Source organism: Diospyros lotus, chromosome 8, assembly GCF_014633365.1.
Source record: "Diospyros lotus cultivar Yz01 chromosome 8, ASM1463336v1, whole genome shotgun sequence".
NCBI lineage: Eukaryota > Viridiplantae > Streptophyta > Magnoliopsida > Ericales > Ebenaceae > Diospyros > Diospyros lotus.
Window position 1 is genome coordinate 29,807,386 of NC_068345.1, and position 112,258 is coordinate 29,919,643.

Here is a 112,258-nt window from a genome sequence, read left to right on the forward strand (position 1 = left end):
CGCCGTAAAGCCAGCGGCAGCCAGCTTATAGTTTAAGGGTATTTTTGTCTATTAACATATCTTTACAAATAACAAAAGATACTATTAATAGGTGTTTTATAAATATATTTTATGTATTAGATAATGTTAAGGGTAAAATAAATGTATTTTTTAGATTATTTATATTTATTATTTTAAATATTTAAATAATTTATTAATTAATTAAATCACTCAAAACATTGTTTTATATTAAATTGTCAACACTTTTGTTTATTTAATCAATTTTTTTAATTTTATTTAATTAATTTTAATCAGTCCGTTTGAACAAGAATATTCTTATTTTGAAAATTCAAGAAATATATTTTTTAAAATTTACATTTATATCCACAATATTTCATAAAAAAAAAATTTAGCCCTTAACCATGGTTAACGAGATTAGTTACAATTTTACATAAAATACAATCTAGATTCAACCTTATCCATATGTAATATTAAAATTAAATATCAAATTACTAATCCAAATTATTACCACTTGTATTCAAATGTTTGGACAGTTTTGGACAAACTATTTTTTATACAATAATCTAAGTTTTTTTCTCCATTATACTCAAATCACTTGTGACATTTAAATTTGTCAAAATTAAGTGATAATCCGTCTAATGACATATCAAAAATATTTTTTTTTCATGCATATGATCAAATATGTTATATACATAACCTTTGTACACCTATTTATGATAATTAAAAAAATAATCATTGTTTATGTTCATCGAGCAAAATTATATTATTTCATTTGGGAGTAAAACACTAATCACTCCCTTAATAATAATGTACCTTATATGTTTATCTTCGAGTCATAATGTGAAATGATATAGTAATATACACATACATGCCAATGAAAAAAGTTTTAATGCAATAAACATAAACTTTATATAATGCATAAATTTAATGGACATAGTATAATTTATGTCAATTGAATAGTCACATGTGTAATAAAATATAAATTTTAAGGTGTTGTTGCAATTTAAACAAAATTAGAGGAAATATGTATAATAAATAGAATATAGTAAGCAGGGGCGGAGCCAGCATAGGCCCAGTGCAGGCCATGGCCCTCATTGGGCCTTTGCCCTCCATTAATTTGGCCCACACTGGGCCTTGGGCCTCCATTAACCTTGGCCCTCCATTAATTTGGCCTTCAGTGGGCCTTGGCCCTCCATTAATGATGAGAAAATTTTGATTGGCTTTGTGGTTTATACTAATTTTTAATATATTTATATTATTTATTATTTTTTTCTTTAAATAAATTTTGCCCTCACTGAAAATATCTTTTGGCTCCGCCCCTGATAGTAAGGCTATATGTTAGACCGAGAGGTGCTATGACACACACCTAGAGGGGGGTGAATTGGTTATTTTAAAAACTTAATTGATAGAATTTGAAAAACTTTTTAATACAGATTGAGATTTTAGAGTTTTAAAGCGTAAAGCATAAAAATGACAAATGAACAAAGATAAATATGTGAACGAGTGAGGAATAATGAAATGCTTGGAAAGATAAATATACCAAAGAACACAAGCACAAGAAAACACAAGGATTTATAGTGGTTCGGCTTAACCTAAACCTAATCCACTACCTTAGCTCCTCATTAAGCATTTTTCAAACCATCCACTAAAACTCCCTACTTAAACCAAGTAGGTCATCTAGTCCAAGACTAGGAATTACAAAACCTCCCACTCAAATGGGCCCTTTAGCTACACAAGGTAGGAATTTCAACCCCTTGCTTCAAACAACAAGTCCTTTAGCATAATAAGGTAGGAAAATAAAAACGATACAAATGAAATAGAGAAGCTAAGAGTTAACACTCTTAGTTACAAGTTATCTCACAATGAAAACAAGGCTTAACAATAAATTTACAATGATAGAACAACGAAGTCTTGGAGAGAAAAATATAACAACGAAAGCACAAATACTGTAAGCTCAAATAAAATGATTTACAATCTCTAGATCAACTCGTTTCTATCCATTAGCCTTCTCTTGATCATCCATGAGTTATATATATAGGCATCTCAAAAGATTGAAGATAAATGTAGTCGTTTGTGACCGTTGGGATTTGAAAAACTAGTCGTTGTAAGTTTCTGGGAAACACATAGTCGACAGATCAAATAGGTTAGTCGACTATTTCTTCAAATAAAACTAAGGTATAGTCGACAGAGACAAGAAAGCATAGTCGACTATTTTATAACAAAAATTACCCATAGTCGACAAACCATTCTCATAGTCGACAGATGAAAATTTATGAAGATAATTTCAAATATCATGCACAAACATAGTCGACAGAATAAATAGCATAGTCGACTATCCTTATACAATAGTCGACAAAGTGAAATATAGTCGACAGAGGCCATATATAGTCAACAGATTAAACAAGCATAATCGATTATCCTTATGCATAATCGACTATCCTTATAACATAGTCGACTATTATGCAGGCATAGTCGACACCACTAAATAACATAGTCGACTATCTATTTGGAAAATCTGAAAACTTGACAGATAACATGTAGAGGCACACTTGATTGATACAAAACATCACCACATATTTACATAAATGTAAATAAGAAAGGTAGAATTTTACCTTCCATTTACTTTAATACATAAATATAAATAAGAAAGTACCCCTCATTTGGATTCAATAAAAATATTAAAAAAATCAAAATCCATAAGAATAAGAAGGTAGAATTTGGGTTTTAGTAGGAACTTAGGATTTTACGATTTTACCACCTCCAAGATATACACTTTTTATTTCTTGAAAAAATCGTTAAAAATCATTTTATTACCAATGAATGTTAGCTATTGAATTATCGGGAGTTAGTTTTCTAAAAAGAAAACATTTTTATATATGTCTCCTTATAAGGTGCTAACCTTCCAGACTTAGAAAAATATGACTTTGAAATCTCGATACTTGAAATTCATTTGGTTTTCATTCTCACAAAATAATACTTGATATTGAAATAGATTTATGTTGAAAACCACAACTTTGATTCATGACTTAGGGATTAAATAAAATATTATTTTTCATCATCAAAACTAAGTATATAAAAGTAAAACAACATTGCAATAACTCAAAACTTTGGGTATAGAGGCGTCACCTTATAAACTTGAAATTTCGTTGGAAATTACTCTGCCTCCCCTTTATTTTTCGAGAAGCTTTTCATTGTGGGCAAAGTTTTGACTAATCTTTGACCACCTTAACCAACAATTTCATGTCTAAAACCTTTCCGTTACTAACCACTATCTACCATTCCATGTTGCTAAAAATGTTGAAAACCATCATTATTTTTTCGTCTTCCATGGCAATCTTTGTTAAACTAGCTTTTTTGATTATTTAAACTTCTTAATTTTCTCTATTTTTTCTTTTTTTTCGTTCTTTTCTCATTTGGTGATTATATATTTGAAGAAATTCATTAATATTTATAGGCAAATTTCATTAGCCAAATCCCGTCAATGTTTACTCTTACCATTTTCATCATTACCCAATTTTACCATTCTTAGCCTAATTTAGTTAGATTTCCAACAGATTTCTTCCAAAAAATATGGTCATTTACGATCAAATATAAGTGATTGGAGATCAAATTCAATCAATATTTGCAATATCCAATGGGTTCATCAATGATTTCTTTTGGTTTCTCGCTGGATCATTTCATCAACTTCTAGTTTAAATATTTTGCTTGTTTCTTATTGGAAATTGGTGCTGAAATACTATTATATTTTTCACCATACCATCTCCAAGTGTCATAAAATAGTTTAATTTGATTTGTAACTGTTTGCCCAAAAATTTGGCTCAATGTGGTGTAGTCAAATTGTCCATCATATCTTAAGCAACTTTTTTCATAGTATTTCGAGCTTGATTATTTGCAATTCAGTGGTCAACTATAGGGGTGTTCATGATGCGATTTGATCGGTCTAAGCCCTTATCAATATGCCAAACCATATGTGCAATTTTTTTATTACTTTAAACCACATAGTCTAATTTAGTCTCCATAAACTCTATTGTAAAGTACGGTGTGGTTTTTGCGATTTGTCCAAAACATGCCATAACTATTAAAGTCCAAGCACCAAGTATAATCAACTTACTACTAATTACTAAAGTCTGAACACCTAGCATTATCAATTAAAGTCATGGAGTTCAAAGTAAAGTAAGTTACAATCCAATCGAAATGCAAACTTAAAAGTTGAAAGTCTACCATACCTTAAACAAATTACAACAACACAACCATATCTCCATAACATAAAAATAATACACACAAGTCCACAACATAATTCATGGTTAAGTAAACATGCTTCAACTTCAACTTGATCACTAATCAAGGTTTACAATATATGTTGTTATAGTGAACTTATCTGCAATATTAAGGGAAACAATGAAGTTAGAAAATTAAAATGTTAGAGTTAATATAAATAAAATAATAAACATGTTTGATATGTCAATAAAAAATTACCATATTCAATTAATTCATAAGTAGCATATTTTTCTAATACTGAGGTCATATCCAATGGCAAAGACGCGACTTTCAATAAATTTTGACAACGAATCAACGTTTCTACTATAGATAGACTCAATGACCTTCAAAAGCAATCAAGCATCTTACCTTCAATGTTAAAAGTTGATTCAAAAGCTACTATTGACACGTAGATGTCAAGAACATCTCAAGCAATCTCTAATAGGATATGGTACATCGATAAAGTTATCTTCCACCATGCCAATATATCAAAAATGTTATTTTTTTCTGTCCTCATTAAGCTTAGTTAGGTACCTTTCAAGCTCATTTTTTATTTCAAAAGCATTATCTTCAGTACTTTATTTCTCAAAATTAGATTCAAACATATTAATAGAATTATCATTATCATCAAAGTCCACTATTGGAAACTTTTGTTCAAAAGTTGTCTCACTATGTTTATCTTCTGGTGATTGTCCCTTTGAGTCATTTGATGCATAAAACTGCACCAACTTCCCTAGAGTGTTCTTGATTGAATCTATTATGGTTTTAACTTCATCCTCATAATAGAGTTTGTGCAAACAAAATGCCACATATTTCATCTTGTACCTAAGATCAAGCACAACCACTACATAAAGAAGCATATATTTTTTTCCATGTTGCCTTAATACTAATCAAATTTTATCTTCATGCTAGAAGCCATATCTTTCAACATTGATTCGTAAGATGAACTCCATTTGATTAGTCTCCCAAGTACATTACAAATTTCATGAAAATAATTATTTATAGTAACATACAAATAAGCACTAAACTTGAGGGTAATATCATAAAAAAGTCTTAAAAAAACTTATAAAATGTTGCACAATTCTCTCAGTCTTTAGAATTTGGTGGTCCAATAGGCTTTTTTTCATTTTTAGCCTCTCCACAAAAATATTGCAAAAAAAAACAAATCATCTTATTCCAACAATTTAAAAGTATCAACAAATCTCAATACATGCTCTAACATCAAATAAATGGAGTTTCATCTTGTTGGCACATCCAAGCATACAAAAGCCTTTTCTTCCTTACAAGTACTCTTCACACAACTTTTGAATCTTGTCAATTTTAAAGGAAAAACTCTAACATATCTAACTATATTACATATAGCCATAATAAAAAAGTCCAATTCATTTAAGCCATCACCCACTACTAAGTTTAAAATACGAGCCGAAAACCTCACGTGTAAGAATTTCACATCACAAATAGCACTCGTCCAAATCTACAATATTTTCTTCATGTGTTATAGCCCTATTGTTAGAAGCAGCATTGTCAACTGTCATTCTAAGAACTTTCTCAATACTCCATTGTTTCAAACATGTGTCAATTGTTTTATTGATTGTCTCTCCCTTATGATTTGGAATTTAACAAAAGTTCAAGATTTTTTTTTTTTTTTTTTGCATTTCCCATCTAGAATCTATAAAATGAGATGTAAGCACCATATAATTAACATTTTGAATGAAAGTCTATATATCAGTGCTAAGGGAGACTCTTTGTGAATTTTTAACAAAAAATGACTTCTACTTTTTCTTCTCGTCATTGTAAAGACTAATTATATTCCTAGTAATTGTAATGCATAAAGAATGATCAAACTTAAGGCATATGGTACCCCAAAATAATTTAAAACCTTATTTCTCTATAAACCTAAATGGCAATTCATCAATAACAATCATTTTGGCACATGTAATCCTACAAGCTGCCTGACTAAATCCCACAGCTAAAGATTATTATCTGCAAAACTTTCATTCTCATTCCCACTATTCTTTTGAAAACATAAAATCTCCTGCTTCTTATTTTTTAATTTGTAAAGATTTTTCTTACATTGATTGTTTACATGGTTCCAAAGACTACTTGTCCCATTTCTTCTACTATCACTTACATAATCTTTACCACAATAGTTGCACACAACTCTAGGGTCAAAAAGGTCATCCTCACTTTTTGTAAAATGATCACATACTTTAGATAGCTGCCTAGGTTTTTTTTTCACAACTTTGGCCTTAGACTTAGGAGGCAATGGAGGTTTAGAACCACTGCTTGAATAAAGGGTATTGGTCATTTGATTGAGGTTTCTCACAGATGAATGATTCGTGCTATTATTTTCTTTCATCTAACAATCACATCATTGAAAACATATTCTTTTTTTTTTTAATTCATTGAAAACATATTCACATACCACACAAACACAACAACACTAAAATAATTGATGTTATAGAGAGAGGCATTTACCTAAATCTAAAAAAAAAAAAGACTGCAAACGAGAGCCCAAGGGATGCAACAGTTACGGAAGGAATTCCTATGATTTGTCAGTCTTATTTTTCAAGTCCTGTAACAACTAGAGATAAATAAGCAACCCCGTGGACATTCCTAGCAGCAAATACTATAGATAAATCCAAATTATCCATTTAATGTATTTGCATTTCTTCAAGCATATAATGTAAATTACAAAAGCTAAATAGGAAAAAACTCACACAAAAGGATATCACTTGATGTGACTAGGTCCTAGTCTAGATTAACAGTTGGAAAGGTGTCTCCGTATGAATTTGAAATGTCCCAATCTAGATTAGCATTTGCTACTCATTCATTATCTATCTCTTTCAACTTAGAGGAAGAAATATTTCAGAAAAATGAATGAAAGGTTCAGAGAAAGGAGGATGAGAAATAGACAGTGTTGATGGGGAGGAATTTTAGATTTGGGTTTTTAGTGAACAAGTTGAAATGGGAGGATGAGAAGTAGAGAATGTTGGTGCAGTAGGGGCTGTGGTAGATAGAAATGAAATATTAGGGTTTTATTTTTTTAATTTTCATATATTTTTAGACTAATCAGGCAATTCGGTTAAAAACCAAAAGTAATTTTATCAAATCGCAAACCGCACGGTTTGTGGATTTTTCAAACCATCTCAAATTGTTCCCCTAAAAAAATTGCTCAATGAGGTCAATTTTTGTGGTTTAGTGGTTTTTTTGAACACCCCTAGTTAATTGTGAAATCTAGTGTATGATTGTCTTTTTGCTTATGTCTATTTCAACCATTGTTGTTAAAATCCCGATTCAACATGTACAATTTATGATTTTACGCATCGAAGACCCCCAAACAATTTAAATCGCATGCAAAATCAGAATTGGGGTAAAATCACATAAAATTAGGATTCAAATCGGTAAAATTGATTAAATCACGATTAAACTCGCAATTTCAACAATTTTACTTTTGGTACTTACTTGAGGCTTAGAGACAGAATTGACCAAATTGCGAGTAAACTGAATTTCATCTCTAAGCTTGACCAAATCCCAAGTAAACTGATAAGGGTTTCTTGCGTACGCACAATCAAAAACCCTTATCACTTATCTCTTTCTCTCTCTCATCTTTCTTTCGTTGCCATTCTCCCTCATCGTGCAGTTGCTCAGTGCTCGATGGTGCTCAGTAATAACAAGCCTTATTGCCTTGATTAATTAATTACCTAGGCAAATGCCTCCTATTTTGGGGTTGGGTGGTCCATTAATTAATTACTTATTTGTCTTGACTTACTTATATAATCAATGTTAAATCAAGTAAAAATTACAACTTAAATATGAAGAAGGAAGTTGGAAGGATCCTCTAATTTTAAGCTATATTTTGACTCTAAATTGCCTATACCAACCTGTTAGTTTTGAGCTATATTTTGGAATCATCATATTTTAAGTTATATTTTGCCTTTAAATTGTATATACCCACCAGTTAGTTTTTATCCATTGATTTGTAGTGTGATTGTGTAATGCTACTTGCTACTTATTCTGCCAGTTGTTTGTTTGAATTTTTATTTTAAATAATACATTAGAAGAAAAATTAAAATGTTTGAATTCATTTTGGATCATAGGATTAGGATTATTATTTACTAATTCTTGATAAAGAATGTCAACAACTGGTTTTTCAAACCCAAAAGTTACAAGAAAAAATGTAGTAGGAAGTAGGTTTGATATGGGATGGCAATATGCCATTGATATGGAAAATAACTCAAGAAAAGTGCACTGCAAATTTTATAATAAAATCTTTTCTGGAGATATTTTTCGTCTTAAACATCACTTAGCTTGTCCTCACAAAAATGTGGAGCCTTGTCTAAATGTTCCAAACGATGTTAAAAAGGAAAGTTTGGAAATTTTGGTGATGAATGTTGAAGCTACTGAAAGAAAAATAAAGATAATTAACAATATTGATGATTTTTAAAATGAGGATGATGAGATGCAACAAGTTACATCAAAACAAAAAGGTAAGAGTACTACTTTGGAAGCTTTTGTGAAAAAGGGAAAGTATGCAAGTGCAACTGGAAGTGGTTAAACAACCATTAATCAAATGTTGAAAAGAGAATTAAGAGAAGATTGTTGTCAACAAATTGCTATATTTTTTTATGCATGTGCCATTCCTTTTAATTGTGTAAGACATCCTAAGTTTGCAAGGATGTTTGAACTGGTAGGCAAATATGGATGTGGACTTAAATCTCATTTTTGTGATGAGACTAGAGTGAAATATTTGAAAAAAAAAAAGTAACTCGCACTATGGAATTGCTTGAGGATTACAAAGTTGATTGAAAAAAAATAGGTTGCTCAATTATGTCAAAGTTGATAAAAAGATACGTTCAATTTGTAATTTCTTGGTCAATAGCCCAAAGGAGAGTTTTTTTACCTCAATTAATACATTTGATGTTTCTAAAATTGCTAATAAAGTGTTTGAGATGTTAGATACGATAATGGAGAAAGTTGGAGAGGATAACGTTATGCAAGTTATGACTAATAATGTTGTAAATTATAAAGCAGCAAGTGAGATGCTAGTGGAGAAAAGGAAAGAGTTGTATTGGACTCCATGTACTGCCCACTATATTGACTTGATATTGGAGATTTTTTAAAATGAGCTAAAGTCCATGCTACAACTATTACAAAGACTAGGAGAATATTAATCTACATCTATTCAAGAACTCTTCTCAATTCTATATTAAGATAATTTACAAGAGGAAGAGACTTGATAAGATCAACTATTACTCGATTTGCACCTGCATATCTGACTTTAGGGTTGCCTTAGTAAGCTAAAAGGTGCCTTGATGAAAATATTCCCTTTAAAGTTATGGAAGTCTAGTAGGTTTGCCTCTCAACAAGATGGGAAACTAGTTCAACAAATGGTGTTAGATTCTAGATTTTGAAAAAATATAATTATTGTCTGAAGGCAGCATTATCATTGATAAAAGTTCTTTGATTGGTTGATTCGAATAAGCAATTGGTTATTGACTTTCTTTATGAGAAGATGGATCGAGTTAGAGAGAAGATTAAAACAAATTTTAACAATGTAAATAAAAAGTAAGTTATAGTTAATATATGGTTTTATCATTTTACAATCTTAGCATTCTTTTACATGCACCTATTTATTTAATTTTATCATTCTTTTATGTGGCCTTGAGCTAATTTTGAATATTGTTAATGAAATATGGGAATTTCAATTGCACAAGCCATTACATGGTGCATCGTATTACTTGAAGCATCATTATCATTATAGTCCAAATTTAAAAATTAATATAAAAGTAAAATTAGAACTATTTAATTGCATTAAAAAATAGTTAGAGATCTAGATGAAAGGGCTAAAATAGATGTGCAAATTGAAATATTCAAGGATGCAAGAGGGTTATTTGGCATTGAATCTACTAAGCTTTCAAGGGATAAAAAGCCACCAGCACAGTAGTGGGACACCTATGGAGATGGATTTCTTGAATTGCGAAGGTCTGTTATTCATGTGCTGAACTTGACATGCAACTCTTCCGGGTATGAATGAAATTAAAGTGCATTTGAGATGGTAAACAAAATATATTTGGTCGTTATTTTAATTATGCTTTAAATTTTGAACACTATGTTTTTTAAGCAAACTAACAATTGATTTGTGATAACTTTATAAATTATGTTTCAAGTTCATACAAAGCAAAGAAATCGTTTGCATCAAAAAAAGATGAATGACTTGATTTTGATAATGTATAATTTAAAGTTGAGAGATAGACAATCCATAACAAATAAGTCATTTTTTAGTGTTGATGAGTTATCCTCAAATGATGAATGGATAACATATGAATCTAGCCATATTGATTCCTTCAATGAAAATAGTTTAGATATTCTTGATGGTGCAACAATGATAGACTGTGGAGAAAATGAAGTTGGTGAAGATTTGAAAAGTCATGAAAATAAAAGTGAAGATAATGTCGTGCATGATGTTGAAGAACCATAAGAGCCTTTAGGCGATTTTGAACTTGAAGATAACATTGATTTAGAAGATGTTGATGATGATGGAGATGGTGATAGCTTGGACTTGGATGAAAATTTAAATATTTCTGATAATAATTTATTTTAGTTTGTATTTTATGCTTGTAATGTAGAAGTTTAATAATATTTATTTTTTTATTTATATTAAATTATAACTTATAAGAATTTACAGTATATGAACTAATTTTTAGAATTTTGATTATGGATAGATAAATGATAATAAATGATGGATTTAATAATTAGAAATTTTATATTATTTAGTATTTTTGAAATCGATAGATAGAATAATTTTAAAACAAATACACGCATTTCATTTATAATAAGAAATAATCAAGTTATTAAATAATATTAATTTTTTAAAATTATGTTATTATTGTTGTGCCGAAAAAATCGGGGAGGGAGAAATTAAGAATTTCTAAAGGAAAACAACCATTATGATCACTCAAGAAGAGGCAAGCTCGCAGCAGTGTGCCCCCTGTGCCGCGAGCAGCAAGAAGGAAACCGCAAGCGAAGGCTCATGCTCGTAGTAGTGTGCCACAAGCTCGCAGTAATATGCTGAGCTGCGAGCTCGCGGCACACTGCCGCAAGCCTTACCCGTGAGGCCTTGCGATAGTATCACCTTACGACCAACCATCCATGGGCAATGTGCTGTGTCGCGAGCTCGCAGCACACTGCTGCAAGCCCCGGGACCTTGCGACCAGCACTAGCCTTGCGGCCAGCCCTAAAGGCTTCGTGGCACCTTGCGCATGGCTACCCTTGCGGCGCCGTAGACCTCGCGGCATAGAGCATCTCTCGGGCGAGGCCAAAACTCCATTCAGCAGATGCCACGTGTCAGCACCAGTTACCCTTGAAAATCACGCCCTATAAATACCCAACTACAAGACAATGAATAGGACTTCTAATTTCAGTAAAATCTTTGACACTTTGGTTGCATTTTCACTATTTTCGTGAATAGTTATCTGGACTCTGTACTGACTTTGGCATTAAAGGGTCTTCGCGGGAATCTTCTTCGCAGGAGAAGATTCTCGCGAACCTTCTAACCCATTTTCTGAGTATCAATAGGGTCAAATCCTTGCGAGGAAGCCTTGTGGCAAAACCTTGTGGCGAGAGCCAGTAGCGAAGCCTTATGGCAAAATCTCGTGGCAAGAAATAGTGGCAAAATCTTGTGGCGAAACCTTGTGGCAAAAGAACTAGTGGCGAAGTCTTGTGGCAGAACCTTGTGGTGAAAAAGCTAGTGGCGAAATCCTTGCACAGCCTAACGGCGAACTCCTTTAAGGCAACTTCTCTTACGACAACCTAACTTAACCCAACACTAAGCTCGAGTGGACCCCACATCACAAATTTTAATTATTGTATTTTTTGGCTACAACATATATTTACAAAAATTAAATATTATTTTTAATTATATCTAAAATCTTACAATTTTACAATCCGATTTTATGAACTATTTTTTAATCTCACTTAAAATCTCAATTTTAACTACCTTGATTTCAACACCCATATTTTGATTTGTTTTATCCCAAACTTGTTCGATTTTTATTCTAATTTAAAATAGGCTATTCAACCTATTGTACATCTCAATTAACTTTAAGTTCATATAAATTTTATTTCATTTGTCAATTTATGATAAACTTCAGTTCCACAAGCTTATTCTAACCTTGTATATGGCATCCAATATTAAGTTCGACACAATTTAATTTGATTTAATTTAATTTTACGCTCAACATTCACTCATTAACTTAGTAAATTTGGCCTACTTATCAATTTTCAACAAAATTACACTTATACATTATTTCTTCATAAATTAAACTCGGATCTTATTCTTCCCAAGTCCTAATAATTTTCTCAATTATAGCCATGCCCATTTGGGATTTAATTTCAATTAATTTTTAATATTTAAAATTTTAAAAATTTGTTGATATTATAACAATCATTGTTAGGTACTGAAAAAAAAAAAAAACGTTTTTGATTTTTTATAACAACCTAAAACCCTTAATCTAGAATCCTAACATTTTTGGAGCCATTGTCGATGGTGCAAGAAAATATAGAAATTCTAAAACTTGGATCCAAATCAATAAGGAAGTTTAAAATTGATTTTGATCTCAATTCTAATCAATTTGATTTGGAATTAAAACTAAAATTGATTTTAGACTATCAAAATACATAAATCAAATAATGAGAGAGGAAAAGGGAAATAGAAAGATAGTCGTGGAGAGAGGAGGGAGGAGGCATAAGCATTAAGAAATAATGAAGAAGATGAAGCAACAATGAAGAAAACGAAGACCATTTTATCGAAGGTTAACTTGCAAGAATCATGCTAGATGTATATTATTTTTGTATATCTTGAGCTACACAAATGAGTATTACGACTAAAATACCCCTCGTCTCCACACACCCCATGAGGGACATTTTTGTCATTGATACATCCTTGTGTAGGCCAAAGTGTACACAAAGGTGTACCAATAATATTATTCAACTTGCAAAGTGTTGGAATCTGTCATTAATGATAACTTCTAGTTGGCATTTTGTTTAAAAAAAATTTATTTTGATTTCCTTCAATCATTTTGATTTATTAGTAATTATTTTAACATAATTAATATTTAGTTAAAATAATTTAAGTTAATTTAATTGAATTAAAAACAGAGGGGTATCTTCATCAAAAACTAAAGCACAATTTCATGCTATGAATTGGAAAACCTAAAAATATATCCTTTAATTTTTTGAAAATGAATGTTATATTGACGTTTAAAATATAGAAAGTGTTAAGACATGTTTGGTCATAAATTTAGAATTAAAATAATAAAAAAATATTTTCTACATCTAAACAAATTACTAAAATGTTGTCAAAAATATTGTTTTATTCATTTTAAGTAGTGTTTATAAAAATGTTTAGCCTCGATTGTTTGCATTTTATATTTATTTGGACTCGAATCAATCACGACCAATTTATGAACAAAATTAGACTCAAGTAATTTAATTACAAAGTAAAACAGAATCGAACAAACCCAAATTAATTAAGTTTTGATTCCAAACAATATATACTCATATCATGTACTTTTAACATAAATTAAAAAAAAAAAGTATGTTTTTATAATGTCACTTTATATGAACAATTTTATTATAATATTATCATTTTATAAAAATATATATATATTCAAATCAAAAGAGTACTAATATCATAAGTCCATATTATATCATACCATACTAATGATCGATCTAATACCATATACCATGTTCAATATAATATCCATGACAATGTTAAGAGTAGTAAAATTTTTAAGATAAAGCCGAATATAAGTCTATATAGATTGTCAAAAGAAAAGATATACAAATATTGGTAAGAGTGGCAATTAATCTAATATGATTTGGATTGAACTTTCGTTTGTGCCTATATTTATATATATATATATATATATTTTTTTTTTAGTACTCGTATTGTTAATCACAATGGTTGAGTAATGTACTTAATGCATACCTAACATTATTGTGAAATTCCAAATGCTGTGAAAAATCTAAAATTTTAGTAATAATAATTATAAAAATATAATAAATAAATATACGTGCATGTGAATAAACTGGGATTAAAGAGATTCCATACTATTACCACATTAATGGAATTCAAAATTTATGCCTTATTTTAGATAAAGAATAAAATATAATATGAGATACAAAGAATTAAAGATCGTAAATAAATAAACAAAACAAGTTGAATGTATAAAAATCCGTACTCTCCCTTTTAATCCTCAATAGAGATAGTGAGTGTAACAGACTCCTACTTCAATAAAGAAATAGTTAGTCCACATTTCTTAAAATCAACTTATTATTTTTGAATCATTATCATCTAAAATATTATTTATATATAAATACACTAAAGTTTTGAAAATTATTCATTTATATTAAAGTTTTCCTGTCACAGAATCAGTGAATCAGAATATGATGTTGTGGATCTCCTCAAATTGCAAATTTAGAAGGATCACAATCTCTGTCTTCCTATAAACTATTTCTTATTTTCTATTGAAGGCAGTGTATAAATCTCAACATTCCAATTTGGTGCAAAGCTAATTTATCCGCCTCCATAACGTTCAGAAACAAAAATAATCATTCTCAAAGTAAAAACTCTGTTACTCTGAATAAAGCATCATCAACAAGAACAATAATCACAAGCTTTAATTCCATTAAGTGAGATCGATTACAATAATTCACAGCAACAATATATCAAAAGCCCTGATGGAGAGTGGGATCGGCGGCCACACGGGATCTCTCATGTCCAGATTATTCCAAAACAAATTGTCCTCGATCCAAAACAAATGATCAAAGCTGACTGCTTAAACCGGGGGATGGAGCCTCTTTTATCTGTTGAAATACAGGCAAATTACATGAAACATAGTGGTGATGCGGCGCAAGTCCATCTTACGAGAACATTTCGCCGACGTTGCACTCCCCAAGGAAAGCTTTGATGCTGCGAGGAGAACCACAGCTACCTTCAACGATAAGTGCTCTGTCATTGGCAGCCATGTGCTCGATAATCTTGAAAATTATCTCAATCTGCAAGGATTGCCACAAAAGAATGGTTAGTTAGCATTTGCTGCTGTATTAAAACACGAAGTACTTGGTTAAATATATAGCAGGGATGGTGCATGCGTCTTCAGGAGCATGGCAGCGTTCAGCTACTTCGTCAAGGGTTAATGGTTCAACAGGCTCTTTGCAGCTGGAAAGAAGCACAAAATAACAAAACTAGTCAAAGGCCATTTAGCCAAGCAAGGAAACTCAAAATGGATACAAATGAAATTAGGCACTCTTTGATTGCATTACCTAGAATTTAATTCTAGGTAATGATTGCCTATAAAACAAAAACCACCCTACCCCCTGGAAAATGAATTCCATAGAAAAAAAATTTAAATGCTTGTACCTTACACATATTTTCCATAAAAAAGTTAAGGGTGTTTGATTGTTTCTATAGAAAATGTGTAATAATTACATATGATGATTAGACATTTTTTATGAAAAATGTGTGCTATCAAACACACCCTTAAAGTTTTGTAAAGCAACGGTCATCATATTGGCGGTTCAATTTTTAAAATGGACGTGGAGCAAATTTGCAGTGACCTTAAATGCCTTGTCATTGCATGGAAAAAGTCGTCAGGCTAACCCTTTTTGGAAATAATGGTTTCAAGTTCCAGTCTCATCAAGAGGGTGCATGGGCACTGTTTGTAAGAGAAGGAAGGAATAACTATTCCCAGCCGTAAAATTGCATATGTGAGCAGGCAGTCTTCAGACAAACAAAAGGGCATTGATAACGGAGCCACCCAGGCAGGACGAGGCGGGGGAATTATTCTAGAAAACGCTAGAGACACACAGTAGACATTGTAACCAGTAGCTGTCTAAGACAAGACAACAAGTGAAGCCCTAAAAAGGTTCAAAAATCATAATAGCATTTCCACATATTTACAAACTGTATAGGCTCCTGACAGCTATTTTTACAGAAAACACGACATCATAAATGAGGATTTATGTTGGCCCTTTCCATATCAAAACAAATGCATGGCGGATCTTGGATTGTCAAAAAAAGCAATAGGATCATCTTACCTGGCTTCATTGAGCACAGCAAGAACCCGCTTTTGGAGAGCTAAAACTTCACCTGCTGCCTTTTTCCCAGCTTCTACACCTGACATAACATTAAACAATAACATGTATGTGAACAGAAGATGAGAACAAGAAGAAGAACAACATACCATGCCTTTATCCCACTACATGTGGTCCACCATATGAAAACTTTATTCATTTCTATCTATGGATTTATCTTCTGCAAGGGTCATATAATTAATATCAAACCTAAATGCCTTTGATCAAAGTTTTCCTTGGTCTTCCTTTACCTCTTTTTGTTAACTACTTGTTCTGTTATGTCCACTAACCTCATAGGAGCCTCTATTGGTCCTTTTCACATGACATGACAAAACCATCTTAACTATGTCTCACTATCTTATTTTCAATAAAAGCCACTCCAAACTCATTACTAATAACCTTATTAGTTTTATCTTTCCTTATACTGCACATCCATCTTAGCATTCTTATTTCAGTTACACTAATATTTTGCACATATTAGTGTTTTACTACCCAACATATGCGCCATATAACAAAGTTGGTCTTACGGCTGTCTTATAAAAGAATAGAAGATCACAATGTAGAAAAAACCATCATTCAGAACAAGATGCTCGATTTACTAGTTTAGTGCAGGATGATTCTGCTGGAAGAAAAAAATTTCCACTCAAATTTCTAGGGCAGTGTGCAAGGAAGTGAAGTGTTTACCAGGTTGATGGTAAGCATTAATGTTTATCAGTGAGGCATAAATCCCAACTGCTCTCTCATACAGGGCTACTAGTGCCCCAACTGATCTAGGTGTCACTTCTTGTACAGTGACTGTAACGGACTCTCGGTCGTTAGCATACAAAGCTGACCTTGTTCCCTGCATAAAAAGTCAAATCACCATTGAGTAGAATAATTAAGAGAAACAAATCATATCCTCCTACTTAATGAATTGAAATTTTAATTTTAATCTATGCTTCTGAGGCTATGTGGCAGTGATGTGTAACCAGTAACAAGTAATTATTCTTTCTATGCCCAAAGGATTTACTGTGGATGCAAAAAAAAAAAAAAAAAGGGTCAAAGTTTAATATGTATTATAAGATCAAATTTCAACTCTAAGGGCTAATGAGTAGCTATAGTCCTTCTGTCATAGTCAAACCATAAAAGGAATTGATGGTCCATAAGAAACCTGTGGGGACATTAGACAGATATAACCATCCTAGTGTTGGTTGAAGATCATATTCAAAGCCTCAAAGAGGCTCACATTCAACTCAAATAACAACAATGAAACAAAGCCGTTAGCAAGAAGCTAAGGCTTCAGCTATCCTCTCTCTCGATAGTGTACTAAAGATTGTGAACATGGTCATTTGGTCATTATCTGCACTTGTCATCATTTCCAAATTGCATGTACTAACACAACAAGCCCCATCTTTGTATATCATAGAAATAGGGGCATCAGAAAACTAACCTGCAGCATTCCAAACAAGTAATCACCACATGTGACCCCTGGTTCCAGCTCCCAGTCATGGCCAGGTGGTCTATCACGCAGCACTTCAATGAATGTCGCAAAGAAGTTGTGCACACCCTCCCTTAGCTGTTGGATATAGCTATTGAAATGGACAATCAAGTTAAATCATAGGCTATGATGACATCTTTATAATTTAAATGACTAAATGAGAACTGAAACTCACGCATGCTGATCAGTGCTTCCCTTATTTCCATAGACAGTAAGTCCTTGATTCACCTGTCATGGAAAAAGGACACAGAAAACAAAGACAAGCATAATTGACCATTAGGCGAACCTTAAAAACAGAACAGGGCATTGAATATCATTATTCCAAGCATGCTTAGGACAGTAATGTAATCAAATGAAAATGAAGTGATTGTGGAAAAAGGAATATAACAGCCAAGGTGCTCTGGCCACCAAAAATGTCATTGCACAGGCTACGCACACCATCTTGAATATTCAGTTTCATAATCCATGAAGCTTTCTGAAATCTCATCACAACTCCAAAGCCACAGAAAAAAAAACAATGGTTTCTTATAAGATATAAGCAAAGGATTATTAACATAGAATTAAGGCTGTTTGAACTTATTTTATTATCTTGTGCATCTTGCTTATTATTGACACATGTAGTATGGTCCTAAATAAGTATATTTAGGCAATATATTTGGTGCAGTCATGTGTGGGAGCCCCTAGATAACATTAGTTTTATGATATCATTAGTTTTTGTTTTTATGTCATTATTTATTTATTTTTTGTGTGCATATTTGAATTTTAACTACTTCTATGATAGACTTCAAGTACTATTGAATTAGTAACTAAAATAGAATTATTTTAACATCGTTCTAGTTGTTTAGGATTTCCAGCTTATAAATTATCAGTCCTGTGTGAACAAAGAACGTCATCAGTGCACAAGGCTCCCATTTTGCAAGATCAGGGGAGGGTCATTTTTCTATACAGCTTTGCCCTTTTTTTGGAAGAAGGCTATATTTCCACAACTCAGACCTGTGACCTTTCTTTCACAAAGAAGTGACTTTAGTGCTGCTACCAAAGCTCACGATATTTTGAATTTGCACAAAATTGATTACTTGAATTTTCTTCTCCACCATTTCTTCTCACCTCCCTGTTCCTTCCCTCGTCTCTTCCCCTTATCTTTCATTCTTCTTCCTCACCTTCTTCTGCTAATTGTCCTTGGTCTCGCGTCAATATTCCAATAGTTAGATGATTTCTACTCAATCTTCAACTTCTTGTTCATCTTTCTTATAATTATTTCCTTCCTGTAATTGTTTCTTTCCTAGAATATCTCTATTTCCTTGTTTTTAGAGTTTCCTTTTTCTTAGGATAAGATAATGTTTCCTTATTGGTATTCTTCCCTTATTTTTTTTCTTCCTTGATTGAGTTGACCAATTCCTAATTATTTGGGATTGCTAGCCTAAATTGGGATCCACACTTGTAATAAATACCTAGTGTACAGTGTACAGTTACACAATACAATACAATATAGAAACGTATTCTTTTTCACATGGTATCAAAGCATCCTTGGGCTCTCTCTCAATCAGCCTTCACTACTGATAATCGACCTTATTGCCAGTTTTTTCTTTCTTTGCACCTTTTGCAATTTGCTGATAATCGGCCTTGCCCTCTGCGCCCTTGCCCTTTTTTTTAGCCTGACCAGCATCTTTCTACTCTATTCTTCTTGAATAGCCATAATCAATCTTCTACAATTTTTTGGGTGATAAATGATTCAGGAAGCGTTACCTCCACACCAACCGGGCTTGTTTTGCAGCCTTCAACTAATTCATTGAATGGAGAACTTCCAAATATGAAAGAATACTGACTTGATGGAAAGAATTACATTCGGTGGTCACAATTATGAAGACACGTCTTAAGGGGAGAGGAAAGCTTAGCCACCTGGAAGGAACCAAACCTAGCAAAGAGGATTCCAAATTTCAAAATGAAGAAGATTCCATGATAATGTCACAGTTATGGAGCTTGATGCAACCTGAAATCAGCAAAAATTGTATTTTTCTTCCAACTGCTTGAGAGATTTAGGAAACCATTCATCAGTCATAGTCTAAAGCTCAAGACGCAGCAGTTATATTTGAACTCAAGACGAAGATTTCAATGACAAAACAAGGTACTCTTTCAATCACTGAGGACTACAATGTCATGAAGGGACTTTGGATTGAAATAGACCTCTATCAAAACATAAAGATGAAATGCCCAAGAGATGCTAATACTCTTCAAAGCTATATGGATAGGGTCAGATATTTGAGTTTCTAGCAGGTTTGACAGTGAATTTGATCAGGTTTGAGTTCAAATACTAGGAGAGAAGCAGGCCACCATCATTAACTGAAGTTTTTGCTACTGTAAGAACTGAAGAGAGTTGTTGGACAATTATGCTTGAGACCCAACACACAGAATGGTCAGCCATGGTATCAACGGGGCACAAGGACAGTAATGGCCTTGGACAAAACCAAAAGACAGATTCGGCAAAAACATCAAGCTGAGATGGGTTATGGTGTACTTATTGCAAGAAGCCACAACATATGAGAAAGAACTGCTATAAACTCCATGGAAAGGCTCAAGTTCTCAATCGGACTAAGGGCCAACAGCAACCTCAAGCCAATCTAATGAAAGGAGAAGGAACTTCTCAAGAAAAGCCAAAGTTCGCTAGCGAAGAACTTTGCAAAGGGAAAAGCTTGATAAAATCAGGCCCTTTCTTGACTTTCTCTAAATCTTCTAATGTGTGTTCATTAGCTCAATTGGGAGAGTGCTTAATCTCTAAAAACTACAAAGTTTTTTATTATCGTGACACCAGGGTTCTTGATTCAAGAGCAACTAATTATATGACACATGACCCAACCTATTGTGACACCTACAAACCTTTCCCTAATAACAGAAGAATCATTATTGCTAATGGATCTTCAGTTATTGTTGCCAGCCAAGGACACGTAAGTCTAAGTCCTCAACTCACCCTAAAAGATGTTCTCTATGTTCCTAAGCTCTCTACCAACCTTCTCTTTATCCACCAACTCACCAAAAATTTAAATTGCAAAGTGATTTTTTTTGCTAACCGTTGTGTTTTTCAAGACCTGAGAACAAGGAGGATGATTAGATTTGCTAGGGATCGGAATGGGCTCCATTACCTTGAGGATTCAAGCAAGTCCGGTTAGGGTGATGCTCAATTGGTGCTCTCTAAAGCTCATGGTGTTTCCTTCAATGCATCCAATCTTTCAAACTCATCTAAAATTTGACTTCAATATTTTAGGCTAGGACATCCTCCTTTCAGTTTACTCAAGAACATGTTTCCTTCACTTTTCCAAAATGTTGCAACCAATAATTTTCATTGTGATATTTGTGAACTTGCCAAACATCATTGTGTTTCCTTTCCTTTGAATAATCAAAGAGCTTCTAAACCTTCCTTTTTTTATCCATAGTGATGTGTGGGGAACATCAAAGGCCGCAAGTCTTACAGGGGTTAGATGGTTTGTGTCCTTTATTGATGATTGTACTCGAATTACGTGGTTGTATCTAATGAAAGAAAAAACAAAGGTTAGTTCAAAATTTCCATAAAATAGTAACTACTCAGTTTGGGATATCAATCAAGAGGACTAGATTTGATAATGGAAGAGAATATTTTAATTAAAATCTTACAAATTTTCTCGAGAAAGAAGAAATTGTCCACGAATCATCTTGTATTGATACGTCGAACAAAATGGGATAACTGAAAGGAAAGATAAACACATTTTAAATGTCACTCATACTGTCCTATTCCACACTAATGTCCCTAAACACTTTTGAGCAGAAGCTCTTTTGATCGTAGTCTACCAAATCAACCGGGTTCTCTTTAAAGTCTTGAGTAACAAGAGCCCCATACAGGTCCTATTTCAATTCTATCCTAATTTCTCACCTAGTCACAAAATACCTCCTTGAGTCTTTGGATGCATTGCCTTTGTTCATATACACAATCAACATAAATACAAACCCTTATGCACGATATGGACTCTATTAAGGTGGGTTCAACAACGTTAGGTGCAAAAGAGGACAATGTGCAGTGGTTAAGACAACAAGAATTCACTAAGGGCATTGTAGCAGTAGGAGGATTTGTTCCACGCTACACTAAGCTGGATTTCCAGGGTTGTGTTTCCATATTGTACTTGTTGGTTTCACCATGTCAACTAAGTGATGGAACACAACTATATCAATTATCTTCATTCACCACCATCTCATGAAACTTCTCCATATGAAAATGGTGTTGAAATTTCATTTCATCATTACTTCGCCAGGGGATATTATCCACTGTTGGTCCCAAACCCAGATAAAGGAGGAGGGTTGCGTTAGGTAGCCGATAGCTAGCGTAAAACCTAGTCGGATCCAAATATGAATTCTAGACAAACTATTTGTTGGGATGCAACCCACATAGAAGTCTAGAATTCATGTAGCCAACCCCACATAGTGGGATAACGGCTAGATATGTTGTTGTTGTTGTTGTTGTTGTTGTTTACACTAAGCTGGATTTCCCTTGTTACAATGGTGCAATATATCCATTACCTTGGTTAAATCGGTGTGAGCACTTCTTCCAACACCAGCAAACTGCTGAAGAGGAAAAGGTGGGCCTAGCTTCCACCTGGAAGAGAGGCACATATTTGGTTTCTGAATTTTGAAAAGGACACTTTCACATTGATTTAGATTGAATCCAAGGAAAACTACCATGACAAATTTGGTCACCTTGTTCAAGGAAGCAGATTTGGGGAGCTATCAAAACTGAAACGAACGAGATCGGTGGCGAACTATCAACGAAGACGAGCAATTGTTGGCAAGGTCTAAAAAGATGACCGAATCACAAGAGGTTGACATGTATGTCAGTAAATTGCAAGGATCAATATGGGTTGATGTAGAAGTATAGCAGCCTCGGAGTCTAGCAATGGCTATATGTTTGGCCAGAATTTATGAACAAAGGAATTTTGAGTCTAAACAAGCTATGGGGTGTCCACAAGGGAGACTGCATCCTAGTAACCAGATGGCGGCACCAAGATCGAATACCCCTCCCAAGCAGAGGTTGACATGTGTGGAGATGGCAAAGCGTCACGCCAAGGGCCTATGCTCTAATTGCGACAAGTTATTCACACCAAACACTGTTGCATGCAGCTGTTTTGTACTAATCTGGTTGTGAATGGGGAAACTGACCAGGAGGAGAACAGGGAAGTTTTACCACAGCCCCCCACAACATTACATGCAATTACAGGCGTGACAACTTCTCAAACCATGAAGGTTAATGCTAAGGTAACAGGGATTCTAGTACTAAGTCTGATAGATTCGGGTAGAACTCAATAGTTTTGTGAGTCCCACATTAGCAAATACAATTGACAGAGTTTCTAGAGGGTAAACAGGAATTTTCAATCCTGGTGGCTAATGGAGAGTGAGTGAGAATCACTGGGTTGTGCAAACGAGCTGAGTTTACCATGAGAAAGTGGAAATACATGGCTGACTTGTTTGTTCTCCAATGAGGAGGGTTTGATGCAGTCTCAGGAGTGGATTGGCTGAGTATGCTTGGCAAAATTGAATGAGATTTCGTGCACATGATAATGGTGTTTCAATAAGGTTGACCAGGTAGTGAGTTTACCATGAGAAAGTGGAAATACATGGCTGACTTGTTTGTTCTCCAATGAGGAGGGTTTGATGCAGTCTCAGGAGTGGATTGGCTGAGTATGCTTGGCAAAATTGAATGAGATTTCGTGCACATGATAATGGTGTTTCAATAAGGTTGACCAGGTAGTGAGTTTACCATGAGAAAGTGGAAATACATGGCTGACTTGTTTGTTCTCCAATGAGGAGGGTTTGATGCGGTCTCAGGAGTGGATTGGCTGAGTATGCTTGGCAAAATTGAATGAGATTTCGTGCACATGATAATGGTGTTTCAATAAGGTGACCAGGTAGTGAGGTTGCAAGGACAGGTTGATTCAGAATTGGATGGGGTAGCTTGTAGGGCTGCAGTCCAACCTGGGATGGATGGTAATAAGGTTGAAAGGTTATTTGTGAAGTTTGCTGACCTTTTTGCTGAACCTCAAGGGTTAACACCTGTTACAATTCCCAAAATTACTCATAGATTTTCTATTCTAAACTCAGAAATTGCTTTAGTTTAGCAATTTATGTCTTTAATTCTGTATTTCCTTTTGTTTGTTTTTCTCTAGATTTATACTTGTAATTAGAATTCCGTCCATATTTAGAATAGATTGATACTTTCCTTGTAATTAGAATTTGGTCCATATTTAGAATAGGCTTTTCTCCTATATAATGTACAGCTCTCTTGTCAATGAATGAGAAAGAAATTTTACCAAGAAATTCTTCACCACCGCCTCAAAACCATGATCACAGAATCAACTTGTTGCCTGGAACAAAGTTGATAATGTCATGACCTTGAGGATATGATTGTAATTGGGGGGGGGGGGGGGAGGAGAAGCTGTTAGGAGGACTAATTGAAAGCTGTTACAGTGTATAAGCCGTTCGGAGGACTAACTGAAAGGGGTTAAGAGGTTAGGCGGGAAAAGGGAAATAACTAACTCTTTGTATAACAGCTAGCATGGCTGTTAGATTAGTTAGGTGGTTGGGAACAGATGGGGAAGTGGCTAGAGGCTCTTTAAAAGAGACCTACGACAAGTTGGAAAGATCATTGGGAAATTGCAACAAAAATATCACGGTGAGGAAAGCGTTGGAAGAAGCTGGGAACGGCTGCTCCAGTGTGACAAGGGAAGACCAAGCAATCACGGGGCCCAGTGCAATTGAGGAGTAAGGCGACATGGCCGAGGGTACAATATTGAAGCAATTGGAGATCAGGCTAGAGGCCACGGAATTTGGAATATCCCATACTCAAGAGACTATGCACCAAACTCTGGAGGACTTAGTGGAATGGAGGGAAACCATGAGGGTAGTGGCAGAGAAACATCAAGCTACGACGGAGAAGCAACAAGAAGCCATTGAGCAATGCCAAGAAACGAAGGAGGCAAGGGCAGAGGATCAACAGTGTGCCAAGCATGTTGTCCTCCTTGCCCCAATTCCGGTTGTTGCTAGAATTTCCGCCAAGGCAGGCCTCTGATCCAATTTTGTCGCATCAAGGCAATCACTTGGGAACGCAAGGGGTTCTTGAAGAAGTGGATCAGCCTGCAATTCAAGAAACCCAGGTGAGGAATCTGCAACCTTTGACTCATATCCATGCCCCTATGCCAAGATTGGAGATTCCAATGTTTGAGTGGGAAGAAACCAAGGTGGTGGATAAGGAGATGTGAGAGATTCTTTCAGTTTTACCGAATTTTAGAAGAACAGAAGATCAATCTGGTTGTGGCCTACTTGAGTGATGTAGCAGACTCTTGGTATCAAGGGTGGGTTCAAGATGAGGGAATGTAGGGGAGTTGGACAGATTTTGCTAAAGGGTTATGTGATGAGTGTTTTGGGGAGAAAAGTATGGCGGATGTAGTAGAGGAATTCAGCAAATTGAAGCAAGAAGGGACCGTAGTGGAGTACCAAGCCTGGTTTGAGAAATTGAGGTCCATGGTGTGCATTATGCAGCCGAGACTCACTGAACAGTACTTGGCATCCAGTTTCATTAGCGGATTGAGGGAGGAATTGCGGCCCATGGTAAAGATGATGATGCCTACATCTGTGAGGCAAGCAGCAGAAAAAGCTAGGCTGCAAGAAATGACCCTAGACTAGGCTACAAGCCAAGTCTGTTGGCAGGACACAGTGGTGTGGGAACTAGAGGCCCTTGCTTACCTGGCCTAATCAACTAGCAGCCAAGGCATTACCCAATAATAATGGCAGTAAGCAAAATTTGATGGAGCAGAGAAGATAATTAGGGCTATGTTTCAAGTGTGGAGACAAGTATAGCCCTGACCATCAATGCAAGAGACAACTGATGAATATGGAGGGGTCTGATGGGGAAAAGGAAGAAGAAGAAGCTGTAGAAGAAGAAGGGTTGCAAGAAGAAGTGCAAGGAGAGGAAGCAGGGGAAATTTCCTTCCATGCATTGAAGGGAAGCCCTATGGAGCAGATTATCAAGGCAAGAGGCCATGTGGGAAAACGGAAGTTAATGGTGCTCATAGACAGTGGAAACACCCACAGCTTCCTTAGTGAAGCCACAGCTACAAATCTTAAATGTTCTTTGACAACCATGACTCCCTTGTCGGTAACTGTAGCTAATGGGAGTAGAATGTACAGTCACTATAAATGTATGGGGTTCAAATGGATCATGCAGCAGCAGGAATTTGTGGCTGATTTGCGAATTCTAGAATTGGGTGGCTGTGATGTGATCCTTGGTGTAGATTGGATGAGGACTGTGAGTCCTCTGATTTTCGACTTTAATAAGTTAGAAGTCACAATGGTGATTGATGGGAAGATGCTGACCTTAATGGGCAAGTATTGAACAAGGAGAATGCAAGCTGATCAAAGGGGAAAAGCTGAGGAAGATGATGTTGAAGGAAGGGGGGCAGATAGCACAGCTTTATTCCATACATGCTGTGGAGATGGAGGTGGACAGAAACCCTAAGGAGGTGCCTCAACCGGCAGCTATTTGTATTGACTCTCCATTCTTGAATAAGGTTCAATTTTCAGATGACTTGCATTCACTTTTGGTAGAGTTTAAGGATCTATTTGCAGAACCAACTTCTTTGCCACCCCAAAGACCTTTGGACCACTCTATCCATCTTAAACCAAATTCAGCCCCTGTCAATGTTAGAGCTTATAGGTATTCTCCAATTCAAAAAACGGGGATCGAAAGTCGAAACAATGTTAGACTCATCCATCATCCAGCCCCAGCCAAAGCCCCTATGCATCTCCAATCCTCCTAGTCAAAAAGAAGGATGGAACATGGAGGTTTTGCATAGATTATCGACAGCTTAACTCTAACACCATCAAAAATAAATTTCCTATACCATTGATTGATGACCTATTGGATGAGTTATTTCGTGCAAAAAACTTTTCTAAGCTGGATCTAAGGTCCGGATATCATTAAATTCGCATGGCACCATCTGATATTCCTAAGACAGCTTTTAGAACCCACCAAGGGCTATACGAATCCACTATTATGCCCTTTGGACTAACTAATACACCTGCTACTTTTCAAGCCTTGATGAACTAGATTTTTCTACCTTATTTGAGGAAGTTCATCCTTGTTTTCTTTGATGACATCCTTGTTTATAGCCCAAATTTTGAACAACACTTAATACACCTCCACTGTGGAGACAGATTTGTGGAGGTGTGAAAACGGATCCAAAGAAAGTTGAAGCAATGGTGGGATGGCCTAAGCCTAAAACAGTGAAGGAATTACCGGGTTTCTTGGGGTTGACCAGTTACTATCAGAAATTTATTCAGCGTTACGGCTTGATCAGCAAACCCCTCATGGAGTTGCTTAAAAAGGAGGGATTCCAATGGAACCGTAGGGCAGAGGCAGTATTCATAGCCCTAAAGAAATCCATGACTATGGCCCCAGTGTTACCTTTGCCTGATTTTTCCAAGCCTTTTACTGTGGAGACAGATGCGTCTGACACCGGAATTGGAGCAGTTCTTGTACAGGAGGGTCGGCCATTGGCTTATATCAGCCAAGCCTTGTCTCAAAAACACTTGGGGACTCAATGTTTATGACAAGGAATTGTTGGCAGTGTTAGGGGCAGTTGACAAATGGCGCCATTACTTGGAGGGCAGTCCTTTTGTGATAAGAACAGAGCATGAAAGCCAATAATTCTTATCTCAACAGCGGCTGCACAACAGCTACAGCGGAAGGGTGTCTCCAAGCTCATGGGGTTGGATTATACCATTCAGTGCCAAAGAGGAAAAGAGAATATGGTGGCTGATGCCCTCTCAAGAAGAGAAGAAAGGGGAGACTGCCAAGCCATCACAGCTGTAGTTCCCGATTGGATGAAGGAATCGGAGGCCAGCTATGAGCTGACTGCATGGCTTAAGGAGATATTGGCCCAATTGGCAGTACAACCTACTAGAGCTGTGGGTTATACACTTAATAATGGGCTGGTCAGGTACAAGGGCAGATTGGTGGTGAGGGATGACAAGCCCCTAAAGGAGAGAATTCTCAAGGCCCTTCATTGTTCTCCCTTGGTTGGCCATTCAAAATCCGTGCTACGTATCACAAGGTAAAACAACTATTCTTTTGGACTAAAATGAAAAGTTAAGTGGTAGAATTTGTGTTGTCTTGTGCAATATGCCAGCGGTGAAAGCACGAACAAGTGGTTTACCCCGGGCTGCTGCAGCCTTTGGCAATGCTGCAGCAGGTATGGGAGGGAATTTCCATGGATTTTGTGGAGGGTCTACCGAAATCTGAAGGAAAAAATGTTGGGTAGTGGACCGCCTACTAAATTCGGCCATTTCATCAGTTTGTCTCACCCATTTACAGCACAGAAAGTGGACAAACGGAGCACATCAACCAATGTTTGGAAGCATACTTGAGGTGTATGTGCTTCACCAAACCCAAGAGCTGGAATAAGTGGCTCCTGTTAGCACAATGGTAGTATAATTCCAGCTACTGCAGTGCTATTAAACGGAGTCCTTTTGAGGCTATGTTTGGATATAAGCCTCCTATGATGCCAGCCATTTCAGATTCTTCTCCTACTGTGGTTGCAGTGGGACATTACTTCCAGCAAAGGCAGCAGATGCTAACGGTGCTTAAAAGAGAGTTGACTACAACCCATAATAAAATGAAACAGGTAGCAGATGGCAAGAGAAGTGAACAGACTTTTGAGGTAGGTGATATGGTCTATCTCAAGGTAAGGCAATTTCTACGCCATCCCTACACGGCTACACCTCCCTACCAGCCTCTAAGCTGAGTCCAAAATATTTTAGCCCCTATCCTATTGTGGCTGTTGAGTTGTATATTGTATATTGTTGTGTGTGTATCTCTCCTAGGGTTAGCCTTAGGCTTATGTCATGGTATATGTCATGACCAATGTAGTGTTTGTATATATATAGGTTGTAATCTATTAGTTTGGTAATACAGAAAATATCTATCTTTCTACACATGGTATCAAAGCCATCAAACAAACCCTAGATCTAAGTCTCCATTGCGTCAGTCTCCTCCAGCTCCGGCATACATCCCCTTCCACCAATCTGACCATGAAGACGTCGACACCGCCACCGCCACCGCCACTGCTAGATCTCGCCCACGAAGTCACCACTAGATCAAACTGTTAGCGAGTATTTAATGCAAGGCAGCAGCAAGGAATGGAAGCTTCCTAATTCAGCCGATATCTAAGGATTACGATTGGCTGTTCTTTTAGTCAATCAATTAGTCTCTTATATCTTTCTATTCTTAGTTGATCTTGTGCCTAGGATAGGATCATCTAAAGTAAGAATGTAAATCTGTATATAGCCTTTTGTTTCTTTATTTATAGTTTCTAAAAATAGGTTCTTGTATAGCAGTTAGAATCTTCCTAAAATTAGCAGGAAGATGATTGTTATTTATTGTACTCGTGTGCTTCTTGATTGAACAAGATTAAAAGACCATTCATTTTTTTAGTTGACATGGTATCAGAGCCAAGACAATAGCTTTCCGATCTGTGAAACTATTGTGGCCGTTTCCTCCTTGGTTCAACTTGATCCTTTCCTTCTTTCTTCAGTCCAGCTTGAATCATGTCTAATACTCAAACCCTTGAGACTACCGATTCCAGCAATGCGAGAGTGGCTGAACCTTCAATGACCAGCAACAATGGCGGAAATACTAGTGGAGATCTGCCAAGCCTTCAGATAGCTTATCATTTAAATGGTAAGAATTATTTGAAGTGGTCTCAATTGGTTCGGACCATTCTTAAGGGCAAAGGGAGGCTTAGTCACCTAGAAGGGACTGGCCCTAAGACCGATGACCCAAGGTTTGTTACATGGGACGAAGAAGACTCTTTAATAATGTCATGGTTATGGAATTCTATGGTCCCTAAAATCAGCGACACGGTGATGTTCCTATCGACGTCAAGGGAGATTTGGGAGGCTATCAAGTTGACATATTCCAAGATCAAAGATGCTGCCCAGATCTATGAGATCCGAACTAAAGTGGCAGCAACAAAGCAAGGTACTAGATCAATCACAGAATATGCCAATCTTCTGCAAACTATGTGGCAGGAATTAGACCATTACCAGTGTCTAAAGATGACATGCAGCGAAGATGCTGCATTACACAAGAGGTTTGTTGAAAAGGAAAGGATATATGATCTTCTAGCTGGGCTAAATACTGATTTTGATGCTGTGAGAATTCAGATTCTTGGAAAAGAAGATTTACCGTCCCTCAATGAAGTTATTTCTATAGTTCGGGCAGAAGAAGGAAGGAGAGGTGTTATGTTAGAAACCAATCCAATAGAAACTTCGGCTCTATTGTCTCTAAAAGGTCAGGCCCAAAACAAAGAAAAGGATGAGAAGAAGCCCTTTGATAGAGATAACCTATGGTGCACCTATTGCAAAAAGCCTAGGCACACCATAGAGAAGTGTTGGAAACTTCATGGGTGGCCTAATAAGGGAGGATCTTCAGGGAAGAATTCTGGCCAGGTGTATATGACAGCCAGCAGTAACCCACAGCCTCAAAATCAAAAGGAACCCGAGCAAGAAAATGTCCCAGAGCTGAATCAAATGGAAATTGACAAGCTGAGAAAACTATTGGAATCCCTCAGAAAAGGTACAGAAACTGAGGGTGTAGCCTCTCTTACTCTCACAGGTATCTCTACCATATCTTATAGCCTATATGCTTCAGAAAATAATTCCCCTACCTCATGGATCTTAGATTCTGGTGCCACTGATCACATGACACCAATTTCAACCCATTTCAGTTCTTATATTCCTTGTCCTAGTTCCAGAAAAATCACCTTAGCAGATGGTTCTTCAACCACTGTGGCAGGCTAAGGTGATGTGATTCTTAATCGGCACCTCACCCTTAAAAATGTGTTGCACGTCCCCAAACTTTTTGCTAACCTAATATCTGTTCATAAACTTGTTTCAAACTCTAATTGCAATATCATATTTTGTGCAACCCATTGCGAGATGCAGGAGCAAGGCACGAGGAGGAGGATTGGACTTGCTAAAGAGAAAGCAGGCCTATTTCTTTTTGAGGAACCTAGAGAGCAGGGAGGACAAGGGAAAGATCAGATCATATCATGTTTAGCTCAGTCTAATAAAAACCAACTGTGGTTGCATCACTACAGATTAGGTCATCCATCTTTTTTCCTTCTCAAAAACATGTTTCCAGATTTATTCAAGGGTCTAAGTACTGCTGTCTTTCATTGTTCTGTATGTGAAATGGCTAAGCATCGGAGATCCACGTTTACTTCCTCAAATAAAAGGTCTTGTTCACCTTTTTCCCTTATTCATAGTGACATCTGGGGTCCCTCATCTATGTCTAATATCTCTGGAGCAAAGTGGTTTGTAGTGTTTATTGATGATTATACTCGAACCTCATGGCTATATCTTTTAAAAACTAAGGCTGATATAAGTAATGTGATTCCCACATTCTTCAACATGATTAAAAATCAGTTTGGAGTGAGCATTAAGAGGATTAGATCAGATAATGCTAGAAATTTTTTCAATCATTCCCTATCTAATTTTTTCCTAAAACAGGGAGTCATACATGAATCATCTTGTCCCTACACTCCCCAACAAAATGGAGTGGCAGAAAAGAAAATTGGGCACATTCTAAATGTTACTCGGGCACTTCTCTTTCATCATAATGTTCCCAAACATTATTGGGGGGAAGCTGCTCTAACAGCCACATTCCTTATCAACCGCTTACCATCTCAGCTTCTGGGGTTTTGTAGTCCAATCCAATTGCTCACTAAGTCATTCCCTGATTGTCGTATGATCAGTCCAAGTCTGCAGCCTAGGGTGTTCGGGTGTAGTGCCTTTGTTCATATTCCTTCCGTTAACAGGGGTAAGCTAGACCCAAGAGCTATAAAATATATATTTATTGGGTACTCAGCCACTCAAAAAGGTTACAAGTGTTATCACCCTCCTACAAAAAAATTCTTTGTGTCAGCCGATGTCACCTTTACAGAAGAAGAGTCCTATTTCCATCAATCCGATCATTCATCTCTTGACCCAAATCAGTCTATGGTTCCTACTCCTACTTGCCCGAATCAACCTTTGTTTCCTTTACCGGCTGCTAAGCCAGAGAGCACCCAAAAAACAGGAGTGACAGAATCATTTCCGAAATCCCCTCGGCCATTACAGGTTTACTCAAGAAGAAAAGGTGCTGAAATTCCTATACCAGATCCAGCATCCTCCTCCACAGAGCCTACTCTTGAAGATGACAGAGTTACTGATTCTATCAACTCAACCTCAGGTAACATCCTCACGGAATCTCCAACTGCTGTTAACAACAGCCCTGAAAGTCCCAATCTTGTGACTCTTGAATCTGCCGATCTCCCTAATGATTTGGATTGGCCTATTGCTCTTCGCAAGGAAACTAGAGCCTGCACCAAACATCCATTACATTTGTTTCTTTCCTATTCAAAACTATCCTCTCCTCACAAAACTTTTCTCACTATCCTGCATACTACCTTTGTTCCAAAGACGTTTTCTGAAGCAATAGGACATAAGCAATGGAGAGAAGCCATGGAAGCAAAGATGGCAGCCCTACAGAAAAACCAGACCTGGAAAATTGTTGATCTACCTGAAGGAAAGCACCCTGTAGGCTGCCGGTGGATTTATACTGTCAAGTACAAAGCTGATGGCTCCCTAGACCGCTATAAGGCCAGATTAGTGGCCAAAGGGTATACTCAGGTATATGGTATTGATTATTTAGACACCTTTGCTCCTGTTGCGAAATTAAATACAGTTCGGGTCCTTCTATCCTTAGCAATTAACCTTGGCTAGAAATTACACCAATATGATGTCAAAAATGCTTTTTTACATGGGGACCTTAAAGAGGAAGTGTACATGGACATTCCTCCGGGATATGAGCTTCCTAATCAGGAAAAGAAGGTGGGTAAGTTGAATAAAGCCCTATATGGCTTGAAACAATCACCACGTGCATGGTTTGGTCGTTTTACAAAAGCAATGGTTGCTCAAGGGTTCAAGCAAAGCCAAGGAGATCATGCTCTATTTGTGAAGCATTTGGTTTCAGGGGGAATCACTATACTTATTGTTTATGTTGATGATATTGTGGTTACAAGGAGTGATGAAACCGAAATGCAACGGTTGCGAGAATGCCTAATTCGAGAGTTTGAAATTAAAGACCTGGGGAGACTAAAGTATTTCTTGGGAATAGAAGTAGCTCATTCGGAAAAAGGTATCTTTATTTCTCAGCAAAAATATATCATCGACTTATTAAATGAAACAGGGATGCTGGGATGCAAAGCTGTGGACACCCCAATTGATCCAAATCACAAGTTAGGAGAAGCTCTAGGAGAAAATGCAGTGGATATAGGGTCTTATCAAAGGCTGGTTGGGAAACTCATCTACTTAGCTCACACTAGGCCGGACATCGCCTATGTGGTTGGAGTAGTCAGTCAATTTCTGCACGATCCGAGAGAACCTCATTTGAAAGCAGTCTATAGGATACTTCACTATCTTAAAGGAGCGCCTGGCAAGGGAATTCTGTTTAAAAAAGGTGATGATTTGACTCTTGAAGCTTATACTGATGCAGACTATGCAGGTTCAACGGTGGATAGGAGATCAACTTCAGGTTATTGCACTTTCCTAGGAGGGAATATTGTGACATGGAGGAGTAAAAAACAGAATGTTGTAGCCCGATCTAGCGCTGAGGCAGAATTCCGGTCTATGGCTTTGGGTATTTGTGAGCTGTTATGGCTAAAAATTATTTTGGAGGACTTAAAAATTCAATGGCAAGGTCCTATGAAGCTCTATTGTGATAACAAATCTGCAATCAATATAGCCCACAACCCAGTTCAACACGACAGAACCAAGCATATTGAAGTGGACAGACATTTTATCAAAAAAAAATTGGACAATGGTTTGATTTGCACTCCTTATGTCTCCTCTTGTGATCAAGTAGCGGATATTCTTACAAAGGGATTACCTCCAATGGTATTTCGAAGACTTTCTAGCAAGATTAGGATGGATGATATCCATTCCAATCTTGAGGGGGAGTGTTAGCGAGTATTTAATGCAAGGCAGCAGCAAGGAATGGAAGCTTCCTAATTCAGCCGATATCTAAGGATTACGATTGGCTGTTCTTTTAGTCAATCAATTAGTCTCTTATATCTTTCTATTCTTAGTTGTGATCTTGTGCCTAGGATAGGATCATCTAAAGTAAGAATGTAAATCTGTATATAGCCTTTTGTTTCTTTATTTATAGTTTCTAAAAATAGGTTCTTGTATAGCAGTTAGAATCTTCCTAAAATTAGCAAGAAGATGATTGTTATTTATTGTACTCGTGTGCTTCTTGATTGAACAAGATTAAAAGACCATTCATTTTTTCAGTTGACACAAACAGATCTGACCGTCACTGACCTCGTGAAGTCACCGCCAAATCTGACCGTCACTAACCTCGCAAAGTCGCTGCCAAACCTGACCATCACTAACCTCGCAAAATTGCCACTAGCATCGGCCGTCATTGACATCGTGAAGTCGCCGCCACCGCTAGATTTAACAAACCTGACCGCAACCGCCTCACCCCCAACCTTGCTTGCGACCGCCTCACCAGCGATCTTGCCCATCAACACCATCACCCAGATCCGACCACCACTGACTAGATCCAGCCATCAGTCTTTAGATTCGACTGCGTCTTGCTCATATCTGGCCGTCGTCGGTCTTCAGATCTAGCTGTTAGTCTTCAAATCTCCCCAAATCTGGTCGTTAACCTTCAGATCTGCCCAGATCCGGCTGTCACAAACCTTTAGATCTGTCTAGATCTGGCCGTCAACCTTCAGATTTGAACAGATCCAGTCGCCGCCAACCTTCAGATCTACCTAGATCCAGCCTCCCAAATCCGGCGTCTGTGTCTCACCTGCTATTGCTGCTATCGTTGTTGTTGTTGTTTTAGACCTGCTTAGCCCAAATCTACTATCGTCACTATCCACCTTCATCGGTGCTCCGAACGAGTCTCTATCACTCTGTTTTCTGTGTTCTTCCAAATCATCCAGCCTTCCTTTTTGGCTTATTTTAACCCCTTTTGTCTCAGAGAGATAGGTTCTTCATGGTTTGTACCCTTGATGCTATTGGTCCTAAGCTTGCTCATGTTCGTGACCAGATCTTTGCCAGTCCTAACGTCCCTACGATGGATGAAGTATATTCCCGTCTTCTTCGGGTTTCCTCTCTTCCTATTGCGACTACCTCTTTCACAGGTGATAATTCAATCATAACTTCGCATATTCAGTGTCATGGAGCACAAGGAGGAGATCGTGGTGGTAATCGAGGCAAATGCCCCAAGTATAACTACTGTCAAAAGTGAGGGCATACTAAGGAACAGTGTTATAAGCTACATGGTCGCCCTTCTCGTGCTAATGTTGCTTCTGTTGAAGGATCTCGGTCTAAATCTTCTGATGGACATCCATCAAACTCTATACTTCTCACTGGGGTTGACTATAACGAGTTATCTAAGGTATAAGACATCCTAGCAATCCTCAACTGCCTCTATCGCCCAATCCAGTGACTCCACTGCCTGTCTTGCTCGGTCATCCTCTTTAGGATCGTGGGTCCTGGACTCAGGTGCTTCTAACCATATATCTGGTAATCCTATCTTTTCTCTCATTTTACTAGTTCTGTTTTCTTTACCTTCCGTAACTTTGGCCAATGATTCCGAAGCAATTCCTAAAGCTATTGGTACTACCGAACCCTTACCTTCTCTACCTTTAGATTATGTCTTTTATCTTCCTCGTTGTCCTTTTAATCTTGTATATGTCAATAAACTTGCCTTAAATTGTTCTGTCACCTTCAATGACAATTCTGTTACTATCCAGGATCGCGATACGGGAAAGATGCTTAGCGTTGGATGTGAGTCGCAGGGTCTATCACCTCAACCTTCCTAAATCTCCCATTGCTTGCTCAGTGAGTGAGTCTCCTGCTCTTCTCCACAACCGTTTGGGGCATCTTAGTTTGGCTAAATTTCAAAAGATGGTTTCCAGTCTATTTACATTGTTGTCTTTCCACTGTGAGCCTTATCAGCTTGGGAAACAGTCTAGAACTTCTTTTCCAAAGCATGTCAATAATCGAGTTGTGTCCCCATTTGCTTTAGTTCATACTGATGTCTGGGGTCCTAGTGTTGTCGTGTTTGTTTTAGGTTTTCAATATTTTGTCACGTTCATCAACGATTATTCTAGATGCACATGGTTATATTTAATGAAAAACTGTTCTGAGTTATTTTCAATTTTTGAATCTTTTTGTGCCTAAGTCAAAATGCAATTTCATACATCTGTTCAAGTATTGCGCAATGACAATGCCCCTAAATATTTTTCTGCCCCCTTTACTACATCTATGTCATCTCTAGGGATCTTACATCAGTCCTCTTGTGCCTATACATCACAGCAGAATGGGGTTGTTAAATGTAAAAATAGACATTTGATTGAAACTGCTCGCACCCTTCTTTTACACCATCATGTTCCCCTTCGTTTTTGGGTTGATGTTGTCCTCGCTGCTTGCTATCTCATTAACAGGATGCCTTCCTCTATTCTTCAGCACAACATTCCTCTCTCTCTCTCTTGTTTCCTAATCACCATTATATGCTCTTCCTCCCTGTGTCCTCGGTTGCACGAGCTTTGTCCACAACATGTCTCCTGGTAGATATAAATTGTTTATTCGGTCCATCAAATGCATTTTTCTTGATTACTCCCGACTTCAAAAGGGTTACAAGTGTTACTCTCTTGACACCCGACGCTATTTTCTTTATGCTGATATTACATTTTTTGAATCATCCCATTTCTACTCTTCACCCCCTTTCTGAGCGTCATCCCATATTGGCCATCCCTATTCCATCTAGTCCTCCTATTCCTGTTATCCCTACTCCCTCTTCTATCCCATTACAGGTTTATCATTGGCATTCTCCGAGTCAATCTCATAATGGTATTGATGATGTCACTGCGCATACTCCAACTTTTCCTATTGCCCCAGTGACCCCTGCTGCCGGCATCTCCACTTGCCGCGATCCTACCTTTTGAGGATCAGTTTCCCATTACCATTTGGAAAGGTATCCGTCCTACTCGCAGTCCTCATCCCATTTATATTTTCTTAGTTATCACCGTCTGTCTTCCCCTTTCAATGATTTCTTTCTTTCCTATCCTTTGTTTCTGTTCCCAAGACTGTTAGCGAGGCACTATTTGATCCGAGGTGGCAATAAGCAATGATAGACGAGATGACTGTTTTGCATTCCAATGGCACCTAGGATTTGGTTCCCTTACCTCTAGGAAAATCTCTTGTTGGATGTCGGTAGATCTATACTGTCAAAGCTAGTCGTGACAGGCAAATTGATCAACTTAAGGCCTGTTTGGTTGTCAAAGGGTACACCCAGGTTTATGGTCTTGACTATGGTGATACATTTTTCCCTGTGGCTAAAATGTCTTTTGTGCGTTTATTTCTCTCTATCGCCGCTATGCGCCACTAGCTAGTGTATCAGCTGGACATTAAAAATGCATTCTTACATGGTGAGCTTCAAGAATAGATTTATATGGAGCAACCTCCTGGGTTTGTTGTTCAAGGGGAGTCTAGTTTGGTTTGTAAACTTCGTCGCTCACTATATGGTTTAAAAAAGTCTCCACGAGCCTGGCTTGGTCGCTTCAATGTTGTTATTCAGGAAGTTGGTATGACTCGTAGTGAGTCTGATCATTCGGTTTTTTACAAACACACATCATAGGAGAAGTGTATATACTTGGTAGTCTATGTGGATGAAATTGTCATTACAGGTGATGATTAAGATGGCATTGCTCAATTGAATAAACATCTTTTCCATCATTTTCAAACTAAGGACTTGGGGTTACTTAAGTATTTCCTTGGCATCGAAGTTGCTCGCTCCAATTCTGGTATAGTTATTTCTCAGCAAAAGTATGTGTTAAACATTTTGGAAGAAACTAGGATGCTTGATTATAAACCTATAGATTCTCCTAGGGATCCTAATGTAAAGCTTTTACCAGAACAGGGGGAGCCTCTTGCAAATCATAGGAGATATTGCGGGCTGGTGGGAAAACTTAATTATCTCACTATCACTCGACCTGACAATTCTTTCTTAATCAGTGTTATCAGTCAATTTTTACAATCTCCTTGTGATAACTACTGGAATGTAGTTGACCAAATTCTCAGATATATCAAAGTAGCTCCAAGTAAAGGACTATCATATAAGGACAAGGGTCATACTCAGGTAGTTGGATATTCTGACGCAGATTGGGCAGGTTCTCCATTTGATAGACAATCTACTTCAGGATATTGTGTTCTATTTGGAGGGAACCTGGTATCTTGGAAAAGTAAAAAAGCAAGATGTTGTTGCAAGGTCGAGTGTAGAAGCAAAATATCGTGCTATGGCCCTAGCAACATGTGAATTTATTTGGTTAAAACAATTGTTTCAAGAACTCAAGTTTGGAGAGATATCACAGATGAGGTTAATTTGCGATAATCAAACTGCGTTACATATTGCCTCCAATCCAGTCTTTCATGAGAGGACCAAACATATCGAGATAGATTGTTACTTCATTCGAGAGGAAATTTTATCTTACTATATTACCACAAATTTTGTCAATTCAAAATAACTAGTTAGCAGATATCTTTACTAAATCCCTCAAGGGTCCTCAAATTGAGTATATTTGTAACAAGCTTGGTGCATATGATATGCATGCTCCAGCTTGAGGGGGAGTGTTGAGTTGTATATTGTAGATTGTAGATTGTAGATTGTAGATTGTTGTGTGTGTATCTCTCTCCTAGGGTTAGCCTTAGGCTTATGTCATGGCTTATGTCATGACCCATGTAGTGTTTGTATATATATAGGTTGTAATCTATTAGTTTGATAATACAAAAAATATCTATCTTTCCGCACAGTGGCAAAGATTGGTCCAGTTGCATACCGGTTGCAGCTGCCAGAAGTAGTGACCAACCACCTAGTATTCCATGTTTTGTTAAAGAAGGCTAAAGAACTTGATGTCCCTATTGGCTTATATCTGCCTTCTAATGTGGAGGAAGTAGAAGAGGTGATTGAACCCCATGCTATTGTGGAGAAGTGGGTGTTATACCAGGGCACTGTACCCCTAACTCAAGTGCTGGTGCAGGTGATCCCATCTTTAGCCTGACCACACCACTTGGGAGTACCTCCCAGACCACTTGAAGCAATTTCTCTAGGCAGTGGGTCTACTTTAAATTCTTAAGGAAAATAATTCTTTGAAGGGGTGGGGATTGTCACGATCTTGGGGATATGTTTGTAATTTTGGGGGGAGGGGATCCATGGTGTATAAGCTATTAGGAGGACTAATTGAAAGGGATTAAGAGATTAGGCGGGAAAAGGGAAATAACTAACTCTTTGTATAACAACTAGCGTGGCTGTTAGATTAGTTAGGTGATTGGGAACAGATGGTGATGTGGCTAGAGGTTCTTTAAAAGAGACCTATGGCAGGTTGGAAAGATCATCGAATGAATATACGATCATTTCTCTCTCTCTCTCTCTCTCTTTACATCTCTCTTGTTCTTGCACTCAGTGAGTAACCTAATTGTCCAACCCTAATTCAAGGGCTTGACAAATAATTGTGTGAATACCAATACTTGTATTTGCAGAAGGACAAAATTGAGCGACAACGTGAGATCCTGATGAAACAAGGGGTTATTAGACCAAGCAAGTTGTAGTTCTCATCTCCCATGCGCTTAGTTAAAAAGCATGACGACACTTAGTGCTTTTGTGCAAATTAGAGGGCTCTAAATGCTCAAACAATGAAGGATAAGTTTCCAACACCAGTGATATAGAGTTATTGGATGAGCTAAATAGAGTGAATCATTTTACTGAGTAAGACTTGAGACCTAGATATCATCAAGTCAGAATGAACCTTGAGGATGTTGCTAAAACAACATTTAGGACTCATCTTGGCCATTTCAATTTTTTGGTGATGCCCTTAGGATTAACAAATGCTCCCTCTACCTTTTAGGCCCTCATGAATGAGGTATTTCACCCATATCTTCATAAATTTGTGCTGGTATTTTTTATGACATTTTGATTCACAGAAGAACTTAGTGTTAGAGTATCTAGTTCACATAAGGACAGTTTTTACAAAATTACGCACTCACCAAATGCTTCTTAAACAATCAAAATGCTTGTTCACACAACTACAAGTGGCATATTTGGGAGATGTTGTATCTGCAAAGGGGGTGGAAGTCAACCAACGTAAGATTACAGCCATCATGGAATGGCCTCAACCATAGATAGTAAGAGCTCTATGCGGATTCCTTGGACTAGCAGGTTATTACAGGAAGTGTATACAAAATTATGGCCCTATTTCCGCACTGTTGACAGCCTTCTTACAAAAGAATGCCTTTGTATGGAGCAATGACTCCACAAAAGCCATCATTCAGCTCAAGCAGGCTTTGCCTTCAGCCCGGTACTTATTCTGCCAGATTTCTCTCAGCCATTTGTGGTCAAATGTGATACCTCTGACACTGGTATCGGCATAGTTCTACGCGAGGGGGATAATCCATTGTTACTACAGTCGAGTTTTAGCAAAATGGCAACTTTGCCTTCCGGCTTATGAGAAAGAGTTGATGGGATTAGTAAAGGCAATTCAGCAGTGGACACTGTACTTGTAGGGATGATCCTTCCTAGTAAGAACTGACCACTACAGCCTTAAATTCTTATTTGGAACAGAAAACAGTGTTGTCTCCTCTTCAGAGATGCCTGAGTAAACGAACTGGATATGACTTTTTAAGTGAATTCCGAACATGGAAACAAAATGTTGTTGCCGATGCCTTGTCTTGCAGGGATCAAGATGTGGGGGTCCCTTATGGCCATTTCTATGCATCAGTTGACTATTTTTGACTCAATTCGAGAAGAAATTCAGCAGTGCTTGGGGATTTGTTGACTAAAATCTAGCATGGGGAGCTCAACCTGCCATGGGAAGTTCATAATGGACTGATTCTGTTCAAGAGACGAGTGTATCTCCATTCCGACTCACCTCTTAGGCAGAATGTTGTTTCCATCTTCCATGATCAAACACATGAGGGATACTAAAAAACCCTCCATCAAGTGCAATCAAACTTCATTGGCAGGGAATGAAATCTCAAGTACAAGAGTATGTTCGGTCTTGTTCTGTTTCTCAATGCAATAAGACCGAGCACTTGAAGCCAACGGGGTCATTGCAGCCTCTTCCAGTGCGCAACAGATTGATATTTCCATGGACTTCATGGAGGGATTGCCAAATCTCAAGGTAGGAGTGTCCCTTTTGTGGTGGTGGACTGTTTCTTTTAAGTATGCTCACTTTATTCCCTTATCCCATCCATATTCCGCAATGTCAGTGGCTTGCATTTTTTTACAATGTGTTTAAACTGCATGGTTTACTCAAGTGTATTGTTAGCAATCATGATGTTAGTTTTACCAGTGCCTTTTGGAAGGAACTATTTAAATTGAGTGGCACTACTCTCAACTTTAGCTTAGGCTTAACCTACCATCATCAATCTGATGGTCAAACTGAAGTCATTAATCATACAATTGAGATGTATTTGAGATGCTTTGTGGGAGTAATTGTATTGGTTGCCTTGGGTTGAATATTGCTATAAGGGTCTCATTCCGCTTTGCAGACCACACCTTTGAGGTGGTTTATGGGAGAGCTCCTCCCTGGATGCTCTCTTACAATTCAGGTATAGCTCAGTTAGAGGCTGCGGATTATGCTTTGCAGCAGCAGGATTCCATTTTGAAGTCTTAAAGGGAACATTTGTTACAAGTTCAGGCTGCCATGAAGAAACAAGCAAATCAACACTGTCGAGATTTACAGTTTGCCATAGGGGACAGAGTGTTATTGAAGTTGCAACCATCTAGACAAACTTCAATAACTTCTCATTTCAATAAGAAGTTGTCCCAGCGTTTCTATAGACTTTTCAAGTGCTTAGCCGCCTTGGCAGTGTTGTTTACGAGCTATCCTTGCTGGAAGCCAGCAAGGTACATCCTGTGTTTCATGTTTCTTATCTTAAGCCCTTTCATGGAACAACAGGCAGTTCCACCTGCACTTCCGCCATGTGGGGCAGAACCTCGCTTTCACCCTCAAGTTGTGTTGAATTTGCGAATTTAGAATGGTAACAAGGAGTTCCTCATCCATTGGGTTGATTTGTCTCCGATTGAAGCTTCTAGGGTCTAGGAGGAGATTATAAAGGCTAATTTTCCTTCATTTGTGCTTGAGGACAAGCACATTTCCAAAGCGAGCGGTGATGTTATGGGTAATACAACCAAACCACCAATCACCCAAATTTGCAAGCGTAAAACCAAGTCTAAAACTGGATAGGATTATTTCATTTCCTATTTTGAGACTCCATTTGTTTGAGGGGAAGTGTTTTCCTAAAGGTAAACAGTTTCCTTGGAAAACAATTTCCTGAAAAGTGTTTTCCGTTGACTATAACCTGAAAATGTTGCTGGAAAACCATTTCCAGTGTTTGGCTGGCAATTAGAAAATTACAATATTTTTTTTTCTTTATCATCAAATCTATAACATAAAGATAAAAAAACATAATAAACAAATAAAAGCAATAAAGATAAAAACATAATAATATCATAGATATATAACAGTGAAGAACACACACACACACAACTGGACAGAGGCCCAGATGGCAGATGGTGGCCAGTGAGACAGAGCGAGATGACAACACACACACAGACTGAGAGAGGCGGATCTAGCTAGAGACAGATGGAGATGGTGACGCAGGCAGAGCTTGATGAACAGAGGCAAAGAAGGATGGAGATGGCAACACAGGTGGAGCTCGATGGAAAGAGGCAGCAATGTGGGAGTCGTCGATGGATGGTAGTGACACAGGAGGAGTTGATAGAGAAAGGAGGTGAAGCAGGAGGAGTTAACAGATAGAGGTGGCAATGCAGGAGTCGATAGGTGGCAGCGACGCAGGAGGAGCTCAATGGAGGCAGAGAAAATGCTGTGAGATCTGAATCGTTGCTCAATTCTATAGCTTTGGAAAGTGAATTCCCAATTTCAACTCGGGAAGTCATTTTCTGATTTTTGTTGTAGCTTTAGGAAATTACTTTCCATTGTTCGGAAAGTGATTTCCTTTGACTGTGATGTTTTCCTGGCGCCAAACACAAGAAAACCCAGAAAACACTTTCTGGGAAAATGTTTTCTAGCAAACAAACACAGGCTTAATTGGAAATGAATTGCAAATCTTCTAATCAAAATAAGTAAGGACCCAACAATATTAGGAAATAAGAAACTAACTCAAAATAAGAAATATAATCTCCTAATCAAAATAGGAAAAGAGCCAACAATATTAGGAAATAAGAAATTGACTTTGAGTCTCTAAGGGTATACTATTGTAGTTGATTACAAGGGAGTAAGAATAATATTTTCCCAGCATACTCTATGTGCAAGAGATCAAAGGGTTCTCTCTAATGAGCCCTAGCTTTCAACATAGGCAGACAAGGAAGGAGGCCTTTAAAGGGGTTAGCTTTTGATCTAGCTAATCGCTTGTGGAATCGATCCGTGAATAGATACCCTATTTAAGAAAGGTACCAAGTTGATTATTGAAGCCTATTCCAATGTTGATTATGCTAGGTCTCTCACAGATAGAAGATCCACATTAGGGAGCTAAGTAATTTGGAGAAGTAAGAAACAAAGTGTGGTTGCTAGATCTAATCTGAAAGCTGAATTTAGAGCAATGGCGTATGAGTATGTGAACTTCTATGGCTCAATCTCATTGTTAAAGATCTCAAAGTTAAGCAAGAACGGACTATGAGACTTTATTGTGACAACAAGTCAACCATTAATATTGCTCACAATCTGGTTCAATATGACCGAACCAAACATAGTGAAGTAGACAGGCACCTCATCAAGGGAAAGCTTGATTGTGGATTGATTAGTACTCCTTACACTCCAACCAATGAGCAGCTAGCCAATGTATTAATCAAGGGACTATTGGTGTCAAGATTTCAGGAGATCATCAAGAAGTTGGGAATGGATGATATCCACTCACCAACTTCAGGGAAGTGTTATAAATCCATAAATCTTTCCTATTATTGTTTCTTTCCTAGAATATCTCTATTTCCCTATTTCTAGAGTTTCCTTTTTATTAGGATAAGATTATGTTCCTTATTAGTATTGTTTCCCTTTTTTTTTTTCTTCCTAAATTGAGTTGACTAATCCATGATTATTTGGGATTAATTGCCTAAATCAGGATCCACGCTTGTCTAAATACTTAGTGTATAATGTACAGTTACACAATACAATACAATATAGAAAGTATTCTTTTCCACAGCAACTAATAATAGAATACTTACACATGCCACGATTGCCACCTGGCAAACTATCACAATATGAAAGCCCTTCCCGGAAATAAAAATAACTTCTTATTCTCATTCAAATATGGGATGCAAACATAAAGGGCTAAAAGAAGATGGTTGGATACCCGATTGCCATCCAAGTCAAACTCCTTCCCAAGTGATTCCATGACCAGCTGCTGTAAATACCTACTGAATAATAACAGGCTATCCTTGTAAGGAAGAATAACCATATCCTGTGAAAAGCAAGAGAGAGCAACACAAACCAATTTATGAGTGCAATTGCAACATAACATGCAAAGTTAGAAGGCTGACAAAAACATATTGAAGCCAACCTTGGATCCTACTCCATCAGAAGCCCAATACCAGCACAAAGCCAGCAATGCAGCAGGGTTGCTCCTCACCTGAAGGTATTTTAATAGCAAATAGTTAGAACAGGGATTCTGATATTATTTTCTTACAACTTCTTTCTTCAGCCTTGTTGTCTTTTCTATTTTTAATATGCAATCTCACCTCATGTATGCATATGCTGTGCACATGGGAAGTGGGAACAAATTTGCATTAAGATACTAGCCTGTTTCAGTGATACTAGTAGGCTACATTAGACCATAAATTCAAGAGCAAAATCCTCTCTTAACATGGCCTCAAAGCATTTCCTCATAAAAACAACTAGAGAAGTTGGCTACCAAATTAAATACGAAGCCAAATAACAAACATCCCAGCTAAGGAATTAGCCAAACAGAAGGTTTTTTTTTTTTTTTTGTTGGGGGCGGGGGGTTGAATAAAAATGTTTACCAAGATGAACTGCTTGGAAAACAAATGAAATCATAAGGACATCTGGAGGAAATGAAAGAAGGATTTGTAAGGTTGCTGTATTCAATGAAGGTCCAATTAAACACCTTTAAGGTAACAGATCAGTAAATCTAGACCTAATTAATTAATAAATCTTCTGCAATAACGAACAATTCAATTTTGATGTCTATTTCCTACAACTCTCATTTCATCCTGCTCACAGAGAACTTAGATAATATCCTTCTGTTTATTTCAGGAATAATATTCTAGGTCATCAGAGATCAACAGAACATACACTAATTTACCAAAAAAAGTTCCTTTGTAAAGCTAGAAAGAGATAAAGGACCATTTTCAATGCTAGAAAATTTAATGTGGAGTAAAACAAAAGTAGATGGAATCATGGAAATATTCCCATTCTTCTAATAGGTTCCATAATTGTTCAAGTTGCATAACACTTATCAGAAAAAATAATTTAAAGAAAGTAATAATTAGCTAAAAACAAAAGTTACCACAGTTGTCCTAGTAGCTTCATCCATCAATGCTGCACCCGCAAGCATTTCTTCAATGTTAATTCCCTGAAACAAGTTGTTCCAATAAATAATACTAACAGAATGGGTGACCTAATCACTTCTGGGGGGGGGGAAGATCAATAACCTGAAGAGCTGCTGGAAGTAGACCAACTGCAGACATTTCAGAAGTTCTACCACCCACCCAGTCAAACATTGGGAATCTAGCTAACCAACCCTCAATTCTTGCAGTGTTGTCCAGCAATGAATTCTCTTGTGTAACAGCAACACCCTGAACAATAAAGCATGAAGCACCAAACTTGTCTCCAAATTGATTTTCGTATAAGCAATAAAACCATTGAAACAAGAAGATCTGTGTTCAATCAACTTGAGACAAAAAACTTCAGTATGTGACCACAAGAAAATACATATGCAGACCTATCAATGTAATTATGCTATGAAAATGACTGAGGATGTGCTACATGTCAGGTTCTTAAATTCCTTTTTAACTCCAATCCAGAAATTTGACTTTTGGAATAATCAGTATTTGAAAAAAATGGTGATAAGGTAAAGTGAAGAAAGCCATACGCCTTCACAGAACCTTGCAACTCCACAACATTAAAAGCTAATTGTGCCTGGATTTAACTATATAGGTATAATTTTTTATGGATAAAATCTAGGGTTAATTTCATCTCGTCCCCCTGAGATTTTCTATATTGGTACTTGACCTTGAGAGTTTGAAAAATAGGCACCTCTCAACGCTCAATCTTTTGGCAGAGAGACACCTGGCACCTACCATTAGTAACACCTCCCCTCTCCATTTGTTGATCACACAAAATGACAATTTTGTACATTATGAGAATAAAATGGTTTTTAAAACCAAAAACATCACCTACAAGAAAGGACAAACCATGTATAACAAAAGAAGGCTCAAACAGGCTACAAGATAAAACAACATATGAAGAAAATGAGCATAAGAAGAAGAAGACTACAATGAGGACAGAGCCGAAGATCCAATAACAAAGAAGGAAGGATAGAGCCCTTAGGAGAATGGCCGTGCAGATCCACACCTTTGATAGAGCACCTTGAGGATAATGGACACCCAATGCGGGAGCCAAAATAGGGACAAGCAACCATAAAAGTTCATAGACCTCTTTCAAGGATTCCGATCTGGAAAAAGAATAGATAGCTTGCACTTATGTCGTATCAGAACTCATTTCAACAATCAACTTCCCCCATAATGATATCTATACTGCCTAGTATCATCATGATGTCTGCCAATTTCATTCTTTCTCACTAGGTGAGGAAGAATTTGCAAATTGATGAAACCTGTAGATGTAGTTTGTCACGACCTTGGGTATTATAGGGGTAAAGTTGTAATTGAGTTACAATTACAGTTAGGAGGTATTTTTGTAATTCGGTTACAGAACATGGGTGTTGTTATTCTATTATTTTCCCTTTTTGTCTTGTAGCTAGTTGGTTAGAGAGCTTTGTTTGATAGCTAAGTGAGGCTATATATATTGCCTCAGCTGTAGAAAGGGGATATGCTGAAAATTGATATTGAATCTCTGATTTTCCTCTCTACATTTCTCTCTAAATCTCCCTTCCGTTTCTCTCTATTACTCTCTCCCTTTCTACTGATTTCTTCCCCCCATTTCTGCTCCATTTCCTTCTCCAATCATTCTGTTATCAGTTCTATTTCAATTATGACTTCTTCCCCAATTCAATCCCTCCCCAATTACTTCTTAAACTTGTTATGAACCCTAGGTTCATGACAAATTGGTATCAGAGCAGTCAATCCTTGGCTGTGGATTTGATTCCAGTTGAAGGCGACTACTATGGTGAGCGGTTTTCCTTGGCGATTGCGGTAAGGCGGATTTCGGCGAAGTGTGGATTTGATTCCAGTTGATTGGAACTTCCAGACGAGCAAGCAAGCCCAACCCAGACGATGAGAAGCAATTCTAGGTGAGGCGAAGGGTTACGAACGAACAACGCTCGCGATTAGTGAGGGAGTCCGTCAAATGCATTCTCGGAAGCTCGTGGCCTATCGTTTGCACATCGTCTGGCAAAGTCAAGTAGCAGTGTCGGAGGCGAGTCAGGTTGCTTAAGACGAGGACGAGACTAACTTCAGTGGCGACTTTGAAGGACGGTAACGGAGCCGACCTCGGCCATCCAAGCAAACTTAGGGAGAGACAGCAGTGACGCGAGTTGGTTGAACGACTAGAGTGGGTGACCAGAGGGTGACACGAACGGCCAGGAGGTCGCGATTTGGACTTGGGAGTGTTGCGACCGTCCAAGGCAAGCGTAAGCCCGTCGGAGGTGAAGCGGACGGCCCAGACCATTGTGACTCAGACCGGTAAGCTTCCTATAGGTGTGGTTGTGGCAGTTTTGTTCGGGAATTCCATTCGAATTCTGTGGGTGTGGCCGCTAGATCGAAAGGCACGGTGGTGCTACAATTTTTGGGTCGAGAAGCAATTCTGACCGTTCGGGTGAGGTGAGCTGCCCACCTTATTCAGAAGGGGATTCCAACCATTATAGAAGAATCAACCCAGAGAGAACCGAGCCTATAACCAACGACTGAAGCAACGAGCAAGTGATTTTCGTTGGTGATTTGGAGGCGACTTGGTTGGGCAGTGTCCAGCGACTCTGGAGATCTGGAAGGTGGTTAGGCGTTGGAAGGTGTTAATCTCCAAGCAAGTGAGCCCCCTCAGTTCGAACATGGAAGGCACAATAGGTGAGTGACCCTCGGCCAATAATTTCGGTAATTATTATACGAAAATTGGGAGCAACAGGTTGAATTCAGCTGAGATTTTTAGTGATTCAGAGCAGCAGAGTTGATTAATTTAGTTAGGCGAAGGCATAACAGCTATTTTGGAGTCAATTGATTTTCTGGAGGCTACAACAAAACTGATCGAACTCACAGGAAGGACCCTGGGCTTTCGGTTCGACTTGTGGAGGAGAAGCGGAAGGTTCGACTGTGAAGGCGGAGCATCAGTTTGATTCATTGTTGTGTCCAAGCTGCTGCAGTCGTGGTTTGGGAAAATTGCTGAACCATTTTAATTCCGGCGAGCAGTGAAGGTGAGAAGTGAACTCTTACAGCTTATCCAGCTTGTTGGTTGTTGGTGCTTGAGGCTGTGAGCAAAGGAAACAAGAGGTAGATTTTGGCTGTAAAATTTTGGCTAACTTGTTTGAAGAAGAGCAGTATGTATATAGCTCCTTGGTCTTCAAAGTATGTTGTTGGTGAAAAGGCAACCAAGGGGAGCAGTGCATATATGAGACCATTAGAGTCTCAATTGCAGCAAAAGAATGCTGCATTTTCAGTGGAAAATTTTGCTCGTGAATCCATGGAAATCAGTGGAAGCATGAGGTAATTGGGGCCTTAATGGCAGCAGAAGAAGGCTGGCATTTCAGCTGGCAATAAGAAGAGTGAGGAGCAGTTTATTCAGAAGAATCAGGCTTAGGAAAGGTTGGATAAGGTGTCTAGTTGAATTGACAAGGGAACAAGCAGTGGGATTCATGAACAATGAGAGGAATTTGGCTGTATGTTCCGCGAGAAGCTACAAGAGTTTGCAATGATACTAATCAAGAAGTATCATTACAACTTTCCTATTGAATACTTCGATGATTATCGCGGGAGTTTTAACAAGGAAGAATTCCTTAAAGTGGAGCAACCAAATGAGGACAGCCTTGCTAGAAGTAAATCCTTGGTGTACTCCAACTACCAACAAGTAAAAGAATTTCCACTGGAAGAGGCCCATATTAAAGATATGAAAGGGTCTAAACTAACTCCCTTGGTCTTGGCTGTGGAGAGGGTCGAGGAGTACACGAAAGAAGAGATTGGGGAGGAGGAAGTGGAGGATGTCACTCAATCAATTGGCAACTTCTCAAGCACTGCCACTAGAGCTAAGACTCCTGATGCCATTGATCTCTTGAAACAGCAGAATAAGGAGCCTAAAAAGAAGGAACAAAGATTGCACCGAACACCTTGCTTGGAACGTCTCACATGTATGTCATTGGCACGAGCACACAAGACAAAGCAAAGGTAACATTGCAGCAAGAAGAGTTGGAGGATGGGGTTGTAGGGCTGATGGCACATTTGGAACCATTTTTAACGGCACTAAGAAAGAGGTGGATGGTTGAAATTGGTGTGGCAGCAAGACATAATGTTGTTGCTGCTGAGAAGAAAGAAAAGAGAAGGCAAAAGAAAAGGGAAAAACAAGATAAAAAGAAGGAAGAGCGAAGAAGAAACCGCTAGGTGAAGATGGGCATTGGATAAAGAAGTAACGGCTAGATGGTAATAAGTTTCTTGGGGACAAGAAACATTTCAAGGGGGGGGAATTGTCACAACCTTGGGGGTAAAGTTGTAATTGAGTTACAATTACAGTTAGGGGGTATTTTTGTAATTCGGTTACAGCACATGGGTGTTGTTATTCTATTATTTTCTCTTTTTGTCTTGTAGCTAGTTGGTTAGAGAGCTTTGTTTGATAGCTAAGTGAGGTTATATATATTGCCTCAGCTGTAGGAAAGGGATATGCTGAAAATTGATATTGAATCTCTTATTTTCCTCTCTACATCTCTCTCTAAATCTCCCTTCCGTTTCTCTCTATTACTTTCTCCCTTTCTACTGATTTCTTCCCCCCATTTCTGCTCCAATCATTCTGTTATCAGTTCTATTTCAATTATGACTTCTTCCCCAATTCAATCCCTCCATAATTACTTCTTAAACCTATTATGAACCCTAGGTTCATGACATAGTTCACATCTCACTACTCTCCTTACTGGGTTAGCTTAGTCACTCTCAAGACCAGTTATAGGTTAGAGTGCTAGTTGGCTAGTTAGAACATAGCCTTACTCTAACCTTCGAATATCCCAGGGGACTAAAAAGAGCTCTATCGCTCCTAGCACCAAGCTATCCCCATCATTTCCTTCCTTTATTTAATTCTTTTTCTATCCCTTTCCTCTAGCACCAGTATGCTATTTTACGCTATCACCTTCCTTACTTCTACAAGGCATATTGATGCTAGCTTTACAACTTATATACCTTCTAGCCTTACTTTAAACCACGTGAGATTACTCTTACCTTACTCTAGAGATAATATCCCTTGGGAGAAAAGAGAGTCTCACTAGTTTACATATTAGCTAGTGGGTCTCTTTCCTTCTTTGATACTGGTTCAACGTATACTTAGGGTTAGAGCATTGGATTAGTGACTTAAAGATACGATACAAGGCAGGGCTACAGGGTTTGCAAACAACTAGCTTCTTCCTATAAGGCTTGGCACGTGGGAGTGACTAGCTCTTGCTACAGAACTAGCACTTGGAAGTAAGAACCTTCTTTTAACCCTATCCTTTCTAGCAAGGTTATTTGGCACTTAGTTTATTCATCAACGTAGGGCTACTTTGAATCACCTTCCCTACTCCTCCAAGGCTATGTCATGACCCAAGGACATAGTAGTAATTAGATAATAGATGAATTTCTTTTTAATTGTTTTGTAGTTGTAGCGGTTTGTACCTAAAAGGCAACTACCTTCAGCTGTACTTGATTTGAATATTTGGCAGCCCAATTGGTGCCAAACCTTAGCTATCGAATCAATATATAAGACTAGTACAATCTAATTCAAAAAGAGAAGAATATTATAGAATGAAATCTGATTTCAAACTCTCTCAATTTCCCTCTCTTTCTCTCAGTTCTCCCTAATCTCTCTCATTGTTTTTGTTCTTCCCTAAATTCCCTCCCATTTCTTCAGATCTATCTTCCCCAATTCCTTCCAATTATCTCTTAAACCCTAGGTTGAACCCTAGATACATGACAAATTGCTATCAAAGTAGTCATTATGTGGCTGTTAATGTCTGATGATTCTCGACATGAATTCTGAATCGACCCGACGATGGAAGAGATAGATCAAAACAAAGCAATTGTTCCTCAACGATTTTTCTCTGTTAATTAATTTCTAACTGGTATAGACAACTGCTTTCCAATGCAATTGATTCTCGAAACTTGATTCCGACGCACGCAAGTTAATTATCGACGGAGAAGAAAATCTTGCACTAAGAATTCAGGCGATCGATTATCCAATAGATCTAGCAAATTCTAGTGAACGAAGGTTTAGGCGATAATCAAAGTACCCAGATTCTAAGACGATAGATCCTAGCTGCAAATTGAAGGGAATTCCCAGCTAAGAGTCAAGAGATCCAGGTGCATCAGAGCAGCGAGTCAGTACAGCAGTCCATGTTCGAATTTTGGATGCAAAACAGGAGGTGATTTTCAGCTGTGTTTTTCGACGCTCCTTAACGATTGTGAATTTCGGGTAACTTGGTTTGGAATTGAAAGGCAACGCTAAGACAAGTAGATTCAAAGAAGTGAGGTTTCAAAATTGGAGAATTGTTAATCTGCCACAATTGCATCAATGGTGAACAACTGCAGTGAACAAAGAAGAAAATTCAAAGCAAGTTCCTGGACAACGTTCTATTAAGCGATCAAACCACCAATGGCTGACGACACTCAAATGAAGCAAATGGAGTCTCAATTGCAGCAGGTGACGATGATGGTGGCGGAGATGCAAACTCATATCAGATCTATGGAGGAGACAATTGGAACAATGGTGGATAAGAAGCTGGACAATGTCGTGGATCGGTTGCGCGGGAATATACGCGATCAGATTCAAGAGGAGATGTGGGAGCTAAGCAACATGTTCCATGAGCAAATGCAACAGTTCATGCTCAAGTTCTCTAGCTAGAATCAAGTAAGGATCTCACATGACTTTCCCCCTAGAGATAGGCTGGAACCAATCCTACCGGGAATTGGAACCAACAACAAGGCAATAGGATCCTCGAAGTTTGAGGTTGAACGAGCCATTGTGGGAGAAAATATTGTGGAGAAGAGACAAGAGATACAAGTGACCACTCACCAATCTAGTTTTCTGGTTCCAAAACTAGAATTGCCTCTATTTGATGGGCAAAAGCCTAAATGGTGGCTGAGGCGGTGCGAGAAATTGTTCAACATCCATCAAGTGCCCAATAACCAGAGGGTTACCTTGGCAGCCTATCTAAACAATGTTGGAGATGTGTGGTTCCAAGGATGGTTGCAATAGGGATGAATTTGTTAGAGGTTTGTGTGAGAGGTTTGGAGATCATGGCATGATGGATATAGTAGAGGAATTTAATAAGTTAAAACAAGATGGGACAGTACAGGAATATCAACTAAGATTCGAGGAGTTGAAATCACTCATGCTGAGTTGCAACATGACTAAGGAATGTTTCGTCTCAAGCTTCATCAGTGGCTTGAGTGATGACCTTAGGCCTACGGTGAAGATGTTGAAGCCTAAGACAGTGTAGGAAACAATTGAGGGTGCTTCACTGCAAGAGCTATCGGTGGAAGCCCTTATGACGAAACACTAGCTCCAAACCAAAATTCATCCTGCAAATAATTCGCAACTGGAAGGAAATCCAAGTCATATGATTTATACTAACCTTAATTCAACCAAGTCTCTTTTGATGGAACAAAAGAGATAGGCAAGGTTGTGCTACCGGTGTGGAGAACAATTTAGCCCAGGTCACAAGTGCAGGAAACAATTACTATATTGTCATGTACCTAGGGTTTAGCCTAGGGTTGAATTGGAAATTGAGAGAAATCATAGGGGAATTAGACAGAGAGGAAGGAAAATGCAACAAGAAATGGGGGAGTATTACAGACAGAATAGCAAGGAGAGGGAATTGAAACAGAGAAATAGAGAGAGAGAGCAGAGGGAAACGGGAAGGAGATTGAGAGAGAATTCTAGAGAGGGAAATCAGAGAATTCATTCATCAATCCAAACATAATATCCTTAGTTGTGGCTTATATATAACCTTACAGCCTCCCACATGCACCCATGTGCAGTACAACAATAGACATAACTGCCTATAGCCAAGGACAAAGGTCTATAAAAGAAAAGGAAGAGAAAATTACAATTATTGTGTAATGTAAGTAAGCTAACTACTATTATAATGACAATTATAACCTTGGGGCTGTGACATATATATGGAAGGACTGGAGGATGGAAAAGAAGAAGAGCAAGTTAGGATTGGGTGAAGAAACGGGACCAATTGCAACAAATTCATGGGGACAAGAACTCTCTCTAAGGAGGGAAAATTGTCATATTACCCAAGGACATAGCAGTAATTAGATAATAAATGAATTTATTTTTAATTGTATTGTAAATGTAACCGTTTGTACCTAAAAGACAATTGCCTTCAGCTATACTTGATTTGAATATTATGGAATGAAATCTTAGCTACCGGATTAGTATATAAGGCTAATACAATCTAATTCAAAAAGAGAAGAATATTATGGAATGAAATTTGATTTCAAACTCTCTCAATTTCCCTCTTTCTCTCGGTTCTCCCTAGTCTCTCTCATTGTTTCTGTTCTTCCCTAATTCTCTCCCATTTCTTCTTATCTATCTTCCCCAATTCCTACCAATTATCTCTTAAACCCTAGGTTGAACCCTAGGTACACGATAGCCTCATAGGCTTACTTACTACTAGTTTCAAATACAACCTTCCCCCTGGGAGAAAGAATCTTGCTTTCTCTAGCTTACTTAGGATTCCCTGACCCTTTCTTAATAGAGAATATCCTCTTGGACTGAATGAGTCACTAGCAACCTTTCATTTTTGCTTAGTTGGCTTCCTTCTCGTAGCACCAAGATAACTCCTAAAAGGCATGGGCAAAGGGGAATTATTGACTATAGCGCCAACACTTTCTTGAATTACATCCAACCTTATTCTAGTTTACCCGGACTTCTATCCCAATCTCAGGGGGCTTCCAACAATTCAAATATCCTGACTCTAATTCCCAAGCTAGAAACAAGGGCAAAGGTAGACTTCATTGGATTAAAGGGTTTGGCTTACTGATAGTTGGTAGCGTAGAATGCTTACACAACCAACACATTGGCTTCCTTGAGATCTGGGAACAAGGGTAGACTAACTTCCTCTATATCATATCCCTTAGGCATTAGTTACTTGAACAAGATTAGCTGGTACAATGAGTCAATATTGGCCGGCAAGTTAGCAGTTACTACTACAAACCAAGTTGGAGTACAGTAGGGGTAAATGGAATTTTCGATGGAGCAATGAAATGCATAGAGATCGAAAAGAACGCCAACAACAAAAGCACTATGTTGGGTCGACACTAACACAAAGAGACGAAAGCTAAGGGAACAAATGGTATTGGATACCCCAGTAATCCTAGCCGTAAAAGATGGATACTAGGCGTTGTGGGTATTGACCCATGCAGTGTTGTAGCTAACTCGTTAAGTATCCCGCCTGGGGAGTATGCTTGCAAGAAAGAAACTCAAAGGAATTGGCGGGGACCTGCACAAGTGGTGGAGCATGTGGTTTAATTTGATGCAAAGCGAAGAACCTTAACAAGGTTTAACATGCCACAAACCCTCTTGAAAGAGAGGAGTGCCTTCGAGAACGCGGACACAGGTGGTGCATGGTTGTCATTAGCCCGTGTCGTATATGTGAAAAGAGTTAAGCTTCGACGTGCTCATTTTGTGCTCGATAATTGGAAAGGGTTGTTTCTTCCTCTGTTGGAAAAGGTTTAAGGAGAACGTTGATCTCAAAGGAGTCTTTTGTCCAGCTGGGCTTGATTCCAAGGAATCAAAAAGTGAAAAATAGCCAATTCAGTGGACCCATGCGCTAACTGAACAACAATTTGACATTTAGCGCCAAATAAACAAAGGAGACAATCCGCCTTACAAAAGGTTGCATAAAAGCTAACAAGTCAAAAATGCATTTGTTTACTCCACTCCCTCAAAGTTTCTATAGTTTCCATCCCACCAATTTTGAGTTCCCAAAAAGGTATGGCACCAAACTATCCCAAGCAAACCAAAATATATGAAAAAAGAAACCACCTCTAACAAAACCTGGTCTCTTCTCCAAAAATTATCTAAAGTTAGCATAGCTAGCTCCATCAGTGACCAAACATACACAGAAAGCAACTTCAGGAAAGCTAACAATCTCCAAATGACTTCCCGAGGAAAAGACTTCACAGATAAAACAAATACATCTGCACAAGGGGACGGGGGGGACATCTCCAGAATATGTCCACCAACCACCAGTCCTCAAGCTGTGCAATCAAAGAAAAGAATGATGATTGAGTAAACCAAAAAAAGCTCAGTCTCAGAGTCCTAAAAATTTCTCCAAAAAAGTGGGCAAGACAACAAAAGTGGAAAGCTGAAAAATGTCATCAAAAGCAGCCTCACAATTTATAGCGATCTATATTCCATTACATATTTATATCCAATACAATGCTCCAAGAGTTTAGACTACCAAAGTTCAGCATATAAGAGAATTGTCCCCCATCCAATGTAGTTAAAGGCAACTTGCTCACCTAGGCACTCAGGCACCATGGAAGCACCTCATCTACCTTCAGGTAAGAAGGCCTTAATTAGGTGATGCCTCGGGGAAAGCCTCATATGAGTTGACAGGTGTCAAACAAGCTTTCCTTAGTGTAAAAGAAAGGAAAGAAGCACCAGCATTAAAGTCAAAGGAGACATGCAAAGTGGTACATTCAAGTCAAAAACAAAGACAAAATGAGAAGAAAAAGGGTAAAAAAAAAGACATCATTGTCAAGTTGTTGCTAGTGTTCACTCAATCACCAGTTAGTTCCCTTCTTGATTTCTTCCTTCTCTTGCTTCATTGTAGTAGGAAATGCCATATGACATAGATCACAGAGAGGTGAGTTAGAAAAGAGTCACCAGACATGCTGAGGGGTTTTGGCAAGTGATATCAGTCCCCAATGAACTTGTATGGGGTGATGACACATGATTAACCTTTCTAGTTTCTCTTTGTTGAATGGCTTCTGGTGGTAAGTGATCCCTCTAATGACCATCCCTCTCTCCCATTATCACTCTGGTCTGGTGTTTGGGGCTTAGTGATGTGGCTGACACCAATCTTTATGTTTCTTCCCTCTGGAATTCTAGTGTGTTGCTTTCTTTGGGCTAATAATTAGGCTATTAGTGGTTATTATATTATGCAATTTGTCTAGTTTCTGTTCATTCCTCACTCTTTTCATAGTATTGTTACTATTGCTACAACAAATGGCTTCTAAATCTGTTTCATGAAGTAGAAGTTTGAAAACAAAAAAAAAAGAAAAAAGATCCAGGCTAGAAATATAATTTTTTTGCAGTATACCAAAGATGTTCTTTTGAACATCATCCTTTTTTTTCTTTTTGCAAAGTTCCAAAGTTATCTGCTTCAACATTAAAACAATTTGTATTTGAGAGCAATTTAGAAGTCATATATACCTTATATATGATTATCTTTTTCATGTTAAATATATTTATTAATTGTTTGTTACACAGGCAAGCACTTTTTTGGGTGCCTAGTGCCTCAAGTAATACAATGTCATAGTGCCTTAGGGACTTCATTCGCCTCTTATCATCTAGGGTAAATTCAAGGAAATCAAGCAACTTTAGCAACCAATAAGACCACAAAATAACTCAAAAGACCAAGTAGCACCACAAGCAAGAAATAAAAAGGCCAAGAGTTCCTTGCTTGCAAGAATATAAAGGCACAACCATCTGAGCAGCAGGGCCAGAAGGCATGACACAGCTCAATTTCAACGAGTGACAACTGAAGTTAGAAGCTAGTATCCCCCTCAGCATGTGCTAGTTATTTGACACCCATGCAACTGCAATGTCCCATAAAACTCCCTCTAACTCCAACAAAGAAGTACATTACGTAGTACTCTAAAATGCAAAGAAACTAAATAAAAGAGGAAACAAGAACCTGAGATCAAAACCTGTTTTGCAAATTCCAGACCAGCTTCTCGGAAAGCCTTCTGTACTTCCAATAAACCATTTCTAGTTTCCGGAGTACCTCCACTCTGAGTAGAAATGTAACCACCAATATACTATAAACTGTAACTTACAACAAGAAACAAGCATAGAAGAAGGATCTCATGCAGACCTTTGATATCACTATTACAAGCGTAGAAGCTAACTCAGGGCCAAGCTGCGCAATCTGATGGTCAATGCCAGCTGGATCTGTATTGTCAATGAACCTTATCTGCCAAAAGGACAAAACTAATAATTTAACAATTAACTAAGAAACCTTATAAGAAATAGATATATAATGAGGCTTTGATATACCTTTAGAGGAGGATTATCAGGGGCTAATGCCTCTGCAACGAATTGTGGTCCAAGAGAAGAACCTCCAATTCCAACAGAAAGTAAGTGTGTAAAGCGACCATCTGGAGATGAAGGGGGCTTAACCTGTATTTTTAAACACCACATGACATATTACAACACAAGACATAGTGATAAAGCAAAAGTCTTCCAGCAAGGTCAAACATAAAGCGCTCTATATCCTGGACATTTAAGGAATTAGAAATATATCCGATGAATAACATATCTGCAAAAGGATCAAGGATTATTGAGAAAATAAGCCACCATATAAACAAATGTCAAGGTTTTTATATACATATACAGGCGTGCACACGCGTGTGTATAGATATAGAGAGGGCAGGGAGCGCTTTATCCATGCATGATACAATAACCATGGAGTATAAACCTGGTTTGGGAAAAAAAAAAATAGAGTAAAACAAATTTGGCAAACCCCATGCTCATGGCTCTTGAACAAGAGATTCTAAATCACATATCCCCGGAATTAGTTCAAAATCAAATTCCTAAAGCAGTTATTATGAAGACTATTTTGCCGATTTCAGTTTTAAATGTCCGCAGCATTGACCAAAAATTGGATGAAGGTCCAAAGAAAAAAGTACAGGGAAAAAAGGAAGAAAGGCACAGTGAACTGTGAGGTGCAAGCTCAATAATGGAATCAAGAAAACTAAATTCCAATAAGTTCAGCTAAATCAACTTCATGCCTCACCAGTCCATCAATTATGGCTTTACAACTATATCAGAGTGTCAAAACCCTTTTTTGTTTTGTTTTCCCTTTCTTTAAGGGGTGACAGGAGCTTTCTGCTATTCTTCACATAGTTTATTATGATTAGTTAAGCTACCCATCAGTCGATGAACTGTGTGTTGATATCCAATTATGACTAATTGCACAGGCATCCCACCGATGCCAAGAGCTCTACAGCACATGTTAAGGCATTAGAAGAATAATAGATAATTCCATTGCAGCAAATAAATGTATTTCCAAGGAAAAAGCAGGGAAACATGAAACAAGATCGCATGAAATGCCAAGATGCATGTTAAAGCATTAGAAGAAAAATATATCAGAAAACTAAGTTACTATTAAAATAGAATTCTGAAAATCCACGTAAATTGTTTGGTAATTGTCAAAAATCCAACAGCAAGTTAAACTACTTTTTCTGGCTAGCTTTCTACACTCAAATACGTTTAGGAGAAAAAAAGAACAATAGTTCATACCAATACACCGCTTTGAAAATGAATAAAAGAAGAACAAAAAAATTGAGGAATTAAGTGAAAACTGACCTTACCGCTAACGACGTCCCGGGCGAAGTTCAAAACAGCTTTAAGGGTATTATCGATCTGCACGCGGAGGAAGGAGGTGGGGGCGAGGTGAGGACTCCGGAGCCAGTAATGGCCGACCATTCGGCTCTCGTCGGGATTGGCAATGGCGCCGTTCTCGAGCTCGCCCATGGCTCGGAAGGCCGCCTGAAACCTCGGCTCCATCTCCTCCACGAACTCGTCCGTGAAGCCGATCCGGCTCACGTCCAGGAACAAGCCGAGCTCCTTGTGCTGATACAGCCAGTCGACGTATCTCCGCCACAAATCCCTGGGATCCTTCTCCAACCCTCCGCGGCCCTTCCCCTTGGGAAACGAACTCGCCAGGACCACCGACTGCGCCGAACACCGCTGGGACACCTTGGAGCGGTTCGAGAAGGGAATCGACTCTCTTCCGAGCGACGAATAAGGTCCGCTCTTGAGAGCGAATTTCTCCGGCTTCTTGAAAGCCGAGGACGACGAGCAAAGGCCCGATATCGACGCCATGGGAGAGGAAAAGAGCGGTGAAGTCGACGAGAGAGGGACGAAAAGAGGCGAGGTGGCTCAGGAAGCTTTGGGGAGGGAGAGAGGGGGTAGGGGGTTTGAATTCGATTGGGGTTGGTAGAAGTGAAAGGAGGAGAGTATTTTGGAAGGTCGCAGCAGAATCAGCATAGGCTTCTTCTGGTGTCAATGGCCCCGTCTAATTAAAAAATTATAACTTCTAGTTTCTTAAATTATAATTTATAAAACTTAGAATAAGTTATGAAGCTGTTTATTGTAACTTCATAAAAATTATAATTAAGTAGTTATAGTATTTGATATCATAAACTGTAAAATAACTTATTTTTATATAATTGTCTATAATACCCTTAATAATTATAGTCATAGAATGATAATTTAAAAATTAATTAGTGTATATGTATAACTTTCAAGTGTTATAAAAAAATTAATTAGAGTATAGAAAGAGAAGAAGATGGTGAGAGAGATGAAGAGATCTGAAAATGGAGATGGTGATAGAGAAGAAAAACCCATAATTACGTAGACAAGAGGGTAATTCTTTATTAAAAATAAAGGTAAAATTGTTACAAAAATATAATTATTTAAGCTGAAGTTGTAAAAGTTGAGGTACCCCAGCTTTAAAAAAGTCAACTTCTATCCCTTCTAAAAGTTAGTAGAAGCTATAAGTTAGAATTTTATAAGTTAAAACAAAAACTACGTCCTAATTTTTTAGAAGCTAAAAGTTAAAAGTTACAGCTTTTAAGCTGCAACAAACAACCCAACGTGATCATTCGCCAGTTACTGTCCGTCGTTTCTTTCTTTTCCCTCCTCCTATTCTGGGTTATTTTTTTTAATTCAGTTTCTGTAAATTATGTTTGGCAAAATTACACTACCACTCCTCACATACTGAAAATTACACATACTTCCATCAAGCCAATTATTCTGATAGAAAATTTTAAAAAAATAAATAAACAAATAAATGGTGGCGACCAGCCTTGAGACCCCAATGCCATGGGGCTTTTAAAACATCGTCAGTGGTTATGGCAAAATTACACTACCACTCCTCACGTATTGGGAATTATATATCTTTTCGTCAACTAAACTTTTTTGTTTAAATAATAAAAAATAAATGGTAACGACTTGGCCTTGAAACCCCAATATCATGGGGCTTTTAAAACCTTAATTAGGGAGAGAGGTTTTGGATTATACGAATTTTGAATTATTAAGTGTTAATTTTTTATTAAATTATTTCATTTCATTCACGGTTAATTTTAGCAATTTGTCTTTGAATTATTAAGAGGTATGAACAATTTTTTTGTATTATTTGACTTTATAAATGTTATTTTGAATATCTTACATAAAATGTTTAAAATTACTTTATTTGTGTTTCTTATGTATTCTTTAAAAAATACACATTATACGTTAATATTTTTGTCAAGTCTCAATTTCAGAGGTTGTGATCGGCATTGCACCACAAAAAATCGCAAGCTCCAAAAAGAAATAGTAAGTATTACATTATGTCATTTAGCATTTAAGTATTTCCAAGTTAACTATGAAAATGCCATAACCTTTATTCTGAAATTAAAGTGCTTACTGGCCCAAAATTCTTGTCTAGTTATATTGTTCGAAATTAATTAGAACACAAAATAAATAAATATCAATTTTCCCATGCACAAATTCAGTAAAGCGTGGTAAATATGTTGCAGCTCGGAGTGTGTGTTAAGGGTCTATGCAATTAGAATCGCTTACTGCGATTCTTACCATCAGGGTCAATGCCAACCTACAAATTTGAAAAAGTTAAGGGGTATGCCTATCATTGACTTAATGAACATTAAAAAGTATTATAATATAGGGTATGGAAGCATTGCATCAAAAAATAAATAATTATGCCATGTTATACTAATAAATAATTAAGATAGTATAAGAAAAGACAAGTAGATACGTATCTTTAGAGGAAACAAGTTAGAACAATAATTGACAAATTCAATTAACTTAAAGGCATAACGACTCTCGCCTACAAAATATTATTGAGCATAATCACTATTACCTGATTTTAACATGATAACAAAACCACTCATCCCAACAAAAATGGACCAGCTCTCACCCTGTTGTATACGTAGTGCACCTACAACCAACTTTTACTATAGTTAGCAATACAGTGTTCTGACTAGTTACTCCATTTATGACATATTTTATACTATTATTTAGTATTAATAGTTTCACATGCAGTATATCATATATAACATATAAGTATCAACATGCACAAATAAATACAACATGAATTATATTTTTTTTCAAATCCAAATTAAAAGAAATGAAGACGCGATAGCAAATCAAGAATATAAGGATAATTAGCAATATGAATGCAACAAATGTCACAATAATACAAGTTACCCACTTATAGTGTTGTATTAGATTTGAAGTTTTATTGGATACATATTGGTTGGATCGTGTCAAAATCACTTAACAAAATTATTAAAGTAACATGAGAATTAAACAAAAAGATGATTCAAATGTTTTCAACAATCTAAAATGTCTATCATAACTGACTAACAACCAATAGATGGAACAATTGTAGAAAAGAAATGAAGTAAGGTGGGTAACATTATACTTTAATGAAACATGAGGATTAAGCTTCACCAATTAAGTTTGGGTATTTTGAAAATAAACGTGGGCTTGATTTGAAATAAGATTGGGGTTGACCTAAGTTAGGTTTGTTTTAGCTACCAAATTAAAATAGGAATTGGGTAACAATTGGATTTGGCTAACCAAGAATAATATGCATTTATTTAAGAAGTAAATAAATCAGGGATATTATAAGTTAATCCAAATAAACCAGGAATTAGACACATAGGAATATCATAAGCCAATCAAAATAAATCGGGAATTAAACAAATAGAAATGCTAGTCTCAATAATATATATTAAATCATGAATTTAATAACCATTGGAATTAGCTATCCAATTATCCTTCATTAATTCGGGCCTTAAATAAATATAGAATAACTTGAAACAAATTAGGTGCAACATATCCATGGATTGGATCAGGCTTACACCAACCAACCAAACACCTTAAATTGATTTTAGGGTTTGGGAGGTTTGGCAGCCTAAGGGATGTAGGAGTGTATGGGTGTATGAAGGACGGGTGTTAGCTAACAGCGGTGACTTTCGACTACTTCTCATTAGAGCCATCAAGCCATGGGCGTTATTGTTTGGGGCTAAGGCCGATAGGGGTTTCGAAAATGAGTTACAGTGAGTCAGAAAATGGCAAGACCAAGGTTTCATCATGAGGAAAAAGAAGAATAAACAGGATCAAATATGGCATCTGAGTGTCCTAACCAACCTATAAGACAAGTCCAAACCGAGAGAAATAAAGGGGAAGATGAAGCCACGAACCAAGATACCAACAATCTTAGCCCTCAAAATCAAAATTGATGGAAAAAAACAACATATGGGCATTTATTACCTGTAAATCTCAACAATCTAAGGCACATAAAATAAGTTGAGCAAGAGACAGATAGAGATAGATATATATCACGAGAAATATATAAAGAAAGATATATTGCTAGAGATAGAAAAAGAGATAAAGTCGGCTGCTATATAAATTTGCGAGAGGGGAAAGACATTGTTGACATGGAAGGAAATATGCATGATTGATGGTCATGAATGGAGGATGAGAAGAGGAAATGCTTGATCTCACCATTCAAATAAAAGTTTTAATCGATTGCATAATGTAAGAGAACTTGAAGATCTGGGTTCAGCTATTCTTGGACCTTTAGAGAATAAGGCTCATAAGTTGGGCCTTATAGTTTTGATGTATTTGAAATTTGTAAAAAATACAATATATGTCAAATATTCATGCAATTCTTGTTAAATAGATAACTTATCTTGTATTTTCTCCATATAAAATGCATATATATATATATATGTGTGTGTGTGTGTGAGAGTAAATGTTACAATGGTAAAGAAAAAATTATCAAATCAAGTAATATGGTTTTTGAACATGAGAAATTGATCCACATTTTATTCAATTTTGGCTACATATTGCAAATCTATGTTATGTTTTTAAACTATATAAATTTCATTTTATAGGGTTCTATATGAAAAATAAATACTTATTTAGTAATATGTAAGCTATTAAAAGGCAAGTTGTAAACTAATTTTGTTATGAATGAGAAAATTGCATGTGTTTGTGTTCAATAACACTATTAGATGAAAAAAAAAGATCTATACTTAGTTATGAATTTTGTTTGTAAAATCTATCTAAAAAATTTAAAACAAAACACTGGAACAAGCCAATCCATTTTAATGATTTATTGGAAATGATAGGCATCGTATTAAAATACAAGAAAATTTCATATCATGTTTAAGGAATTTTGATTTACAGAAAACTTTAGTTTCACATCAATTATATTTTTGTGAAAAAAAATATATGTTGATAACGACTACTCGATATAGCTGTTTGGTCAAACTAATTGACTTAGAGTCAAATTCAATAAATTCAAACCCTAATTAAATCAAACTATCTTTGGATATATTTTAGCAATGTTTTAAAAACCGGACCGGAGAGCGAACCGGCCTATTAATTGGGTCACGGGTCACGGGTCACTTGGTCCGGCCGGATGATGTCACATATATATTTTATAATTAAATAATATATATTTCAAATACTAATATTTTATATATTATTATGAAAAATGTTATTATTAACTAATATATAACTAATATTTCTTATATAATTGCTATATATGTTATTATAGAATTAATGGTGAAAAAAACTGGGGTCAATCCGATTTTTGGTTTACTGGTCCAACCAAATTTTGACCGGTTTTGACCGAATTTAAAGACAGTTGACCATTTAAGTTAAATCGGACCGGATAGGCCATCGGTTCCCGGTTGAACCGGTCCGACCAGCCGATCCAATCCGATTTTTAAAATATTGTATTTTAGTTTGTCAAGTGATATTTCTAACGATTTATTAATCTCATAAAAATTAGAGTTTTGATTAATTAAATACCCAACATATAAAAATATATAAGCAAATAATAGTCAACTTTATATAATTTTTTGAACGGTCAAATAATAGTCGTCTTGTGAGCTTTTTAATTCTTATAAATTTCGATGATAATTTGGGTATTCTAAATATTTGATTTGATAGTAACAACTATGTTAGAGAAAATCTCTTTCAGTTAGGGGAAAAATTAAAAATAATTTAAAAAGAATATAAAATGATAATAATATAACTGAAGACATATTTAAATTCATAAAAATTCTAATTATAACCCTTAATTATGATTGATTAAGGAAGTTCATACCATTAATGAGTTAAAAAATTTACTAGAGTAATCAAAGGGGGAATGAATTAATTCTCCCACCACTAGCCGCATCGGTTGTATTTTTTACAATTGAATTCTCCAGTTGAACTAGAAGTAGCACATCTTAAAGATAAATATGGGGTTGTGCTTCAAACTATTTTTTTTTCAAAAAGAGCACGGTGGAACGAGCAACATAGTAGCGCTCGATTTTCCACTTGATGTAAAGCCCCAACCGTGGGAATAGTGAATTAGGTAACAACATTCGAGATTAGCTAAAGATGAAAGGTTTGGCCTATATCTGAGGGACCTACGCATGTATCCTCATTAGCGTCGGACAGAAGACGTTTCACTCTCAGACAAAAATGTTCTTTGTCTCACCATGAATTGATCTTCCATCTTGAGTACCTTTGCACGATCAATCTCTTCACCAACAATAGTCAATAAGCTGACTCTTCCGAATCATCTTAGCAATAAAAGTTGATTTTATTATTTTTTAAAAACTTATCTTAATTTTTAATTTAATAACGCTCTAAAAAAATATATTTTTACAACTTACATACACATGACAAATGTTATCCATTATACATACACACTTGTAAATAAATAATATATTCAACAAGACATATTAATAAGTTTTCATTTTAGAGAGTAATGCCATACAAACATGTTCTTATGATTTTTATATCATTGATGTGGCGCCACTGTATGGGACCCATTAATTTCTAATTAAAAGAATATGTTTTTTAGTCTAAAATTTCCAAATTAACATTGGCACTTGTTATTGTAATTAATGAATCATTTTGCATAAAAATTAAAATAAGGGTTAACTACATAAAAATATGATAAATTTTCATGCTTAATTAATCGGTCCATATTATTTGAAAACATAAAAATAGCCAATCTATTGTTTTATCAATTGCTGGATAAATTATATTTTTTTAAAAAACATTTTTCGTTATACGTTCAAACAAAATATTATTCACGTTAAAAAAATATTATCTTTTAAATGAGAAACTAAATTAGATGACAAATGTGCCAAAATGATTAAAGTACTCTTATGTTGGTAATAATTTTTATTACTAACACAAGGCATTTTAAAATTTTTGGCCTATTCAATATCTAATTTGTAAACCGTAACGATGATAAAATTACTTTTATTTTGTTATGATTTGTAGATTATATAATTAAATATAAAAATAGAAATTTTGCTTGTTTTAAATTTTTTTTATCTAGTGTTTGTTTGAATAATAAAATAAATAATCACTTTATCAAAAAATAAATAAATATTAAAGTCAAGTTGACTCATCCACCCGAATAAAAAATCAACATCTTAACCTAGAAAAACACTATTTTGCCCGAGGGGATTACCGATGGACTTATTGAATGGGGTCAAAAATATCAAAATGCCCTTGCCCAGTCTTTGCCTCTTTCCCTTCTCTCATGGTCGTGCTATCGAGGTGATGGCAGCAAAGCGAGGTGCAATAACGATGGCGGCGAGGCGAGGCGCAACAGTGTCGACCATTGCGAGGTCATAAGAGAAGGGAGAGAGGAGAGAGGTGAAGGTTAGGTGGTGGGCAGCGATATCCCTTGCAAATTTATTTTTTAGATGAAGTATTTTGATATTTTTAAACCCATTATATAAGTCTCTTGGTGAAATTTTCTCGCGTTATAGTAAACCTATTACTCATGATTTATTTCCCTGACACGAATATAGAAGATGACGCAAAAACAGATAACCCTTAACCCATTAGATCGCCAGATTAGTCAAATCTGAAAAAAAATAAAAAAATCGCCAGGTTAGGGTTCGCACTGTCAAACATCTCGCCACCGCCTGCTCCTCACTGCTCCATAGCCACCATTGCCGGGGACGGTTCCCTTCTCCGGGATCATCGTCGGGCAACAAACGGAACTGAGAAATATATTAATAGATTCAAAGAGATTTCTGGTTTGTTATTTGGATCTCTTTCGTCAAAGTATTGGTTTCCTTTATAATTTTCTCCAATCCCAATCGGAACTCGGAAAATAACCAATCTCCCGAAGCGAACAGAAATGTCTCAAATTGTTCCTTGTCAATCTTCACCCGAGCCTTCGTCCTCTCTTCCTTTTAGAACGTTCTAGGGCTCCCAAAGGCGTATCTGCATTTTTTCGGATGATGCAACGCACGATTCAGTTACAGATTGATGCTCTCTTCATTACAAGTGTTACTGAGGTATAAGTCGTTGTCAATGTTGCTACTTCTTTCAGGAAACTGTACAAAGAGACTGGGAGAGTAGATCGAGTCGAGCATGCCATTGGAGCTTCGAAGGAGCCATTTTAGATAAACGGGTCAGAACAAATCTCTCATTTGAATTAAGTTGGTTTATTTTGTTGCAGGCATTGTTGTCATTAGAAATAAAATTTGGGAGAAGTTATTATCTGGAACAGTTTTTTGCTTGCCTAGATCCTTTATCATTGTTTTGGTCGACCGGTTGGGCCTCAAGTTTTGATCAACAGTGGCGTGTCATTGACAAATAATGAAGTTCAGTACAAATATCAGCAGTTTTAATGTATTCACATGCCATAACTTCCGATGGTTCTCTACCTTGCCTTCTAAACCGCCACCATCACTTCCATGGATCTCCCCACTTCTGTTCCTCAAGACCACCCCTTCAAAACCAGACCCTCCTACCAAAACCCCTAGCACTTCAGAAAAACATAAGAGAAAACCCAAATACATCTCTCATGAGTATGCGATCAGCTTGATAAAACGGGAGAGGGATCCACAGCGTGCCCTGGAGATTTTCAACAAGGTGTCAGATCAAAATGGTTTTAATCACAACAGCCCTACCTATTCAGTTATTCTTGATAAGCTTGCTCGGTCCAAGAAATTTCAGGCGGTTGATGCGGTTCTTCATCAGATGACATATGAAACCTGCAAATTTCACGAAGGCATATTCCTTATCCTCATGAAACATTTCTCAAAATCCTCTCTGCATGAAAGAGTTCTTGATATGTTCTATGCGATCCCGAAAATTGTTCAGCAAAAGCCATCCCTTAAAGCCATCAGCACCTGCCTCAATCTCCTGGTTGATTCAAACCAGGTTGATCTGGTAAGGAGATGCCTAGTGAATTTGAAAAAGAATCTTAATTTGGAGCCTAACACCTGTATTTTCAATATATTTGTTAAATATCACTGCAAGAATGGGGATCTTGACTCTGCATTTCAAGTGGTGGAAGAGATGAAGAAGTCTAAAACTTCTTACCCTAACTTGATCACGTATTCTACTCTGATGTCTGGTCTCTGCGAAAGTGGAAGACTCGAGGATGCTATTAATCTGTTTGAGGAAATGGTCTCAAAAGACCAGATCTTGCCTGATGCTTTAACTTACAACGTTTTGATCAATGGGTTTTGCCGAATGGGAAAAGTTGATCGGGCAAAGAAAATAATGGAATTCATGAAGAAAAATGGTTGTAACCCTAATTTATTCAATTACTCAGCTTTGATGAATGGGCTTTGCAAGGAAGGAAAACTGGAGGAGGCCAAGGAGATTTTGCGTGAGATGAAGTGCATTGGTCTAAAACCTGATGCAGTTAATTATACCACTTTGATTGATAGCTTTTGTAGGGCGGGAAGAATCCGTGATGCTATGGAGTTGCTTGAAGAGATGAAAGAAAAAGACTGCAGAGCTGATACTGTTGTCTTGAATGTGGTTCTTGGAGGGTTGTGCAGACATGGCATGATTGAGGAGGCTCTTCAGATGCTTTATAAGCTACCTAGTGAGGGTGTTTACCTGAACAATGGAAGTTATAGGATTGTGTTGAATTTTTTGTGTAAGGAAGGGGATTTAGGGAAAGCAATTGAGTTATTGTGTTTCATGCTGAGAAGGGGTTTCATACCTCATTTTGCGACTTCAAATGAGCTACTAATTCGTCTTTGTGAGGCTGGCAAGGCAGCTGATGCTGTTATGGCATTATGTGGATTGGCAGAGATGGGATTCAAACCAGAACCCAATTCATGGAGTGCTTTGATTGAGTTGATATGCAGAGACAGAAAGTTATTACCGGCATTCAAGTTGGTGGATGAGTTATCTCTAGCACAATTGTGAATTATCTTGATTTACTCTAGATAAACAACAGCGACTTTAGCTATTCCCTCCAAGTGGAATTGCTGCTAAACCCTTTTCAGTTAGAGTTCAATCCAATAATGGCAGACTTAATGTGGAAGAAGAGGCATGAAACAATATCGGTTAGTCTTATGCTCAAATCTTCTAAACTATCCTTGCTGTTAGAAACCAATGTTAAATGACCATTTTACCCCCTGGTTATTTCCTTATTCTCCCCCCCCCAAACAATATATATAAAAATTGTAAGCTAAAAAATATATATTTTCTAAAAATATATTAGCATGTATTATATTTATAGAAAATATAGTTTTAAATTAAAAAATATATTTAGAAAATCTAATTCTAAATTATATTAAGAAAGTTTAATTTTATTTGATAAAAAATATATAAATATGAAAATATTATATATATTAAAATTGTATCAAAACTAAAAAAAAGCTCCAGTGATTGCTGGAGCTACTACCCCAGGTTTGCTGGGGTTTCTGAGGACTATAACCCTGGCGAGATGTTGGTAACTGGGTTCTTCAATCAGAACCCAGCATCAGTTTTGATTGAAGAACCCAATGAGATGTTGGGTCCTGACACTGCATTTCAGCAAGATGTTGAACCCTAGTGGGTTGTCAAACCCCATGATGTGGTGAGGGAGGAGAGAGAAAACGTCTTGTATAAATATATATACAGTGTTATTAAAGGCGTACCTAGGCATACCTTTGGTGCCTGGAATGCTCCTAGGAGGGCACAGACCAGCCAGGCATGACTAGGCCCTCAGGTGCAGCCTTGGGCTTAGGTGCGCCTGGTTGTTTTTAACTGTTTTTAGGGTTTATATTTTATTGTTTATTACTTTATTTAATTTTTTATTGTTTAGGGTTTATATTTATTGCTTCAACTCCAAATTTAATAATGAGTAAAATGACTATTACTTCAAATGCTTCAATTAAATTTGAATTTGATGAAGATAGAGAGGGAGATGATGTGGAAGAAGAGGATATTGGAGATGATGCTTTTAATGATGAAAATATGGAAATGTTTGATCTTAACGATGATGATGATTTTTAGATTATTTAAAATGCATAATTAATTAATTCTAATTAAGATTTAAGACCTATAAATTGTTTAAGATTTAATTTAAGTTGACTTAAAGACGTTTAAATTGCATCTTTTGACATTTTTTACTGTTCTTTTCATTATATATATATATATGTGCCAATAATAGATTTTAAAATTTCTTACAAAATTATAAATTTTTGTGATGCTTATATGCCAGTTGTTGAAATATGATAGGATGTGCTTTGCTGAAATTTATTGGTATATAACTTGTTTTAATATATATATTTTTTAGTTAGTATATGTTGAATTTTTTAATTTTCTTGATAACCTGCTTGCAAATATGTTATTAACAGTTATGACTTATTTTATATCTTATTCTTCAAGTAAGATATATATTTTCCTTTCTTTTTAGTTAGCATGTGCCTAGTTCCACCAGGAGTGCACCTCGCCTTGCGCCTTGCTCCTCTGGCTCTAACACCCTTTTGTGCCTTAGTATGCCTTGGGCCTTTAATTGTGTGTGTGTGTGTGTATATATATATATAGTATATATATATATGTATGTATATGACCATTAAACAACTGAAGCTTCAAATTGATATGATCCATTAACAATTTCAAAGCGTCTTCTCTCTTCCAACAATCTGAAACAGAGAGGAAAGAGAATGAGCTTCAAAATGATATGACCCATTAATTTTATCAGTTTTTGCAAAGTATCTTGTAGAATCAATAAAGATGAAATTCAATGTGTTGATGATTCAATTTTAGTCAATGAATAAATTTTTGTTGGGAGCTTACTCTCTTTTGAAGGATATATGTATGCACATATGTTGCAATGCGGTTCGGTGGACTGAAAATTTGGTTGGAAGCAGTTTCTCAAGGCTCAAAAAACCAGAAATTTATATAAAAATAAAAGCTTTTGGTTTCGGAGGTAGAGGGGGATGCGGCTTAACAGAGATAAGAGGGAGAGAGGTTGAAGACAAACACCGAACAGAGATTGGGGAAAGAGAAAGGAGTGGAGGGTGTTTTGGTTATTTAAATTTTTTTAATGGTGGTGAGTTCACAGTAAGGGGGAAATTGCCACATGGTATTAAAGATCAAGGGTAGTCATTGTATTTTATCAAACATCGAGGGTATTGTTTGCAATTACCCTAAACCTCAAGGGCACTGTTGTCACAACCCTAGGGTTAGTTAGGGTTGTGATAGGAATTGGGGAAGAAATCAGAATTGAAGAAATGAAGGAGGGGGAAGAAATCAGCAGAAAAGGGAGGGAGAATTAGAGAAGAACGAGAGAGGGATAAGGAGAATTATGAAGATAAAATTTTCATTTCATTATACATGATATCCATCCTCTCCCAATTGGCCTTTTTATAGGCAAAGCTAACTACTTAACTGATTTTTAACAGCACCCACGTGTTCCTAATAAATTGCAAAATATCCCTAACAAACTATTATACCCTATTACAATAATGTCCCTCTATTGCTCCTAGGCTCATGACAACTGTGTGTAATTTTCCCTATGTTCAATGGATCCATTTGTTTGAATTGTTGCCTTCCTTCACTAAATTCTTCAATTGATGCAAACCAAAACTCAACGCAAAGTCTTATGTTTAACTATTGTATTTGAACAAACATGGTAGTGTAAACTGCCTACATAAATCACTTGATATTATCTACTCCTGCCCAAAACCTGTCATATGGTCATATAGAACATATCAAATTAAACTTGATTATAAGCAAAGGTCTATAAATATGAACTGTTTAGGTAACCTTAAAATACAACCTAGTCTACTCAATGCAAGAATGTATATACTAGAAATGTTATATAACAAGAAGCTAGTGTCATGACCCAAGAGTAATTAGAGGGGCAATGCTGCCATTAGTTACAATTGTTGGTTAGGAGATCCTATTCATTCTGTTATAGTGCACATAGGTGCTGTTCTACAATATTCTATTACTTGAACAGCCTATAAATAGGCCATAACATGTAGAGAAATGTATGTTGGAATGATTTAGTGAATTAATATTTCCCTCCTTTATCTTTCTCTCTCTAGTTCTTCCTCATTTCCCTCCCTTTCTCTTAATTTCTGCTATATACCTCCCTCCAATTTCTTCTCCGTTCCTCTCCTAAATTCTTCCCATTTCCTTCCTAGACCCTAGCTAAACCCTAGGGTCGTGACATTTGGTATCAGAGCCAACGATTCTCAGCTGAGATTCCGACGAAATCCGTAGTTCGATCACTGTAAGTGACCAAGTTGGTCACTGGAAGCACATTCTGACAAACCAGGCGATTTCCAGTGCTTAGGAAGCCACGACGGAGGTGATCAAGGTCGACACAGGACTGATTGAATCATAGCAAGAGGAGGTCGTTCCTCTGCTGTTAGTTGAAATAACGCATACATCGCTTGATCTTAATCCGAGCGGAACCAAGATGATTCCAAATTTCAGGTGAATTCCGACCGCTTCATTGGCTGTAATTTGAGTTCGGAAATTTGAAGGCGATAGATTACGGCATTGATTGAGTGCAGTAGGCGTTTCCGGAAGTGGTGGTAGAATTGATCGAACAACTGAGTCGATCAATTATAGAATGTGGAGGTTTAGGTAGAGCGGACGGAATTCAGGTGCATTCAGTCCAATGATTCTGACGAAAGATTGGCTTCTGATTTGAGAAATCCAGGAAGTATTGTTCGATCAAGGAAGGCGTAGCAGTAGCCAAGGCGCTTCAGTGCTAACGATTTTTGGCAAATTGTAGGAGAGGCCAATTCTATAATCCGATTTGACTTGAGTTTTGAAGGTGAAGTTGGCGGTGATTGGGTGAGAAGGAAGATGCGATTCAGGAAGGGGAGCAGAGGCGAATTCAGATCCGACAGTCCTCGACAGATCAATGAGGGTCGAAATTGCAGGCAACGCGAGGCGAGCGACTCTCGAAACCCGTCTAGGTCACTGCATGTGACCGAGGTGGGAAGGAAGGCGCAATCGGAAACTGTTCAAAAGTTAATTCCGCAAGTGACGATTCTCAATTGCCTCGATTTCGTTTGTGATTCTCAACTCAGATTTGGAAGTTGAGCGAGAGGTCTGGGCGAGCGTGGAACTGAGATTCCAGGCGTAAGGAAGATTGACAATTACGGATCAATTGCTAGGAGCCAAACAAGGCTCTAGGCAATTCAGGCAATCCAGAAACTAATGACGAAGCAGGTGGTAGCCTCGTGGCTGGAAACTCGGCTGTGGAAATGGATAGCAGCGATTTGATTGTGATTCCAGCAGCTTCTTGCGCTGAGACTCGAAATTGTTGAAGGTGCAATCAATCCGCTGCACCTCGGTTGTTGCTTGGGAGTAAAGCAAATTAGGATAGGGCTGATCGAGGCCGATTTGTGAGGTTCTAGTGACTGAATACTGGTGAAGTTGAAGGCCAAACAAATTCGATCCTCAATTGCTAAAGTGAGGTTGAGACGAGAAGGAAGCTTCTATCGAAAGTGGATATTGAGTAATCGCTGCGCATTGGAGTTCGATTCAATCCGGAGAAATTCTCAGCTGACTTGATTGAATTAATCGAGCAGTTCCTTGGTCGCTAACTCTTGTTTGAGTTAATCAAATAGATCCAAATCCAGATCTCAGTGGATTTCGTTTGAGGCAGAATTAGGTTGGCTGAACTTGAAGCTGCTACAGTTGCGGATAGATTTCCAAAGCTGATTAGAACAGGTTATCTTCTGAAATTATCCAGAGCTAGCAGATTGTTTGAAGGGTAATTGATTTGGAGGCCATCAGCAGCAACTAAAGACTGATTTGGACCTAGCCTTGTGTGAATCTAAGGTTGCTGAATTTGAGTACTGGAATAAGTTTCTGAAGTGGTCATTGGAAGCTGATCAACAGGCTGTTGTAGTGGTGAATTTTTAAGGAATTCAACTGAGGAGATGGCCGAAGGACTAGGTGCTGCAGTTGCTGCAGCAAGAAAAGGAATCAAGGACCTTAGTAGACAGCTGGATGACTTTTTTATCCTATTTTCATACAAATTCCAGGTTAGAATTCCAGCTGAATGTTTTTCAAAAGAATATTCTGCCTACCTAAGTCAGATTGGAGATGAGAGTTGCAACGAAAAAGATGCGCAACAGCTCAAATGTTATAATAAAAGCAGCCGACAGATTGGAGAAATTCCCAAGGCTGATGTGTCCCTAAGATTAGGAATGGATGATGCAGAGGAGGAAAACTTGAGACGAAGAGTTGGAGAAACTCACTCCACACCCCCAGGCTTGCGGATGGACATTCCCGCATTTGAAAGAGATAGGCCTAAATGGTGGATCAGGCAGTGTGAACGAGCGTTCTACCAATACCGAGTAGCTGAAGGGGAGAAAGTGAAAATGACTGCAGCTTATTTCAATGGTATGGCAGGCGCTTGGTTTCAGAATTGGAGCTGGGGAAAGGTAGAATGAAGCTGGCCACAGTTTGTAAATGCCTTGTGTACTCGGTTTGGAGAAAGGCCCAAAACTAATGTTGTCATAGGAGTTCCTAAGACTGCTCATCAAGAAGTGCAGGGAGCTGATATAGTAGCCATGGAAGAGGAAGGTGGTGTTCATACAACTAAGGAGGAGTATGAGGCTGATGAGGTACTAAGAACGAGAATGGTAGCTGCAAGGAAGGAGGACAGCCCTGCTGATCTTATTGATCTCCAGAAGCAGCAGAGGAAAGAGCTTGAAAAGTCTCTTTACCTAGTACTTGAGGAGAAGGAGGAAAGGATTGCATCGGGCACCTTGTTTGGAACATCTCATACATATGCCTTTGGCACGGGCACACAAAACAGGACAGCAACTGCAAAAAAGGTTGATTTGCTTAAAGAGAAGTTTAAATTTCTTCTTATGCCTAGAAATGAGATGGTTACAGGATTGACAGCTCCATTGGAACCATTTTCAATGGCAATAAGGAAGGGGTGGATGGCTGGACTTGGGCTTGCCGCTAGTCGTAGTTCTGTTAAGAAAGAAGGAAAGAGAAAGCAAAAGAAAAGGGTAATGCGAGAGGAGAACAAGAAAAGGCGAAGAAGAAACCAGTTGGTGAAGATGGGCATCGGATGAATAACAACGGTTCAATGGTAATAAGTTTCTTGGGAATAAGAAACCTTTCAAGGAGGGGAAATTGTCATGACCCAAGAGAAATTAGAGGGGCAATGCTGCCATTAGTTACAATTGTTGGTTAGGAGATGCTATTCATTCTGTTATAGTGCACATGGGTGCTGTTCTACAATATTCTATTACTTAAACAGCCTATAAATAGGCCATAGCATGTAGAGAAATGTATGTTTGAATGATTTAGTGAATTCATATTTCCCTCCTTTAACTTTCTCTCTCTAGTTCTTCCTTATTTCCCTCCCTTTCTCTTAATTTCTGCTATATACCTCCCTCCAATTTCTTCTCCGTTCCTCTCCTAAATTCTTCCCATTTCCTTCCTAGACCCTAGCTAAACCCTAGGGTTGTGACAGCTAGTAAGTGCCATAGAAAAGGCTTGAATAAAAGGCAGGGGATTTGGTATTGCCAAGTAGTCTCTTTGATAAATTTTATCTTGGAGGTATTTGAAAAAGAATTCAGGGTTATTAGCAATCAAAGTCTGAATGTTGTATATATTGGATGAGCAAGAGATTAGTCCTAAACTGGACATTGCCTAATGGGTTCAACATAAAATTCTCTTTACTATTTCTGTGTGTCAAAGGGTGGTTGAGTTTGCTATTATGAACAAGGTTCTTGGTAACTCAAGGTTCTTCAGCTTCTTGGGCAAGTTATAGCTGAATTTAGAAACTTTGCTAAGAAATTCTGAAACACGAGTGCATTATATCTAAGCTCACTCTGTATACAAGGACAACTAGTTCCAGTTATTAGAGCAAGTGCATGTCATGACCCTAGGATTTAGCCTAGGATTGGAATGACAATTGGAAGGAGTTGATGAATAGAATTATGAACAGAATGCTAGAGAGGAAGAAATGGACAGAAATGGGGGAAGGATATAGAGAGAAATGGGGGAGAGAAATAGAGAGAAAATGAGAGGGAGATTGTAGAGAGAGAATTAAAAATTCATTAATCAATTCAAGCATATCCTCTCCTCTTACAATGGAGCCTTTATATAGGCATAATAGCTAGTTAACTAATTTCTAACTACATCCTGACAACACTCATGTGCTCTTATAACTTGTAAAAATATCCTAACAAACCATTGCAACCTTATTACAATGATGCCCTTCTATTATTCCTTGGGTCATGACAATTTTCCCCTTTTTTGAGAGAGTTCTTCTCCTCAAGAACTTGCAGCAACTATTCATTGCTTTTCATCCAATACCCGCTTTCTCAATCTGTTTCATTCTTCTTGCTTGCTTGCATCTTTTAGGCCTCTTCTTCTTCGTTCTTAGGTTTCCAAGATCCATCCCAAGCATACTTTGGCCTAGAGCTTCAATTGAAGAAATCTGATTGAGTTCAAGTTCGATGCCCCAGCCTTCTGCAATAGCTGGTCGACCAAAATTGGTCCCCTTTTCCAATATAAGGATGGATAACGAATCTACAGCCATAGCTGCCTTTACTATGTTCCCATTCAACCCATGGCCAATCTCTGTTGCAAAAATATCAACAACATCCTAGAAATATAGTGATGAAGAGTTGTAGACTTGCCTTGGGTGCTCAGACCAATGCTCTCTATGAGCATTGGAATTAGGGGCTGCTGTGATTTCAATTCCCAATTTATCAGCTTCCAGCTCTTGTAAAGTGTGATCTTTACAGATCTCCTCATCCAGTTTACTTTCATGTTCTAAATCCTTAGTTACCATTGATAAATTGGCTTTGATTCCAACAACAATTTCCTTAATATTGATTTATTTTTCAGTTGGTTCCTCTTGATTCCATGTAAGTAATCCAGCAGCTTCTTTTTCCCCGTCTTCGTCGAGATATTTCTCTACATGCACTTCTCCTTCAAAATGATTCGTGGGCTACTTTTGATCTGCTGTCCTATCAACCTGATCAATATAATTTTCCTTGAGATTATGCTTTTCACTACCAAAATTACTCTGAATATTGCAGCCACCTTTCTGGTCATTGCTGCCTCCGTCAAAATGTTTCTTTTTCTGCCCAAAGTCTAGAGTAGGCAGTGAATCGATCGTTCGTAATCTTGTCTCCTCCTTTGGCTACTCTACTCCAAGGAGTTCCTTCTTGTTAAAATTTCCGTGATAATCATCAAAATATTCCACCGGAAAGTTGTAATGATACTTCTTAATAAGTATCATCGCGAACTCTTGTAGCTTCTCGCGAAACATACGGCCAAATTCTTCGCACTCTTCATCAATCCCACTTCTTTTTTCCTTGTTCCCATGACTGATCTCCTTCTCAAAATCCTTTCCCCATGTTTGATGCTTCTGGTCAACTGAAAATGCACCCTTCTTTGGTTGCCATAGAGGCTCCATTCCAATTGAAAATGAAGCATTCTGCTTCACGTATGTACTGCCGCCCCTAGCTTCATGAGTAGGATACCCCACTGAAAATGCAACACTGGTCCGCTGCAATTGAAACTGCTTTCTTGCTTGAAAATTAGCCATTGAAACTGCAGCATCATTCGACTGCAATTGAGACCTCATTTCCTTTTGATATCTGCTTCACAACAAGCACCTAGGATAAATGATTGCCTCTCACCCTTAACGGTCTTCAATTTCTCAGCAAGATGAGCTACCTACCTTCCAATTCAATGCTTATGTCAACAGTCACCAAAGAAACTGCTGTAAGCTCACCTATGTCGGCCTCAATTCAACAAAATAATCGGAACTATTTGGTCTTGCTTGCTCACAACACCAAGTCGCTTGCACCCCCAGATCTGTTCGTGGACCTCGTTTAATGCCAAGAACACTATTGGCCTTGCTCGTCTCACCAGGGCTGGACCCAATTGCGATTGCCCAGTTCTTGGTCTGCCTCGTTTTCTTGCTCTGGAAAGAATTGCCCACCACAATCGCCCAGTGGAATCTGTCTTCTATGTTGATCGACTCCGATGCAGTCGATACACTTTGTCAGATTCAAGCCGGAAATCGCTTGACCTACTTCGCACGTCAGTTATGAGCAAGAATTACCGAGATTTGCAGCCGAGAGTCAATGGAACTCCTTCCAATCCCGATTGGGCGATATTTCCGATTGGAGGTGTTCAATCCGTTCGCCCAGATTGCTGGACTCACCTCGACCTTTCCTTTGGTTCTGCCCAATCACCAACCATTGAAAATGGCCGCGACACCCACTGCACCACCGTGAGGAACCCGCTGCACAATCGCCAGACCTACTGTAATTAACTTAGCTGCAACACCCACTTCTTTGCCTGATCTGACCACGATCGCTTGGAACTCCTGCACCAGTCGCAACCTCCTAGCCATTAGCGTTGACCTCTGTCACCCACTCTAGTCATGACCTTCTGGGCCGAGGACCTCTAGTAGATAGCTCCTTGAATTCGCTTGGGTTGCTGAGAATCGTGGTCGTATCTCACCTCCTCTATCACGATCAAATTTGAAAATTCACTAGCCTGATATCGTCCTTCGAAGTGGCCTCCAGAAGTCAGCAACATGCTTGAGTTTCACAACCGAGCGTCACTATCGGCTTCGCCTCTAAAAATCCACAATGCTTCCAATCACTTCCTTCAACTTGACCATCAGAGTCTTAGCCGAAGTCACTCCTCCTACTTCTCCTTCAGATCCGAGCCGACACTCACATCCTTGTGTGCTGGAATTAATTCTGAGATTCAATGGCCGTCTTCGTCTTCAAAACTTGAATAGGAGCGCCTCTGATCTGCAACTGAATTGCCGATCAGAATCGCCTAACGTAATGGATTAACCACCTCGTACTCTAGTTTTAATCACTGAAATTAATTTCAGTAGCCTTCTAATTGAATCGGACCCCAAGCCAGGGACAACTACAGCCCAATCACTGTCCAATCATTCCAGAACTACCGGAATTCGCCAAACTCATATCGTTGAATATGATTTGATGGAATCATAGCCGAGAACCGTTGGCTCTGATACCATTTGTCATGACCCTAGGATTTAGCCTAGGATTGGAATGACAATTGGAAGGAGCTGATGAATAGAATTAAGAACATAATGCTGGAGAGGAAGAAATGGACAGAAATGGGGGATGGATATAGAGAGAAATGGGGGAGAGAAATAGAGAGAAAATGAGAGGGAGATTGTAGACAATTGTAGAGAGAGAATTATAAATTCATTAATCAATTCAAGCATATTCTCTCCTCTTACAATGGGGCCTTTATAGAGGCATAGTAATTAGTTAACTAATTTCTAACAACATTCTAACAGCACCCATGTGCTCTAACAACTTGTAAAAATATCCTAACAAACCATTGCAACCTTATTACAATGATGCCCTTCTATTATTTCTTGGGTCATGACAGTGCATTGTATCTGGTTCTTACTCTGTTATATGTTCATTGTATTTGTGTTCTTTTTATTCCCTGTTATCCCATTTGTAGTTGGTTAGAGTTGGATTTACTCTTTCTTTGTTTGGTATCTCCTTTCTGATTTAACTCTCTAGTAAGTTCACTGTAATTTATTACTTTTATTGTCTTTTTGCCTCTCATAGTTACTGTTGTGTGGATTCTCTATTATTGCCTAAATCAAATTTGGACCTATTTGTGCATGTTTTTCTATAGACTACTTGGGTGGGGTCCTTTTAGCCTGTGAGTTACGTGAGTGTTCAAGATCAAAATCTGTTTGTTCTTTCTCTTTGTGTTCTAACAATATCTCGAGGGGATGCAATTATGGTGCTGATTGTATTTCCCATTCTTGTTGGTTGCTGAAGGACAAAGCGTGGTGACGGTGACGCAATTGTTGGCTGTGACCTGTTTATCCCTTCTAGCAAAATGGAGGAGACCGAGGTTCCTTTGTGTCTAGACTATCAGGTAAAGACAAGGAATTGGTAATCAGTTATACTAACAACAACTACAACATCCCAAGCCTTAAATCCCACTAAGCAGGATCGGCCACATGAATTTTAGCTCTCCAATAAGTTCTATTTATGACCATATCTTTCACAAGGCTATTATATCTCATAGTATGCCTAAGGATTTCTCATCAAGTTTTCTTTTGTTTTTCCATTGTATTTTTGGCTAAAAGGTTGTGCTATACGAACAAAATAGTTTAGCCAATAATTTTTATCAGAATGATGCGCTACTTTGATTTAATCACTGTGAAATTAAAAACTTTGATGGATGACTTGTATTTCCAAAAGTGCCATTGCTACTACATTTTCTTGTGATATTTTTGTACAAAAATTTTTGTAAAATATTACTTTCCTATAGTAAAATAACTACACAAGCTTCCACTTCTTATTGGTTTTAGATCATTTTTCCCTAATGATAATAAGCAATGACAGGTGGTTGAGTCGCAATAAGTGTTTGAAGCTAGAACCCTAAGGAGGATGGAGGTAATAAAAGATACATTATATATGTATTAATGGTGTTAATCCATGTACCATTAATAGTACTGGTGTAGGGCGCACATTATAGAAGGAATAATGGTGATGGAGTCCCCACCATGTAATCTTTCTATCAATCCAATTGATATTGAACATAATAAAAGGTTATAGAAAGATATATTATGTATGTATTAATGGTGTTAAGCTGTGTACAATTACTGCTAGAGGTGTAGGGCACATGCTAGAACAATTCTTGATCTCCTTTTCATATTTTGTCATGGAAAATGTGATACAGAAAATTAGAAATAAAGTAGTAATATGCAGGTAGGAAGTATTCCTCTCCCTCTCACTTGATGCAAGTATGTGGTTAATTTACCCAAAGATAAATTAAGGCAAATTTGATTAAATCATCGTGAATAACTAAAATCTTTAGTGGTACATATGACATACACAGAATCATGACATAGCTTCAAGATGGGCGGAATGACAGTAAGAAAAGATTTGTTCTCCTTTTATATCATATTATTGATGTGGATTGCTCCGCTGTAGAAAGAATGAACCGATGTGAATTATTTGAAACCTGGCCTAATTTTATGGTCAGTGGGAATTTATTGCAGGAATTGACTTCTTGGAGTTCAGGCCCCCTGAGGTTGATGCAGTTGCCAATATCTGTCTTGGGAGAAACTCAAGCGGTAGGCATTGACAAAACATTTCCACTGATTGAACGCGTAGAGAAGGTAAATTTGTTTGGTACAAAAACCTAGAGATGGATATTAACAATGATTTATGAATTTTTCTGCGTCATATTTGGTTGATTAGGTCAGATATAAATAAAATTTCAATTGACGAATCAAATGCTCGGGTGTATTGAAATTATTAAGAGGCTCATTGACTAGTGGCTCTGCAAAAGTTGTAAGTTCCACGGTCCAATTTATGCCCCCAAGTCCAATTGGTGCGCTGGATGCCGCATGCTTGAAACTTGAAATAGATGAAACCACAGTTGGGTCATCTGCAAATTCTTCTCGTAATGGCCCTGGAACTAGGAGAAGGAAACTTTGACACAGCCTGTGAAGTGGATTGGTTATTCAGATATTCTTCACCCAGACCCAAGATCTGTTTGGCATGCTATGAAAAGGGAAACAAAAATTGGTAAAATAGACGAGAAAGATATGAATTTGCCCAATTCATGCTGAAGAGATTGTTTGTAAGGACCCAAGCTGTGGTTACGGGGAAGTTAGAGGATTAAGATTACCCATTTGTTGTGTGGTTTGAACTCTGCCACATCTCTGATTCCCCTTTTGCACTTTGCCGCGGAAATGGGGCTTTGGTTCCTAAGTTTGGAAGACGAAATGCGTATCAAGAAACAACCACTGTATGGGTTTGGTGATGGCTCCTTTTTTCTTTTTGGAAATAAAATGTAAAGAAACCATATAAATTGATCCATTTTTGCTTATTTATCTTCCCCATTATTGTACTGGGTTGGTGGTTTTGTTCTCCCAGAACCAGAAGTAATTAAAATATATACAATCATGAATTATCCTCTTTGATTGTGACTGGTGCCGTGGTGGAAAAAGAAAATCTGCAAAAGGACAAAGCCATTGGACTCTCTTTTAAGGTTCAGTTCATGTGGGCGGCCAACTGACAAGCAGCAGTAGCCAGTAGGAATATTATAGCATTATTTATTTATTTATTTTGCCTTAACAGTAGATTTCTTTAGTCATGGATGTGGATCCTCTGTTAAATTGTAAAATACAAAAGCAAGCTAGCAATGGCTAAGTGGTGTCTTTATCTTCAAAGGAAAAGGAACATGCAGCTTTTGGGAATAGACCAAACTAGTAGACTTGTCAATGTACATTGGGACAAGTAGATGCATCCAAGGATAAAACTGATGGTGTTCATTTTCTAAGATATTAATGCTTGACAGAGAATTTGTTAGAATTGTTGAAAAGTAGAGGTAGTGAGTGTAATTGCCAATGTGTAAGGACCTTTTCTCTATGCTATTTAGCCTTTGTTATTATTAATATGCATTGTAGGAAGCACATAAAAGCACTATAAATTGGAAATAAAACTTACAGTATGATCCTATCTTTGTTTTCATGTTTTGTTAAAACACTAGAAAATAAATAATTTTTTTATAACGTTGTTTTATACTAAATTATAAAAATAAAGACCAAAATTGATGCTTAATACAAAATGTTGTGCATTTTGTCAAATAATTAAAGATAATATATATATTGACAAAAATATTCACTTTCCTAAAAGACTATTTAGTTGTGCCCATTTTGAAGTTTGCCCCCATATTTTAGTCCAAATTAGCAGATTATTTATGCCAATTTAATATAATCCAAAATGGCAAACACGTTTGGGGAAAAGAACTTAGTGGGCATTTTTTTTTTTTTGGCATGAGATTATCCATGAAATTATATAAAAGAAAAAACTCAAATTGAGAAATAGTTCTACAAATGGTACTATTTAAAGTATTGATGGGCTTTAAAATCAAAATTGTCTCTTTAAAAGAGTATGTTAGGTGAAACTGTTTAAAAATAAAATATTCTATGTTTTCATAAAAAAAAAAAAAACAAAATAGCTTATGATGAGACCATATTCATTACTTATGTTTAACATTCTACTACCAAATATTAATTTTACAGATATTACACAAAAATACAATAATTATAACACAATATTACATAGCAATATCCATACCCAATGGGAGGAGCATGATGATTTTAATTATGGAGGAAGAAATCTCATTAATTTAATATTTGTTGACCTTGCTTCGTATATCCATAGATTTTGCGAGCTGCGGTTTGAACAAATCCCTCGCAGATTCCCAATTTTCTCCTCCTCCACGACGAAGATGCTGCGCTCTTTCTCAATCCGGTTGCCCTTTTCCCTCTTCCCTCTTCTGCGGCTCTGCGTGTTGATTTTCTGAGCCCGAATCCTCCATTCTTGATCTGCTGGTGGTGAAGCTGTAAGTAGCACAGTGCACAACCAAGCCTTATGAACTCGCTTGAAGCTTCACTTCAGTTCCTTTTATTGATTTCCTGCTCTTTTGTTCCATTTCCTATTGTGACTACCGATTGTTTTTTTCTTTTTTCTTGGCCTTTTCGGATAATTTTAATCTTGGGTGATTCCAGGGTTGCGAGATTGGAACTGGGGTTGTGGAATATTATTGTGGATTGTGGAGCTGCCAGAGGTATTCTTTCACAAGTTGAAATTGAAATAAGTAGAAAAAGAAGAGGAAAAAGAAATCTGAAGTTTTCGTTCTGTGATTGCTGTTGCCCAAAAATTATTTGAAGGACTTGATTTGATTTCTCCGTAGATTTCACTGGTTTTTTTTTTTTTCTTTCTAATTATTGTGAAATTGTATAATTATCAGATTACTCATTCTTTGTGGAACTTAGACTCATACCCTAGTTATGGTTTTTATTTCTTGTTTTTGGGTTTATCAACAGCGTATGGAGAGGCATGATGGACTTCATTTGAATGTCTTCCTGAAGGATTGTTGATTTTGTTGAGGATGAGTTCCTATCATTCTGTTTGGAAATTGATGAATTTGTTGGCTTGATCTTATGCCTACTCTTGATTGGTTGAATTCTTGTGGAAATATACACAAAAGTGGAGATAAATTGTTGCAGTGAATCTTGGCTAGTTGGATCTAATTTGGTTCTCCTAGGTGCTTGGGACAAATTAAATTTTCTCTTGGAAAGAAAATTCAAGGTTGGTGGTTGGCAATTTTTGAAGTTGATATGTACCAGGATCAGCAGCTAGAGATTAGTCCTAGTAATGTAAATTGCCCAATGGGTTCAATCCAAAATACTTTTTACTATTGTTGCGTGTCAAAGGGTGGTCGAGTCTTGTATGCATATAGTGGTGGAGACCATGAGATTGAAAAACTGGCTGCATTGTGCTTGGAAAGGACTCCTCCCTATCACAATTGGTATTTTGAAACAATGAATAAAAGGATTTTTGGGTTTCTCATAGAAGATGGGTATGTCTACTTTGCTATTGTGAACGAGGCTCTTGGCAACTCAGGGGTTCTTCAGCTTCTGGAACATGTTAGGGATGAATTCAGAAGGTTGGCTAAGAAAGGTTCAAGCAGAAGTACATTGAATCCGAGCTCACAGTGTATTCAAGAACAACTAGGTCCAGTTATTCAGCAGTTGATCACTTCCTTGGAACGTGTTTCCCAGAGCGGCAATGATTGGCCAGCAGGGGCTTCCTCACTACATCATGCTGGCCTCTCTGCATCACCGGCTAGTGATCCTAATGGTCAAATTGAAGTAGCTGCTTCCACAAAAGCGCCTTTGTTGGGTAGGTCTAGCAGGAAAGAGAAGAAGAGGGATCATGTGATTGCAATGAGAGAGATTGAGTTAGAGGAGCGACGGAAGTCTACTGATAGAGGAATCAAAGTTGACTCAGGAACTGTGGATTCTGACAGCCAGACAGGGGCGGTTTCATCAACTTCATTGCCTAAGGATTTGAGTTTAATGAGGACAAGGTCAGGCGCCCTTAACATCCGAAAGAAGTGGTGCCGCCAAGTAAGAATTGTTCTTGCCATTGACGCAGCTGTATGCTTGGTGCTATTCGTGGTTTGGTTGATATTCTGTGGTGGTACTGAGTGCATGCGTTGAAGATGCTTTCTTTCTTTACCCTTATTCCAGCCAGTTTGGAACTCAAAACTGTGGTTCAAAGTTGTGTAAATTTCAAACTAATATTCCTTTGGGAATATGCTTCTACAGAGAACAATGGAAGGAAAGAGACAAACTGATCTCCTTGGCGGGCTTTGGTGTCTATATGAAGGTATGAATTCTAGAGTGTAGCTTGTGGCATCGTATAAGGAGTTTCTAAACGTACAGTCAATATATATATATATATATAGCTATATACACAAACAAATATATATCGGTGTTTGTCCTTCAGAAATACATGGGCTGTATGCATGGTTGAATTGTTCCCCACATTTTGCAGGTATATGTCAGTGTTTTTTTTTTTTTTGTGTAGTTTATACCCTTTAATCCCATTCCTTATTTTGCTCGAAACTAAAAGTGATCGAGACGATCGCTACACAAGAATATGCCGTATCATGGCGGGAGACGAATGCTGATTCGTCGGACGCCAAATACAGCACAGCCTCCGCTATGTGCTTAACTTTCAATACAATCACTTTTAGTGGACTGAACTGGTCGAAAGCTTGCTCTACTTCAGCAGCTTCCATTTCATATTTCCAGCAAGTCATCGGCGTCGCCACCTCGTACGGCGACATGCTGTTCACCCTTATCTCATGCTCCCCCCGCTGCCGGCACGCAGCCCAGACCAGCCCCACCACCACGTGCTTCGACATCACATAGTCCGTCCACTTGGTGGTGCAAACGATGCTCCCCCTCGTTGGCAGCTCTGCCATCGCGTGAGCCCCCTGCGCCTCGCACGTTAATGGCGAATAAGCGGTCGAGCTGGGAGAAGTCCATGTCGAGGATGGTCTGGTCGGTACGTTTGCTGAACACGGTCTGACTTGGTCCTCGTCGGTGAGGCTGCATTGGAGGAAGGTGCAGACATCTTTGCCGATGGCTTCGGCCACTTTGAGGCCCTTGTCGGCTTGCAACATCGGCGATCACGACGGAGCGTGTCGCCGGTGACGACGGTCGCCTTTCCTTCCAGCTTCGCGATGGTTGGAACAGCGGTTGTTGTTGTTTTTCTAAACTCGCTCATTTTCTGATCTCTTTGCAACTTCAATGAAGAAGATGATAAAGAGCAGGCAATATTTAGAGCTTGAAGAAGCAAGCATGGAACTCCACAAATATAAATTGACTCAGCGACTATCACTATCAGCCAAGAAAATTACAAATTATCACCATGAACAAGCATGGAACACAGACATTAAACACAAGTTTTAAGCACAAGCTTTGAACATGCATGCCGATGCTCTGTTTTTTAACATACATAAAAAGCACAAGTTGGAAATGCATTTTGTTTTTCCAAAGGGCTCCCTCTTTTAATCTTTTGTTTGTTTGCTTTTTCCATAAGAAGGAATGACCAGTTCTCTTCTGGGCGTGACTAGCGTTGCCCCTTAGAGCGAGCCTCATCTGGTCTAGTGTTAAACCATATCTAATGTGGATGGTTGTTGGAATTGAATATTCCCACATACATACATATGTGTCTGTGTGTGTGATATCAGTGGTGTTGTGGTTAAATTAGCACATATTGGGATTATTGTTTTTGTATAGTCTCTCGCTCGTTGTTCGTGTCCTCAATTTCAACAAATGAGGTAAATCACAAGCAGGTCTTTAACCCTTGTTTAGGTCGAGTATCAAATTCGTGACTTATTGATACTAATCCCAACGTATCAATTACCCGTTACTTAATTTATTTCCTAAGGCTTAGCATATCTTTTTCTTTGCCCTTCTCTTTATTGTGTGTGTGATTGATTTGGGATTTGCCAGGGTTGAAGCTAAAGCATGAAGCCTGCAGCCTTAACGTCTGATTTTGATTTTGATATTTCTATTACGTGGGTTCTAGTTTTCATTTAAGAAATGAAAACCCAAGGTGACCTTTTTTCGCTCTTTTTTTTTTTTTTAGTACTGATTTATGAACTTTATTTTTTCTTTGCATTTTTCATTCTCCCATAGATAGGGTTGCAAAGAGTTGAGTTGACTAACTTCTTACGTTACCCACAAAATATTACTGAAATAATTAAAAGTATTTTATTTCAATGAAGCGTTTCTTTTCCATGAAAATCCTTTTACCCACTAAATCTCTTTCTTTTCTTATTTTGCTTCATCTTCTAAAACAATTTTGAAAGACAAAAAAAGATGTTTCTCCAAGAGGAGAGGGAGCCTTTGTTTTGTTTAAACACCTCATAGGCTGGAGAGGGGGGAGGCAGAAGCTGCGAGTCTTTTGACTCTTTGTAGCAGTAAATGAAAAAGCAAAGCAATGAGAGAAAGAAGAAGATTTCAGGATGCCAACACACAATCTCAAGAAGAAGTAGAAGGGGTTCTGATTCTGATAAGAAAGGAGAGAATATGCTACTGTTGTCACTGTTGTCTGTTAGAGTAGGGGCGTTATTATTATTATTATTGCCACTGGCCACTGCTGCTACCACCGTCACTGTTGCCAAAATAAAATAAAATAAAATTCCCCAAAAATAAAGCCACTCACTCAGTTACTCGAATAATTGTTAAGTATTATGTAGTAGAAAGATGTGGTTAAGTTGGTGGCTTTAGGGTCTAATCCGATCCATAATATACCTACCCGACTTGCTTAAATAATAAAATGCTATTGGTATATCTCCATCTACGTCTTTAGATTACAGAAAAAAAATTCAAATAATAAAAATATTTTTGCTTAAGTATAAAATTTAATAATTCTTAATTTTCTTGTTTCAATAACTATCTCTTTCCCCCTCACCCAATGACCTCATAACCGTCTTTTCTCTTCTCTTTCCCTCTTTCAAATGGCCATCTCTAGTGATTGTCTATTGTTCCATTTCTCTCTTTATCTAGTCTCTAATTTACCGACCGTCATTTCAGTTTTTTCACTATTATAGAAGACAACTAATAAAAAAAAACAAAAAAACTTCAAAGTCAAACAGTCTTATTGACAGAGTTGCAAAAAAGTGACAAAAACATAAAATTGCCCCCCTCTCCTCTATTACTGTCGTCTTACCTTGCCTGTCGCTGTCTCGCCTTTTATCCATCGCCGAAGTAGCAGCAAGGCGACAATTATGAGAGGAGGGCGAGAGAGCATGACAGTGGCCCGTTTTGTAAATTTGTAAAGTGAGTAGGATAATTTCATCATTTTGCTCTCATTCGATAACCACGTATGTAGACTTATTTGGCCGAACAACTCAAAAAAAAAAAAATTGTAATTGATGTAAAGACATTTATGTCATTTTACCATATTTACATAACTCTCTCTGTTGTCCTCAGCATACAGGCAGCAGGTTCTAAAATTAAACAGATAAGGGAGCGAAGAACTTCAAGGGTTGACCGTTGAATTCCAACTCAGCACGCAAGCGGGGCTGTCATGGCAATTGCGTAAATACCCCGCAAAAGCGAGCCCAATTAGGCCTCCGAATCTACCACTCACTAAACAACCCCAGACGGAGCACTCATAACCTACACCTCTCCCACAAGCCCCATCCGACGTGTCAACCAAATAACACCAACTGCCACCGCAGCGAATAATTTCCCTCCGAGGCGACATGATAATGCCACCCACCTCCAAACCCACTCTCACCGCCGAGCGTGTAGGAGCGAAGCCCCCGCCGTAACTCCGAAGAGTGTATTTAACGCGCCTCTATCACGCGTGCGAGGGAAAGCATGAATGCCAGTTGTAGAGCAGAACCCGGGGCGGGGAGGCTGCTGTGTATATATAATCCATGTCCCCAATTCAGCAGAGGCTTTCTTCTCTTTTTCTCTTCGCCTTTTGCTTTATTTTTTCCTCTCTCTCTCTCTCTCTCTCTCTGAAACTCTGACCTAATTGTCGGTTCATCAATCAGCTCACTTCCACCCCTTCCCCTGCAAATCTCTCTTCCTGGTTAGGGTTTCCATTGCCGTACCTTCACATTCATATATACATCATATCTGTATATAGATATATATATAGAGAGAGTTTTGTTGGCTAGTACTGGTGATCGTTGTTGGTAGAAGAAGTAGAAAGCGAGATCTCGAATCCTAGAGAGAGAAAGAGAGATGGCGCCGGCGAATTTGGCAGGCCAGTTCGGCGACACGACTTACACCAAAGTGTTTGTTGGGGGATTGGCCTGGGAGACTCAGAAGGAGACCATGAAGAAGTACTTCGAGCAGTTCGGCGAGATCTTGGAGGCCGTCGTCATCACCGATAAGGCCTCCGGTAGATCCAAGGGCTATGGATTTGTATGGCTTCCACCGCATTATTGCAGTTCCTTTTTTTTTTTTTTTTCTTAAGTTTCTTTTTTGGAGGAGAAGATATATCATTGTGATTTTTGTGCTTGTGCTGTGATTTTTTAGGTGACTTTTCGGGAGCCGGAAGCGGCGATGAGAGCTTGTGCGGACGCGTCGCCGATGATTGATGGGAGGAGAGCCAATTGCAATCTTGCTTCTTTGGGAGTCCAGAGATCGAAACCGTCCACGCCTAAACATGGTAGTTCTTGATTCTTTTTTCTCTCGTTTTGTTTTTGGTTTCTTTATTTAAATCGAGTTGATTTTTCTTTTATTCATTATAATAAATTAAGCCTTCGCTTGGTCTCGGCCGAGAACTGTTGTGAGATCTGGGCTAGGGTTGAGATGAATCTTTGGCTGCTTTTCACTGTGTCTGAAAGTGATTAGTTGATAGTGTTCAATTTTGTATCCAACAATGCGATCCGTTTTGAACAAGCATATTTACAACGTCGTGCAGAGTGAATATTCACCCAAATATAGAAAGGTTCTTTCATTTTTGTTTGGTGGAGAAGCTTGCCCAGTTCAGTTGCTTTACACCCACAACATGACACAACAAACTGTGCCCAAGAGTATGACAGCTCATTCCACCCTGTCCAAAAATGCTTTTTCTGGGAAATATGTGGATTTTTTTTAATTCCTTCCAAACCATTTCTTTCCTCTGGCCCTTTTCCGTTCTGTCTAAAAAGCCATTGCTGCCAAAGCTTAAATTGCAAAAATGCTTTCTGTCTTGTGTGCAAAATTGTTTCCAGAAGTATTTTGAAATTTTCATGCTTATATGTGTGTGTGTGTGTGTGTATAATAATGATGAAGGGGAATATATATGTGCGTGTGTGTGTGTGCAGGTGGCGGCAGGGTAATGGGTGGCTTTCAGAGAGGAGGATTTGGGGGTGGGCTTGGAGCGGCCTTCCCATCAGCAGCAGCCATGCCTCATTATGCCATCCAACAAGGGATACCATATAATGTTTATGGGTAATGTTGTCAAAGCCTATATAAGCATATATATATGTATATGTATATTCTTTTAGTTATTCCTTGCCTGGCTAGCTTTGTCTGCTGCTGCTGCTGCTGCATTGATTTGGTGCCTCCACGTGCATTGCCAACTCATGCTTACCCACCTCATTTAACTCGACTTCCCTCGTCTCTCTCTCTCTCTTGATGACTTTGTCCATTTTACAGATACGACAGCTCGTAACAAACACATACCCTTTTGGAGAAACAAATTGATTGCTTCCATTAATACACAGACTCTCTCTTTAAGTTGGACTGTGTGTGATGTTGCACGAGAATGAGATGCATGCATGCAAGTTCTTTAGCTATGGAGGACGCTTGAGATTCTAACCCTATCTTTCGTCATCTTTTTCTGCGTTTTCTTTAAACGCAATGTTTCAGGTACTCTCCGTATTCGGCAGACTACACCTATCCTACGGTTTGTACAAATCTCTGATTTCTTCTTTGCCATTTTTCATTATCATTTCACTCATGCTTTGGCCATCTTATAAAAAATGCTCCTGTTTTTCTAATATATATATATATGATAATTTATCTCTCCTGTATTATCTTTTAAAAGGTAAAAGAATTATTTTTTTTTTGTTGGGAATGTTTATGATTTTGAAGTGCCAGTAGATTCAGGCACTTCAAAATGATAAACGTAGAAGTAAATCAGAGTTTTCAGTTTTTAATTTCTTCGATTTAATAATATATATATATTGTGTTTAGCATGATGTAGGATCAGTTTATTATGTTCTTAATTTAATATAATTTATTTTTGTTCTTGTTCTTCTCCTCCCCATGGCTTGAGAGAAAAAACAAAAACAAAGAGAAAAGAGTAAAGAAGAGAGAGTTACTAAAATTAAAATATAGAATTAATTTATATATATATATATTTAACATTTTTTGAAAATACGAATTTAAAATTTAGAAAAAAGAAAAGGAAATGACATGTCATCCGCCTAACTCATAAATTAATAATAGGGGGGGGGGGGGGGGGGGTGGCTTTGCGCGAAGTTGTTTACATTTGATAAAAGTGGGAAGCATACATACATACATACGTACATACGGTACCCTCCTAATGCGGCGACTTTGCAAAGGAATGATGGATCTTTTCATTATTCCTCATTAATCGATTCACACACACACATACATATGTTGTCCGAGAAAACCTGCATAATTTAAGAGTTATTAAAAAAAAAGAAGCATATATATATATGTATATATTGTCCGAGAAGTTATAGTTTTATGAATTTGTTGCATTCAAAATAATTTTAACAAAAGTGAGTATATATTATTCAAGTAGCTATAACACATTATTTATATGTAAATTTTTTTTATTCATACATATAAAGATGGATGTTGGTTTGTTTGGAATTCAATATGCCGAATCAGAAATCACTTTTTACTTTATTTTTGGAATGAGACTAAAAGTATCATTAGCCATAGCCATCACTTCCAACTTGAAAATATCATTTTGTGGTACCACCGCCACACCACCACCGAGAGGTGAATTTGGTTGGTTTATCCTTTGTATTCTTTTTTTTTTCGAAATAAAAAAATTTGTCATAAAAGTTTTCATTTTCATATAATAATGATTTTTAAAACTAAATATATTTAATTTCTAAAACGTTCGCTGACGTTTTCTTCACCCTCAGGCGTTTGGGCAGAGCTACTATGGCGTCTACGGCGGTGCAACTTCTCAGTACCCTATTTACGGCGCTGGCGGCGGCGCCAGTCTCCTGACGGGAGCGTCTGCGGCTGCCGCGGCCTTCTATCCGTACGTCAACTTCGGGGAAGCCGGCGGAGGAGCCACCGCCACCTATGCCGGAGCTGGGCGGACCTACGGTGGAGTCCATTATCCACAGCACCTCTTCCATTACTCGCCCGTTACCTCAACTGGGGGCTACCCCAACCACTACGCTGCTCCTATGTCTCTTCCATCCACTCCTCCGCTGCAATCAGGTTTGTTAACAACCACCTAATTTCAGCTGTATTTGCCATGTGATGCGATAAATCATTTATTTTAGGTGGGGAATCCAAGCACACTCTAGGTACATATATCTATTCGGGGTGAAAGAAGAGAAATTGTGCGTAATCTAGATAATTTTTGTAGCAAACCTTAGTAATTTGGCAATTATTTTCTAATTCTAGGGGTGGTGGGTGTTTGGAGATATTAAACAGACCCCAAAACCATGTTCTGAAAATAAAAATCTAAGATTTGGTTACGGTGTTTTGTTTTTGCTTTTGTTTTTTTGGCTAAGTGGATATGGGGGTTTTATATGTGTTTTTTGTTTTTTTTTACTGGTTTTGAGACCAAAAACTATTCTCATTTTTATATAATGATGATGTTTTTAACAAATTAAAATAATTTTTCTCGTTTTGTAAAATATGGACATTTTAAAATAAACTTTTTAAAAAACCATCTTTTGAAACATTTCACCAATTTTTTAATACTAAACAAAGCTCGAAAGTACAGCTGTAACATATTGCTTGGTTCGGAAAATATGCCTACAATCATTTGAAGTTAATGAACAGTTGAGAAATCATTTCGTTTCTTGAAAAAACTAGCGGAATTTATGTCCTCTAGTAATGACGTGCTAGGGTTCTGGATTATATGTTCCAATCATCAGGGCTCGTTGCATTCCGAACTATACTTGACTACAGTTTTTATCACTGAAGGTGAAGTAATAATAATGTCAACAGTGAAAATAGAAAAAGGGCGTCACATTAGGGCTCCCCACATTGAGAGGGTTGGGGAGCCTCGCCCACTGTATGCATAGATTGATATATCTTAAGCAATATGGCCCCTATATCAATATAGGTAAAAAAGTTCATAATCATGCTACTTATGGCATATTGGGATGAAAATATATTGAGGACATGTAAGTAAATATTTTGGGAGATATTATTCTAGGCATAAATACATAAATTAGTGTATCTTAGTTATTTCTTGTATCTATTTCCAATTAAATCTTTTATTTACTATGATTCCAATAGAATTAATAGTCTGCATAATCTCTTTTCATTATATTTTTTGGGATATATTTGATATTGATTGAACACTAATTTTTGGTTCTCCTACTGAGTTCTTAGAAAATTATTGAATTTGTTCTTGTTCTCTTTTGGTTCTGGATTCAGACGTTGCACTGTCACTCTGTTATTCCCTGTGTCAATGGACTTTAAGTTGCATAGATGTAGAAATCTGGATTAGGTTAAATATGTGAGCGACATTTTAATGCAACAACAAATAAAAATATAGAAGGGGGGAAATGATGCCTTTGAAGATTTAAAGATATTCCTGTTGATCATTATTATGTATGAGCAATGCCATCTGAAAATACATGGAAAGACCATGCTCATGGTAAAAGCATAAAAGAGGGAAAATTGCATATGAGGTATTTATGGTGGAGACACAAGACATTATCAAGAATAAAAGGTCAGTCCCATGTTCTTCTAATTCAATCATAATTCTTATTAGGTTATGTTTTTAATATTTGCATTTACATGCAAAAAGAGATTTTTTTTGGGGAGGGATTATTCTTTGATGGTTCAAATTATTTTTTATTTGATCAATATGTATGAGCAATATTAGCTGAAAATATATGGGAAGAGCATTTTTGTGGTAGAAGTAGAAGGAATGAATGGCTATCCACAGTCATAGAATAAGTCCTATGAAGTAAGTCAATCATTATAATTTATTGAAATGCTATCAGAAGTCAATCATTATAATTCATTTTAATTAATCATTATAATTAATTGAAATACTAAATCAAGTATGTGAATACTTGGGTGAGATGGGGTGAAATTGACAGTTTTGAATCATGTAAGAACAATTGCTGCCACGAGCACTCAAAATCAGCAAAAAAGGGGTCTCATCTTTGGCTTGACCTAGAGTAGTAGATCACAATGTATTAATTGTTATTCTGTTATGACATTTGACTTAAGGTTATTGAAATCTTTGTTTGTCGTCATCATTTTGCTCATTAAATTTTTTCCTGTGGTTTTGTCTTGTTTTCTTTGTGGCTTGGCTTTTCTTACCATTGGTAAAGGAGTACTAATATCTTTGACAGTCTCTTTTGCTGTGCCACAGGCGTAAACATGGGTCTGCGTGCGCCAATACCTCATCGTTAAGAGATTCATCTGAAGCCAGCAAGTCTAGTACTCTTCAGAACCATCTGAAAAACCTTTGGCCTAACCATGGGTCTCTCCCCTCCTCTCTCCTCTTCTTCTCTCTGTCTCTCTCATGTCATGGAGGTCATGCTTCGCATTTGGGCATTTCCACACAAGGAAGCTCCTCATAGGGGCTAAACGTGTGGGAATTGTCTATTACTTCTCTTGGAAGGAATGGTTCCTACAAGAGAACCAAAGCACATGCATCTGTTGTCCAACTTAAGCCACTCAAAGAGCTTAGTTGTTCACATTTTGTCTCTTTAGCCCTGGAAAGGCTAAGCAGGCAAAAGAATGTTAGCCCAGGAAAGGCTACACAGAAAACTATCTAACATAGCTTGCTAGAAAATGTAAATTCAACCACACAAATAGCTAGTCCGATTTCAGTAGTAGTTGTAAAATGGCTAATCCCTTCAGTAGTAAATGGTAACCACCTCTAGCATAGAGGGAGTTTTGGTATCTCATTGGTATGTGGATGCCCCCATCCTTTTTTTTGTTTCTGTATTTACCTTAATCATGAACTCTAGTCTTAGGATTTTAAAAACTGCGACTGGTCATCTCTTCTTAAAAAGCTTTAACAACTGTAACATTCACATAATGTGATAATCAACCAACCGACCATATAAAGGTAAGGGAAGGTGCTTCCCTGGCTGTGGCTGTATTTTAATTTGTAGTTATGCTGTGGCTAAACTATGGAAGTCTTAGCCCTGCTTCAGTTATCTTCTAGGAAGGGAAATGTCAGTTCTTTCGCTTTTAGCTTTTATGAAATTTCCAACCTTTAGGAGCTCCATTATTGGCTTTGGAGCTCAAATGCATTAGGAGGTAATCTAAGGGACATATTTTGAGACTCTTGGCTTCATCTCCTCTAACTCATCCATCAACCATGGTTAGGACTCAGGTTCTCTCTCTCTCTCTCTCTCTCTCTCTCTCTCTCTCTCAGATGGAACTCAATACTCTTCGCATGCATAATTAAGCCTTCTGTTTGAATTGTAACTAAGAACTGTGTTTGGGAGGATACCATTCAGCCATTCTTCAATTAGTGTTAATTGAGAATGGAGACTGTTAGTATTTGCCAAGTGACTGTGCTTGTTTTATTTACATTTGCTGATACTTGATGAACAAATTTAAAGACCTTTTTAAGTATTTTTTGTGCTTTTCATTCTTATGATCCATGAGCATGCTGCTAATTGTTCAGACCCAACAAAATGAGACTTGGCACATATCCATTTATGAACAAGATGAGACCCAACAAGGGAGGTTTGGAGGAATGGATATTAATTTTCGTGCTTTTGCCCTTCTTAAGGGGAGACTAATAAATTGTGAAAGAAGATTGAAGGTGGCTGCGGTGCCAAAGTAAGAGAATGAGGCCGAGCTTGTGGTGGAAGCCTTGGTCCTTTTTCTTCTTTCTCCTTCTGACGCATTTCGGGGTTTGGGTTTCTGTTCTTCTTTGCCCAATTTCTCTTTTATGCACGAACACTTTGATTCATATGCTCTCCCATAGCTCTTAGGTTTTCGATGATGGGCAATGGCGATGGCTCCAGCTAGCGATGGCACCGCCACTGATCCAAACTTCACTTGCTCGTCTGTCTACTCTCTCCTTGCCTCACTCTCTTTAACGAATAACTGGTGGTGTTGATGCATCGGGAATTCTCCAAGTGTCTCTAACCGTGATGTCCCATGGTTCGGTTCAATGATTCCATCCATTTAAAATCTTGATTAAAAGTAAAGATTAGAATTTTAACGTCACTGAACATTTAGATCGAACATTAGTTGAGTCGTTTTCGGCCTACCTTTGGACTTGAGAGACCTATCAATTTTAGTGTATTGTTGTTGCCGCTTAACATTCTCCCGAAATTGAAATTTTAAAAGTATTCAAATCAATGTGAAATTTTTTTCTAAGGGCTAGATTGTTGGACTTGGATCAAAAGTCTAGCCTATTAAAGTAATTAAAAAAATAAAAAGGAGGGGGAAGGAAGTCCAGCCAATTACGGCCACGTAGAACCCACTCGCGCAAACAGACAAATATATATATATATATATACACACACACACATAAGCGAAGTTGGCTTTGGCTTGGGGGAGTGCACGGCGCAAATCAAAGTAGCAGCAAGTTCTAGCTCAAATTGAGAATTGAAGGAATTACGAGTTTGTTTCAATTTGGAGTGCATTTTTCTTTAGTTTTGGACTTGCACTAGGTTAATATTTAATTAACATAATTAATTTGTTTGTGGCTCAACAAGTGATATCAGAGTTAGGTTTAATTTAGACGTGGATTTTGTTGGGTTTCTTAAATCCAAATGTAGTGTAAAAAAAAAAAAAATTTTGAATCAACCAAACTCTTTGGGTAAACTTGAAACTCGAAAAGATTGGATCTAGTTTATAAATATATAATCTTTCAAAAATAGAGAATATATAATGAAAAATCAAATCTTTTGATTGTCCGATGAAAAATAGATGAATCTTTATGCTAGGAGGTGTTACCCACCCTCTATAAGTGATCCACACCAAAGAGAAGCTTCAATCGATATCTATAAACACGTTATTTCGATCTCCTTGCATCAACTATGTAACATCTAATCCAACATTTTAAGATATGGTTGGTTTTTGTCAAAAATTATTTTCTCTCTTTAGAAAACCAACTGGATGAGAGGCAAGAATGAGAGAGCCCTTACAACAAACCCTAGTCAAATTAGGTATTTAAGAAAGCCTGAGCATATATTAGACATGATGGGCCAAGGCCCAACCCATTTGTGGGTTTTTTTTCACTTTGTTTTACTTTTCGCTTATTTTGTCGACATCCCATGAATTTTTTCAAGACGGCTAGCTTGCCCTCAAAATTCACGAATTCTTATAGGCTCCAAAAACATTTTTGGGTTCCACTAAAAATTTCATGAAATTTCTCTTTGTTTGTGTGTGATTTTATAGGTTCACTATGAAGATGACAAATGGCAATTTATAGAATTTTACTCTTAATAAAACTCTTTGATTATGATCCTTAATTTATTTCATCTCATGATAAAAATTATTATTTTGCCCTTAGACCAAGATTGACGTTTAGCAACATATTATGGCCCCCATATCATAATGAAATGCAAATGACATTTCTAATGAATCTTTCCGTAATAAGTTCAGTGCTATTCAATCCCTCTGTCATAATGCTTTGGTATAGTCTGAAACTATGGTAAAATGTCAAACTTATAATATCCAAGACTATGTGTATGAATGTTAAGTCCACAACTCCTATAGTCGAATCAATAACTCTTATTAATTCTCAACTATTTGCGTTGGCTAATGACTCATCGAGTTGTGACTTCATCATTCACATAGGGCATATACCTTTTAAATTTTACTAAGGTCGATAGATTCCATCTTGCGTGATTTAGATTATACTCAATAACCACTCTATTAGGGACTCATCTTACTGGACCCCCGTACAATGGCATCAAAGCATGACACCTCTCTTACAAGATAACTATGGTACCTTAAAAAAAGAGATTACTAGCACTTGTCGCCACATAGAACTCTTAATTGACATTTAGTAAGAATTACTGTTTGGATGTTCTCAAGTTAGATCATTCAGTGAACTCATTCACCAATGAGAACCTACACACTTGCATTAATGTCACCACACAAGTAGTCAATGAGATCAACTACCCTCCTTACGAGCATACATAGTGTGTACTGGTGTTGACGATACTATAGAAGCCCTAGTCTATAGTCCTATGACCAGGAATAGTTTAAGAATGAAGCATCAGTCATTCAATCTTATTAGTACGATCTTATGATAACTCGATTGACATTACTACACTCTTTGGGATTCATCTAAATAGTAAAATATAACGATGAACGTATTGTCATGTGTTAACCATTTTTTCTATGGGTTGCTCTCTTTTCTTGATCAGGCTATGGACCAAAAGTTCATTTCTCTTTCAGCAAGAAAGATTCTCATTTCAGCATCCACCATTGAATAGCTGCTAGAGAAATTAACACGCTTATATTCCACAGCACAATCCTCATGAGTCTCGAATAGACTGGTCTAAAACAATCAGTAATAAGCGTCAAAGGGGTCCGATTAATTTAAATTTATCACTGTGAGGAGTGCTCTTTGTTAAGATGACTGAGTAAGGAGTACCTTTTGTACTCTTGAGACGCATCTAGTTATTGTACAACTTGCAAGATTTTTCTTGATTGTGTTCCTATAAAAAAAATAACTAAAAAAAAACTGTGGAATGTTGTTAGGCAAGTCTATGATAAGATGGCTGTGTAAGGAGTACTTTTTGTACTCTTGAGATGCATTTTGTTTATCTTATGACTTGCATGAAATTTTTATTTTGGTGTGAAAATATAAATATATATATATGATATGCTCATTTGTTTGTTTGAGTTTTAACAGTTCACAGTAAATCTATGGACTCGTGGAGTTACAGGTATTCCTAACAACCCTATTTTATTATTGCAATTCAGGTTGGGGGTGTAAGGTTTAATTTCGAATTATCTGGTTCATGCTTAACTGTGAGTTTGCTATTGTTTGCTTGTAGTTTTGTGTGAATTAGTTATCTTTATCTACTCTTATTATAAAAAAAATAAAAAATGTGTGTTTTAAATAACGTTATTTCTAAAGTTTTGGAGTGATGCAGTGATAGCTGGTTAAGTTTGCAATACGAAATATGAATGCATTGATTTCTTATTTGAAAACGTATATGCATTAGAATATGTAATTTGCATTCATCGGGTATTCAAAATTTAAAAATTGGTTATTGGTCATAAAGTCAAAGGTAACAGTAATTAACTGATTAGTACACTGTATCATCGCTCAACAGAAGTGGAGACTATTACCCAAGTCAGTGTTTGAGCCTAATAACCGTTAATTTTTAGTGAAATAACACTTACTTTAAATATGGTTTATTGTTTATCTTATCTTTTCAATGGGTTCAAAACATTAATTCGTTCTGAATGTCTAGTATGATAGCGGATGAATTTGACTAGTTTCAAACTTCGAATTAGATGATTGAGTAACATCGTTTTGTAGAAGCATGATATGGGGATCAATTTCATTCATTTTGGACCTATTAACCTTTTTCTTTCTTTAAATTAACCTCTCTTGCTAGCCCATTTGAGCCATTTGTAGTACAATTCCTTTTATTACCCTTGTTTAACCTATAACCATATGAATTTTGTCTAACCTGGTGTGTTTTTTTTTTTTTTTTGAATTAGTCTATCTGACTATTTTCATATTTAAAAAAAAGAAAAAGAAAAAAAAAAGAAAGACAAGAAAAAAAAAGTGAAAAAAAGAAGGAAATTCTCTTAACTATTCAGCACAATTTTTTCAAAATAAACGCTGAAGACAAAAAAAGAAAAAAAAAATTCGAGACACTCTTTGCACATGCAACATTTTCTTTGACAACCCGTATTAACTTCATAACCCCATTATAACCCGGTCAAGTCCCTCTTGATGCTATAAATCATGTGATTTCAGAATTCGAGTTTGGAGTAGGGAATTATGTTTAAATTCAGAAGTTATTCATTTAGGGCACTATTCCAATCATGAAACTATGTCAATTTCCCTATTCTTTCCTGAAAATACGTTCCTTGTATTTGGGATGACACTGAGTTTTGAACTTGTTCTGCATTTACTCTTATAACGGTGCACCCTCTTGTGTGTACACCTGAGGAATTCTTTTTATTGGAGGGAAAATACATAGTAAGGTTTGAAGTCAAAACTTCGAGGGAGTAAGTCTGTGTGTTGGTTATCCTAATTGTTATTCCTGAGATTGTATGACCTTTAATCAAAAATCTGATTTAGAATGCTAAATTATTTATTCGATTTTATGTATTTCACTTTCGAATTTGAAAATTTTACATTCATACAGTTATTGCGAATGAAGCTTGGCAGGTGTATAGTCTGATTGTTAAGGGACTAGCAATGTTTAAGTTGAGGGGTATGATTAGTAGTTAATTTTGTAAAATTTTGTTATAATTATAACCCCGTTTTGATTTTCAATTGATTTAATTGATTAGTTATGTGTAATATAAATATATATATAATATAATATGTTATAATAAACATGTAAATATAATATATATATATGTTATAACATAAAACATATATTCAATGGAGTGCATGCATGGAGCATCTATATAATATATGAGTATATAATATACCATATAATATATCATATAAATATATACATAATATATAATTTAATAACACTTAAAATTTTAATTATATTTTTTAATAAAAATATTAAAATAGCACCCTTATTTGCAACCTGTCATTGGAGCAGATGCAAAATTTAGAAGTGCCATAATACTATTCAAAATTGTAAAATAATAATTTAACACTCCAAAATGGCACTCCCCCTTGGAGATGGTCTTAGGGATTGGCTAAAATAAGAGGTCATTTTAAAATCTTATGCTAATATTTGAGATTTGAAACACAAATATTTTAGGATCTGCTCTGATACCAATTGTTGGTCCCTTAGGGTATGGCCACTCAAGAGATGGAGTGAATTGAGTGATTAAAATTTTTCTCAATTTTAATAAATATTCTCGATTAATAATTTTATTAAAAAATATATTTGATAAATATAATAAATTATATTTGAAATTAATAATAAATGTAAGTCACAAGATATAACAAAAATAAATACAATGAGGCACAAGATAATTTATAATGGTTCGGTGTCTTTACACACACCTAGTCTGCTTTTCTAAGGTTTAACCACCCTTGGGGTTCCATTAAATCAAAATCATTAAGGTTTCCACAATAACTAACCTTGGAAACTAGATACACACATAGATTACAACGGAATCTAGGCAACCACTACACCAAGGTTTTCTTTCTGTCTTACCTTGGAAACTAGATTCACTTAGATTTTAGTAGTTTTAGGAAACCTATACAATACATAATAGTAATTTAAATGTTACAAATAATTTGTCCACACTTGGACACAAATAAGTAATTAAGAACCAATTATATAAGGTAATAATATTTAAATTAATAAATAAATTTATAATCTCAAATGGAGAAGTTCGGATTTGTCGTAGAAGATTTGAAAAACTTTTCTTCTCTTGTCTTGTGACTTTTCGGTAGATGTGCAATAATATTTCGAGAGTCTTGAATTGCTCGGATGATTTTCTTAAGAGCTTTTGAGTGCTTTGAATATGCAATAGAAGTATTTGGATACTCAAAAAATGAGTTTGTGGGGTAGTTATAAGAATTTTAGCCACTAAAGAAATTGTCAATATGAAGTTTGAAATTCAAAAAATATTTAAGTTTTCTCAAACAATAAAAAAAAATGTCTCACGTTTAATTCAAAATAAATTTACTTTTTGTACGAGAAATCAAGATTTAAAAATTAAGATATAAATTTTTGAAACATAAATGATTAAAACAAGAAAACATGTCTAAAAATGATTTTTTTAATTAAAAATAAATTTACTTTTTGTATGAGTAAGAGAGACATGTCTAAAAATAATTCTCCTTTAATTCAAAATTTGAAAATTCAAATATAAGTTTTTAAGATATAAATGATTAAAACAAAAAGTATTTCCAAAATCAATCTCTTTTAATTCAAAATAAATTTACTTTTTGTATGAGTAAGAGAAAATATGTCTAAAAATAATTCTCTTTTAATTCAAAATTTAAAAATTCAAATATAACTTTTGAGATATAAATGATTAAAACAAGAAAATATATCTAAAATCAATCTCCTTTAATTCAAAATAAATTTACTTTTTGCATGAATAAGAGAAAATATTTATATCATAAAAATATTTTTGTTAATCATAAAAAATTAATTAATATGAGCAAGTTAATTCAACACTACCCAATGGTAAGTTTATTATCCTTCTGTTATATGTAGATGATATGTTGATTGTGGCGTAAAATCTTATGATATGTTTGATTGCAAGGGTAGAATTTGAGTGGAAAGAAAATGAATTCTAGATAATTGAATTACTTAAATTAAATTTTAGACAAAATATCAATTGAAAGTGTTTGATTGGTTTAATTGAATTCTAAAGAATTGTCTAAAAATAAATTAAATATACTACACAAATTATTTAAAAAATCAAATATATATACACAAATATACATACAACTTGAGGATGACATCACCGCCGTCACTAGCCATCGCCGCCATTGGTCACAGTTGCCATTGTTCTCGTTCGCCCTTTCTCTCACTTAGCCGTCTCTTTTGCTCAATTCGTCGCCGCCGCTGCTATCGCTCCCATTACTGGCCATTGTTGCCGAGCTTCCCCTATCGCGATCGTCGTTGGCCCCTCGGCCGCTGCCTTTTGTTCGATCACCATTTCTCTCGCTTAGACCACCGACTGAGCTTCCCCTCATCCTCGTGATGGTTGGCCGCACTTTTCCTCTTTCTTGCGATCGCCAGCCACTCTTCTTCTCCTATGCCAGATCGCTCTATCTCTCATTGGGTTGATTTTCCATTTTTGTGGAAAATCTATTCCAGTCCCCCCATGGGAAAATGAATTCCAACAAAAGTGGAAAAAGAGGGTCATGTGAGCCAAAATGAGAAAATGTTTTTCATAGAAAAATTGGTTAATTAAACATTACAAAAGCAAGAATTTGGGTTGGTCATTTTCTATAAAAAAATGTGTAATCAAATTAACACACCCTTAAAGTTATTAGTGATTTGAAAAGAGATTTGTCTGAGAGTTTTGACAAAAAAGATCTATGGCCAGCTAAATATGTTCTTGGTATGCATATTTCTTGTGACAGAATTGAAAGCAAATGCTAACACTTGGTGGTTCATGCAAGGGTTTTTGTCAGTTTTCAAAACTTTTTCGAAAATTACATAAAATAGACCGGAAGAAAAATAATATCACCTTGCAAGACCCAATATCTAACAACCATATGCAACAAATAGTGAAATCATCTATAGGGCGTTTAGAGATTATAGCTTACAAGAAGATTTTGTTGCAGAAAAGAATGCTGAAATGTGGTCGAAGTAGCTCTTGTCTTCACTGATGGCTCTCGAAGGTAGCTCTCGAATAGTCACAAACTTCTCCAAATGAAAAATTGGATGACCAGTCCGGCCCTTGCTTGCACAAAGGACATAGTCAGTCCATGCTTCAGGCAGTGGAAGAAGCCTGTAAGAAACTTATGTGCTACCCAAGCTTCTTGTAGATGATGTGGCTATAATTGGGTATAGAACAAACAAGAATCTAAATCCAAAGAGTCTTACTGTTGGAATGGAATTGCTATAATAGCAAATAGCAACAAAGAGCAAGAAGAAAGAGGGTTTAGTTTTCTAGAGAGAATAGAGAACATAATAGAGAGAGAGAGAGTAAGAGCCAAGAAAGCCAAAAAACTCGAGCTTCTGTTCTTTTCATCCATTTTATACCAAAACACTAAACCCTTACATACCCTCCAAATCAAACAAACCAACTAGGAGAGAGAGAAGGGAAAGGCATGCCATCTTTCCTCTCGTCCTCCTCAAATACGCAGTCGCCCAAAACTGTTACAAAAAACTACAAGAAAACATTCCCAAATGCTTGCTGTGAGAAATGATCAATCAGTTTCAAGGAAATAGTTTGATTAGTTTAAAACAAATCAGCAAGGACAGGTTGATAGATTCAAAATTTGTTGATCGGTCCAAGATGATGCACCAAGGCCCGGTCGACCGCTTATATTCCTTTGTTCCAACTTTCTGTAATTTACATCTAGACCAGTCATTAACTCTTAATAGCCCTTTCATTATCTCATAATGAAATCGAGGCCCATGTTAACTCTTAACGACATGCTTGTTAACTCTTAACAATTGTTTCTATTAATTAAACATGTCCATTTAATTCTTAACGATGTTATCATTAACTCTTAATGATGATTAATAAATAATTACAACATTACATCACTTATCCACTAGCATACTTGGATATGCGTGTGACATTCTAGGTTCACCACTGGATAACAATTGGGACACGTCAAACATTTTGACATTGAGCAAACACTTTGATCTACAAGGAAGATCTCTTCATTTCTTCGATGTATCCCAAGAAATCTTGAGTGACAACTAGTATTATGTTAGGACGATCCTATCAGTAATAAAGTCATACTTCAAATATGCTTATTAGAGCTTTCGATTCCAGTGTACTATAATTCCCCCATCGACTAATAGTCTCATTGAGTGAGAGTCATGATTTGATTAAACTCACAAAACTCGAAAGTTATGCCAAGATGTAGTATGGTGTGATTGAGATGATACTTCAAAACTTCTTCCGATATTGAAAACTATTTTCCAATCATGTGTACTATGGCCAGGGGTTTAAACAATCACAAATCAATACTGATCGCATAGGATATTTGCCTCACACCGGAGGTCAATGGATTCCATTAGCAAACACTTGCCTCCATACGTTACTGCACAAAGACCACACATTGCCCATTCCTATCGTTCGGTTTCGCACAACTGTAAATCTCTTACACAACATACAAAACAATTTTGTTGCTTCTGATCTAAGGACTAGTAATATAATCGAAGTCAGTAACAGAGCATTAATTGTCTTAGCCATGTAATCCTTCACTTGCATTACATTCCACAGATGTTCAACTAATATCCACTCACATGTTTACTATATATATCTCATGAATTATGACATGTGACTTACCATCATTTATCATTAGTATCTCATACTAATCAAGGTAGCAGACTATGTGCTAATTCATAATCGATTAATCATATTCCCCTCCTAGGAAATCTAAGAAGCAGAAATTTTGGCTTATATCAAGAATTGAAGGAAAAGTTTAGGTACGAGTTGGGTTCAATTTTGAGTGGATTGTTCTCTAGTTTTGGACTACAATCAATAAGAGCTGCAAGTATTTGTTAGGGAAGTAATTTTTTATATTTTCTATTATTGGTGATCTCAAGTTTGGATATTAAACTTGAGATTTGATGGTACTTGATTGTTTTGATCGTGGATTTAATTCAAAGTTTGGCTAATGATTTTCTCTCTACACTAAAGAGTTTTCCACATAAAATCTTTTGTTCGTTTGTATGTATGTTTTTTCACTGTGTTTGATTTTTCTTGCACATGATTGATATTTAATTTTGCATAATTATTTTGCTTGTGGCCCAACATAGAACACCGATAATTCCACCTTAATTAAAAATATCATCATAAAAGAAAATTATTTAACCCTTATAAAAATTCTCTGAACTTGATTATTCATAGTTTTTCTCTTTTTGCATCGCACTTTTATTTTTCGAGTATTTGATTGATCAATTCCATCAATTTTCATGCTCATTCCAATTGGAAAGCCTTCTCGTTATTATCCTACATGTCTAAAATTTATTTAACTATATGAGATTTTAACCTTATTAAATTATTTCATAATTGGTTGTTTATGTGACTTAACCACACTGCACATTCTTACTAAGGTAGTGTTTGTTAATTAAGATATAGAGTGAAAAAAGTAGGATGTGAAAAGCATTCTAGATAAAAGTGTTTTTCATTGTATTTGTTAAATTTATTTGGCGTCCTTTAGAAAAGAAATCACATGACTTTTTATTTGAGTTTTTTCAAATAAATTTATCTCTACTCATTCTGAATAAATTTATTTCACTCCTTACAAATAAGAAAAAATGATGTATTTATCTTTCAATACATTCCAAAAAATTTAACAAACAGTTTGATAAAAATCTTAAATTACATGCAGCCTTATCTTGACTATTTCATATCTTGGTCTGAAAAGCATTCTAACCTTATCTTGATACAATCTTATCTTATTTATTTTAACAAACGCTACATAAACCAATTACATCTTTTTGCACACATATTGAGTTATTGTGAGACAAATTTACTTAGAAATTAGATTTTCATAGTATCATGTGTAATTTTCTCATGTTTTTATACATCTTCTACATACACTAATAAATTGTTGAAGTGGAGTATTGTGTCATAGTGTATCATTCCCAGTTCTTTTAGACAAGTCTTATAAGAAAATTCAAAAGTAATTATAGAAAATCGTTTTTGGATTATTTTTGCACCTAAAGCTCAATAAGACATTTTTGTTTTCTAAAAAATATATATATATTTTTTGTGTATAGATGTAAATTAGATACCATTTTTGGCCAAAACAAAAAGTAAGACTGTGAGACCTCATGTTCAAGGTTGTAGAGAAATATTTTCACCATCTCTTTTAATATCGCAAGTTTTAATAAACAGGTTAATTTTATAAAATGACTTATTTTAACATCTAAAAGCTTTCTAACCTATTACTAGTTGTCATGAATTTTGATTACATGGATAAATCGAAATGAAATACATACAAGATCATTTTATATGCAAGGTCATGAGATTAACGATGCATCGACATGGACAAATATTTCATAGTCTAACATGCAAAATACATTAAAATTTCAACACATAATCAAAATACTTGATCAAACATCTTGTTGAAATCTCAAGTTTCTTTTTTTCCATTTAAGTATCAGTTTCACCTTAACATGTTTGAATGTGTGATATAAGTGTTTAACACTTAATTAGGGTTAAGAAAAGATTTTTGAGCATGATTAAATAATGAGTACGAATATTTTCTTTGACATCTATGACCTATAGACAATAACCTTTACAATCTTTGCCAAAATGACTAACTTGCAAGATCAAATTTTGTGCAACTCGATGGTGCACCCATAGCAAAGGATGTATCACTTCTCATGACACATCAACCCTATGACTATTGTAACATGGATGTAAAGAAATGACATATTTCCTTCCATTTGCAAGTTACAAGATTTATGAATTCATGTCTTTCATATTTTGATGCAAATATTTTCAACAATATAATATTTCATGCAATTCTAGTTGGCAATTAGAAATTAACCCTTACCTTGTCTTGTTTGAAGGAAGATTGTGTGATTCCCCTAGTTCTTTCTTCACCTCTCTCCTTTCTCTTTAATCTCTTAATTTCTCTAGTTATTCTAAGGGTGGAATGTTAGAATTCTTTTGTAACTAGGTTACTCATTATTGAAATTTTGGATTATGAAAAATGAATGATTGAGATTGTGTTAGAATTCTTTTGTAACTAGGTTACTAAAGTGATCCAATCCAGTTTTTAGGCCTAGGTCTTTCTTAGTCTTTAATTATATATGATATGAAAAAGTGTACTGTCAATTACTCGGTCACTTAATTGAAGAACTTATTAAAAAAAAAATCTGATAATTAAGTCCTCTTTCTTATTTAGAAAGTGAAAGCATGTGCAACAATTGCACGCATTGATGTTTGGCAATAGATACAAGAGAAACCGTTTTTTAAAACTTTTTCAAAAATCATACAAATAAGTAGTGAAAACAAATCATTTTTTGCATAACACGGTGATATCAACCATATGCATATAATAAAACATAACCATAAACATGTCGGTCTCCTATTTGAGCTCTCACAATGCCATCGTGAATAGGCTCACCAACCTGCTTCTCAAACTAGCTCCATGTCTGCTCCGGTACCTATTCTTGGCCGACCAAACCACTGCCACAAGCATAGGGGGCCAAGTTTATCGAGACCCCTTGTCGTAGATCCCAAAAAGAATGATACATATGCAAACTCAGATCGAAACACTTTCCAAATGCCTTTTGATTTTTAACATAGCGAAAGCAAAATACTTAATAATTCTTTAAGTATCAATATCAAGGCCTATCCATTGATAATATATAAAAAATGCAACTAGGCATAGAATAGTAAAATGAGACAATTCTACGCTTATACTCAAGGATAAGATAAACACCAAATGATCTTTTTCAGTCGGCATTGCTATATACACACACTACTTAATAAAGACCAATTGCCACTTAATTGCATGCATTTTGCCCACAAAAATCACTTGGCTAGAGGCTTCACAGGTGGCTACTGGCAGACAACTGTAAGGCAGCTCCAGCAGCGACACGTTGCATAGCAAGGCAACTGCATGGCTCCTGAAATGGTGTTGTTTTGATGCTTTTCTTGGAATTAATTCTGACAAAGTCCAATGACCGTACGCCACCCAGGCTCGATGCCGCATCCAACAGTTGGTGTAATACCCATGAATTTTGAAAGAACTTAAGAGTAATTTATTTCAGGGTAGAAAGGAGATTTCTAGAAACTTTGAGGATTTTAACGTAATTTCTCACAATTGTGAGTGATCGAATCAACTGTAGGGAGTGCTCTGTAGTCAAGATATCTAAGAAAAATGATACGGCATTGATGAGCATTTTGAAACAAGATTTATGGAATCGAAAGAAGTCAGATTAGAGACAGTTTTCGATACAACTATGTTTTAGGCTAAAAAATTGAATTGTTGTAGGACATTAATGGAACCTTAAACCCTGAGAAGGTTCATATTGTACATAAGGAGTAACCCTTAAATGGTTTCAAGATGAAACAAAAGGGTTTACAGTTAAAACGTACATTCGGGCCTAAGTGCAATTTCTTAATTTTGCTCGAGAGAGGTCCAAAGAACATTATTCCTAAATCTTCGGGGATGAAATGAAAGGTTGAGAACTTGAGGCTCTCAATTGACATTATGGAAAGTTCAGGGGTATTATGGATAGGGCCAAAGTGTAAAGAAGTCAAAATGGAAAGGTGCAAATATAATTTTTAAAACCTTGCACTGACATGGCCGACCAGCCACCGTCCCCACCTTTCCCATCACCGATTTCAACCGTAGGAGACCCGAGGGAGTGGTTGGGGGGCTCAGATCTAGGCCTAGGCCATCATTGGTCGATCATTGGTCGACAAACAGTTGCAAGGTGGCAGAGATTTCGACCGTAAGGTGGCTAGAATTTTGGGTCTCTAAAATCAATTGTGAGGGCTGTTTTTCGAGGGTTTTGGATCAATCTGAGGCAGGTATAAGTGTTAGTGTCCTTAGGTTACACTAGATTGGTCGTTTTAAGGCTCAATTTTAGCTATAAATAGCTCGGTATGACCGAGGGTTTTTCATAAACTTTCGATGGCTAAATCTCGTGTTTTTGGAATAAATTTGAGGAACAAATAAAGGGCTTTTGTTCCTCATGTCCAGAGGTTCATTTCTGAAAAATTTGAGTAAGTTTCATCAAGGTTTGAGGGTGATTTGAGATTTAGCCAAAAAATTGGGTTTTGCCAGAATCTGGGTTTGGTTAATTGGAAAATGGCTTCAATCGAGAGGATTGAAGCCATAATCCTGCAGAGGATGAAGAGATGAAGGTGTAGGTTCAAACGAGAGGCAAAACGAAGCTCAGATGAATGAGAAAATTCAAAAAAACTAAAGTTGGTTTGTTATTGCCGGTAAACTGTGCGAGGAGGAAGACCGGCGCGTGTAAGACACGCGCCAGCTAGCCCCTGAGCATGGAGGTACATGGCAGAGAGTGAGGCGGCATGTGAAGGCTCATCCAGGGCCAGAAAATTTTGAAAAAAAATATAGAAAAATAAGATGAAAGTATTTGGGCAAACATATTGGGTATTTACCTTTCAAGTTCCTTGGGTTTCGCAGCAAACTAGGCTCGATAAGCGTGGAATCAAAGCACAATGTGAGTCATTTTTCCCAAAAGCTTATACATGTTATGTTTTGCCTATGTTGAGCATGATAATCACGAATGTGGCTAAATTATATGTATTTTATGAACTTTCTGTCATATCTATGCATGTGTTGTTGCATCGATGGTTATGATATTTCATTTCGGGATGATATTATTGGCATATTGATACTTGTGTTGGAACGGGATGTTGCCATGATAATGTAGTCGTAATTTCCCAAGGGTATTGTTGGAACAACGTATAATAGTACCCCGTAAGCAGGTCAAGATTACTGACTGCACTCTTACCCTGCAATTAAAACACAATAAAAATTTTATATTTTTCTTTTCTTTATTTTTGTGAGAGATTTATACTCATCAGTGTACGAGTGTAGTTATTGTCCAAATTTATATTTATATTTTCTGAATGACTCCAGGTCGTCCACTGAGAGATTTATTTATAGTAAAAGAAAAGGAATGTCACACACACGCACACGCATTTGGACAAATTGGCAACAAGGGTTTTTTAATGGTTTTTTAGACAACATAAAGCAAGGCAGAAATTGAAATAAATACTGAACGTGAGAATATGAAATTGGATAGTATTTGAGTTAAGACAATTTCAGTGCCAACCCGTTGATTCTCAAATTTTAGCAGAAAAAATTAGCAACATTAATTTAATTTCAGATATGAGGGTTTGTTATTAAATGCAATTAGAAATGATGATAGTTCTAGTTTAAGCAATCCTCATACATGATATGCGGGATTCTAATTTAAGAAACTACCATAAATTCAATTACAATTAATACACAAGACAACTAAATTAATCATCCGGATTTGGGTATGATAGCGTTTCCAGTTCTAGTAACTCTCATGTGTGACATGAAATCTCTAAGTTAGGCTTACGCTCCAATCCAAATCTAGTAATTTCTCAATAATTAAGACACACTTATACTGAAATTTAAATTAATGTTACTCATTTAAAGTGCAGCTTTCTTTGGGAATCATTGGCGTTGGACACTATCCTTGCCTTAACCCAAAATTAGATTTAGGTACTAATCTCCATTTAGAAGCTAATTGACAGAAGTGTAAATGACATAATTTAAATAACAGAATTTAAACGACAAGAATTAAAATAACAGAAACTAACCGACCATTTAAACCGTGGATAATTAGAAGACAATAATTAAAATTGCAGAAATTTAAAGGCATAAACTAACCGGCTATTTAGGCGGTGGATAATAAAGTAACAATAAATGATATAAGAATTTAAAACACGAAAGAAAGGAAGTAAGATCGTAAGAGAAAACAATAGAGAAAAGAAGTAAGAACAAAAACAATTATCAAAGAGAGAATTCTAAGGAAACAACTAAACTTTGATTCAAGAATAATAATCACACTTACAAATGCAATCAAGTGAGTTATTTATAGGCCACAAGATACAATACAAACCACACAATTTCAATTATTCAACTAGACATAATTATATCTAATGGGCACTCACACACTTAAAGTTAAATGGATTTTAGCTATAATACAACCTAATATTAAATGGATTTTAGCTAAAATATATACCTAATAAAGCACTCATAAAGTTAAATGGATTTTAGTTATAATACACACTTAATAGTTAAATGGATTTTAGCTAAAAAACACACCTAAGAAAGCACTCACATTAAAAAAATAAAAATAGATTTCTATAATTGGGTTTTTTTATCTTCATTAGAATTAAAAATAATGCTTGGGCCTTCTCCAAATGATATCTTCCATTGGTTGCCCAAATTGGGCCTTAATTCTTCATAGGTTTTAATTCTTCATGGACTTTAATTATTCATGAGTTTGAATTCTTCATGCCTACAAAAAATAATTTAATGTTATTTGATAAATTATATATTATATATATGTATTACACATGGCACATATATATTAGATTATATTATATATATTACATGCACACATATAATAATGTATATGTATTATATATAATTTTATATATTATTATTATTATTTTTAAATTTTACTTTAGAACTTCATTCCATTCATTTTTCAATTTAAACTTACATATAACCATAAAATATATATTAATATCTAATTTAAGCCATTTTTAAGATCAAAAGAAATGTGTAATTATAACATACTTTTTACAAAATTAACCACTAATCAATTACTGCTTAGGGTTCTGTGCCGGACATGTTTGCCGAGGAAGTTACACTAGGACGTATGTTTGTTCATGTCCTTATATCATGCATTCATGTATCTATTTTTAGATTCTTACTAGAAGGTTCATCTTCTAATTGGGCTATGCCCCTAGAATTTT

At 36.8% G+C, this 112,258-nt stretch overlaps 5 protein-coding genes across 14 annotated transcripts; 3 read left to right on the forward strand and 2 right to left on the reverse strand.

The window, feature by feature from the left end:
- Positions 1-14,868: 14,868 nt before the first annotated feature.
- On the reverse strand, positions 14,869-59,657 carry LOC127807527 (glucose-6-phosphate isomerase 1, chloroplastic-like). Of its 2 annotated transcripts, XM_052345436.1 has the most exons (14): positions 58,981-59,657; positions 57,670-57,792; positions 57,488-57,586; positions 57,321-57,404; positions 45,687-45,830; positions 45,542-45,607; positions 44,576-44,644; positions 44,369-44,476; positions 18,048-18,100; positions 17,825-17,963; positions 17,080-17,236; positions 16,360-16,438; positions 15,415-15,481; positions 14,869-15,318 (listed from the first exon to the last, which is right to left on the reverse strand). In XM_052345436.1, exons 1-14 carry the CDS (start codon positions 59,497-59,499, stop codon positions 15,184-15,186), a joined length of 1,842 nt encoding a protein of 613 aa, XP_052201396.1. In that variant the 5' UTR covers positions 59,500-59,657; the 3' UTR covers positions 14,869-15,183. The 2 variants fall into 2 exon arrangements, with proteins under 2 accessions (XP_052201396.1, XP_052201397.1); XM_052345437.1 differs by lacking the exon at positions 15,415-15,481 and having other exon boundaries at positions 15,170-15,318.
- Positions 59,658-66,539: 6,882 nt separating this feature from the next.
- Positions 66,540-81,925, forward strand: LOC127808293 (pentatricopeptide repeat-containing protein At5g18475). 8 transcript variants are annotated; one of them, XM_052346770.1, is made up of 4 exons: positions 66,540-69,029; positions 79,761-79,860; positions 80,334-80,384; positions 80,993-81,925. In XM_052346770.1, exon 1 carries the CDS (start codon positions 67,318-67,320, stop codon positions 68,887-68,889), a length of 1,572 nt encoding a protein of 523 aa, XP_052202730.1. In that variant the 5' UTR covers positions 66,540-67,317; the 3' UTR covers positions 68,890-69,029; positions 79,761-79,860; positions 80,334-80,384; positions 80,993-81,925. The 8 variants fall into 8 exon arrangements, with proteins under 8 accessions (XP_052202730.1, XP_052202732.1, XP_052202733.1 ...); XM_052346772.1 differs by lacking the exon at positions 80,334-80,384 and having other exon boundaries at positions 80,977-81,112; positions 81,195-81,925; XM_052346773.1 differs by lacking the exon at positions 80,334-80,384 and having other exon boundaries at positions 80,977-81,112; positions 81,200-81,925.
- Positions 81,926-83,120: 1,195 nt separating this feature from the next.
- On the forward strand, positions 83,121-85,339 carry LOC127808295 (phytolongin Phyl1.1). The gene is made up of 3 exons (XM_052346774.1): positions 83,121-83,349; positions 83,516-83,574; positions 83,834-85,339. The coding sequence occupies exon 3, from the start codon at positions 84,128-84,130 to the stop codon at positions 85,010-85,012; it is 885 nt and encodes a 294-aa protein (XP_052202734.1). The 5' UTR covers positions 83,121-83,349; positions 83,516-83,574; positions 83,834-84,127; the 3' UTR covers positions 85,013-85,339.
- Positions 85,340-85,392: 53 nt separating this feature from the next.
- Positions 85,393-85,983, reverse strand: LOC127808596 ((+)-cis,trans-nepetalactol synthase NEPS2-like). The gene has a single exon (XM_052347170.1). It carries the CDS (start codon positions 85,981-85,983, stop codon positions 85,393-85,395), a length of 591 nt encoding a protein of 196 aa, XP_052203130.1.
- Positions 85,984-88,444: 2,461 nt separating this feature from the next.
- Positions 88,445-95,596, forward strand: LOC127808296 (uncharacterized). 2 transcript variants are annotated; one of them, XM_052346776.1, is made up of 6 exons: positions 88,445-89,251; positions 89,366-89,498; positions 90,139-90,265; positions 90,686-90,722; positions 91,942-92,248; positions 94,377-95,596. In XM_052346776.1, the coding sequence occupies exons 1-6, from the start codon at positions 89,069-89,071 to the stop codon at positions 94,415-94,417; spliced, it is 828 nt and encodes a 275-aa protein (XP_052202736.1). In that variant the 5' UTR covers positions 88,445-89,068; the 3' UTR covers positions 94,418-95,596. The 2 variants fall into 2 exon arrangements, with proteins under 2 accessions (XP_052202736.1, XP_052202737.1); XM_052346777.1 differs by having other exon boundaries at positions 88,634-89,251; positions 94,357-95,596.
- Positions 95,597-112,258: the final 16,662 nt, after the last annotated feature.

Coding starts and splice junctions, on each gene's coding strand:
- LOC127808296 (XM_052346776.1), top strand. CDS start 89,069: ATGGCGCCGGCGAATTTGGCAGGCCAGTTCGGCGACACGACTTACACC. Junction 90,266..90,685: donor ATACCATATAATGTTTATGG/GTAATGTTGTCA, acceptor GCAATGTTTCAG/GTACTCTCCGTATTCGGCAG. Junction 90,723..91,941: donor CAGACTACACCTATCCTACG/GTTTGTACAAAT, acceptor CTTCACCCTCAG/GCGTTTGGGCAGAGCTACTA.
- LOC127808295 (XM_052346774.1), top strand. CDS start 84,128: ATGTACCAGGATCAGCAGCTAGAGATTAGTCCTAGTAATGTAAATTGC.
- LOC127807527 (XM_052345436.1), bottom strand. CDS start 59,499: ATGGCGTCGATATCGGGCCTTTGCTCGTCGTCCTCGGCTTTCAAGAAG. Junction 15,482..16,359: donor GCTGTGCTCAATGAAGCCAG/GTAAGATGATCC, acceptor GCTTCTTTCCAG/CTGCAAAGAGCCTGTTGAAC. Junction 15,319..15,414: donor GCTGCCATGCTCCTGAAGAC/GCATGCACCATC, acceptor CAATCCTTGCAG/ATTGAGATAATTTTCAAGAT.
- LOC127808596 (XM_052347170.1), bottom strand. CDS start 85,983: ATGTTGCAAGCCGACAAGGGCCTCAAAGTGGCCGAAGCCATCGGCAAA.
- LOC127808293 (XM_052346770.1), top strand. CDS start 67,318: ATGAAGTTCAGTACAAATATCAGCAGTTTTAATGTATTCACATGCCAT.